The sequence below is a fragment of the Astyanax mexicanus genome, chromosome 5 (assembly GCF_023375975.1).
Source record: "Astyanax mexicanus isolate ESR-SI-001 chromosome 5, AstMex3_surface, whole genome shotgun sequence".
Taxonomy (NCBI): Eukaryota; Metazoa; Chordata; class Actinopteri; order Characiformes; family Acestrorhamphidae; genus Astyanax; species Astyanax mexicanus.
The window spans coordinates 20,142,601-20,286,779 of NC_064412.1; the positions used below are offsets into that span (position 1 = coordinate 20,142,601).

At 36.7% G+C, this 144,179-nt stretch overlaps 1 protein-coding gene across 1 annotated transcript; it reads left to right on the forward strand.

Moving 5' to 3' along the window:
• The first annotated feature begins 1,201 nt into the window (after nt 1-1,201).
• On the forward strand, nt 1,202-76,684 carry brinp3a.2 (bone morphogenetic protein/retinoic acid inducible neural-specific 3a, tandem duplicate 2). Its single transcript, XM_022675824.2, has 8 exons — nt 1,202-1,884; nt 29,785-30,110; nt 48,327-48,517; nt 53,200-53,390; nt 65,202-65,307; nt 68,913-69,149; nt 72,720-72,942; nt 75,123-76,684. The coding sequence occupies exons 2-8, from the start codon at nt 29,914-29,916 to the stop codon at nt 76,237-76,239; spliced, it is 2,262 nt and encodes a 753-aa protein (XP_022531545.1). The 5' UTR covers nt 1,202-1,884; nt 29,785-29,913; the 3' UTR covers nt 76,240-76,684.
• The last annotated feature ends 67,495 nt before the right edge of the window (nt 76,685-144,179 follow it).

Consider the following 144,179-nt stretch of genomic DNA (forward strand, 5'->3'; position numbering starts at 1 on the left):
CATGTTTAATTAACTTTAATTAACTAAAATTCAGAAATTCATCGTTTAATATAGAAAAATCACAATTTCCCACAGCCGTGCATGTACAAATAAACCTCTTCATCTGGCTTTTTTAATATATTTGCATTGTACTAAAATGCATTCATTTTCAATAGGGACATACAGCTCTGGAAAAAAAAAATAAGATACCACTTACAGATGATGAGAAATAAAGAAACATGATGTTTTTTTTTTTTTATTTTACCAAATTGAAAACCTCTGGAATATAATCAAAAGGAAAATGAATGATCACAAACCATCAAACCAAGCTGAACTGCTTGAATTTTTGAACCAGGATTGGCATAAAGTTATCCAAAAGTAGTGTGTAAGACTGGTGGAGGAGAAATTAAAAACATAAATGTTATTCCACCAAATATTGTTTTCTGAACTCTTAAAACTTTAAGAATATGAACGTGTTTTCTTTGCATTATTTGAGGTTTTTGGTTATTTCCAGAGCTGTATATGCGGCTGAAACAGGTAGACTACAGTGCATCCCAAAACTTTCCACATTAACATTTTAATAACATTATAGTCATTATGGCTTTTAGAAAATGGGTTTTAGAGAGGGGTGGGTAGTGCACTTAAGGACTCTGCGGCTCAGAATAAAATATTTTTCCCTTTACATTACTTTTAAAACCAGAACTTTTACACTTCTACTTGAGTAAAAAGCTTGAGTTGATACTTATACTTGTGCAGTGAATGTGAACACTTTTGTACGTTTGACACCTAAGCATATGTTACAGCAAGTGGTACAACCAGCATTTCTCTGATGTTTCTCTGACACTACTTGAATGCAGCAGTGTATACAAATTAAAACATGGCACAAACCTGCAAGATGCCATACTGAACATTATAATTGAATGATTTATTTTTTCTTTCAGGCCATTTCATATTTGTGTTATAAGTGTTGTTCTAGCCTTCAGCCCTGGTGTTGGTGTTTAGTAAGTGAAGGGGGTGTATTTAGGGGTCTTATATGAAAGGGGCTTTGGCTCCTAATGTAGTTATCATTCCTGCCTCGTCAACTGGCTCAAGCCTCCGCTCCAAAACAACATTACAGAGGACTACTTGTGTTTGGAACATGTGACTGAGGGAGAGAGGGGGCAGTAAAGAAGCCAAGCAGCCGTGGCGAGCAGACTAGAGTCTTTGCATTGAAATGTGGTCCCTTTTGCTCAAACACACACACACACACACATAGACTCACACTCACAGACACACACAGATACACACACACAGACAGACACACGCATACGCGCGCTCGCGCACACTCTCTCACAGACACACACACACACAGGGAGGACGATGCGGAGCAGGAGGGTCAGGCAGAGCAGCGCTGTCTCGGACTTTATGAGGGATTTTTGTACGCGTCGTCCGTCGGCGTTACGCACCGCGCAGCAGCACTGCGGTCCCTGTCGCGGCTCTAAGCGCGGCGCTCCCCTTCGCTCGCGCTGAAAGGATACGCTTCAGCTCGGTTCGGGACCGCGGGGTCGTTTCAGGCGCGTGCGGGAGCTACTGACCAAACAACCGGACAACCGGACAGTCCGACAGCCTTCGCTAACGCTGCTGCACAATGGGAGCAGTGTGTTACCCAAGTTCATCAGTGGACTAGGGCACAGGCACGGGTGCTGGCACGGGTACTGGTCTAGGCTACTTCTGGTGATCTCGCTCGTGCTTTGATTGATTTCTGCCCTGTTTCTCCTCGCCTCGTTCTAATCTCGCTCCTCGCTCTGGCTCGCGCTAAAGCCCAGCGCGCGAGGAAGTAGTTGTCGGGGTTCGGGAGAAGAAAAGAAGCTGCACGCGGAGGATGGGACGCGCCCGGGTGAAGTTTGCGCACTGCACGCTGTTGGGGTGAGTTGAGTTACCGCATGTTTGTGCGCATTTTTTTGTTTGTTTGTTTCAAAAACGCACTCAAACCCGCGCGCCCCCTGCCCCGGTCCAGCCCCGGCCGTGGCGCGCGCTGCTGGACGGAGCAGGACGGAGTTAATGCTGCAGAACCCTGCTGCTGCTGCTGCTGCTGTCTTTAGTCTGTCTTTACACTGGTTCACGGCCACGGATCCACACGAGGGATGGGCAGCAGCGCACACAGCAGAGCAATAAACCCATTACACGCAGAACCTGAACCGCCCAGCTCCAACTCTCTAATCCCCTGCCTACATCAACCACATCCCGCTATTTATGAAGCCATGTGATGCTATTTGATGGGTCATATGTATTACCCATCTCTCTCAATTACTCCCTCTCTCTCTCTCTCTCTCTCTCTCTCTCTCTCTCTCTCTCAGACACTCTTCATCCGTCTCCCTCTTTCTCCATCACTCACTCATTCCCCCCATTATTCTCCAGCCCCCACTCCCCCCCACCACGAGTGTCCCTCCTTCTCTATCACTCATAATTCTCTTTTTATCTCCTCCTTTTAAATCTCATTTACTCAGTCACTCACTCTCTCATTCTCACTCCTCAGTCGCCCCCTTTTTTCCTTTTTCACCTTCCCAATCTCTCACTTTTTCATTCACTCATTCACTCTCCACTCGCTTATGATCTCTCTCTCTCTCTCAATCTCTCTTTCTCTGCATGAGTCTTATTCATTCTCTATATTCATAATTTTTATTTTATCTTCTCATTTTATTTCTCATTTACTCACTCACTCTCATTCTCACTCTTCAGTCACCCCTTTTTTCTTTCTCACTCCCTCTTTCTCCTTCCCAATCTCCCTCTTTCTCCATCACTCACTCATTCCCCCCATTATTCTCCAGCCCCCACTCCCCCCCCCCCACGAGTGTCCCTCCTTCTCTATCACTCATAATTCTCTTTTTATCTCCTCCTTTTAAATCTCATTTACTCAGTCACTCACTCTCTCATTCTCACTCCTCAGTCGCCCCCTTTTTTCCTTTTTCACCTTCCCAATCTCTCACTTTTTCATTCACTCATTCACTCTCCACTCACTTATGATCTCTCTCTCTCTCTTTCTCTCTCTCTCTCTCTGTCTGTCTATCTCTCTCTTTGCATGAGTCTCTTATCTTCTCTGTCACTCATAATTCTCATTTTATCTTCTCAGTTTATGTCACTCATTCACTCTAATTCTAATTGTCCCTTTCACTAATTAATTCACTTTAATCTCGATTTACGAATGCTCTGTCTCTTCCTGGTTCTCTTTCTCTCTATTTCATCTTCCCAGTCTCTCACTTTTACTTTCACTCATTCACTCTCCACTTACTTATGCTCTCTCTCTTTCAGTCTCTCTTTACATGAGTCTCTGTCCTTCGCTACTTATAATTCTCATTTTATCTTCTGCTTTTATATCTCACTCACTCACTCACTCACTCACTCATACACTCACTCTCTCTCTCATTCTCACACCTCATTTTCTTTATCTCCCTCTCTCTTTCACTTTACAAATCGCTAACTTTCATTCACTCTTCACTCGCTTATGATCTCTCTCTCTCTCTCTCTCTCTCTCTCAACATGAGTCTTTGTTTCACTTATTCATTCACTTTAATCTCCATTCATTAATGCTGGGTCTTTCTCACTCTCTTTTTTACATTCCTATTTTCTCATTTGTACTTTCACTCATTCACTCTCCACTTTTCTTATGAGTCTCTGTCCTTCTATATCACTCATTATTCTTATTTTATCTTCACATATTATGTCACTCATTCACTCACCCCTCTCTCTCCCTCTCCTTTCCTATCTACCTCTTGGACTTATTTATTTACTTCAATCTCCATTCACTAATGTTCTATCTCTCCCTCTATTTCACCTTTCTAATCTCTCACTTTTACTTTCACTCATTTTTTCCCTGTCTTTTTATTCTCACTCATTTGCTTTCCTCACTCACTTTGTTTCTCTCATTTGATTCACTCACTCATTTATTTACTCACCTCTCACTTCCTTTTACTCTTGCATCCAATCTTTCATTCTCTGTTCAGCTCTACTCACTCACTCACTCACACTCTATTCACTGATGCTCTGTCTCTCTCTCCATTAATCGCCATCCTTCTCTATCAGCCATAAGTCTCTTTTTATCTCTCTGTTCACTCTCTTACTCATTCATTCATTTACTTATATCTTTCTCTCTTTTGATTCACTCACTCATTTGTTTATTCACCTCTCCCTTCCTTTCATTCTCACATTCACTCGTTCATTCATCCAGCTTCACGCACATCGTTTTTATTTTAGCTCTATTGACTCACTCACTCTTTTTTCATAAATTTCATTTTATTTGTTCATTGTCTTCACCTTTCTCTCTCTCTCTCTCTCTCTCTCTCTCTCTCTTTTTCTGTTTCTCTCTGTTTCACTCAATTATTCACTCTTCCCTCACTCATTCATTCCTTTCCTCCTCTCTTGCCCTCACTCTCTTTTGGTTTACACACTCATTTATTTACTCTCCCTTTAGCTCTTCTTTCTCTACTTACTCACTTATTTGTTTATGAATAACTCATTCTCTCACTCTTTCTTATATTCACCTTTTCACCCTCTACATATCTTCACTCACTTTATCTCTCACTTTCTGTGTCTGATTTCTCATTAGCTGTTTCTTCACTTACTCACTCACTCATTCTGCCTTTCTCTTTTCACTCTTTCATTCACTCACTCATTCTGCTGTTCTCTGTTCACTTATTCATTCATTCACTCACTCACTTATTATCTGTCTCTCTTTACTCACTCCCTCACTCACTTTCTCTCTCTCACTTACAGACAGATAATTAGTGAGTGAGTGAGTGAATGGACAGAAATACAAAATTACAGATTCTGAGAGTGAAAAAGAGACAGACTTTTTCTTTCTTTCACTCACTCACTCTTTTCTTTGTTTACCTTGATATTCATTCACCCTCTCTTCTGCCTCAAAAGTATTCCCTTCTTTTCTCAGTCTATCATTTTCTCTCACTCAGTCTCGCTTTTACTTGCTCACTCCTGCCCTTTTTCACTTTTACCCATTCTGTCTCTCTCTCTCTCTCTCTCTCTCTCTCTCTCTCTCTCTCTCACACACAGACACACACATACACACACACACACACTCACTGGGTTTGTTTATATTTCTCTAGGGGCTGAAGAAGAGCCCCAGCAATGATGAGCTCTGAGCTGACTTGTGTCAAATGTTAGTGATGCATGGAGGACCAGCTTCAAGCAATTCGCAAACCATTTGTCCAGTGATTGACTAATTTAAATCTCTGCCTTTAAGCCTTGGTGAAAGGCGTCACAGATCAGGTCATTTTGATAGCTTAGAGGAGCCCAAATATACTTGCATAACAATGGAAATCTGCTTCATGAGCCACGGCACTGAGGAAACAACTGAAGAGAGATTAGCATTAGAATCAGAGTCAGAGGAAATTATATTTTACAGTAGATTCATTATAATGAGGATGATGATGAGAAAGTTCAGAGCTTTACATGCAGACAGTTGGACTGCCCTTGCTGGACTTTTTATATACAGTTATACAGTGTATATGTTTTCCATGAGGAATGATTGGAAGGGTGTAATCACTGTTTCTGCATGCTGTGTTTATTGGCAGAGGCATGTGTGACACGCACAGATCTAGTCAAACACTGTGCAGTATATCGGCTCGGTTTGTCACAGATGGAGCGACTGTGCTGCGGCGCTCTGCTCGCGAGGCTCTGGCCAATGGAAAGATCATGGCAGCCAATGCCCTGTGAGGATTTTAGCAGAGCACAGTTATGGGCCTGTTTATTACACACAGCGGGCTCGCTGCTCAGCATCCTCCTGATTCAGCCTCAGAGCCTGCACAATACAGGGCTTACTTACTGCATGATGTGAATTTTCTGCTCTTTTAAAGATGGGAGTGTGTGTGTGTGTGTTGCAGTGAGATTAATATGGCTAAAAGACAGCTTTTAGCCAATGTATTTAGACCTATGGTTCCCAGTAACTGTGGTGCATGTGCTACTGGTGTTACAAAGCGAAGCATGCAAAGGTGGCATGTCAGATGACCTGAGAAAATTTGATTTGATTAAAATTGAAATCGTTAAAATTTTACCTTTAGCTTTTTTCTTGTTTTTTTTTTGTATTTATTGTCTAAAAGATGACACTAACCACAACAGAGCAATAAAACATTTGCGGGACTATTCCAGGATTTTGGTACATTTCCTGTCCCACCACTTAAATTTCAAATGTACATATCCAAAATATCTAAATGACTATTTTTTTTGAGAAAAACATACTTGTTATAAGACAAACGGTAAAATATGGTGGAAAAATAAGCTCCTTAGATATTATTCAAAACACCTTTGGACCACCTCAAAAAATGGCCGTTTTCTCTTGTCCCACACATTGAGTGACCAACTCCTTTGGCAAATTTAACAATTAAAATAAGCTCTAAATAAATTACTTCCTCTTGTATATTGTTGATATGCATCTCCTTTACTTATGAAAACAACTTCTTTGGTCTACATTGTTTTGCATGTTACAGTTTTTATGCTATTAAGTTGTGTCCCACAACATGCGCGCAACCCTGTTACCATAAGGAATTTTACCTGGCAGAGAAAGAGTTACAAATATTTGTCTACTGGCACAAAGGAAGTGACATCACAAGGACATTTTCTGCCCACATGGCAAGACTAAGTGCTCTAAAAATTTTCAAGTTTTTTTTCCAAATATGTTTGTCCAAGTTGTGTGTGTCACTCAGTGAACGCAACCCTGTTACTTATATTGTAAGACTAATAATGAGTAGAGTCAAAATTTACTTCATACACTTATATAACCATGTTTGTCCTTGATCTTGTATACATCTGGGGTAAACCAAAACTTAGCCTAGATGCAACCCTGTTACTTTCAACCCAGTTACTGTAAATAACCAAATATATTGCATAATCTAATTTAAAAAAACTGCTTTGATACCAGAGCTTGACGAATCAAACTTTTTGATAGTCTATTACCTGTATTTAATAAATATATGACTAAAAAGGATCAAATTGAAGATCAAATTTTCAGAAGTGACCACCCCTGAAATGTGCCAAAATCCTGGAATGTCCCTTGCAGCATTTTACTTAACTCTATTAACATCTGTAGAAGATCATAAATCAGACTTTTGTTTATCATTCTTTCACTCTGTGGTGTAGTTGTGGGTAGCAGAGTGAAGGTATCTGATGCTAACAGGCTCAATAAACTCATCAGGAATACAGCTTCTGTCTCAGGTGTGAAGCTGGACTCTTCAGAAGAGGTCACAGACAGGAGGATGCTGGGAAAATGACTCAGTATTATGGGCAATTCCTCTAACCCACTTCGTGCCACACCGCAATCATATCAAAGTACTTTCAGCCCTAGACTGAGACCTCCGAGAAGAGACTGTACAACAGAATAAAACAGACACAAGACACAATGCTGCATCTCAGTCATGTACTACACACTAATACTATAAGATATAAACTCTACACTAATCTTAATAGTCCTGGTTTGATAGATTAGCACACAAAATATTAAAATATTGCCATGCTAACCTGTTTTGTACTAACAATAAGTGATGAAGCATTGCTGTGCTATATGTTGGCTAACATACAGCACTGCTTAGGGCTCAAGCAGGTACTTCACTTATACTTATTTATGTATTAATTTTTTTCCATCTCATTATTTCCCTTATACAGCTCTGGAAGAAAGAAATAAGAAATAAAAGACCACTTCAAAAAAAATGAATTTCTTTGATTTGACCAAATTGAAAAACCTCTGCAATATAATCAAGAGGAAGATGGATGATATCCAAAAGCAGTATGTAAGACTGATAGGGGAGAACATGCCGAGATGCATCAAAACTGTTTTCATGTATCTTGGCATGTTCTCCTCCACCAGTCTTACACACTGCTTTTGGATAACATTATTATAAATTTTTAGCATAGTGTGTGAAAAACAAACCAAAAAAAAAAAAAAACAACTGTGTTTCACTTGCTATTCCCATCAAGAGCCAGGTGCACTCTGACTTTGGCACGTTGCTCATTTAGAGGTGCAGCTACCTAGACGTGTTGAATGCTCCACTGTGCCTAGGTATGAAAAAGCAGGGATGAACGTGCATTGGGGATGCACCTAAGTTGTCTAGGTTCTCTTCAGTCAGTTGGGCAACTGGGTTTTTTGTTGCCAAGATAGCAATACGCCAGAAATTTACCTGAACTCACCTAATCCAGAGAACACGACGACCATCGCCCTAGATATATTCAGAAGATCACAATTCAGAAGTATCGCAATGCACCTTGCTTGTGGTGTATGATATTATAGTCTGATTAGATGAGAGATACTTCAAGCATTTAGGATTCTGCAGGACTTTAGGACCTTCATCGTTCACAGGGCCCTATCTTTCACCCTGTGCAAGGGGCATAAAAATGCTCTTTGCTATCTTACACCCCGCAATTTTAACACCTTGCACCTGTGTCATTTACATAGCAAGGATACTTGTGAATATGTCTACGCCTATGGGTGTGGAGGTGTGTTTAGGTAAATTTCTGCCGTATCTTAGCGTTGGAAAACACAGGTGCGCCACTGACTGATTTAAACCTAGACAACCATCAACAGTCAGACATTAATTGCTTCGTCTCTTATCTATTGTTTGATGAAAGAGTTTGAAATTTGCTTTATTTGTAATGTTTGCAAGATATGTTTGTTATTGTTGTTCAGAGTTTTTTTTTAGGGGGTTTTAAAGAAATTAATTTCACTCTACTTCACTTCACAGTGAAGCTTAGTGAATAATTCACATTATTTATTGTAGCGCATGATCATTTCTTTATCTCTCTTTTTCTCTTCAGCTCTCTTTTTATCTCTCTATCTTCTCACTCTCTCGGCAATCGCTCTCATCTTTAGCACTGTTTTTTTTTAGCCATTTCCACACCACTAGCTTTAGAGGGTTACAAAAGACCCTTAGAGCAGCATACACAAACATCAGTATCTAATGCTGCCCACTTTTCCTCAATGGTTCTTTCAGCGCATCCAAAAGCTCGACGCAGCCAGAGAACAAAAGCCACGAGAGCCAGACAAATACCCCCCTCTTAGTGAAGTGAATGTGCCACACCGCACCTCTGTAGAGCCTTTTCCTTCAAATGGCCATCTACAGGTAAAGTGGCTCCCTAACAAGTCTTCAGATTAATGAATGACTCATGCATGAAGGCTCCACTGCAGCTATTGTAACACATCAGAAATCCCAGGGCGAGTGACTGATTGGTTGAGCATGCAGCAGGCAGACAGGCCCGAGCATGAGAAGGGCTTTGTGCTGAGCAGCCATAGCCCATTATTTTATGATAATGAGCAAAACTGGCAGATCACTGAATCCGTCCTAACTCTGGGCCTTATTCGAGACATGCGAGAGAAAAGAGGGGCTTAGGGAGATTGACTCACTGATTAGAGCTTTAAAACAGAGACCTCCAGGAACCCGGCATCATTAAAAAAAAAAAAAAAAATCTGACGCAAGGTAGATCCGAGCCGTCCTTTGACCGCGAACTTTGATGAGAGTGTAAACACACAACAAGAGCTGTGGGAACCCAAAGAAAGGTGAGGAGCTAATGTCACTGAACTGTTGAGCTGTCATTAGCATCACTGAATAATAATCAGGCTTCTTAGCTGTTAAGACGTGCTAAGAGAGCATTGTTTTACTCGCTAAGAACCTTTTCATTTATGGTTCTTTAAAGAACCACAACTACTTCATGTGTAAAAATGTCCTAGTAACTTTAACTTGTGTTTAAAGCATATGTGGATTTTTTTGTTTCCTTTCATATATGCATTATTTGCATGGCTACTTTTTCATTTATTGTGCACTAATTTTTTTGCATATATCTGCGTACTTGCAATATATATATATATATATATATATATATATATATGTATATATTTTTTATGGCAGATGTCAGTCATCTTTCCCTGTTTGCACTGCAAGCACGCTTACATTGCTTAACTGCACTAGCTCCATTACAGAGAAACTAAAGTATTTTTTTTCTGCCCTCCCTTCTATTTTAACAAACATAGTCATTGATATTTCTTCTTTATTTGTATTATTTACTACATTGTGGATTAATATTAAAAACTAAAACTATGAAAGAAGGAACATGTATACAATTACGGAGTAGACAATCAGAAAAAACACCTGACATAAAAGAAACCAGAGTGAAGGAAAAGCAGTTAACAATTTTTTTTAGCACCTCTAGAACTCATTTAAGATAGATGGAGAACCCTTCCAGGTTCTACCTAGTGAAGCTTACTGAGAGAATGAACGTCAAGGGTGGGCAACGTTGGCATTAGAACAAAAGGTGTAACTTTGAAGAATCCAATGTATGAAACATCTATCTATCTGTCTGTCTGTCTGTCTGTCTATTTAATAGGAGTTCTAATTGAAGTGATAAACATAAATAATAAAGTCAACTGTATTTATTTCTTAATAGACGACTCTATGGATGTTGAGAATTGTCCATTTTGTAAGTTAATCATTCTAGTTTTGTTTGAAATGTATATTCAAGTGTGAAAAACACAATATTTAAAGGACCTCAAGGTAATATAAAGCAGGGCTGGTTCTGTGGATCTACAGCCCTGGAGACCTGAGACTAGAATGCTCACATCTCTTCAAGGTTTGCGAGGTAAACTCTGTAGAGTGGTGAATCTCCAGTACCAGAAATGAGCACCACCGACAATAACGGATCCTAATTTAGATAGAATGAATGATTCTTATTATTTTTTTTTAGAACTGTACATCCAAGCTAAAAAAACATTTGCAACCTTTGTTACAGTACAAACCATAATTTTAGGAGTGTCTCCCTAAGAGTCCTAATGTGTCTAAAAGGGTTTGTTTGGAGGAGTGCCATAGAATAATCACTTTTCTGCAAAAAAAATTATATAAATAAACTATACTGCTGGTTTTAAATGAGGCATGTGAAAATGCTTTAATAAAATGCTACAATGTTATTTTCTTTCCCCCAGATCATTAAAGGTTTAAAAAAAAAAGGTTTTATTTTGAGTAAAAGGAATGAATTAAACCCCTTTTTTTATAGATGCCTCTTTAGAAAACCATTTTTGTGAACTAGATTTATTTGATTGATTGTCTGTAAGGTTGGGAGGAACCACAAAAGGAATTAATCTTAATTTTTTTTTTTTTTTTTTTTTGTATTTCCCTCCTCTTGGTCAAAGGCACTTATAAAATCTTGATATGGAATTATTGATAAATGTCATGCGGGAGTGTGAAAGACCTTTTTAAAATATTAAAGATCCATCAGATATGTTAATGGTTTGTGAAAGAACTGCCCGTATTCATTTCGAAGACCAAATTCTGTAGGTGTTGACCGAAACAATACTGGCAAACTGCCAGCCGTTACTTACATTCCATTAATACTGGTCATTATTTACACATACGACATGCAGCAGTACTTTAGCCGGGTTTGTTTCAGATTTATTTCCAGTGTGTCACAAAATAACCATAAGAGTCTTTGTTTTAAGAGGCTGCTCGAGGCCTCTTGCTCTTGGTCTTGTTGCTCCCATTTGAGAGGGGACCCGTGTGTGCTTTGTGAGATTTATAGACGCTTTTCCTCCTGCACTTCTCTAAGCCACACAGTGAAATGTGGCCAAAATAAAACTGTAAAAGTGAGAATTTTACGAGCAAGAGAGAAATAATTAAAACAGTTCCTTTTTTCATTTACCCCCCCCCCCCCACTGCTTTACAAGAAAACTTTTTTTTATAAGAAGTAGTAATCAATTCTTTGTTGTGTTTTATTCGGCTTACACATTTTAATTAAATAACCCCTTCCGTTTTAATGGTCATGGTTAATTGATGAAATCCTCTCTAAACCTTAAGCCCTACAAGCAGATACACTGTCTTTATACCAGCAGCTATGAAGATAAATTTACTGACACCTTAAAATGATGCAGTCCGGATTATCCACACAAAGAGCCGCTCAGGTAATCCTTTTAATGACCACATTACTAATCCTGCAAAAGATCAAAAACACACGGCAATTCATTACACATTATAAATGATTGCCTGTTTGCGAATGAAGAAGACAAATCTGAAGAAAGAAACGACACTGTATTCAGTATTAAACAAACAATCAGTAATAAATCTGAGTGAGTGTGTGAAATGGCTATAGGACTCCAATTTCCAAGCACTGGATATAGTTTGCCCCACTCATATACTATTGCATCTCATTAAAAAGTTACTTTCATTTTATTAATTCAGTTCAAAATGTGCAACTCATATACAGTATTATACAGAAGTATTACACACAGATTGATCTATTCTAAGCGTTTATTATTTTTTTTATTGTTGATGATTATGGCTTACAGCCAATGAAATCACAAAAGTCAGAATCTCAGAAAATTACAATATTATATAAGACCAGTTGGTACTTTTGGCAGTGTGAGCAGTGTGTCAAGTCCTGCTGGAAAATGAAATCTGCAGCTCCATAAAAGTTGTCAGCAGAGGGAAGCATGAAGTGCAGTAAGACTTGATATAACACAGTGGACCAACACCAGCAGATGACATTGATTGTGGAAACTTCACACTAGACCTCAAGCAGCTTAAACTGTGTGTCTCTCCACTCTTCCTCCAGACTCTGATCCCTTGATTTACAAATAAAATGCTAAATTTACTGATGATCAGAGATGGTTTAGAGAGCCATGTCTTCCTCTAGTGATCCAAATTGCTTGGTGATTGAAGGGGGTATTTATACTGGATGAGTTTTCTCTTTAAACATAGTTTGTGGATGGTTCTTTTTTTGGGTACTTACTTATTTTGACTTGTCATACAATCATTTATTTATTTTTAAATATTAAAACATCCACTAAAAAAAAGCAGGTCAGTTTCCTTTGCTGAGGCATGCAGAAGCCTTGCACCGTTAAAATACCAATACGCCTAAATTACAGTGCACTTGGCCCTTAAAGGGAATGGGAAGTGACATGGTATTTTTCTTCTTTTGTCAAGCCAAAAAAAACACACCCACGATTAATTAAGATAATTAGTAGATACCTTTTGCAAGGTTTGAGTGTCTTAACGATACCAAACTTCGCCATGTGTGGATGACAGCTCCCGTAATGATTGATAAAATAGGTCAAAACAAGTAACTATTATTTTACCTCTTCACTCCAAAAAAGAACCCCTTCAGCATCTTTATTGGTTGAATCAGATGTTTTGATAATGCTAGAGATAAGGTTAAATTTTGAACATAATTGTACTGAGAAGCACTGTTTTTTCGTTTTGTTTTTTTGTTTTGACACAGCCCTGAAGAACCCTTATGGCACTTTTATTTACAAGATCATTTTTAACTAGTGTATAGTGTTAAGTGCATTATATTGTATACTAGCAAATTGCAAGTAATCATTGCTATTTATTAATTTCTCTTTTATTTTAATGCTTTTCTAAGCACAGAAAGATTTCTCTGATCTTTGCACCAAGTGTCACCTGTTCTCAGAGTGACGGCAAGATTAGACAGGTGATCCCCTTCAGTATCCATCGCCTCAAACTGTGCCTCCTGATTCTCATGTTCCGTTCATTAACACAGCTTCATATTTGTTTTATTGCCTTTCTGCTGGAATATTCTCTTTGATACATTACAAACATTACCACCGTGTGTCTCTCTCTTTGTACGTATCTTTCTCTTTTCTGCGCTCATCTGTAATATATAAATAATTATGACTCGCAGTCATATAATTTTACAAAGGAGCGCATTGCCCTGGCGCCCAATGAAAGGTATTGTTTACTGTCGTGGGCTAGATGATAAGAGAGCTAATTAGGAGCTAAAACCCATTACTCAGCAGAGGAGGCAGGATGTAAAGTTTAGCGCTTCCTGAAGCCGTCTTTGAAGATGGTTTTGGGGATGGCTTGGAGACAAGCCTTAGAATGGCAGAATTACAAATTGGATCCTGTTGAAGAAGTTCCAGTGAAACCTTTAATCAGCCCCCCAGCCCACACACCATCCCCCACACCACACACACACACACACATTCACAAAGCCCTCCGCCCACGCTCCTCAGACGTACTTGAGGAGGGGAGTATCACAAAAAAAAAAGGTACTGTCATTTGCATACATCCAGCAGAGTCAGTGGAGGCTCTGAGCTGTGGCAGGGCTTTCATATGAGAGCCTTGAACAGATGCTTAGAGTCCAACTTGCCCCCACACACTTCAGCCTGTTCTCTAATTATGATTCGAGGGAAGGCCTTAGAGAACTCAGGTTTCAGTTCCCACATCTCATCATCAGAACTTTCTTAAGGCCGTTTGGAGAAGTAATATGTTTCCATGCACCGATACTAGAACCAACACTTATGTCTCATCCAAGGTTGAGGAAAAAAAAAGTCCCACATTAATAAAGGAAGGCTGAGAGTGGCCTGAGATATTGATGGGCAACTTGCTCTTATTACCTACAACACTGAGGTCAGGCAGGCAAACATAATATAAAACGTACCTGCATATTTAAGGAAAAGTACTGGAGCCCTGGTCAGCAAAACTACACAATGATGTGATGGTGAGTAATGGATGGGAGTATGCCCATTATGCAAATAAATGATGTTAGGAGACAATAAGAATAATGTATATTTTGTGCAACGGCCTAAGAAATGTTAGGTAGACATTACCATATTTTTAAATGTGTCTCATCAATTTTGCCAATAAAAAAAAAACAAACAAAAAAAAAAAACATTTGGAATAAACTTCATTGAGATTAACTGATTAACTGAGTGTAAATGTTGTGTTACCATTGCATAGACTGTAGAGAAGAGATGAAGAATTGATATATTAAATATAATATATAGGAATTAAATATAACATTTCTTCTTACATTCCGTAAGAAATATTTATAATTTTTTGTTTTGCTATTGGCTCCAAGTATTATTTATTTGCATAAAAAAGGGCTGTGTCTCCTCAACCCGAACTCACCATCAGTGTGTAGTCTTACCAACCAGGTAAGACGTCCTTCTCTTGGGTATTCAGTTAAATCCTGAGTAAAATAATTACTAGGAGGCATTTATTTATATTTATATTGTATTTTAACTACTACTTCATCCAGGAAAGTTTGCTAGATTGTGTTTTTGTTTCATTAACACAGAATAAAATGCCTATATTATCATTAGTTATCATTTAGTTACACTTTGCAGTATAAACATGGCAACTTGCTCTTATGACCCACAATAGTGTGCTGAATCAGACAATTACTATATACAGTAAAATATGACTTCATACCCAAGTGAAGGGGTAGCCATGGTGGGCAAGACTACACACTGATGGTGAATGTGGGCTGGGAAGCGTGTCCACTATGCTATTGGCTGCAAGTATCATTGATTTGCATAAAAGGGGGCTTGTCTCCTCAACCCCTATTTACCATCAGTGTGTAGTCTTACTGATCAGATAAGGCTTCCTTCTCTTTGATATTCAGTTAATCCATAAATAATGCGTTTGCCACTAGACATTTATTTATCTTCTTTATTTATCTTGTTGTTTGTTAGTTACTTAGTGTAATTAACCATTATTTAACATCATACAGAAAAATAGTGTAGTGTAGAGGTACTTGTTTGCAGTTTTTAATCAGCATTTAGTCATACTTTGTAGTATTAACATGGCAACTTGCTCTTATAATCTACAACAGTGTGGTAATTCAGTCAACTGTAATATAGAATATGACTTTGAACCAAAGTGAAGGGGTAGCCATGATGGGCAAAACTACACACTGATGGTGAGTAAGGGCTTGGAAGCATGTCTATTGTGCACTAAATGATGATTGCCCTAAGAAATGTTAGGTAGACATTGCCATATTTTAAGTGTGTCTCATCATGTTTTGAATCTCTTTAGCAAATTCTAAAAACTTTTGGAATAAACCTCTTTAAGAATAACTTTTTAGCTCATTTTGAGTGTATATGTTGTGTGACCTTCAAATAGACTCTAGGGCAGAGATGAAGAAAGTTAATCTTTTAACACTTTTTTTTAGGAGTAAATGTCAAATTTATGTAACATTTTTTTTTTTACATTCCACAAGACATATTTGTATTTTTTGCTATTGCATCCAAGTATCATTGATTTGCATAAAAAAGGGGTGTGTCTCCTCAATCCTTACTTGCCATCAGTGTGTAGTCTTACCCACCAGGTAAGACTTCCTTCTTTTGGGTATTCAGTTAATATGTAAGGAGTTAATAAGTGTTTTGCATTAATTTAAGTGGTGTTTCTTCACAGTATAGGGGAAGCTTTGCCCAAATATACCCAATGTTCCCTTATATTGTAATAAAACAGTTACAATTGCAAAGTTGAGTCCTTAATGCTCTTCAACAACTTGCAAACAAGCTCTGAAATTCTACACTATAAAATATAAGATATTACCCCTGAACCTAACTTTCACACATTTATTTCACACCCAGATTATCCAACTTCAGAAATATACAGTGTAGGATCAAAACTCATGTCTTATGCAGAGTGATAAGGTAAATTCCCAGCTGATTCTGGAAGCCTGAGAGTGGCTGGAGCTGTCGATGAGCGCTGGGCAGCAGTGATTTTGCTGCAAAACAGAGAGACACACATTGCTTCTGTTGTTTATGGACTGTCTGACCAGTATTAAATTTCATTAAGGTCTGTCTGACTTCAACATCAATAATCCTCTCTGTCTCATATATCACAATGAGACTACAATGCTCATCATTTCCATTACGGAATACATTTACACGTTACTATAATGACCAAGAATACATTTCCGCACAGTAAACAATGCGAGGTTATGTTAGTGTAGTCAGAAAACAGACAGGCTTCCTCTCTGTGATTGAGTGAAGAGGACTAGGCACAGTCCCATAATGCTCTGACCCATTTAGATATACACAAAAGGGATTGACCTAAATCCATGTTAAATTATTGTATTGATTATTAATATGCACATGCTTTATGTAATGTTTGTACAATTTTAACGTGACATTTTCACGACAATGCAGTCAGAATCAGAATCATGTTTATTCATCATATACATTAGCATATATCAGGATGCCTCTTGATCATATGTGTCACACATGCCAGAACACTAACTACTTCTAACCCCATTTCCTTCTTCCCCTCCTTCACTCCTCTATCACTTTATTTCCCTTCGACCTCCTTTAAGCCCTATCTAAAAATGGGTTATCTAAATTCCTATTACTTTTGTACTTCATTATTGTAAGTCGCTTTGGACAAAAGACAAAAGCGTCTGCCAAATGAAATGTAATGTAATGTAATGTAATGTAACACACAGTGCATTATTTAACCTGATCTCATAGTAAAAATTCCACATTGGTCATTTGTTAACCTCGTTTCCTAACCTAACTTTAACCCACAGCCTAATCTACACCCAAACCTAGTCTAAACCTAACCATATCCATAACCTTAATCTGTACCTAAACACAATCTTAAACTAAGCATACGCTACATCTGTTTTAGTCAGTAGAACTAATGATTTTAAGTTGAGTGAACTTACCGGCCAGTACAACTCAATAAAATGAGTTTAGAGAACTTTAACCTGAAAACGTAAAAATGTTTGTTAAGCAAATGAAAAAATGTGATTTCAACCAACTTTTAGTCACTACACGTACACTGTAAAATCCGATAAGTTGACTAAACTCAAAACTTTTTTTGTAACCAATTACCTAATAAATTTGAAGTTCATGAAATATCATTTTTAAGTACAATGAACTTAACAAATACATATACATATATATTTAAAATTAATATTTTCCTGAACTTGTATTTAATCTTCTTTCTGGTTTCATTCAACTATTTTTTAAATACTCATAGAAAAGTAGATGAAAGAAAACAGTAAAAATTTAAAGTATTGAGAGCACAGTGAGAACACAGAGCTACTGCAGCTCAGTAAATGATGCTTGTTCTACAGCCAACAACACAGATACCAAGCATTTAATCATTATATGTGATCTACCAATTTACCTAAGGTAGCCCCGGGTGAAACACTACACACTGATGGTGAGTGTCAGAAACTGTTGGACACACCCAGTATGCAAATAGATTGTGACAGAAGCCAATGGAAAAGAAGCTGTTAATGGAAACAGACTAAACTCAGTTATTATAAGTTGATTCAACTTATAATCTGTTCTCTGTTTAAGTGTATATGTGCCCACGAATGTTCAACTAACTCAAAATAGTTGAGTATTGTTTAGAAATCTCCAATTTTATGTAAAACAGACTTCATTTATTTGAGTTCAAACTACTTCTGGGTTTACAGTGTATTAATGGTCTTTCAACAGTGTTGGTTCATACACCTTTCCCATAGGCTCCTGGCACCACATATTTGCATATTGGGTGTGGCCTCTCCCTTACTTACCATCTTTGTGTTGGCTGTTACCCAAAGCTACCTCATCCTACGCATACATTAGTGTAACATCGGTGTTGATGGCCAGTTGTAGGCTATAATAACAAACTACCTTTGTTTTGTGTTCTTAGTTGTCATAATATGTTGGCTTGGAGCAACAGTGTTCATTTTTGTGTTGCTGCAGTATTATGTTGTCAGTATTAGCAGTTCTTTAAAAACATATTGAGAATACAATTTGTGTGTGTATATATATATATATATTTTTTAATAAACTAAATTACTAAAATAAAAAAAAAAAAACACTTATGTTAATTAAACTATCATATTCATCATCTAGCTTTGACTCATTTAAGTATATATTTACAACTTAACTGAGTCAAAGCAAAACAATAACTTGACTGAATTAAGTTGAGCCAAAATATATTTTTTCAGTGCACACTTTAATCTACACCCTTTAACCTAACCTTAAACTTTACCTTTATCTACACCCAAAAAATAATCTTAAACTAAGCAACTCAATCTACTTTCAAATCTAATCTTAATTTAACCTTAATCTTCACATTAATCTACACCCAAATGTGGTCTTAAACTAACATTGACCTACATCTTAATCTACACTAAAACCTAATCTTAATTAAACCTACATTTTACTCTGCAGCCAAACATAATCTAAAACCAAAAATTAACCTGCATCTTAATAAACACCAAAACCTATCCTAACCTTAACCGTCACGTTAATCTACAGTGCCCTCCATAATTATTGGCACCCCTGGTTAAGATGTGTTCTTTAGCTTCTCATAAATTGAGTTTTGTTCAAAATAATATAGGACCACGATGGGAAAAAAAAGTAAAGTCCAACCTTTAACTCAAGTAAATTTTAAGGGGGAAATAAAATCCCTGACTAAGAAATAATTATTCTTCATAAAATCACCTGTTCCACAATTATTGGCACCCCTAACAATTCTTAGGAAATAAATTTTATAAGAGTATTTCTGTCACTTCTACAGTAGTTTACGAAGTTGATCAGAGTATGTAGGAACATTTAATTAGTAATTCACAACTTCCTGTTTCCCTGGGGTATAAATATGACGTGACACAGAGGCCATTTATCTTCAACATGGGAAAGACAAAGGAACATACCATTCAAGTGAGGCAGATGTGTGTTGACCTTCACAAGTCAGGCAATGGCTACAAGAAAATCGCTACTCGCCTACACCTGTCCATATCTACTGTCAGAGGAATTATTAAGAAGTTTAAAACAACTGGAACAGTGGTAAACAAGCCTGGACGAGGACGCAAGTTTATTTTGCCACCACGCACAGTGAGGAGGATGATAAGAGAAATAAAAAGTTCTCCAAAGCTCACTGTTACAGAATTGCAACAAATGGTAGCTTCTTGGGGTCACAAAGTCTCCAAAACAACCATCAGGAGCTATCTACATGCCAACAAGCTGTTTGGGAGGCATGCACGGAAGAAACCATTTCTCACTCACAATCATAAACGCAAACGTTTGGAGTTTGCTAAGCGGTACTGGGACTTCAACTGGGACCGTGTGCTTTGGTCAGATGAAACAAAGATAGAGCTTTTTGGCAACAAATGCTCTAAGTGGGTCTGGCGTAACACAAGAGCTGAGTATGCAGAAAAGCAACTCATGCCCACTGTGAAATACGGCGGGGGATCAGTGATGCTGTGGGCCTGTTTCTCTTCTAAAGGCCCTGGGAACCTTGTTAGGGTGCATGGCATCATGAATGCTCAAAAATACCAGGACATTTTAAAACAAAATCTGGTGGCTTCTGCCCGAAAGCTGAAGATGGGTCGTCACTGGGTCTTTCAGCAAGATAATGACCCTAAACATGTGGCCAAATCTACACAGAAATGGTTCACCGCACACAGAATCAAGCTCCTCCCATGGCCATCTCAGTCCCCAGACCTCAACCCCATTGAAAACCTGTGGGGTGAGCTGAAGAGGAGAGTGCAGAGGAGAGGACCCAGGTCGTTGGATGATTTAGAGAGAATGTGCAAAGAGGAATGGTCAAAGATCCCTCTTTCTGTATTCTCCCATCTTGTGAAACATTACAGGAGAAGATTAGGTGCTGTTTTGTTGGCAAAAGGGGGTTGTACAAAGTATTAACATCAGGGGTGCTAATAATTGTGGCACACATGATTTGATGTTAAATAATTATTTCTTAATGTGGGATTTTTTTCCTACTGAATAAATTCACTTGAGTTAAAGGTTGTATTTTACTCTTTTTTTCCATCGTGGTCCTATATTATTTTGAACAAAACTCAATTTATGAGAAGCTAAAGAACACATCTTAACCAGGGGTCCCAATAATTATGGAGGGCACTGTACACCCAAACCTAATCTAAAATTAACCTTAACCTTCTCCTTAATCTACACCCAAACCTAATCTAAAATTAACCTTAACCTTCTCCTTAATCTACACCCAAACCTAATCTAAAATTAACCTTAACCTTCTCCTTAATCTACACCCAAATCTAATCCTAAACTACCTTTAACCTACATCTTAATAAACACCAAAACCTATCCTAACCTTAACTTTCACATTAATATACACCCTAACCTAATCTAAAATTAACCTTAACCTTCTCCTTAATCTACACCCTAACCTAATCTAAAATTAACCTTAACCTTCTCCTTAATCTACACTCAAACCTAATCTTAAACATAACATTCACCTTAATCTACACACAAATCTAATCTGAAACCTTCACTGTAATCTACACCCACATGTTATCTTAAACTAAACTTTAACCTACATCATAATCTACACCCAAACATAATCTCAACCTAACCTAGAGGAATCTTTCCTGTTTTGTCCCTTAATTTCTTTAGCTTGTTTTCTTCTTTTTTATGACCTCTAAACAACATAAACAGCAGGACGTTCTCTGACATTATGTCCCATCACTGATTTTTTTTTTTTTTTTCAATTCTTCTGCAACAAAAATGACCAAGTATTTGGACTGCAACAGACAACATATATGAATGTTTCTACGTGAGATCATGTTAGTGTTGTAATGAAGTACATTTATCTACACTAATGCTACTCAAATACCTTGTCTCCCAAACAGCAACTTTACAGGGGGAGAAAAAGCTTCTTGTTTTTTAATAGACATCAATTTTGAATGAATATATTCTAAATCTTGTTGGAACATTTATGTTAATTCATTCATTTTAAAAGTTCTGCCCAATAAAAAGAACACTTGCCAAATTCTAATTAGGTGTATGCCTTAAATGAGATGCAAGGTTTTTCCAGGACAATCACACTACGCTCCTATAGTTCTCTGCCTTGTTTTTTTTTTTACCTCTTAATAAGGTTCTTTACAATGTACTACACAGGGATATATTCTTTCACAAATGCTAAAAAACTCAGTAAAGCAGTCCTCTTCTTTTGTACTCAATTTTCTTCTTTCTTTTTTTTTGCCAGATGAATTCGGAACTTTCTGTGGCTGTCTTTAATCTAAAATGTGCGTCTCACAGTGTGACTTAATGAATGCAACTAGTCATTACGTTCCCAGAACAAAATGGTGCACTGCTTAAAAACAAATTGTCTTTTTGTCACTTTGACAGCCCTTTATATAAAATGCTTCCCTCTTATTACTAGGAATAGCGGTAGTCTCCAAATGATTCGTCCCTCCAGGAAAGTACACAGGACCTTGTCATAGTTACCATTTACATGACAAATTGCAACGCGTTTCTATAGCCAGTGGAAACCTTGCAGGTTTGGGGCGCAAATGCTCTGGAAACACAGAGTTAAAATGAAAAATTGTGTGTCATGAAGCAAGGCTAAGATGATCATACATTTCTGTCCTTTGAATTTGTACTTCATAAATTACCCTTGAGGATACCTTTAAAAACTTCTTGTTTCACCAAATTTGCTCCCGCGGTTTTGAGCGCTATCTGTTATGCGATAAGATAATTGTTGCATCATTAATTTCGCATGCACTGCATACATTTTCCCCTGTTTTAATCTCTTGTGGTAAAAATAGTCTCTGCTTCTTTTTTTTCTCTGTCTTGCTCATTCACATATATAAATATAAAAAAAAACTATATATTCAGTTTTAACTCATTCTCTTTTTTTTCTGGTGCTCATCTGCCCGCTTTTTATCTTTTGTTTTGTTCGAGTAGCTCACAGTTCATCCCACTCAGAGGCATATTTAACTGTTTTCTTGGTTGCTCAGAACATTGTACAAACAAAATTGCCCTTTTATTGCAGCACAACCCAGCCTGCGGGTATTTCTGGCTGCTGGTTTGCACAACGATCTGTATGTGGATCCACCAGGGCACTTCACGCTTCCACATACGACAACAAAACACATTTCTGTCCTTTCGCAGACGCTACATTTATCTTGTAAAATGATCCATCCATAATCCATGCCAATGAATTCAATTCAGGATGATGTGCACTGGTTATTAGAATATAGAATGCCAATACCTGTTTTGACTCGCGCTGGATATTAATTAACAGATACAAGAACCACAATCCTGTTCTCAGTCGTTTGTGCCTGGAATTCATCTGATTATATTGGATTTATAAGCACATTAGCTCCTAACAACCAGGGGCTATTGACAAATGATAAATAATCACACATTCAGTTTAACTGTGATTCAACAGTGAGTAAAAGTGTGAGGCTACGCTATGAGGAAGTTTTCTGCCGTGTACGCTACATCATGCAAATAGCCTTATTTGTCTGGTGTTATTCCACAAGAATTTAATGCCCTAAAAGAAATTGCTGAAACAGCACATTGTCCGCCTCAGGATTAGCTCTGAGTGTGCTAACAGAAAGCGTTGGAGACTTTAGGGCTTAGTTAGATTGTTACACAAAATGTATAGACTTTCATAATGCTTGTAGGAGTGCCTGATTGCTGTGTATGTGCTAAGAGCTAAAATGTCATGCAATATTTGCTTTTTTAATATTCATTTTTTTATATTAATTTTCGTGTGCAGCACTAATTTGTTTAATATGCAAAACAAATCAGTTAAAGTCAAAATCATGTTTTTAATGAGAATTCACATAAATATTTCTGGCTCAACAATAATAATAATTAGAACAATAATTCTAAATACAGTAACTACACAGTATAACGCTTTACAACAAGGTGAAATGATTTATCCAATATTTTAGCACACATCATGTATGGCATCTATCATTGACTGTCATCCTATTTTGGCCATACCGCCCAGCCTCAAATGATAGATGTACCTCAGAAGTGCTATTTTAATCATAAATGTAGCTCAGCAGTGTTGCTTTCCAAAGAGAAAGAGAAATGCTGCCAGCCTTTTGGTAAACTAACAAACTCTAGCTACGGCTAAGCAAGCAATGCTAACGTTACTTCCTTAGCCCTGTACTGAATGTATCTGTCAGCTGGTAAACAGTTTGACAGATTGTAAAGGATAGTAGACTTAAACTATGTGTGATACGTGATGACGAAATGAACTTAAACTTGCCGTTTGTCTGCTCTTCTCATTGGCTCTGTCCCTCACTTTCTGCTTTGTATTTTTGTAGCCAAAATGCTAGAGGAAAAGTAGGACTTTAAATAAACTAGTCATTGTTCAGTATCAATGATTTTGTCAATTATTTAGGGCTTTTTCTGCCATCCAGGGGCCACAATAGTAATATTCAAAGTATTTTTTTAAATTAAAAACTTTTTTTTTTAATATACTTGGATACTTTATTATTCTTTGCAGTTGTTAAAAAATTGATTTTTCTGGATTTTCCTGCTAAAGGTCTTTAGTTTCTGGAAATTCCATTGTTTGCTTCTGCCTTATTGCTTGCATATTTGCATTACATTACATTACATTACATTACATTTGGCAGATGCTTTTGTCCAAAGCGACTTACAATAATGACGTACAAAAATAATAGAATTTAAAGGTAAAAACATCTTTAGATAGGGCCTAAAGGAGGTCAAAATGTAATAATGGGATAGAGGAGTAGAGGAGGGGAGGAAGGAAATGAGGTTAGAAGTATGTAAATTTTTTACTGTACATGCACAAAACACACAGAGCATGTGTGAAAATCCAGAATTTTATTTTACCTTTTTACTTTTTCACAAATACTGTCACGTTAAAACATCACTACTTACTACATAAGCTTTAATCATGCTGGACATTTCTATTTGGCTCACATATAATCTGATCATTGCTCTCAGCCACAGGACAGATGAACAGGACAGGGCAATCAAATTTCAACTGGGGTCAATGCCCCTGTAGCCCCACCCCTAGAACCACCAGCGATCTCAAGTAATCAGATAACTTTTCTATTTTTTAATAGTAATATTTTTGATTAGTTTTCAGCAGTCTCTTTCAACCCTTCTCCTGGAGAACTAGATTTCTGCAAAGGCTGGACTCAACCCTAATCACCCCCACCAGATCCAACTAATTACTGCCTTCAGAATTGCTTAATGGGCTGCCTGTGTTGTGAACGCAGTTTTGCTGGAAGAAAGTAGCTTCTCCTGTAATAGGAGGAGGACAGAGGAACACTGGTTTACAGACTACATTTTTAATGGGATATTAACCCCCCTGATTTTAGCTGACTCCACCCTGAGCTCAAATTTGAATAATGTAAAAAAATGGGAGAGTAGTTTGGGAGAGGCCCTGCAGTGATGTATGGGTTTAGGGGCAGGGCAGGGGGGAGCTGATTGGGCTGAGCTGCAGCAGCAGCAGTGCACCTCTGATAGCAGGGGCAGTATTACTGATTGATTGATTGATTGATTGATTTTCATATCGTGATGTGTCTGTACCAAAGTACACAGAAACATTATCCTTGCCTATAGCTTAGTTGAGCCTGTGAAGGTGCTGCAGAGATGGAAATGACTGCAATAAAAAGGTTTTTAGCGTTTATTTTTAAGAGGAACTGGTATGTTTCATTACTTCAGAGGAACACATTTCAGATATTAATTGTAAAAATAGAGATTAGGGTTCAGTGCCACTTTAAAAGGAAGCCAGTAGTGGGAAAATGGGGAAAAAATTAAACAAATAAAAAAAAGGATTTCAGTATCGTATTTTTCAGACTATAAGGCGCACCAGATTATAAGGTGCACTATCAATAAACAATGGGTAAACTATTGTGTCGCAATGTTTCCCTTCTAATGGGGAAGCTGGGGGAGACCCCTAAGTAAACAAAACTGTAATTCTTAAACAAAACACATTCTTTCAAAGTCAAACGAGCACTGCATGTTAATCTACACAAATTTCTCTCAAAAGCCATTTATTTTGGGAAGTAAAGCACTTGTGTTTATTTGCATTAAGCTTAGATTTCCAACATTTTGTCTGAAGGTGAGTTTTTTAGTGAAGTTTCTCCAGCACTAAGGCTGGGTTCATCAGTGTTGATTTTTCGGTAAAAAATTAAAGGAATTTAAGTGCAACTTATAGTTTGAAGATATAAAAAGAAATCTTTTAAAACCTGTTCCTAACAGTTTTGTAAATAAAAATGCTGTCATGTGGATGAATCTGACATGAATGAGTGATTTTTTTTTTCTACTTTTGCCTTTAAAATGACAGACATTCTGATATTTCTCCAGAGACGGTGCTAAATCCTTAATAGAACTAACATTACAAAACCATTTAAATGCAACTAAAAGCTTAAAATCGGAATAACAATGCCGCACTCCTGGGAGAAGCGTGTAAACAGCGATTTGGCACTGGAGCAGAGGGATAGTGGATTGCTGCAGAAGAGCAGTAAGCCAGAACAAGTGGCTGTTGAAATGCAGAGGTAGCTGGCATTTGAAAGCCCCCCTCCTTATTCGGCGGCTCACCGTAGCATTGAAGTGCTGCGCTGCGTCGCCGGATCCCCGCTGAAAGGTTGTTGTGTTCCGCTGGAGCCGGGGCTCATCGCTATGCATAGAAGAGCGCGGACGTCTGCGTTGAAGAATTAGATGTCATGCAGCAAAAAAAGGCCGGCTTTTAAATCTGCTGTAATCACAGCGGAAGCATTGTAGCCCAGATTGGAACGGTGTTCAGCTTGTTATGGATCTGCTTATCAGTCGATTACGTTGTGGGGTGGGGGGTTCTTTTGGAGATGAGAGCTTGAGATGAGATCCGTGTGAAAGGTAGTGAGGCTTGAGTAGTGAGGAGAAAGACAGGAAAGGAGCTGATCATTAATGGCATTCACTTCGCACTTTCTGGTGCAATTCAAATTTCAGCTTGGAGCGTTTGGTATTGAATTAACAGGTTTTGTCGTGGTAATACCGTGTGTTCTTTCTTTTTTCTTTTTTTTTCTCGTTTTATTGAAATGTGGTCATAATAGAACTCTCAGAGATTATGCTGTTAATTATGTTCATAATGCTGAAACCCAAGCATTGATGTACCCTATCCTATTTGGTCCATTTGCGCTATATTCTGCGTCTCGAGCCACTTAGTGCTTAGCTATAGTTAAAAGCCCTATAATCAGGAAGCTTTCAGCTCTAAATTACATGTAAATGAATGCTAGTCTAGTCAACATCAATTAAATAAGCCTACCGAACACTAACCCCTGCCTGAACAACGGGCGTTCAGAAATGCCAAAATCTGCTGCAAACATTATTTATTCCTTTTTGAAATGTATGAAAATTGTCATGCCTACAGCAGTGTGAACAACCCCTGCTCGAAAGACCTCGTTTGTAGCTTTAACGCTTTTAATAAACACTGTGTGTCTCCACGTACATGCTACACCACACCAGAGAGATGGGTTTCGAGAGCCGCCCACACATCTGGTCACATGGCAGACTTCAGTTGGCAGATTGTCATCATAATACAGTAATGAGACACTTTTCCAACATCTGCTTCAGTCACGGCTGCAGCGAATGATTGACAGCGCTTGGTAAAAAATATGGAAATAATAGCAGGACCAGAACGAGAGGTAGAACAGCGAGAGAGAGGGAACGAGGCTGGATTAGACAGAGGTGCTGGAAAAATGTAGCAATTATTTGTTTGTCACTGCAGTGGCCCGTAGCGTCCATATTTGAAGCTGTGGATTGCAGTGCACTGTTTGGTTTGTTAGGACTCTGTTAGTGTTTAACTTTGTTGCAGACGGGCTCGATTTTAGAATTTTAATACATGTGGTGTCAGTGTTGTGGATATGAATATGATGTAACGGCATAATCACGCTGTGAAAAAAGCACAGGGATTATACCTGCTCCACTGCTGAGATGCTGTACCTGCCATTACTACATATTTTCGTTGTTAATCTGGTATCAATTTGCTCGCTGGAACTGAAAGAAAAAAGAAAAAGGGAAAAAAAAGGAACAGTCATTAAAATTTTAAGTGAATACTTATTCTTCTCAGTTTCAGACAATTAGTAGACTATTCCCATAATGGATAATTTTCTCGCACTCTCTGCTCAGTCTTCATGAGATCTCTCAGTGGTCCTGATGAAGTTTTCATGGCCTTAAGGAGGCAGGAGAGTTGACTGCTAATTGCTTGTTCAGTGTGTGTGTGTGTGTGTGTGTGTGTGTGTGTGTGTGTGTGTGTGTGTGACTTCAGTTTGCAGAGAAGCCAGAGAAAAGCAGTGTTCATTTACAATTCCAGGACAAATAAACTGCTCTGGACTAGGAGTGTGCTGTGTGTGACTGGTACTGTTTGCAAATATATCTTCAGAATTTTTTTAAATGGATTAAAAAAAAAAAAACTATTCAGAACTTGAGAATAGCTGTATACTGTTTTAAAAGCAATCTATTTTGTATTTGTTTTATTATAGTGTTCATTTTTATAAATGTATAAAAAATCAGAGTTTTGGCAAATTTCTACTGTTTACAAAATATAATAAAAGAAAATTCTGATTTGTTTTTTTTTTCTACTGTATGTTTGAAACTGTTATGTTTATAATAAATAAAAAAGTGTTTGTTTTGTGAGAGATTTTTCAGAGGCATACTCAAAACAGAGGGACGGGATTTATATATACATATATACAGTTCTGAAAGAACATAAGAGACCACTTAAAAATGAGTTTCTTTAATTTTACCAAATTGAAAACCTCTATAATCAAGATGAGGCTGGATGATAACAAGCCATCAAACCAAGTTAAACTGCTTAAACTTTTGCATCAGGAGTGGCATAAAGTTATCCAAAAGCAGTGTGTAAGACTGGTGAAGGAGAACAAGCTATGATACATGAAAACTCTGATTAAAAAACACCAAATATTGATTTCTAAACTCCTAAAACTTTAGAATATGAACTTGTTTTCTTTGTATAATTTGAGGACTGAAAGATCTTTTTTTTTTTGTTATTTTAGCCATTTTTCATTTTCTGCAAATAAATGCTCTAAATATTTTTATTTGGAATTTGGAAGAAATGTTGTCATTTTACTGAAACATATAACTATAAATAGCAAAATCAGAGAAACTGATTCAGAAACTGAAGTGGTCTTTTAATTTTTTTTAGATCTGTATATATTGTTGCTGTCCAATGAAAAACAAGCATCTTTATATTGGGCGATTTCTTTATTACTACATAATGTCAAGAAAGCAACTGTCCTTTCCACTGTGTCAAAATTTTGATGATTTAACCAATTAGATTTCTATAAATAATTACCTAAAATAAACAGTTTTTACATTGATTTCCATTGAAAGTTAAGGTTTTATCTCTCTCCTGTAAAGTTACTGTTTTGGAGGTACTTGTTTTTCATTGGACTGTGCAGCTATATATATATAATGGCATATATAATGCAGCTGTATTACATAAGCTGTGTTCCTGCAATACCTCTGTAATAGGAAGTTCATCATCAGTATTTACATTGTTATTACATACAGGGGTAGGACAATGAAACTGAAACATCTGGTTTTAGACCACAATAATTTATTGTCCCGACAGACAGTTCAGGTGGAAACAGGAGAGTTGAGGTGCACATTGAATTCTGCCGTGATTTGGGCAGCCGTGGTTTTATGTTTTTTAGATACAATCCGGGTTAGCACCCGAACATCCCTTTCAGACAGCTTCCTTTTACAGTCCACAGTTAATCCTGTTGGATGTGGTTCATCCTTCTTGATGGTATGCTGACATTGATCTTGATACATCACAAAGACTTGCTGTCTTGGTCACAGATGCGCCAGCAAGACGTGCACTGACAATTTGTCCTCTTTTGAACTCTGGTATGTCACCCATAATGTTGTGTGCATTGCAATATTTTGAACAGAACTGTGCTCTTACCCTGCTAATTGAACCTTTACACTCTGCTCTTACTGGTGCAATAATGTGCAATCAATGAAGATTGGCCACCAGGCTGCTCCAATTTAGCCATGGAACCTCCCACACTAAAATGACAGGTGTTTCAGTTTCATTGTCCAACCCCTGTGTGTTAAATAGTCTATATCTATACATATACATATTAAAATGAATATTTAAGAGAATGTTATTCTTGCTCTTGAATAGTTTCCACTTAGAAAAGTTTGTTCGAACACCGATCAATACGATACACATGAGATGTAGTTGTATGTATGACTTAGTGTCCTGATATTGTACAAAAATAAACTTGTGTTCTTCTTTCTGTCTTTGTGTGTGTGTGTGTATGTGCTTGTACCTGTAGGTGTACATTCTGTCCTTTCTCCAGATGTTCGTGGGGACAGGTGGCCATGCTGATCTGCGGTGCTGAGCGGTGGAGTGTACTGTTGCCTCAGTGTCTGTTCTGCTGAAGCCTGCGGTGCTTGGCCCCCTCATGGCTCTATGGGAGCTCTTGCTGTCCCTGGGCCTCCACTGCTGGCTGGCTGCTTCTGCCAGTCTGGCTGAGGATGGTCCCGCTGGGCCCCTGGACTGGCTTCTATCAGACAAGGGACCCTTCCACCACTCCCAGGAGTACACCGACTTTGTGGAGAGGAACCGCCAAGGCTTTTCCACCCGATACAAGATATACAGGTGAGGGGTTGGTGCTTTATTCTGGTAACAAGAAAAAAATGTTTGGGGTCGACTGTCTTTTCTGACAAGTGTCACTCAGTTTAGCAGAAGATGAGTTTTCTGTGGTTTAATGAATGTCTCCAGGAATGTTTGAGGCTCTTTTTAGTATTCCTACTGATGTATGAGCCTGGTCAGTTGGTGGAGATGCTGTGGGCTAGCTTGGGGTGAGGCTGCCATTGAAAACAAGTTCATTTTCTTATTACTTCTCATAGTTCTCATATTAGTGTTTTATATGTTTTATACTATTGTAATGTGTATTTAAAAGAACAATGAGAACAATGCATTTATGTCTGTCACAGTCCGGCAGAATTTATAAGAGTGATTATTTTCTGATCATATACAGCTCAGAAAAAAAAAAAATCAAGAGACCACTTCAGTATTCTATAAAATACGAATAGCATTTCCAAATAAAATTATTGTCATTTATAGCATTTATTTGCAAAAAAAATTGAAAAAAAAAAATGGCTGAAATATCAAAAAAGATGCAAAGCTTTCGAACTCAAATAATAATGAAGTTCAAATTCATAAAGTTGTAAGAGTTGAGAAATCAGTATTTGGTAGAATAACCCTGTTTTTTAATCACAGTTTTCATGCATCTTGGCATGTTCTCCTCCACCAGTCTTACACACTGCTTTTGGATAACTTTGTCACTCCTGGTGCAAAAATTCAAGCAGTTCAGCTTGGTTTGATGGCTTGTGATCATCCATCTTCCTTTTGATTATATTCTAGAGGTTTTTAATAAAAAAAAATAAGTGGTCTCTTATTTTTCCAGAGCTGTAGATGTACAGGTATGCATAAATAATAATGTCAGTTCTCCAAAGAAATATTATAAGATATTATAAACACCTTCTTCTACTTCTTTGTCTTCTTCTTCTTCTTCTTCTTCTTCTTCTACATTCCTTGATCACTTATTCTGCTCAGAAGACAATGAAATACACATCTTGGTTCTTTAATTATATACTTTATTCCTGTATCAGTTTCTCAGCATACTTTATTATTATCCTTATTTCACTTTTGGGCAGTGGGTTCCCAGCTCTGGAGAGACACTGATTTGGTGGTGGTGTGATAGTGTGCACAGACACAGCAGTGCTGCTGAAGTTTTTAAACACTGTGTCCACTTACTGTCCATTTTATCTATTAGACACTCTTGTAAATGTATAGTCAGATACAGAAGCTGTGAATCTTTTGCCGCACAGTTTGTATTTTTCAGGTCATCCTCTAGTCCTTTATCAGTAGTGATGGGACTCTCCCACAAGACTCTGTTGGCTGGATATTTCTGGTTTCTGGACTGTTTTTGGTCTAGAAGTGACACTAAGGAATTTGAAACATCCAGCAGCTCAGCAAAACTTTATAACCGTCAGTGTCTGGCAACATAATGTTCACCACAGTGTCTCCAGACTCTTTCATGTTTGTGACAAGTTCTTGACCCTGCTGCTGGGTTAGTGCCCTTCTATGTTGCTGTCCCACTCTCCTCGGGTAATAGCCTGTGTCCTGGTGTCTCCTCCATGCCCTCCAGACTGTGCTGAGTAAAACAGCTTTTTGAATTTATTATCCCATTTTCTCCCAATTTACACAGCCAATTACCCAACCCACTTATTTGGTCTCTCCCTATCACAAGTAATGCCTCAACGCCTGGAGGGTGAAGACTAGCACATGCCTCCTCCGATACATATAAAATCAGCAACAACCTCTTTTCTAACTGCTGCTGATACAGCATTGCTGAGTAACATCACAGCTCACTCGCAACTCAGTTCCGATACATTAGCTCACAGATGCCTGTGCTGACCTACATCATCCATTGGAGTGATGTGGGGAGAGAGCGCCATCTACCCACCCAGAAACAGCAAGGCCAATTGTGCTCTCTCAGGGCACCGATAGTCCATGGCAAGCTAAATAAACAGGATTCGAACCGGCGATCTCCTGATAGCAAACCCTCTTTTGACAGCATGTGTGGGCACCATCCAAAGCTCTGTGGTGGTCCTGTAGGGTTCTGGCTATTCAATAACTGTATAAAGGAGGCTGACAATATATGCATACAATATTGATGGTATATTCTAAATATCTACTATTCATGTTCAGTAGGGTTAATATTTAGAAGCTTCTTAAAGCTCAAAAAACCTGAAATGGAAAATAAAACTGCAATACAAGACTTCTACTGAAAAACTGGTCTTTTCCATTAGACAGAAAGGATTGGTTGTGAAAATAAAATGAGGCAGTGCATTGGAACTGGGGGGAGTATTCAGACACACAAGAGGTCCTGACCCAAGTAACATCAAGTTTATGGTGGTTATCCATGTGATAATTTAATTAGAGCTTACTGTGTGAAGCTTGCAGTTCATGCACTGACTTGATTAAATTGAAAATCTAATTTCCACCTGAATGAAGTACGTCAACAGTGATTAAAATGAAACCTTAAACCTTCAGAAAAATTATCTAAAAAATAAATAAATGAGAAAACACCAAAATCACACATTATATCTTGATAAATTAAATGTTCAAGATGGAAATATTTACTAATATATTTGTATAATTCGTTTTACAAAAATTACATACATAACAACATAAGACCTGGACTACTTGTGCTACCTGAAATGGCTATAGGTTCCACCTCATTCTACCAGTAGTGACAAGGATACTAGCAAAATGCCAAACTACACTGTAAAAAAAAAGTTCATTGAAAAAAATGTGTGATGTGAGCTAAACAAAAATCTTTATTAATTAGGTTTTAAGGTAATGCCTCCTTCTTAGTCAACAATAATTATACCAATTTATTCTAGAGGTAAACACAATAGATTTTTATTAAGTCTTCTTTTTGATTTCATCTAGGAAAAATATGCAAGTAAAATGCTTATAGAAAACTAAATGGAGAAAGTAAAAAAATAAAAGCTATAAAGTGAACATTACAGCACATAGCCAACACAGAGTTAGTGTCCTGCTCTTACAGCCTACATCAAAAAGCCCAAGCAATAAATCACAATATTCAATAGGTTCTGTAATAAGTTTACCTAAGGTAGCCCGGAGAAAATCACTACACACTGATGGTGAGTGTCAGAAACTGGGGGAAACACCCAGTATGCATATATATATTGTGCTAGAAGCCAATAGAAAAGAAGCATTTAACACTGTAAAACCTCAGCATCAGTGTGTAGTAATTCCCACTGGCTACCTTAGGTTAACTTAAATCTTATTAATTAAGATTAACTGTCTGGTTGCTGTGTTGTTAATGGGAATTAATTATTTTGAGGGAAGACTACTACTGTAAGTTTGTTAATGTTAACTTAACTTTTATGTCATTGTTAATTTTGATTATTTTAGTGATGCCTTTTCACTTTAGAATTTTTGCCTAAAAAACAAAATGCATATGCTGAGTAAAAACAACTTAATGTAATCATTGCAATACATTTAAACTAGTAGGATGGACCAGTTGTGCAATAGTTAGGTACACCAGAATTTGAGTGTCAAGTACTCGTGGTTTGTCTGTTGAGCTTAAAGATGGATGTTTGTTTAACTCCTTACAGTATTATAAATTCTCAGAAATACTCAAAAATATGCTTTGGAAACTTAATTGATTTGAGGCAACAAATTACCTCAATTAATTTGAGTTGACTTAAGTTATTAAGGTTTACAGTGAATGACAAAGGACTAAACTCTATTTAGTTTTCTCTATTTAATTATTAGCAGTTAATTCAACTCAAAGTTCTCAGTTTGATTGTATTTGTAGCCACAAATGTTCACCTAATTATAAAATAGCTAAGTAATGTTTGAAAACATAGAATTATATATCCCTGAATTTATACTGTAATGATGATGTGCTCTCTTACCTTTTTGAGTAGTTTATAAACATCTGAGGCAGGTAAATGCAATTCAGTACTTTTTCAGTGGATGTAAACTTTCTGGATTCCACTGGACTCAAACATTTGGTTTCATATGGAGCCATAATTACCTCCCACAGCACTCTCCAGTTAATTATAATATGGGTAGTTAAATATTTCCCCTGAAGTTATTTGTTCAGAGGAAGCAGCATGTTTGACAGTTGTGCCGGCAGATAATCACCCGGACCCCTGAGAAGTGTTGTTGTATGTGGAAGTCGGATGCTATTAAGTCATCTGACTTCTGACTAACTGTTTCAATAATACACTTATTTTGTGCCACCCTCTATGTGCATGTGTGTGTGTGCAGGAGAGAACGAGTGTGTGTGAGTGCATGTGTGTTTTCCCTGCTCCCCACACTGAGTTAACCTCATAAAGGGCTTGTTAATTAGCTGACGACTGCAAAAAAGATGGACGCCGTGTCGCCGTTCCCATTCATTCAATAAAAATGAAGCCAAAATCTTCCGCCATGTTGGCAGTCCTGATACCCGAGTCTGCGCAGTAGAGACCAGAGGAGGGAGAAAGACTGCAGATAGACAGCCCACTCATTTGAATAAACCCGCCCCTGAGGGCTGCCTCCACAGAGCTATACACAGTCTATGGTCCCACCCATACAGTCATTGGTCCCACCCCCAGGTATGTGTAACCCAGCCCTTTTACAATAACCACACTTTTTGAATAACATTTTAAAAACAGAATTCTGTGGGGATATAAAATTTTGACAATATAAGCAGAGGTTACACTAGCTGTTGCATTTAAATAATGGAGGGAGAATTACAGTATATTGGGAAAAAAAATGTGATTGAAAGTTGTCTCTTTGCCATTGAAACCTATGGGGATGGGTGGAGCTACACAGCTTTCTGCAACCGAACAGCAGGGGCGCCCGACCTATGGTGGCTTCACTTTTGAGAGACGATGCTCTGTCCTGCTATACACAGTCATAAACTGCTGTTAGAGTCAGTATGACTCTGTAAAAAATATATATATGTTTTAAACATTATTTCCACATTATTTCTACATTAACACTAGCTGGCTGTCTAACTACTAATTGGATCATGATTAACAAAGGCATGATTAAAAAGCTAGTTCCCTACAAGCTTGACCACAACTCAGCTACACTACCCAAATAGCCTGAGGAATTAGCCCAAGCTCGGCCAGTACATGGCAGCATCAGCTGGGACTCTGGGGCATTGGTCATGTGAAATTGGATTGATTATTGTATTATACTCTGCACCTGGAGTTGGAGTTTGTATAGCCGTCTGGGGTCAAACTCCTATATTATACTTGGCAACCGGGGTGTTGGCATATGCATATTTGTCTTAGACCGATTGTCATATTATACTTGGACGCAATCCTATTTCACCCCTTGGTCTTACCCCCTTGGCCCAATTCTTGTTAAGATTGAAGGGTAGGGGCGATTGATTAGTATCAATATTAACTGGTATTTGCATACTTTCCAAAATCTGGCAGCCACGCCCCTTTATCCTGATAAAATAGCAAACAGTGAAGACTGAGAAGTATTAGATGAGCAACAAGTGCCCATTTAAGGCTACAACATAACATTTTAGATATTTGGGTTGAAAATGTGTGTTGAAAGGCTGCTGTTTGAATTTGTAGCTTCTATGTTGTGGTTCAACATGGTTTAAAGGCACTCAAACAAGTGAAAAGTAAGTGTAAAAAAGTATAAAAGTAATATTAGCAGAAGGTATGCCCACACTGAATAGGAGTAAAACAGGGTCAAATGCTTTTAAGACATAGTTGCGTTGCATGAATTCATAAAGCAGCCCTGTTTGTAGCCTGATACAAATACATGTTATAGCTGTTTAAAAGAGGAAGCACCTTTAACCTGAATAATTTGAATTAAGCTGTTGTATCAGAGAAATTCAGAAAATACATATTAGAGATGATTTCATCAAACAGGATAAAAAAAAAACAATTGAACTACACAGAGCAGACAAAAATGGTGGAGTTAATAATAGACACTAAACTTGTTATATTTAATATGTTGATGATATATTATGCGTCTCTGTAACCCCACATACATAAATTACATGTCGGTTGTGCTCCGCTAATTATTAGGGGCCGGTCTAAACCAAAAACGGCAGAGCCCATTTTTTTGTCCCAGTCCAGCCCTGGGTAGGGGGAAGGGATATGGCTTGTTAAACATTCAAATGAAGATTTTTCACTTAAAACGAAGGGGTATGAGAATCACTGGTAAGACGGCGGAACAAAGTGTTGATTTGCACTATTTTAGCTGCAGCGTTTAAAGCCGGAACGGAAAAAATAAATAAGGTAAAAGCTAACTAAAGCTAATTTCAGCTCCTCATCACAGATAAATAAAGTAATGGACAATAATAATTCATTTCTGCACCATCTTCCCTCTTTTTGAAGACATACATAAAATGCCCTAAAGTTAACTATAGTTAACCAGCAGCAGCTAGGTTACCAAACTTTAGCGTTTCTGATGACGTATCAGGTGCTTGAAGGGTTGTCCCAATTTTTAGGAGGAGGATTTCAGCCTCTTCCAAGGGAACGGGTTACACTCGAAAAGAAGGGGTAGGGGTAAGTGGAAGGGCCAAGGGGGTGAAATGGGATCGGACCTTGAGAGCTATATCTTACACCCTGCTTAAGGTAATGCAGATTATCTGTTCCAGACAGGGCTGTCAATCACTTTATTCACACTTCAAGTGTTTAAGAGTATTTTCTAAAGGGGAAATAAAAATGTGTCAATATTAGCACATAATTACTATTTTATTACCAATACATTAAGAAGAAAAACAACTATAAATTATGCAATAAAATCATTTTTATTAAATAAAGCACACATGATACTCAACAGAAACAAAACTCTAAAAAATATATTTCAGTCTCCTGAATGTACTCTATCAAATAATAATGGCACCACATTTACAATCCAGGGTCAAACTCAGTATAGTTCATTAAAGCTCAATAAAATACTACAGAGAACTGCAGAATCTAATAACTCTTCCTTTCAATCGCAGGATGTTCAGCTGCCCTTGTGCACAGAGAAAGTCAAAAGTTGTAATTTACAATTACAACATTGTATGCCAGCTATCATTCCAAGGTCCTTGTGTAGAGTTCCCCTAATGGAAAAAAAGAAGTTTATTATTTGCTTTATAAGCTTTTTTCCATGCTTATTGCCTTAGGCCAAACATAGAATTCACGGGAGCATTTGTATGCTTCCTTTTTATGTATTGTGCTGTGCTCTCCTTTTGTCAATGTATTATTTGTGGAGTCATTTGTGAACTAATGGTTTGTTTAAAATGTTGTGACTAATCAACATTTTCCCTTAAGGATAAGTAAAAAAAAAAAAAATCAAGAAGTCACTCAATTATTTAGCCCTTATTTATGTCTAAAAGCTATTGTCTGCTTCCAGGGACTGCAGATGATTGTTAGACTGCTGCTACAGCATGCTGATGAAATGCGCACAAATTAGTTATGGTATAATATAATTGAAATGCTTTGTATGATTTATTTTATGCATGTAGGCACTACTTACCTTATTTTCTAATATAATTTTTTTTTGGTTGAAAGTACTCAAGTATAATACCTCAATTTTATTAGTTATTGCTATATTTGAAGAGAAAAAAAAAAGATTAAAATCACTGATTCAAGCCCATAAATAAAATATACTCATCTCAATTATTTCTGTTTTTGCATAACTGTCACACCTAATTATTTCAGAGTTTCAAAACAAAGATGAATACAAGACATTGTTCTGTATAATTTTTAAATAAGTATTTTATTTATTGTTGGAAAAAAAAACTTTATCCAACATGTCTGTGTGAAACGGTAATTGCCCCCTTAGTTTCTCAATGAACCAATAAAAATTAAATGTAGTTGATACTTGGGATAAATTAAACTTGATTACTGCCAGCCCTGATAAATCTAAACATTACTTATGAAAACAAGGTTAAATTGACTTGATTAAATGATATAAATTCTGGAAGAACTGTATTAGAAATCTGGACAGGTCTACAAACTCATTTTTCTAAGCTTTTGGACTCCAGGAAACCTCAGATAGAGTCATTGGGCCATATTGCATGCCCTTTAGAAGGCGCATCATGATGCTCATTGCTATCTAACACCCTGTCAACAGTATATTTTCATGCCCTGCACCCCCACCGTTAAAAAAGTTTTTAGGAAGTTTAGGAAAATATAGTGCCTGGCCAAAAAAGTAGATTGGCACTCTAATATATTGTTGGACCGCCTTAAGCTTTGATTGCGGCACACATTCACTGTGGCATTGTTTCAATAAGTTTCTGCAATGTCACAAGATTTACTTCAATCCAGTGTTGAATTAACTTTTCACCAAGATCTTGCAACAGCATTGATGATGGTAGAGTCTGACCTCTATGGAGTCAAAAAAGGGTCATAAAGATTTTGAGTTTGTAAAACAGAAGTCACAAATGTACTGAAACTTGTAACTGCGTTTAAACAACTACATGCACGGAAATCCAAATCCACAAATTAACTGGAATGTGCAAACTTGAAACAGAAAGTAATATTAATAATAATTCAAATGTACAAATGTGAAAAAATATTTTAATTATATATAAATATATATTTTTAAAATTGTAAATCCAATCTCTTGAATGTGTGAATCAGTACTGCTCAAATGGCTTAAGCTGGGGCAGACCAAAAATCACATGGAATTTGTGAGGTTGTAAATGTGACAGTGGGCGTTTTTCACTGTGGAGCTAAAAATCCTCTCATTCATCTTCTCTGCTGCGTGTGCGAAGCTCTAGCTGCAGTTGCGAATTTTGACCCTGTTTTTACGCCTGATTGATGGACCAATAGGAAAGCTTTATCTAGACCAATCAGATTACGGGGTTTGTTTAACCAATCAGAACACTGGGTGGGTCTCTGCAGGTTGGAGTACTGGGCGTGTCGAAAGGTGTGGGTGTGTCGAAAGTGTGGCCGCCATTTTGGAGTCGGCCACCAGGCGCCCCCCAGTGGATTAATTTACACAGAGGAAGGAGTTTAATAAACCGATAATATTCATAACTCTACCAATTTTTACCCGATTTACACACGGTTTGGTTTGTTACAAACAGCAGAGATGTAGTTATGATACAGGACACTGTGACCCATTACAAATACCTGCTTTCATGCTGAAATACTTTATATATATATATATATATATATATATATATATATATATATATATATATATATAAATCAATTAATTTATGTACTTATTAATATGCTATACCATATGTCTTTCTTTGTTAAAGAGCATAATATAAGTAAGTGGGCGGGGCCAGGCTAGGCCTACCTGTAAAGCTGTTTGGCTGGCTCCGCTGGCTCACGTGACGCATGTGCAACAACAAAGGCGAGGGAGGAGGGAGGGGGGGACACAGCACAACGCTACTCTAATAGACATTCAGTAGACCTTGATCAATCTGCGTGCACAGCTGTCAGTGTGTGCGGGAGAGAAAAAAAATGCTTGAGTATCGATCTTTTTACATGAGTATTGCTTAATACCAATACCAGCGCTGGGATCAATATTATCAATATTTGGATCGATCCACCCACCTCTAGAAGTTGGTCTGCAGGTCTAGGTTCACAGTATGGAGAGAGACACCACCAGAATATTATTATTATTTTTTTTTTTACACTCGGTTTATTTAATAAAAAACAGAATTGAAGAAGAAAATTCCTTATTTTGTATTGTTTTTCCTAATAACAAGCCCATGACTAGTGAGGGGAGAATTTCTTTTTCTTTTTCTTTCTACCTCAAAAATATTAATTTTGCTAATGTTAAGACACATTTTGTTTTGTTACTGTTCCATTGTTTCTAAATAAAAATTCTATCTTAGGTCTTTTGGATCCTTTGCATCCATGAAGCTTAAATATTAAAAAGTATCGATATCGATATCGGCAATACTGGCCCTGCATTTACTTGGTATCGGATCGCTACCAAAATTCCCAGTATCGCCCACCTCTACCAACTGCAGCAACCCCAGATCATTTACTTAGCTAAATCCAGGTGGAAACTTTTTCTTTTTTTCTTTTTTTTCGGCAAGGTATGTTGTGTATGTTGTTGATATGTTACTGACACTCTTAAGAGTGTTAAGAGTTTATGACATATTTTAGTGATTAAATATTTCTTAAGTAAGATTTAAATGTGTATTATCCAAATAAAGTCATTCCCTATACTGAAGTATATTGCAAAAAAATAAAAATATTTCAGCACATGCTGGCTAGCACACACATATAGGATAACCTCATCTGGTCTAATAACTAAGAGTATTGATTACTGTCTGCCTTCACTTTTATTGTCTTTCACATTTAATGCATTGTACATATCCGAGCCTTCCAGCAAAAAGAACACTGTGGTATGAGAACAGAAAAAAAAAAAGAAAATGTGTTGACTTGCATTTGGTAAAAAGGATGATTTGTTAGAACATGAACGCACACTTTGCACCTAAATTAGTGCCAACACATCATAAATCACATCCTTCATCTTAGGGACGGATATTGAATATTCCTCCAGCCACAGCAGCTTCAGCTGACAGCTATGGATTTGTGGGAGCTGCTTTATGGTGCCTGCGATTGGCTCACCATTAAAATGTTTTTATTTATTTTTTTCTTTCGCTCGCTGGCAAGCACAGTACGTTACTTTTTTTTATTGCATACTTTGCAAGATTAATAGCCTCATCACATGACCAAGTGATTAGAAGCTTCTTAATACGCATTACTCTGCATTATCACATGCAACTCCCTCGAGGGGTTACTGTTAGTAGCAAGGCTGTAGTACTAGAGAGTAGAGGGTGGGTCTAGAAGTCTGCAATCACTTTTTTTTGACTGAATAAATAGTGATATTAGACCAGCATACAGGGTCCTCATGGGCACCAGCTGTAGTTTATGTCTTTGCTTCCAAAAATCAAATTTGCATTAGTCATGCTTAATATTTACACAGATTGGGAAACCACTTTCAGACAGCCTGCCACTGTTTAAGCTGATTTTAGTAGTTTGTTTTTTTTAGTTTAGTTTTAGTTTTTAATTTTCATTTCTTTTATTATATATTCATTTACTTTTATTGTTTTTATTTAGTTATTGTTTATTTATATTAAAAACAATTTAATGAGTTTTATTTATTCATCTGTAGTTGGATTTTCTTAGTTTTATTACCTTTGATTTTTTTTTTTACATATGATTTTATTATTCATACCCATAAATCCTCTTTTTACCTTATTTGTTTCATGTATTTTCATAATACCTTATTAACCCTCCTGTTACGTTCCAGGTCAAGGTCAATTTGATCGGTTTTAAAGTTTGAAGATCTAGGAAAAATTGTTAAAAGTATTTTTTCAGTATGAATCTTTTTCTGCTTGCATTTATTAGTGTAATCAACATATAATATGAAAATGGTTCATCTCACATATTTGCAACCACTCCCTGCAAAAACTGAAACTAAAAAAAAATATATATATATATGCCATGTTATATTTCAATGTTATATAAAACTATTGTTTTATATGTTGGTCTTTTAAAAGTAATAAAGTAGTGAAACATTAAAAAAAGTTTGAACATTTGAACGTATTTTTAGTTTTTTTATGAAAAGCGAGTAAATTATTCTAATTGAGTCATTACCTGTTAGAGGTAAGGAACACCATTGCACTAAATATTGATAGAATAATTAGCAATGACGTTAGTAAAAAATATATATATTTACATTGCTTTTTGGAATTTTTGGGGCAGTTTCAGACATCTTTTGGATAATTGAACATACACCGGATCAAACTGACCCGGAAACATCATTGCTGTTCCTGACAAATGAACATAATAGGAGGGTTATATATTAATAGGAGGTGCTGTTTTTTTATTATTATTATTATTATTATTATTATTATTATTATTATTATTATTATTATTATTATTATTATTATTATTATTATTATTTATTTTATAATTATTATTTTTCAATCCCTTTCCTATGTAATTGCTCAGCTACATAAATGAGTAAATGAGGGCCACCCTTAATGTACTCTGAGTTTATATAAATCTTTGATTGATTGATTGATTGATTGATTGATTGATGGATTGATTACCTTGTTATCTAAGGGCATACTAAGGGAAGGAACTAAAGGAACGTAAGATAGAGTAGCACTAATCCACAGAGCCCCTGAGCACACCAGCACCCAGGCGGTCGCTGTTATTAGCCGATCTCTGTTCACACTTCAAAAGTAAACGTTTCCGCAGATTGCCATTGATATTTGTGTTCGAAAAACACCAGGAAATTCCTGAGGAGAGCGTCGCGTGACGGGGCTGTCGCCCGCTGGCATTGCGACAGGCTATCAAAGACAGTCAAATCCCAAATTATTTGCTTGATCTCTCTGTGTGTGTGTGTCAGCCCATTTCTGTGTGTGCAAAGTGTGGCCAGATGAAGCCGAATGGAGTGCATGATAATGGTATTACAGCTTAGTGTCTCTGTATGAGGAGTGTCATGTTGTGCTTATGAAATGCAAAGACGTGATTTCTCAACGCCACAGTAGATTCCAGATTCTCTGAGCCCTGTGTTTTAACTCAAAACGCCTCTCCTCTCTCTCTCTCTTTTTCTCTCTCTCTCTCTCTCTTTCTCTCTTCACTCGCCGATAACAAATAATATTCGGCCCAAAAGCAGACCTGGGAAGATTAAAAGTGACAATATTATTTTCGATGGCGGCACTTTCCTCCAAGCGCGGCGTTGTTGTTCTGCCAAATTTTAATAATCTTCGATGACATGGAGAAGATGAATTACCAGAAGTAGTTACAGTGGTGTGTAATAGCAATGTCCGGGTAATGGAAGTGCACCATCTCATCCCTCCTTCAATTTTCCACCTTTCCTCTTGATTGAATTTGAAAGAATTTTAACGAGCTCTTGCTCAGAAATGGCCCTTTCGCGTTTGGAGGGGATTCGCCGCGAAGAGTGTTTGCCGGAGGAAAGATGCAACGTCCATAACAGACAAAGATGAGGTTTCAGTGCGCCACCTGCTTAATTGACCCTCTGCCAAAGGATCGTTGCCATAGACACCGATGCGCACAGAGAGATAAAATATCTGCGGTTCTCCGGATAACATAAGTGGGGAATTTAGTTTCAAATTGCTTTTAAAAGGTCATGCCGTAAAATGCTACCTCTTTTTTTATGACACTTGCTCGAGTTTCCTAATCTTTTTTTTTTTTTTTTCTTCCCTCTGAAGGAAGGAACAAAACTGAACTCTGAAGCTCTTAGCACTTTATTTGAGGCATTTTTCTTTTCTTTTTTGCTGCAACAGTATTTTATAGTATTCTGTAGGAAGTAGCAAAATAAATAGCAACTAGTTTCTTGTGTATGGCGTAAAATTTAGTATATTGGCTCCTAAAAAAATTAAGGTGCTAAAAGAATTCAATGCCATTAAAGAACCATCAACCATCACAATCATTTTGCCTTTTAATGAACTTGTACATTTAATGTAATTTGTAGTAAATGCAATGTGAGGCAATTTTAAAATATGGTTCTGTAAAGATTCAGTTCCCAAAGCATCTAATTCCTAAAACCTTCAGGAGCTTCATTAGTGTAAAGCAGCCTGGTCTCCAGAGGAATGCAATAATACCTATGCAACTAAATTACCATTTCAGGATTGCTACAATGTATAGGCTACTAAATATAGCTCAACCCTTATTGTGTATATGTGCAAATTACTGATGCAACCCAGACATCTTGGGTGTAGCTGTAGCAGCACTGTTTTCACTCATTTTTTTTTTGTTGTTGGTTAAGTGTAAGTGACTAAACAGTGCCACCAGTGGCTGAGAGATCCTTTTCAACCATCTCTTGTAAAAAAAATAATAAAAGTGTATTAAGTATATTTTTTAAAAGTATACTTAACATGAAAAAGTAAAATATGTACTTAAATACATAATAAATTAAGTAGTAACTTTCAGTTGTAATTAAGCTATATTTAAGCACAACATAAAAACATTAAATTGTGCTTTTGAGTGCTTTTGTCGTGCAACTTTCTCAAACTTAGGTAGATGCAGATGTACCTTTTTTAATGCACTTATATTAAAAACAGTATATTGTAAATGTGCTACTTTGCATATTGATGCACATATCATGTACACCTTAATGCTACTGGGAAAAAAAAAAAAAACACTAAAGTGCACGACAAGCAGTATTCAGTGCAACTAAATATATTTTCCATCAAGACAATATATAATTGCTTACATATATAAATTGCTTAAGAGTACATTTTATGTAAATAGAGAGAATTTTTATTTAATGCGTAATTTCATAAGGTATATTAAATTGAAAATGCACTTTTAGTATTCTTTTAGATTTAAGTTTTTTTATGTTTATTTGACAAATTATCAGTGGTTCTTTTGTTATTATTAGTGTTTTATTAGTATTATATAATTATTATAAGTACTGTGTTGTTAAGTCAATGCCTAGAGTGAAGGAACATTTAGAGAAAGATTCTAAAACTGAATGTCATAGTGAACTCAACATTATTATAATTATTATCACACAAATATGTGTAAAATATTGAGATTTTTTTATGTTGTACACCAAAAAAAAAAAAAAACAGCCTAATAAAACAGACACTGAAGTTGATATATTGGAAACATCTTATTTTAGACTTCAAATTAAGTAAAGAAGACAATAAATATAAATCACGAAACCAATGTCAACCATTTTTTCAGAGGCTTTAAATGTTGTGGAGCTGTGTATTATAGCTTAGTTTTGGGAGTTGATCCACGCCCTCACTTCTCCCACTTCCTTCCCTATTTAAACCGTCACTTCCTCTCTTCCTGCTCGTTGAACAACCTCGCAACCTCGCACCCACCTCCTCCCCATCTTCCTCCTTCTTTAATTTGATTCTTTTTCTCATGTTTCTTTTCGTGTGAGGGGGGGCTTCGGCTTCACGCTTTACTGCCCCGAACTCCAACCCAAATACTCTGAGTTCGCTCCTCCTCTTTTCTTCTTCTCTGCCCAGTCAAGGGTGTGGGTCAATACTAGCAAAAAATAGGGTAAAATTGACCCCAAAGACAATAGAAGTGGTTAAGTACTGCTATATATGAAAATTTGCAATTGTTACGCATTAGTAGGGCTGCATTTTAGCTAGTACTTGTTTAGGTACGTATTTTCGGAGGTCTTGTTTTGTAAAGACCGCAAAGGTTTATGTATGTTTTGCACAGACTCTGAGACCGATGATATTTACGATAAGAACTACCTCATGTAGTTCATCCAGAGCTCCAGGAAGAAGCTCACAGCGTAGCCAATGAACTGCTTTCTCTCCCTGCTGGGGTCAGTGCCACAAGGCCTCGTGAGGGTTTAAGATAAGACAAGGCGAGCTTATCATGCTCAGCGGTAACTGAGGAACCGAATGACAGGGAGGATTTTCTCCCTCTACCTCTCTTTCTACCCCTCAGTTCTAGAAAACCTTTGAACTGCCGAGGGTTTGCTTACGGCTAGCGGCTCCCACGCCACATCCACCAGTCCTGCTGACATCCACCAGTCCTGCTGACATCCACCAGTCCTGCTGAGGGCGTGGCTTATCCACGTGAAATCCATGTGAGATAAATCTAAATCAAATTTCACCAAGCCAGCAGTTTCCCCATTCTGACTGAAATAATGTCTCACAATACTATTCCTGACAGATAATGTTAACGTCAGATAACGTCTTAATTTACAGCTCATAAAAATACTGAAAACGATATCCGACGACTCCAACGCGTCCAACAAAAACAGCTTGAGCAATACCGTGAGCCGTGTGAGCGTTTGTATGTGTGTGTGTGTGTGTGTTCATGTGCTTTATTCTTAACATAATTTCCACATAATTCTCTATTAGCTCCTATAAATGGCAAAACAGCAGATGGAATGAAATGTATTTTTCTGGAATGAATCAATCAAACATCTGCTCGTGAAGCCTCTGTCATTACTTCTGATTTAATGTGATAGATCTCCTCTCAGAAGGCCACACCAACTCCATCCATCACCCGAGTATGAGGTTGCCCACCATTTCTCAGACAGCTTAAGGCGAGAGGGAACATGCTATCATTGGCGAGTCTTCCAAAGGGTTTTTTTGGAGACTCGCAGCAGCAGGGTTGGGGGGGGGTTGGGGTGGTGGTTGAAAGGGTTTATCAGCAAAGCCCTCTGTGCGTAGTACTGGCTTTTTTCGGCTTTTTTTGATTTGTGGGTTAGTGCCTTCAAACGCACATGATGAAGTGAAGAGGTGAGAGGGAGTAACAAGGGAGAAAATACTAATGGAGGTGCTGACAGAAACGTCTGCCCATTTAATTGCCTCAAACTGTGTGCAAATGTTATCTTAATGCTAACAATTCGATGCAGCCTCTAATAAGAAGCAGTGCCTTCAGAAAGAAGTCGCGAAATCATTTCTGTCACAGGTCGTCCAATAGGAGATAAAGAGATTCCTACAGTGCTTCAAGGTAAAAATAGCTAATTGGTTTCTCTGTGGATATTACCGTCAAAGAAAAAATATATGATGACCATTAATGAAAATGGCGCCATGGTTCTTCCTTCTTCTATAAAATCAAGAGGAAAATAGATGATCGCAAGCCATCAAACCAAGCTATACTGCTTAATTTTTTTTGCACCAGGAGTGGCATAAAATTATCCAAAAGCAGTGTGTAAGACTGGTGGAGGAGAGAACATGCCAAGATGCATAAAAAACTTAAAACCAGGGTTATTCCACCAATATTGATTTCTGAACTGATGTCTAAAACTATATGAATATGAATCTGTTTTTTTTTTTTTTTTTTTTTTTTTTTGCATTATTTGAGGTCTGAATGCTCTGCATGTTTTTTTTTTTTTTTGTTATTTCAGCCATTTCTCATTTTCTACAAATAAATGCTCTAAATGACAATATTTTTATTTGGAATTTGGGAGAAATGTTGTCTGTAGTTTATAAAATAAAAGAACAATGTTCATTTTATTCAAACATAAACTGATTCAGAAACTAAAGTTGTATCTTTTTTTTCCAGAGCTGTATGTAATAATAAAATATAGACATGCTTATACAGTATAATATATAATATCTATACTGTTCATTCAATTGAATATCTATTTCCACAGCAGAAATCATCTACGAACGTCTTATTTTTTTCACTTCTAATTAAAGTTGTTCAACAGTTTGAATTAAAGCCTAAAACAATTAAACTACTCCAGGCAATAAAATAAGCAATGAAAGGGGTTGGACAATGAAACTAAAACACCTGTCATTTTAGTGTGGGAGGTTTCATGGCTAAATTGGAGCAGCCTGGTGGCCAATCTTCATTAATTGCACATTGCACCAGTAAGAGCAGAGTGTGAAGGTTCAATTAGCAGTGTAAGAGCACAGTTCTGCTCAAAATATTCCAATGCACACAACATTATTGGTGACATACCAGAGTTCAAAAGAGGACAAATTGTTGGTGCACGTCCTGCTGGCGCATCTGTGACCAAGACAGCAAGTCTTTTTGATGCATCAAGAGCCACGGTATCCAGGGTAATGTCAGCATACCACCAAGAAGGACCAACCACATCCAACAGGATTAACTGTGGATGCTGTAAGAGGAAGCTGTCTGAAAGGGATGTTCGGGTGCTAACCCAGATTGTATCCAAAAAACATAAAACCACGGCTGCCAAACTCACGGCAGAATTCAATGTGCACCTCAACTCTCCTGTTTCCACCAGAACTGTCCGTCAGAACAATAAATAAAAAACTAGGTGTTTCAGTTTCATTGTCCAACCCCTGTAGATTGAGATAAAGCGATTTCTACAGTGTTTTGAAGTAAAAATAGCTAATTGGTTTCTCTGTGGATATTCCCGTCAAAGAAAATCTATGATGACCATTTGTGAAAATGGCGCCATGGTTCTTCTTCATTCTTCTGGAAGGAAATTTCTGGCAAGTGCAACCAATATTTTTCTATTTTTACCACTATAAAATGGTAAAAACAGTGGATGTCATCGCTGGGCATATGCACCCGTGGGTCATCCTGTCAGCGCGCATTTCAGCTACGATGTGTTTATCAAGCCCAGCACCTGTCAACAGCACATTCCATTCCCTCAGAGTCCATCCCCTCTGTGCGGTGTGGTGGTGTGCATCTTCCAAATGCAACCTGCGCTCCGAATTTAAGACTAATGATGCAGTCCTGGCTATAATTATGTACGCTCTGTTCCACTCACGTGTTCCAGCTTCCTTGCAGGAGACGAGGTGTGTTAATAAAAAAAAGAAAAAGAAAAAGAAAGGAAAGAGAGAGAGAGGGAGAGAAAGGAGATCATTAAAGCCAGGCTTGTTTACTGTATGTGTGATCCTTCTTGCAGGGAGTTTGGCCGCTGGAAGGTGAATAACCTGGCTGTGGAGCGGAGGGATTTCCTGGACTCCCCGTTACCTCTCACCCCCGAATTCATTCGGAACATTCGACTCCTGGGCCGCAGACCCTCCGCCCAGCTAATTACTGACAACCTGATCAAGAAATATGGGACTCATTTCCTCCTCTCAGCTACACTAGGAGGTAGTTATATCCTACAGAGCTGTGCTGTGCTTGTTATGAGAAATATATACTGTAGACTGTGAAAGATATGAAATGAAAAATACTTTACATTTATGTCTTTAACAATGTTTTCCAATAAAAGTGCAATAGAAATAATCCTAATTCTTCTTAAATTAACATAACTTAAAATTTAAATGAAGTATTATCATTAATATTATAATTGATGTTTTGTTATACAAAAAAAAAGTAAAGATGCAGAAAATTATGAAATTATATTATTTTTAACGAGTGAAATTCTGTCACATTCGGTGCAGTTTACTATAATTAAGCTAACTTCCCCTTGGTAAACTATTGATTAATGCTTAAACAGTATAGCATTTTAAAATGGAATGCTATTAAACGCTTTAAAGACAAAAAATATATAAATTTCTTTTCCTAAATATGATATTTAGTTGTATAGGTATATAATAATAAGACAGCTTAAGTAGAATAATTACAATATGATGTATTATATTATAAATGTCTAACATTATTACAGTCTCTCATAATGACAAATACAATACCAATCAACAGTTTGGACACATCTTCTCATTTATTTCCTAGATTATAGTATTTAATATGTAAATTAAGACTGAAGTCATCCAGACTATGAAGAAACACAGTCGTAACTTAAAAGTGTTAAACTAACCAAAATACCACAATGTAAAGCATCAGGGGTTCTGTTAACTTGTGGTTCCTGAGGCTGGTGTCTCTAATTAACTTGTAACTCTTGGTCTTTCTTGCCTGGGGCTGTCCTGATGAGAGCCAGTTCCATCATAACCTTTTAAAGTACAACTGCACTTGAGAATACTTACAAAATTCTTGAAATCTGTTGAATTGACTGACCTTCTTTACTTAAAAGTACTTCTTTAATTTCTTTAAGTAAGTTAAGTAGTTTTGGAATTAATATGTATTAGACCATTGTTTAAATAGAGTTATTCACTGTATACCCCCAACTCTACCTCTTCACAACTTTACAACTGATAGTCTCAAACACATTAAGAGGACAAGAAATTCAAGATTCAAAACAGATTATAAAGTGCACTATGCACCACTAGTAAGGAACAGGGGTGTTGCCTTGTTTACCTTATAATTAAGCCCAGTGGCGAGACCTGTAAAGAGAAGCTAAGTAAAGCTAAGTAAACAAATCTGTATATATATATATATATATATATATATATATATATATATATATATATATATATATATATATATATATATATATATATAAATCCATTGCTGGAAAATTAAACTTAAGCTCCTTTTACATTACATTACATTACATTTTTGCCATTTATCTGGCACTCTTATCCACAATGATTTACAAAGTTATTCCTATTACAGAGTTAAGCCAATGTAGTGTTAGGCGTCTTGTCCAAAGCCTCTTATTGGTGTAGAGCAGCACCCAGCTGTGGAATTGAACCCCAGTCTCCCACATGATAGCTTGCAGGCAGGCAGTGGTGTTATCCACTGCACCACACCAACCACTCTGTACTTTAACAGAATGGCTTAACTGCTCTTTAAAATGTATACATAAGGCGCATTGATGATTTTTGAAAATTATAGGATTTTAAAAGTGCTTTTGAAGTGCTTTAACTCTTTACAAGTTTAGCACAGCTGTTAACTGAAAGCCATTTCAGGGGACTCTACACTGTAAGCCAAGATAAGTTGAATTTACTTAAAAAAAAAAAAAAAAAAAGAGAAAACCAGTTTTCTTAAAAAAGTTAAGTAATGGGGAATGAAAACTTGAGTTAGCATAACTTAGAACATCGAGTTATTACAACTAAAGGGGAAGTTGATTAAATTTTTTTATTTTTGTTTTACTGTAAGACCGGATAAGTTGAGTTTACTTGACTTTTTTAAGGCAGTCCGTTTGCTCAATTTTTTTAAGTAATGGGGAATAAAAACTTGAGTTAGCACAAATTAAAACATAAAGTTATTACAACTGAAAGGGAAACTTGATTTATTTCTAAGGTGATTTCCCCAGGGGAATCACTACACACTGATGGTGAGTGTTAGTCAAAAACTGTTGGACACACCGAGTATGCAAATAGATTGTGACAGAAGCCAATGGAAAAGAAGCTGTTAATGGCAACAGACTAAACTTGATTCAACTCGAAGATCTTAGTTTAAATGTATATGTGCCCACAAATGTTCATCTAACTCAAAATAGTTGAGCATTGATTAGAAATGTCCAATTTAATGTAAAACAGACTTAAATCATTTACTAAATAATTCCATATATATATTTTAATATGTCCAAACTAGATGTGTCCAAACTTTTGATTGCTACTGTGTATTAATTTGAATAATATGTTCGCCATATGCAGCGTTTATCGCAAGTGGGAGGCAGGTGCAATGCGAGAGTTTCAGGATAACAGTGACATGATTATTTTGGTAAGAGAAAGCCTGGGATCATGTCTGGAATAGGATTCCTTAGCAAAAGCCACACTTGTCGATTACTACTCTCAGCTCTCAGCATGCCAGAGGTTGCACTTACAAGTGGCTCCATGTAATACAAAACTCACAGAGGTTCGCAACTGATGTGACCTCCCGCGCTCCGGTAAAACAAACACTACCGCGGCTGCGGATGTGAAAACCAAGAGCTGTGTCTGCGCCTTGTGCTGAAGATATTTCAGGAACACTTCCTATGAACCCTGTATTAATAATGCATTATAAATGCATTCATAATGCATTATATGACATGCATAACACCTTATAATGACTGTAATAAGCCTGTGAAATTGCTCATAAGTACTTACAGTGACATTTATAACACATTATAAACTACAAGTATAAGGGTTTATAAAGGAACGGCTTATAATGCCTTATAATATCTGTTCATATGAACATTGTACAATGTAGTGTTGTAATGCACTATAACACAGATTTTGTATATTTTGGTATGATGCATTATACTATGCCGCTAAGATTTCTCAAATTAGGCTTTTAGAAAAGTGCCTAACACATTATAAAGCCTTATATATACAGTCATTACAGACTTTAAGTGAAGTGAGTTTTCATATGCGTTTTTAAACGTGAAGTAAATTGCCTCAATTATTATTATGCCTTACTGTAGGCATAATAACATTTACTTTTTTAAAAAAACACATTTAAAACACACTTCACTTAAAGCCAATAAAGAGCACTCAATGCTCTATAAGACATTACAGTGAGGCATAATAAAAAAACAATTACTTCACGTTTAAAAAGCATATGAAAACACTAATGCATTATACCAAAATATACCAAATCTGTGTTATAGTTCATTACAACACTACATTGTACAATGTTCTTATGAACAGATATTATAAGACATTATACGCCGTTTCTTTATAAACCCTTATACTTGTAGTTTATCGTGTGTTATGAATATCGCTGTAAATACTAATGAGCAATTATACAGGCTTTTGGATTATAAGGTATTATGCATGTCATATAATGCATTATAAATGCATTCATAAGGCATTATGAATACGGGATTCATAGAAAGTGTTACCGATATTGGTTCAGATATAAACTGTACTGTATATAATACAGGATTCTAGACAGCAGCCTATGGCCTTCATGAAGAAAATAGTGAGATAAATACAATAATGATTGATGTGAGCGATTGTGAGCATAATGGAAACGGCATCAGCTGCATCATTATTTCAGAGACTAATGAGATAGAAATTACTATAGTAACAAACACATCACTTTACGCAAACACTTTATTTATATCTCAGGGAACATCTCTTGCAAGTGCAAGTGCACATCTGCATATTTTCACACTTTTATATGCATTAATGGCAACTACTGAATGTAACAAGGGCTAACAGTATGAGATGTGCAGTATAAGATACCACTTTTAAAATGATGAGTTTCTTTGATTTTACCAAATTGAAAACCTCTGAAATATAATCAAGAGGAAGATTGATGATAAAAAGCCATCAAACCAAGTGAAACTGCTTGATTTTTTGCACAAGAAGTGGCATAAAGTTATCCAAAAGCAGTGTGTAAGACTAGTGGAGGAGAAACAGGGTTATTCCACCAAATATTGATTTCTGAACTAATTTTTAAACTTTATGAATAAGAACTTGTTTTCTTCATTATTTGAGGGTGTAAAAGCGCCATTTCTCATTTTCTGCAAATAAATGCTCTAAATGACAATATTTTATTTGGAATTTGGGAGAAATTCTGTAGTCTGTAGTTTATAGAATAAAACAACGATGCTCAATTTACTCAAATATATACCTATAAATAGCAAAATCAGAGAAACTGATTCAGAAACTGAGGTGGTCTCTTAATTTTTTACAGAGCTATATGTGACAATAAAATACCTAAAGATGCCTAAACAGTATAATGTATAATAAATACTGTGCATTCAATTTAATACAGTATAAATTATTCATTTACGTCTTATTTTTTCACTTTTAATTAAAGTTGTTCAACAGTTTGAATTAAAGCCTAGAACAAGTCAAACTACTCCAGGCAATAAAATAGGCAATAAAAGTCATTTAAAGGCTTTTTTTGGGACCATTATACAAATAAAGTAAGCTTTATGCAGAAACCGTATTCACATACACATTGAGAAGAAAATGAACCAGAAGAGCTCATCAGATTTGTAAGAGCTGTAATAGTCAGCCTGGGTAATTTCAGTAATTTCCTATTTACCTGTGCAGGAGAGGAGGCTCTCACCATATTTGTGGATAAGAGGAAGCTGAGTAAGAAGGCAGAGGTGAGCGACTACACCAGCAACAGCACGGCTGTGACTCTGGAGGCGCTCCACCAGCTGGCTGCCTCCTACTTCATAGACCGGGAGAGCACGCTGCGCAAGCTGCACCACCTCCAGATCGCCTCGACAGCCATCAAGGTGGGCCATTAGTCATGTCTTACTGCGAGCAGATATCACATTCCTGCAGACCACTCACGCCAGACCAATACACTTATTATTATCATTCAGAGCAAAACGCTTTTTTGACATGAGTCATACAGGGGTCCCTGTGGTCTTATTACTGTATATATTTCCGTATATATATATATATATATATATATATATATATATATATATATATATATATATATATATATATGGTATACGAAGTGATAACTGAGTGGACACTGTAGAGTTCTAATGTTTAGAGTTGGGCTAATGAAGCAATTGTTTTTGACATAAAACGCTATATTTCATTATTATTATTTTATATTATATTTATAATGCTACAAGGATGGAATTAAATTTGCAACTCATTTTTTTCTCACTGGACTACATTAGATGAGTCCACTACCATACTCTAGAACTGTATTCGGTAACACTTTACCGAATGGTTTACTTGGATGGTCCATTTTATGGCCTTGTTGAGGCTCAACTGACATTCAGCTAACACTGAACTGAATGTCCATTAAATTTAACTTAACCCTATGTTGATTGTAAATTATTCAAAATAGAGCCTAACTCTACACCTAACCCTAACCTTAAACCTTAATCAACCCTAAAATCTAACCCTACACCCAACCCTTACCCTAACCTTAACCTAAGCTTAAAATCTAACCCTACACCCAACCCTTACCCTAACCTTAACCTAAGCTTAAAATCTAACCCTACACCCAACCCTTACCCTAACCTTAACCTAAGCTTAAAATCTAACCCTAAACCCAATCCTAAAATATTAAGATAAACGTTTGGGTTAGAGCTGAATGTAGGGTTATATTTAATAGAGAATCATTAACTTTCACCTTTTAGTTAATTTGCATTTAATAGACATGTAGCTGAATGTTAGTTGAATGTCAGTTGAGCATCAAAGAGGCCCTTAAATGGACCATCCAAGTAAAGTGTTACCCAATATTCTTGTTCTATTTCTTTCTTTTTTTTTTTTTTTGCTTTTACTTACACTAAAAATAAAGCCACAGAAGAACCACTTTTGGTTTGTTAAAGGAACATTTTTGTTAAATAAATGTGTGAGTGGGAGGAATCTTTAAAGACCCTTTGAAACCTTCACTGCAGAAGTTTTGGTCTAATTAAGCAGTTAAACAAAAAAAAAACATTGTATTTCAATATATTACTAAAAAGCTACAAGGATTAGATACTAGGGCTGCAGCTATCTATTATTTCAGTAATCGAGTACTCTACTGAAAAATCGATTCGATTAATCGAGTAATCGGATAAAACATATGTCTGCTTAAAGAGTAATTAAAAATACACAAAACAACAAGACATTATATTTCACAACATACATTTCCAAACTGCAAACACAAATAGAAATAAAGGAATAATAATAATTTAATAGTTACTACTTTAATAAATTAAGTTAAATTATTTTCAAAACTATAGGGAATTAATCAATAAAAAAGGCATAAACATTTGCATTATGTTGTGCATCTCAGTTTCTGAACAGCAGAGATGTTGCCAGTTCGTCTCACCAAGCCGGTGACATGTATTCGTTTATAAACTCCTCAGCGCTGTGTTCATTTACATAAAGCCTGTATTAAGTCCAGAATTGTCTGTTTTTATAAACTAACCACACACATTAGACAGTATCAATAATAGTCAGCGCTTCACAGCGCTATCGTTCTGTTATTAAGGTACATAAATGTTAATATCATTGATTTGTTATGAGTTATATTAACCTTCTCTCGGCTCCACCGCTAACGTGTCCTCGGCTGAGACGCAGCATTAAAACGTGCTGTTGTGGGAGGCAGGAGCGAATACAAGCTGTCCAGCCTAAAATGCTCCATTATTATTGTCCTTTTTCCACGTAAGTTGTCACTCTTTTCCCGCGCCGCTTCAAAATACTCTCTTCTCAACTAAAACCCTCGCCGCCTGCTACTTCTTCCTGCGCGCGGGTGACGTAACGCTGAGCGCGTTGTCACATTAAAAGCGCGAATTACTGCGCGCTGGGTTTTTTAATTAAATAAACGATTACTCGAGGCAAAGAATATTACTCGATCAATTTTTTTAAATCGAGTAACTCGAATAACTCGAGTAATCGTTTTACCCCTATTAGATACAACTAGCTCATTTCTCTCACCGGACTAAATGAATACTCTTTTTCTATTTCCATTTTTCCACTTTATTCTTACACTAAAATTAGGATTAAGATGCTCCTATTGTTTGTTTGAGTGATGCTATCACAGAAGCACTTTTGGTTATTTAAATGATCATTTTTGTTAATTAGATGTGTGAGTGGGACGAAACCTTGTCACACTCATTTATAGGTTTGCAGTGTTTATATATTTCATGTTAAAATGGTATTCTAAAATTAGACACTGCAGAATTCCAATGTTTTAAGTTGGGCTAATGAAGCAGTTGTTTTGGATAAAAAAAATATATATATACTATATTACATTTAATTATTAGAAAGCTACAAGGATGCAATTACATTTGCAACTCATCGCTTTCACTGGACTACATCAGATACGTTCACTGCAATACTCATATTCTAATTCTATTTCCTTTTTTTTTCCTTTTTCATAACACTAAAACTAAAGATGCTCCAAATGTTTGTTTGAGTGATGCCAGAAAATAAACACTTTTGGTTTCTTAAAGGACAATTTTTGTATATGCTTGTGTGAGTGGGAGAAATCTTCACTTTATACTAAAAAAGGATTCTGTACCAGTTTAACGCTTTGTCACACTCATTTATAAGTTTGCAATTTATATATTTTAAGTTATAAATTATATTCTAAAAATAGAAACAGCAGAATTCAAATGTTTTTGAGTTGGGCTAATTAAGCAGTTGTTTTGATAAAAAAAAAACTATATTTCATTGTATTATAAGAAAGCTACAAGGAAGAAATTAAATTTGCATTTACCTTTTGCACTCACTGGACTACATCATATGAGTTCACTGCAATACTCCTATTCTTTTTAGCTATTACTTACACTAAAAAAATGTTCTAAATGTTTGAGTGATGCCACAGAAGAACCACTTTTGGTTTCTTAAATGCCCATTTTTGTATATAGATGTGTGAGTGGGAGAAATCTTTAAAGACCTTTTGAAACCTTAACTTTACACAAAAAAATAAAAATAAAATCTATACTAGGTAAAGGTTTGTCACACTCATTTATATGTTTGTAATCTTTATATATTCCATGTTTAAAATAGTATTTTAAGAGTAGACACTGCAGAATTCTAAAGTTTTGAGTGGGGCTTATGAAGCAGTTGTTTTTGCCAAAAAAATATGGTACTTTAACTGTATTATTAGAGTGCTACAAGAAAGAAATAAAATTTGAAACCTTTTGCACTTGCTGCACTACATCAGAAGAGTTCACTGCAATACTCTTATTCTTTAAACTCTTATTTTTTACACACACAAAAAAAAGTTCAAAAAATGTTTGTTTGAGTGATGCCACAGCAGAAGAAGCACCTTTGGTTTCTTAAAGGGCCCTTTTTGTATATAGATGTGTGAGTGGGAGGAATCTTTAAAGACCTTTTGAAACCTTCACTTTACGCTAAAAAAAGATTCTGTACTAAAAGGTTGTGGTTAAAGGTTTGTCACACTCATAGGGTATACATAGGGTTGCAATGCTCCAAGGTATATAGATCCTCACAGTATGATACATATCTCAGAAAATATCACTTTGTAGCAGTATTTCATAGTTACCCTAAAGCATTTACAGAATAAATGCACTGGATAGCTGTTATGGGATTAAACTAGGATTTATTTTTGGAAAAAGTGGATTTTTCCAGCTGATTAGACGATAACTCTTATTATTCTATTATTACGTTATTCTGAACCTGCATTATAAAGCCTAGTAAGTTGCAAAGCTAGCAGCTGGACATTGACGGTCTAAAGCTATTGATGATAACAAACACATCAGTCATCCCTGACAGTGTTGAGGCAGTTTGCAGTGGAGTGTTAAAGTGTTGCACTGCTTACTGTTTTTCTGAGCTGGATTACTCTCTGATAATTGTTGACAGTGTTAAAAAACCAAACATCAATTTAGGGTGTATCCAAGGTAATCCCACTAATCCTGCTGATTTTAGTTTTCTCTGCTGTTTATGCTTGAGTGTGGCACCAGTTTGAAAGTATTGTCTTTTTCACCAATCCCAGTAATAAGCAAATGTCCACAGTAAGAGAACCATGCATTTTCATACAATGGTATGAAACTGTAAATCAGTTGCTGCTGCAAACCATCCAATACATTCATGACAATGATTTATCTTTTGAAATGTGTGGTCTCTGTATTCATCCTAACGGACATTTTTTTCTGCTTTCAAAAATGGCCAATCAGTGATCATTTCAGTAGAAAAATTCAGTAAAAAAAAAAAAAACTGTCCGCCTCGATTAAGTTTTTTTTATGTAGCTGTAAAAGATCCAGATTTATTACATTTGTTCTGACAGAATTTGATGCACTGTAGTGCATTCTTTTTTTAGTTTATTAAATGTGTTCTCAGAGCAACCCTCCCTGCAGCCCACTACAATATTACAGCCCGGCAAATTGGCGCAAGCAAAGCTCTTTATATCCTCCAAACAGCTGCATTTACTTTATCCCAGCAGCTGAAAGAGTGATGCTCCAATTCTGGGCCAAAACCTTCATTATCCCCTCGATTTCATTACATACAGGAGTGCCTCGCCTCGGCACACCACTGCTGTGGAACTTAGACGTTTTCATTACAGTTGGTGGAGCAGATCTCAGCTGTCGGCGAGTGTTTGTGTGTTGCGCGTTGAAGGTTGCTCGTCTCGCTGAGGCGCGCTTTCATGTGCGAAAAGCCAAAGTGTTCTTTGAGTGACGGGAGCAGCCTGCGAGGCAGGGTGGTGCAGCTCCATCAGTGGAGGAGAATGAATCGCAGAAGCGTCAGGGGCCTCAGACACACGCATCATTTCCACGGGGCGTTGACCCGTGTCTGCGTTTCACGGGACAAACAGAAGCGAACGTTCTGCTGTATGAATTCCAAATTGAATGAAACTGGAGTGCAAGATGAGGCTCCTGGCGTTCCCTGCTGGGCTCTGTGGAGGAGAAATTTAGCAGCTCGTTTTTGGAGGAAAAGCCTGTTAGTGAGCTGGTGCGCTGGGCCTCAGGGTCTCTGCGAAATAAATAAAGAAATGAAATAAAATAACAGGAAGGCCCGTCAAGAAGTCCAGATGCATCCCACCCACATACGTCTGCACGGCTCCTTCGCTTAATGCAGAACGACTCCAGCTGGTTCAGGAAAAGCAGGAATTATCATTTTGTCCATGATTTGACAAGATTCCCCAAATCCAAATCACTGCTAAAGCAGCCCTGCCACCCTGCAAAACTTCTGCCACTGAACGCGTGACCCCGGTGCCTACTGCTACAAAACTGTAGCACAACTCCTAAACAGCAGGTGTGCAATCCCGCTGCTTTCTTCATTTGCATTTGTAAAAAAAAACAACTTAAGCATTGCTTTTCCCTGACTTTCTTAAAGAAAACAGTGGGTGGAACAATTTATGTGTTTTTTTTTTAATCATAGCCCGCATTAAATCAGAAAAACACAAAATGAATTATACATTGTTAACATTACTTTTACGTTTTAGAGCAGAAAGGTTAAGTAGAAGATAGAAGGCTGTGCTTCTGACAGAAACCTGTGAAGAACTGCTTTATGTTACGTTGATATTCATATTTAACATTTTTCTTTAACTGAATATAAGAAGGTTATTTTTGCACCTTGTTTGATATTAAAGCTGTTTGTTAGGTTGACGGAAGCTGCTGGAAATGATATAAAAATAGCTAAATTACACTTTTGTTTATATATTGATTTCAATGGTTTTGACTCTCTTGAAAAATGTAAAAATGTAAATGAAAAAAAAAACAAAACAATAGTTTGCCTATTTGATAAAGTTTTTTTATCTGTAATGTATAAATTAAAATATATCTGCAGGAAAACACAAGGTTTAAGCGTGGAGCTTAAAGAACACTTTTACTCACTGTCAAGTCAAGTCACTTTTTTAATAGAACACTTGTTATTTTACTCAAGTCTGGATCTCTAGTACTTTATAAATGCCTGCTACTTATATACAGAAAAACAATATATAACTTGCATAATGGTATACATCTTTAGAAAAAAATAAGAGACCACTTCAGTTTCTGAATCAGTTTCTCTGATTTTGCTATTTATAGGTATAGGTTTGAGTGAAATGAACATTGTTTTTTTTTTGTTTTTTTTATAAACTACAGACAAAATTTCTCCCAAATTCCAAACTAAAATATTGTCATTTAGAGCATTTATTTGCCGAAAATGAGAAATGGCTGAAATAACAAAAAAGATGCAGAGCTTTTGAATATTATACCTCAAATAATGCAAAGAAAACAAGTTCATATTCATAAAGTTTTAAGAGTTCAAAAATCAATATTTGGTGGAATAACCCTGTTTTTTAATCACAGTTTTCATGCATCTTGGCATGTTCTCCTCCACCAGTCTTACACACTGCTTTTGGATAACTTTATGCCACTCCTGGTGCAAAAATGCAAGCAGTTCAGCTTAGTTTGATGGTTTGTGAACATCCATCTCTTTCTTGATTATATTCCAGAGTTTTTCAAATTTGTAAAATCAAAGAAACTCATCATTTTTAAGTGCTATTTTTTTCTAGAGCTGTATATGATTGCAAATTAGATTTCAAGCAAAAGTTGATTGATCAACCATGTTAAAATCTTATGTTAATGTTGTATGTGAAGTTCATGAGCCAGATGTAGAGCAATCCTTCACAGTCTTTGTGTGCAACTTTGATAATCCAGTGGAACTATCTGACAAATGTTTTCTATTAGAATAACTTGCAGATTTCACTGGGTTTGACATCTGGAACTACTTAGCAGTTTGGTTAAGCAGCTCAGCAGCAGATTTAATTGTTTTAATGCCATAATCTGGAAATCTATCTTATCCAAAGACAGCTGCACTCTGTGTGGAAAATCAGGTACAGCCTGTTGGTACCACATGCTAAGGCGGAACAGCAGACTGCCACACAGACCCAGGTGGACAATAATTTGCACATAGGCATTTTACAACATGCCAGTGTGTATGCATGTGCACTTCAATAAGCAGCTGTTATCTGTATAGGATGAATAGCCTGGTATTAAGCTCCACGTGGTTATCACTCAGCTTTTCTTTATCATATGGAACATCAAATGACTCACACAGAGTCATTGGAGCAGTTAAGCAGATTCTTAGAAGCCTTTTATCTCCTTCACGAAGAGTCTTGTGTCACTCATACATCTGTATGTTTATATAGATCCCATTCAGCATGAACAGTACTTTAAAGAGGGCATATGATCAAAGACAGCACTTTTCTTACATTCATTAAGAAAATGGTTTAATATAATGTTCCTAAACGCATGATTTACTCCTGATCATACATACAAATGAAGCTGCATTTTACAGTCATTGTCCTTATGATTCATTATCATAATCCATACTGTTTATTAGTAGCATAATGGTACAAAAAAAAAAAAAGCCACAGTTCTGCTTATGCTATGGTTTGCGCTCGCAGTTTACAACAATAAGAAAAAGCAACAAAACATTAAAAAGATATAGCTAGGTTTATTTATTTGTTTATGTATTTATTAACAGTGGGTGATGAACTTATCCTGTGCAACAGGATTTTTTTTTTTTGTTGTTGAGACGGTCCTAATTAGTGCCAGTTTCATCCTAAAGTTTCTGCCCTAAGGATATTTTTACATTCTTGAATTTTTCTTAAAGTAACTTTTATCTTTACTTAGTTGAGCACTTCTTGCTATAATATGGATTAAAACATTACTCAAATAGAGCTATTCACTGTATACCTGTAATTCTACCTCTTCACAACTTTACACTTAACATTTGCTCTCAAACACATTAAGAGGCAAGACATTCAAGTAATTAACTCTTGATAAGTTCAGCACAGCTGTTAACTGAAAGCTGTTCCAGGTGACTCTACCTCATAAAACCAGCCAAGATGTGCAAAATTGTCATCTAAGCAAACTTAGAAGTATATAAAATGTAAAGCACATATTCTGCCTGGTTTAACACTTTTTTGTACGGTTTCAACAAATAATTCTCTATATATTTTCCTTATAGTTTGAATAACATGCATTAATCAACAATGCACAACATTTTAAAATAATGGGAAAAAACACCAATTTAAGTTGTATCCAAACATTTGACTGGTACTGAAGTTTGGTACAATGTGTTACAGAGCCATGAAGAATAAGATGACACACAAAGTCTGTTAAATACTGTTGAACACTGACACATGAACCTTATCCGATGTGATTTCATGTATTAAAATAAATTAAAATAGTTTAATTTAATCAGTCATTGTGCTAAAAGAACAGTGAGTGATAAAGAATAAAGAAAGAAAACAACACTGAACATATGTGAACTGAACTGTCTACAAACATCAATAAGATGGAAATAAAAAAAAAAGGGGAAAAGATGGAAGAGTTGAAAGTGGTTGGAATCAAATCAGTTGTAGTTTTAACATAAAAAAAATGTTATAAAAAGTTTTAAAAACTTTGCATCGTTTATTCATCTTATTTGTACTGTTTCATCATTAAATTTTGATAAAAACAAAACAAAAAAAAATCCCAGAATCACATTATGTCAACACTGTAAGCCTGGATAAGTTAAATTTACTTAAAAAATTGAGGAAACCAGTTGCCTTAAAAAGTTAAGTAATGCATAGTGAAAATTTAAGCTAGCAAAACTTAAAACATCAAGTTATTACAAATAAAGGTGAAGTTGATCTAACCTTTTTTATTTTTGTTATACTGTAAGACTGGATAAGTTCAGTTTACTTAATTTTTTTAAGGCAGCCGGTTTGCTTGAATTTTTTAGTTGAATTTACTTAAGAAATTTGAGGAAACCGGTTGCCTTAAAAAAGTTAAGAAATAGGGAAAGAAAACTTGAGTTAGCATAAATTAAAACATAAAGTTATTACAACTGAAGGGGAACTTGATTTATTTCTAAGGTAGCCCAGGGGGAATCACTACACACTGATGGTGAGTGTCTGTCAGAAACTTTTTGACACACCCAGTATGCAAATAGATTGTGACAGAAGCCAATGGATAAGAAGCTAGACTAAACTCAGTTATTAAAAGTTGGTTCAACTCAAAGATCTCAGTTTGAATGTATTATGTGCCCACAAATGTTCAACTAACTCAAAATAGTTGAGTATTGTTTAGAAATATCCAATTTTATGTAAAACAGACTTAAATCATTTGAGTTTAAACAACGTATGGGTTTAAAGTGAACATGTCAAAAATGGAAGTTTGAGGTTTTTGCAAAAAAACACAAAATAATCTAAAATGTTCATGTATTCAGTAACTGTACGATACAGTCTTTTTTTTTTAAAGGTAAAAAATGTGATGTGACGTGAAACGAACGCTGTGCTTTACACTGTGCTGTACATGTGTGCATGGAGCTGCTCCTGTGTTACTACCTCCGCACTCCTCAGCGGGTTTGAGACGGAGTGGCAGGAGCTCGCCTTGTCTTACCTTATCTGACTGTCAGCCTGGAGAAGATACCATCTGACAGGCCGAATGGAAAGAGATCACCGTACTGATAAAAGTGTGCCAGCACCACGAGGAGGAAAATGTGAATCAATTAGGTGTGCTTCAGCGTGTCATGAAGAGAGAAGGATGAGGAGAGGGGAAAAAAGCTGAGCATGATCCCATATTGTGAATGCAGAGAGAGAGAGAGAGAGAGAGAGAGAGAGAGAGAGAGAAAGCCAGCTTAGGGTAAATTGAGATGCCTCGGTCAATATGGCAGCAAACAGTCTAGCCGGGTTAGGCCCACCCCACCCAATACACTTCACTCTTCACTCTTCAAAAGGGTTTTTAGAGGCTTTTACTAGTAAATGTTGCAGTATGTTCTCTGAAAAATAGCTTTAAAATTACAAGTATTGTGATTTTACTAAATTAAATAAATAAAATTAAAAAATCAGTATAAGTGGTATACCTGAGTTATCTGTTTTAACAGCTTTTAGTTGACAATTTTATGGAAACTAAATGTAAAATTGTGACAGAATATTCTTTTTTTTGTAAATTTGCTGTTGTTAAATGGATGCCATTTTCAGACACATCATAAAACTGAGAAAAAAATGCAAGAAATACATAAAATACAGTATTTCACAAATTCTCTATGTCAAAAAAGTATGAGAAATTGTGATATATTTTGTCATTTTTAAGTATTGTGAAAGCCTGTTAAGTTTTAGCAATGACCTTTATAAGTGGCTCTTCCAACACTTCATTTTTTAAAAGTACAATAAGTACTACAGTAGCATATTTAACAATTAACTTCAAATTTAATCTTGATTTAAACATTTTAAAATTAGAGTTATTTTACAGACTTACTACTAAAAACAGTTTTTTTTCCCATATTGAACATTTTGTAATATATTTTAACAGGTGATAACATGGATTTAAAGCACTTTAATCATGAATTTACAGTTTAATATAATAGGACATGGACCTGTTTTAGTCTGTTTTGAGCTGTAAGAAAAATAGTTATTTAAAGCATCATAACAAAAAAATAGGTTATTTTTAGGGATGCATGAATAGATACCATGCTAATTTGAATGTGCTAAATACTTCTAATTCTAATACACTTGTGTTTTTAGTTGCACTAAAAACACAAAAAACAATTCCAGATCCACAGCACAGAAGATGGCACAAGTGATCGAACGAGTAGAGAGAGAGAAAGAGCAAGAGAGCGCAACCTTTTAAATTTCCGTCCACCTTAATGTTTAAGAGTTCGTACCCAACACAGTAAAAAAATCCACCTGCAGTAAAAATGCAGGTAAAAAACAGTAGTCCAGGTACAACTTTCTTTAAAACATAGCTTGCTAAGCCCCTTCCTCTCCCTTAGATTTACTTCCTGTTTTTTTTCTCCTCATGTCCCATCTGATTGGCTGTTTTTTGACGTCACATGATGGTGCTGGGGAAATCAAAGTGCATCCACAGACAAAACAACAACAACAACAACAACAAAAAATTAACTTAACATAATTTCCTCATTTATTTCAAATATGCTTGCTTGTAACAGTAAAATAAAATGCTTATATAATGTGATTGTCTCAATTAACTGTTGCATTGCATTACTTTACATTAGCGATTACACTCTTACATAATGCTCCTGATTGCTTCATTTTAAGCAGGCATCAATATTGGCAAGTACAAAAATACGTATACATGTACTCAAATGAAAAAGTGGTAGTTACGCATTCCTACTTATTTATTTATTTTTTTTTCTTACATTTTGTAACTAGCAGAAAATGCACATTTTAAATTGCATTGCAAATTGCAAATTTCATTTTTGCTGTATACTTTAAATAAGAAGATCTTCTCCTTATGGATGAGATGACCATGTCTAATGAGTAAGATAATCAATTAAGTGCTCATGTCAGTTGAAGGACAGAGGACGACCGTGTGTGTGTGACTGTGTGAGTGTGTGTGTGTGTGTGTGTGTGTGTCCTGACTGGTGTGAAAAAGGTGATTATGTTTGAGTGTACTATCATGGCAGAAGCTGTTGAAGTGACTGCCACTACAGAGTTAACCAGCGCAGGTCCTCAAATGACTTTTTTCTGTTGCTATTTTTTTTTTCAAGCAAACATATCGACAAAGGAAACAGATTGGCGAAGCTAAATGAGCCGTTTCAAAGAAATACATTACGTGTTGAATTGCAGGTAATGCACTGTCCTCGTCTGAATGTTTAAACCATAATTCCATGCTCTGTCTTTTGTTGCCCAGGTAACAGAAACAAGGACTGGCCCTCTTGGTTGCAGTAACTATGACAACCTTGATTCTGTTAGTTCTGTGCTTGTTCAAAGCCCAGAAAACAAAGTCCACTTGCAAGGTATGCATTTCCTGTTTTTACTCTGATGTTCTGATGATTTTCACCTCACTGCATCACACAACAGCACCTCTAAACAACAGCATTTCTGAAACATCCTTTATAAGAAACATGCCAAAAAAAAAAAAAAATCAAGTTTCATTTTATCAGCTTGTGCTTAAGTATTTACATACTAATAAACCTACTAATAACACATTATAATGCATTTATAAGCCATTATAAACGTATTTATAAAAATGTGTAATTCATTATAGCCATGTTTATTATGCATCATGAACTGTGATTATAATGCATTAATAGCTGTGTTTATAACATGTTATACATCAATACCCAGAAACTCAGTCCCAGGTTGCAGACTGTATCATGACTAAAAAAAGCTTCCAACTTATAAACACACCCTCAATAATCCTATAAATATATTTGGTAACACTTTCTATGAATGTCATCTCTATAAGACTCTATAAACATACTCATAACACGTTATAAGGCATTCATAAGGCATTGTAAACATGGCTATACATATTTATAAAAATGTGTAATTCATCATAGCCATGTTTATTATGCATCATGAACTGTGATTATAATGCATTAATAGCTGTGTTTATAACATGTTATACATCAATACAAAAAAACTCAGTCCCAGCTTGCAGACTGTATCATGACTAAAAAAGCTTCCAACTTATAAACACACCCTCAATAATCCTATAAATATATGTTTAACCACTTAATTGTGCTTGTCTTGAATCTAATATTAATTATAGTCAATTATAATGTATTATAACAGGTCTTTGTGCACTAAAGTAAAGTAAAGTGCCAGACTTTCATTGTAGGACTAGATTATTAATGATGAAGATATACTATTTTAACATATATATATTATAAGCACAGCTTATAATGTGTTATGATCGCAGGTTATAATGCTTAATAAACATGGCTATAATGGGTTATGCATTTTTAGAAATATTTATAGTCATGTTTATAATGCTTTATGAATGCATTATAATATGTTATAAATGTGGTTATAGCGTCTAATAAAGATGACATTCATAGAAAATGTTACCATATATTTTAACCATTCATAAATTGGGCTTGTCTTGAATATAATATTAATTATAGTCAATTATAATGTATTATAACAGGTCTTTGTGCGCTCTAAGTAAAGTGCCAGACTTTCATTGTAGGACTAGATTATTAATGATAGAGATATACTATTTTAACATATATATTATAAGCACAGATTATAATGTATTATGATCGCAGGTCATAATGCGCAATAAACATGGCTATAATGGGTTATGCAGTTTTAGAAATATTTATAGCCATGTTTATAATGCCTTATGAGTGCATTATAATTTGTAATGAATGTGGTTATAGCGTCTAATAAAAATTACATTCATAGAAAGTGTTACCGAAATTGGCTATATGTCTAATGCATGTGCTGCAAATCAAAGTAGTAGAAAGTGCACTATTAGTTATTGATTATAAGCACAAAATCAGAGCATTAAGACTGCTATTAGACAATGTTACACAATACGTATTATACTTCAGCACTGTCATCACAACCCTTATAAAAAAAAGCATACTTAAACTATGCTGAACTAGGTTTGTACTTAAGTAATGCCATTTTGGAACGCCTAGGTTGTAGTTAATTACTATGCCATTATCTAATACAATTTTATTATACTGTATTTGTATGGGCTGTTCAACTGAAAATTAAAACATGTTAAAAAGCGTGATAAAAAAAATAAATAAATACCATTACATTAATTTTGAGGAAGGTACATAAAGTGTACATAAAGTTATTATTATATTTAAGTTATTTTACCTACACTAAACTAACCAACTATCTAAAGTAAACTTTTAAATAACGTTTTAAACACATAAAAGGTTTAATTTGTATGAGCAACAAAAAATCAATGTTTTGCTAGCAAATTTGTCTGAAGTACAGTTTTATTTACTTTTATTAAGTAAAAGTATGGTTTTATAAAATAATAGAATGCATATATTTGTATTAAGTACATCACCAGTACAAAATTAGCTCAGCCAAATAAATGATACTTTTTTAAAGTATACTGAAATACATATAAAGTAAGTAAAAATGTAAGTATAAAGAGAAAAAGTATACTTTATTGAATATCATGATAATATAATGTTGGATCATTGACTTCAATTGTCAGATTGTCAGATTTCTTTGTGTTTATTGTAGAAAAAAAGGATTGCAAAGATTTTTTTTAAATATTGTGCATCAATTGACAAGATGGCTTTTTAATCAGTAGAACACAACCAATATGCATGAAAATAGCTCATTCTGAGTACTAAATACTAAAATATCTAAAAATATCATTTGCATAGTTTTCAGAGTGTTTAATGTAAGCTGTTTGGAGAACAAAGTGAGCAAATGTATAAAGAGAAAAACTTTAATTAATATCATGATAATAACATGTTGGATCATTGACTTAAATTGTCAGATTGTCAGATTTCTTTGGGTTGTTTAATTTCACATCATATTGTATATTGTAGAAAAAAAGGATTGCAATGTATTTTTTTTTTATATTGTGCATCAATTGATAAGATGGCATTTTAATCAGTAGAACACAGCCAATATGCATAAAAAATGCTAATGCTGAATCTGTCTATAATCACTAGAAGTACAAATTGAAAAACTGAATTCTCATGAGTACCAAACACTGGTAGACATGCCACAAGTAATGCAAATATAAAGTTAAATTATCTAAAAAAATATATAATTTGCATAGTTTTCAGAGTGTTTAATGTAAGCTGTTTGGAGAACAAAGTGAGCAAATGTATAAAGAGAAAAAGTATACTTTAATTAATATCATGATAATAACATGTTGGATCATTGACTTGAATTGTCAGATTTCTTTGGGTTGTTTAATTTCACATCATATTGTATATTGTAGAAAAAAAAAAGGATTGCAATGTATTTTTTTTTATATTGTGCATCAATTGATAAGATGGCATTTTAATCAGACGAACACAACCAATATGCATAAAAAAGCTAATGCTGAATCTGTCTATAATCACTAGAAGTACAAATTGAAAAACTGAATTCTCATGAGTACCAAACACTGGTAGACATGCCACAAGTAATGCAAATATAAAGTTAAATTATCTAAAAAAAATATATCATTTGCATAGTTTTCAGAATGTTCAGTGTAAGCTGTTTGGAGAACAAAGTGAGCAAATGTTACACTAATGATCTGCCCAGACCGTTTCAGAACTCATTACCATAGAATTGTATTGAAGTGAATAGAAGTTATTAGTGAAGCAAAGTAAAGCCAAAATGCTCTACACCTCTGGGCACTGGCAGTGTATTTTTTGCTGAGTGATTTTCCAACTGAATGTCTTATGTTTATTATATTGTTATAGATGCAATTTATGATTATGCTGAGGATTCTTATATTTATCATGAATAATCAAACCTAACCAAGCTTTTGACCAGTACATATGTCTCAATGTCTGTGATACTGATCAATGCAATGTGTTCTGTTATCTCCTCTCAGTGCCTACACACACACCCACCCACACACACACACACACACACACACTTTCTTCCTAACTTTTTTTTGTGCTTCCTGTAATTGAAGGCTTGCAGGTCATTCTGCCAGACTACCTCAAAGACACCTTTGTCCAAGCAGCTCTCAGCTACATCGCCTGCAATGGAGAAGGAGACTTTGTCTGCCGAGGCAACGACTGCTGGTGCAAGTGCAACTCCAAATTCCCAGAATGCAACTGTCCGTACATGGATATTCAAGCCATGGAGGAGAGTCTTCTGCGGATCTCGGAGTCATGGAACCTCCTCTACAAAGAGTTTAAGGATTCCGGTGAGAACTGGTTTATACTCCGCAGTCTGCTTTATAATGGGGAGTTGTGAAGTAGAGCCATGCTAAGCCATGACCTCAAATTCCTCCAGGCTGAATTTATGGGAAAGGCTGAGTAAACACAGGTGACGTCTAGTGAATCAAGATCTAGACAGGCCTGGATTTAAAGAAGAAAAAAAAGCAATCAACAGACAGGTAGTTTTCAATATATCCAGCGAGATGAAGTGGCCATAAAACGCATTTATTGTCAGCCCAGCGCCGGCCATCTCACCGGTAACAACACGTGAATGGCAGCACGTAACATAATGTTTAAATATTACTGCCTGTTTAGGTCACCCCTGCGATGGCCAGTGGTGCTGGAGCGAAATTAAAATGGATTGCTCTTTTTTGCCTCCCTCAACGCAATCATTTCTCTTTCCTGAAATATCTAGGAGTGCAATTACTTTTACAGTTTATGTTATAAGAGCTTGAGGAAAGTGCAGGAAGTGCCATGCATAAGTAGTTTCTCAGGTATCATAAATGTGTCCTTTGGTGAGGGATATCAAAGACACTCAATGTTCTGCTCCATCAGCTAAAATTAAATGCTGGGAGTGTCTCCATCGAGAATGTGTTGGGGGGGGGGGGGGGGGGGAAAGAAACATGCTTTGCCACTTTCAAGTGAAATGGTTCTTTCTTATTGTGTGTGGCTGTGGGGAAAGACAGGAAAGTGTTGCTTATGTCTTTACGATCACCCTGTTCTCCTTTTTTATTTCTATTTCTATAACTTTATTACTCTGGGTCTGCTGTAAAAATAATGCACTGCAAACAAAAAAAAAAAAACAAGTGAAATGATCTAATTTCAAGGCAATAAATAAATAAATATATATATATATCAACCCAGTCTCATTTCCCATGCGTATGAAATGGTACGCAAAACTAAACACTGGCATGCGTACTCATATACACGCATAGTGCTGCGTACTCATATACACGCATAGTGCTGCGTACTCATATACACGCATAGTGCTGCGTACTCATATACACGCATAGTGCTGCGTACACATGCTACGCTGCTATTAAGTAAATGTAAAGAGCGAGAGAGAGTATAGAGAGACTAAAACATAGCGAGAGAGAGAGAACGAGACAGAGGACGAGAGAGGCTGAAACATAGCGAGAGAGAGAGAGAGAACGAGAGAGAGAGAGACTGAAACAGCGACAGAGAAAGAACGAGAGAGAGGCTGAAACATAGAGAGAGAAAAAAAGATAGATTATTATTATTATTATTATTTAGAGAGAGAGATACTGAAACATAGCGAGAGATTATTATTATTATTATTATTATTATTATTATTATTTAGAGAGAGAGAGATTATTATTATCATTAGTAGTAGTAGTAGTAGTATTCTTGAGAGAGAGAGAGAGAGAGAGAGAGAGAGAGAGAGAGAGAGGGATTATTAATATTATTATTTTTATTATTATTCATTAAAAAATTTTGAGACAGAGAGAGAGAGAGATTATTAATATTATTATTTTTATTATTATTTATTTAATGTTTTTGAGACAGAGAGAGAAAGATTATTATTAGTAGTAGTATTCTTGAGAGAGAGAGAGAGACAGAGAGAGAGAGACAGAGAGAGAGACAGAGAGAGATTATTAATATTATTATTTTTATTATTATTCATTTAATTTTTTGGAGACACAGAGAGAGAGAGAGAGAGATTATTAATATTATTATTTGTATTATATATTTTTTGAGACAGAGAGAGAGAGAGAGAGATTATTAATATTATAATTATTATTTTTATTATTATTCTTTTTTTGAGACAGAGAGGGATTATTATTATTATTATTATTATTATTATTATTATTATTATTATTATTATTATTATTATTATTATTATTATTATTTATTCACTCTTATTTGTATAAGCTGTTTTAAAATCCTGCTCATGAAAACAGACAAATAATATCTTTAATTACAGTCAAAAATGTGTACCGGGCGGATTGTGTTCATAACAGTTCGCGAGAGGAAATGCATCACCATAGAAAGCCAGTATAAGGAGCAAAGATGGCCTAGGGTGCCTCTTTTCTAGTGCACTACATCTGTCACATCCTCGCTTTATGACACCTCCGGAAATAGAACCATAGCGCGATTTTCCCTCCATCAGGTGAGTGAAGTAGCATGGACACCTTCATAAATTGAAGCTGTTTAATCACAAAAACACGAAACTTTAAATAAAGTAGTGAACTCTCAGTTAATGTAAAGTTAAACCAAATGAAAACAAACGAGTAGAAGCTTGCTTTAAAGTCCCGAAAACATATAAGCAATGTAAAATGCCCCCGAGCTAGTCATATTGTTAGCTTACTAGCATATCCAGCAGGGACTTCAATTATGCTACTTCACTCACCTGATGGAGGGAAAATCGCGCTATGGTTCTATTTCCGGAGGTGATAAATATTATAAACTTAACATAAGCAAAAAAAGTAGCCAGTCAAGCTTTTTTGATTATTGTGTCCAAATTTGAGATATACATTCAGTAATTGTTGCTTGATTTAAATCCTACTATTGTCCTTTTGAGACTTTTTAATTGCAACTTATTTTAATATTTTTTGTAAAGAAAATTAGCTTTCTGTAGGTTGTAGGATACAGGAGTTGCCTGTTAGTGCAGCAGTGTGTACTAGGTATTGGATGTGGGTTTCAGAGCCTCATGCTCTGGCTTGAACATGACAGGCCCAATACTGATACCAATATCGGAATTAATTAATCTCTAAAAATAATAAGAAGAAAGTGTATGTTGTATAAAAGTTCTAAATCTGAACTGAATTCTGAAATTCCATCAAAAACAATCCATAAGTGTAGAGTAATTCACAAATAAAAACTAAACAGGCATATTATTGATAGATTAATTTATTTTTATTTTAAGTACTTCTGTTAATTGATAGAGATAGCATGATAATGATGAGTTAAGTTCAGCTCCTTTTTTAGTAAGATTTAAGTCCCTATTGTACATCCTGCCCATGCTGTTAAAATAGTGTCAGAGTTTAGGAATATATCTACACCGATAGGTGTGGTGGTCTGGAAGTGAGGTGTTTTCAAGTAAATTTCTGGTGTGTTTCTATCTTGGCAGCAGAAAACACAGGTGCACCACTGACTGATTTAAACCCTGAAAACAGTCAATAGTCACCCGTTCATACCTATGGAAGCTATGCAGGTTTATAAACAAAATATAAAATAAAATATCATTGCTGTTCTTTCACAGCCTGAACATGCAGGTCAATATCCTCTGCTGAGATGCACAGTTAATATATTGACCGCTGCTCTGTTGAGATATCAATGTGCCAATATCAGTGTGCACCTGGCTCTTCCAGGGAATGGCAAGTAAAATGCTTATTGGTTTATTTCCCGTTACACCCAAACCTTTTGTGTGGTTCGAGCTGTGCAAGGCATGCTTTTTGCGTCCTCACGATACCAAAGACACACAATTGACGTCTCACCTATAAATCGCTAAAATAGGGCTCGTCGTGATTCAAATGTGAGAAGTTAAATGATGAGTTAAGGGCTGTATTTTTTTTTTACTTTTTATTTTTCACCAGATGAGTTCAAGACATTCCTGATGAGGCTGCCTCAGAACTTCTTCCTCAACACATCGACCATCCAGCACTTGTGGCTGCTGGATGGCACGTTTCAGCGGCGTTATGAACTGCTGGAGAGCAGTATGAAGGGCCTCTTCAGGAGGGCTCAGCGAGTTGTGTACAAGCTCTTCAGCCTCAGCAAGAGGTGTCAAAAGCAGCCCCTCATCAACTTACCCCGCGAAAGGTGAGCACAACAGCCTCGTTATCTTGTCATTGAGACTCCAGTGAGTAGACCAGTGGCTAATTCAGAGATGGGATAATGTCTCTCATTCTCTAAGTTAGGAGAGGGAGTTCCCCGCACAATTTGGAAGTGAATTAATGCGGGTGCGCCAAAGTGGTCCACGCTTTAGACCGAAATGTCAAAATATCAGTGGAGGGGAATGTTTGTCAGTGTGTCTGAGAGGGATCTGGAACAGATGAAAGATTTTCTTTCTCTTTCACACGCTTGGAACATTTCACACAAACAAGCTGTACGCGATTGGTTCAGCCAGTTTCTCATAGCTGACAGTTGTGTCAGAAATTCTGCTGTCAGAAAACAACTAGGATTAAATCCAGAAAAAAAAAAACAAGGAGGAAGAAGGGAGTTGATTCGGAAGTTACGTTTTTTTTAAACCTAAATTATCTGTATCTGCAAAACTAGTGTGGTAATGTGACATGTAGGATTAGCGCATGTCATCTGCTGTGAAATGTCTCCTCATATACAACAGCATGCTGCTGTTATTACCAATGTACTGTAGCTTTCTGTCATTTCTGTACACAGTATGCACTAGTGGTACAACAGGGATGCTAGAACGACAGACAATGGCCCAATCTCATTTCTTCTTCATAGCCCTACCTCTTGTTTTTCAGTGTCACCCGCTTATAAACAAATTAAAACTAAAGTTACGAAGTGGTTATAAAAAATGGCACAACCCTTTAAAAACCTAATACAGTGTGTCAATAAAATAAATAAATAAATAGCTACTACCAATGCTCTATTGGCAACCCTGCCAAACTGTTGGAAGCCCTGTAAATACTGTAGTTGTGCTAGCAGAAATGTTTTACAACCTCACTAACTTCTTCAACTGTTCATGTTCCACCTTAAATCATGCAGCAGCCTCAGGTGACAGAATGTAACTGCTGCCCTATTTAAAGTAGAGTGGGACATTTAATCAAGGCATGCTATTAGTTATTGTTATGCTTGTTGCGAAGAAAAAGGTCATAGTATATTGGCAACAATTTAAACAGAGATAATGCAATGTCATCTTACCTTGATTTCTCAAAACCCTCCGTTTGGAGGCTGCATCTACGAGGAGGCTGACCCCGTAGACCTAACACTTTACCCTACCTCTTTTCTCCAAAAGAATCGGAACACCCTACCCCATAGGGCTGAGTATTGTTTTAAATTTTCTGATATTGATACCAATATGATACTTTAAATTCAACGCCAACACCCAAATGATTCTATTTTTTTATTTGTAACCACTTAAAAATAATAAGAATCATGATGCCCTGTATGTTTAAAAGGGGGAGAGTAATAATAGTGTAATGTGGTTTAATTCTGGCAGACTAGGTCCTTTTAGAGTGTATGAGTGAGCGAGAGACAGCACAAGTGAGAGAGAGCAAGAGACAGTTCGAGTGAGCGAGAGAGTGCAAAGGATCCAGAGACAGCATGAGTGAGCAAGCGAGCAAGAGAAAGCATGAGGGAGTGAGCGAGAGACAGCGCAGGTGAGCGCAAGTGAACAAGAGACAGCATGAATAAGCGAGCGAGAGACAGCGTGAGTAAGCGAGCGAGAGACAGCACAAGCGAGTGAGAGACAGTGGGAACAAATGAGTGAAAGACAGCATGAACGAGTGAGCTAGAGACCAAGAGAACAAGAGACAGCCCTAACTACCCCTAGATGTGAATCTCCAAAACAGAGGGTTAGGGCTAAGTGGTTGGGGCAGAGGGTGAAATGAGATCAATGTGGGTCAATGTGTTGCTTACAGAATGCTGGATGAAAGATTCAATGCTTACTATTCCAAAAGAAATTAATTACATAAATGGTTTGTTTGTATTTGTTTATATTGTTCGTATTTCCCTGTAATCAGTAGAATCAGAAGCTCTATTTTGCCTCACATAAAGGTGAAAGCGCTAAATTTGGAAAATTAGTCAGCTTAATTAACAGTAAATTATGCTCTCTAATGGTGTTGTAAAATTCTCCCTAAAGCAAGAGAGGCTGCTGTGATCATTAAGAATAATTATTTCTGTACTGCGTTTGCTTTAACCCTGCTGTGTGACAGAGCCTACCTCTGGCATGCGGCCACACATATGGTCTGGAGCTCTGCTTTAGGCATGTTAAGACTCGCGTACTGAATCCCACCCCCCTCTCTTCTCGAATGTAGGCCGCGGTCGTACTGGCTGAACCACTTCCAGTCATTACTCTACTGCTCAGAAAGCAACCAGCTGGGATTCTTCTCCGAGGAGCTGCACACCTGCATCTGCGCGTACGACCAGAACTCGTGCCAGGTGCCCACTCCGTGCTCTATCGGAGAGGGTCCAGCTTGCTCTGCGTGTGCCAGTGACAACCACACCCGCTGTGGCAGCTGCAATCCTGGCTACATGCTGAGTCAGGGAGCCTGTCGACCCATGGTGGCAGATTCTACGGAGAACTACCTGGGTTTTGAGACTGACCTGCAGGACCTGGAGCTGCGTTACCTCCTGCAGAGGGCCGACCGCCGCCTGGAGGTTCACGCCATATTTATCAGCAATGATATGCGCCTCAACAGCTGGTTCGACCCCTCCTGGAGGAAGAGAATGTTACTCACCCTGAAGAGCAACAAGTACAAGTCGAACTTGGTGCACATGCTTTTGGGAATCTCCCTTCAAATCTGCCTTACTAAGAATAGCACCCTGGAACCTGCCCTGACTCTCTTCATCAACCCCTTCGGCGGGAGCCACTCGGAGAGCTGGTTGATCCCTGTGAGCGAGAACAATTTCCCAGACTGGCAGTCCACCAAGTTGGATCTTCCACTAGAATGTTTTAACTGGACCTTGACTCTGGGCAACAAGTGGAAGACCTTCTTCGAGACCATTCACATTTACTTAAGGAGCCGCATAAAAACATCAGGGACTAGTGCCAACGAGAGCATTTACCTGGAGCCTCTGGAAATGACTGATCCTTCCAGGAACTTGGGCTACATGAAGATCAACAGCATCCAAGTGTTTGGCTACAGTATGCATTTTGACCCAGAGGCGATACGGGATTTGATCCTGCAGCTGGATTACCCGTACACGCAGGGCTCGCAGGATTCCGCCCTGCTGCAGCTGCTGGAGATACGGGATCGCGTGAACAGGCTTTCTCCGCCGGGCCAGCAGCCTTTGGACCTGTTCTCCTGCCTACTGCGCCACCGCCTCAAACTCACAGCCAACGAAGTGGTGCGCATCCATTCTTCTCTGCTGGCCTTCAGTGCCCGACTCCCAAACTCTCTCGATTATGAGACGACTAAACTCTGTAGCTAACAGCTAGAAGCCCAGAGAGCTGTACAATACCTTCACACACAGACAAAGACTGTGCATGAGTCAGCGCTGCAAATAGAGAGAGAGAAAAAAAGACAGAAAGACAGAAAGAAGGAAAACAAGTAAAGTAAGAATGCAAAGTAAAGTATGGTGATGTATGATGGATTCATAATAAACTAATTGAGTCATCCGCAGAGATATTTCACAGATTCCTCATTCACACATTCACAGAGCATTGTACTCAAAACAAAGGAGTCATTTTCTTGTAATGGTGCAGCACTAAGATCATAAAGGAGGGACAGGGACCTTTTACATATATGGTATGATTGTTTGTAACTTTTCTATGTTCTATTGCTTCAGTGACTGTGCACTTTCCTTGGACAGAATACAGTGATGTCAGTAAGTTTTGTAGATAAAATTGCTATTAAAACATCATGTAATAACACAACCGCTGTCACATTATTTGCCGGCCCTTTTTTATCATTATTATTATTATGATGGGTTCAGATCGGTAAAGATGTAAATGCAATTAAACATGACATAGGGGTTTGATCAAATAATAATGAAACCGATTCATTAACACAATTACATTACAGCTTGCTAAGCTATGCTGTCTTCCTTTTTTTATATGAGGAAATTCATATTTAATTTGAAAGGATTAATCAGACACAACCCAGCCTGTTAATGTAACCCCTGAATGGGGGGGTTCTGGGGCTGGTACTGAAAAGCATTGTACGATCTTTTCTTTCTTCTCTTTATAAATGGTATTTGTGCAGCTGGGTGTTTTTTTTTTCTTCTTTTTAGCTTTTCGAGCTTATTTTAACAGTACTGCCCACTGCTGTTACCTTCAGGGGAATAGCCGAGTTGCACTGCTTTGACCTCTACAGCCATTTCATGCTTTCACATTGTGGCCTTTTACAGTTCTAAAGAAAAGTGAGGAGGAAAGATGGAAAGAGGTGGTGAGGAGGGTCATTATTTCCTTTTTAACTTAAGATCACAGTGGGGGATGTGGGAATGGGGTGCTTTAATGAGAAAAAGAGGTGCTGTAAGGTGGGTTATGTGTTATAATTTGTGGGAATATATCAAATACTAAGGCTGTTTTTTTCTCTGATGTACAGCTGTTCTTTTACTTTTTCTTTTTTTTTTTTGATAAATCCATCCATGTACTTTTTTTTTCTTCTTTTTTAGATGCCCACCACTATGTGAGAGCCCCTGTATCCAAATCATTCATGTTTGAAGAAGTCCATGTTTTTTTGCAATGCAGCCTCGGAAAAAAATGCTAAAAATGCTAAAACTCAAGTGGTAAAACTTTACTTTATGCTCAAGTATGACCAATGTGATAGAATTCACAGTGCCTTTGCTTTGTTAATGTGTTCCAGAGAGTTGCCTACTGTAATTTGTGCGATCAGCGATGTCTCCATCAGTTGTTTTGATCCATGTCAAATATCATTTTGAGGTCTTTTGGCTCATTTATTTTTCTACAATGCCTTATTGCTCCTGAAAGCGATTTTTAAATGTTCATTGGTTTGCATCAGCTGTATTTTCCCCCGTTTTGACACAGTGCATTAACACCCAAGCAAAGACATGCCAATTACCTATTAATGTGTTTTGCGCATTGTCTGCCCTAAATTAGCACAATAAAACAGCCTTACGTGTTTCACTTAGTGGCATCCCTTACAAATGAAGTAATTTACTGCGGGTTTCCACCAATATTACACCAAAAGGACGTGTTATTCAGGCTCTTAATTCCAGAAATTCATCTTCTGACTCTTAGGTACAAAAACAAGCTCCCCTCGGTAGACACAAGTAATTACTGTCTTTACCAAATCCTCAGACTATCGTGCAGTTGCATATATTAGTTTTTAAACCTGCTTTACGGGCTGTAAATAGATTTTCATTCCTGTTTCAGTTTGATCTCTTTGAAATACAGAGCACGGTGGAGTCTGTGTAGCCTGATATAAAGATCTGTGACCTTTTGTTAGTTGTCAGTCAACAGATAATGGGCCTTTTATGTTCTCATCAATCCTCTTAGTATACTATATGTGTGTACAAATGATTTATTAGATTCTTCAACAGCCTGCATATTTCACCGTTTTCCCCCCACATATTGTATCACACAGATTGAATAATGTAAAGGTCAACATGTTGTGATATGAAGGAATGATGAACATGCTGGAGTGTGTGACAAGAGGCTCGAAGGGAAAAGGCTTGAATATCACATACAGACCGCAGACCTACAGTACTAATAGTCTCATTCACTTTAGATGCTATTGATGAATGTTCCCCCCCCCCCCCATTGTAACACATACAGCATTCTTGCATAGAAATCCAGCATGTTTATGCCACATCTACAGCACGTGGGTGGGGGGGGGGGGTGCATCCCAACAACTCCGCACTTTGCATTGATTTGTAATGCAGATTTCCTGCATGATGGGTTGCAGGACAAATAAGATCAAAAGCACAGATTGAAGGTTTTACAGGATTACAAACATACAAAATAGAGCCAGAAAGACACCAGAGTTGGAGTAAAGTAAAACAGACAGGAGGGATCCCTACATCTGTGTGAAGACTGAGCTAACACAGGAAATTCATGGGACTTTAAACAGGATTTTAAAGGGATCCAGAAAACACACACTCACAGATGTGGATGCTATTTAATCAATCCTGAATTCACAGCTACATTTCTTTCAGCTACACGGTGAATTTGCGATTACATTTCTGAAGCTCTGAACAGAGTAACAGGTAGATTTTTGATTAAAACAAGGTAAAATTAGTGTTAATATCAAAAATATTGCAACATTTTTACAAGAGAAAATTAAGACATATCTGACTAGTCTAGGATCTTCTGAAAATAACAATATCAGGCATGGGTAACTATCTCTCAAAAATACTTTGTAATATTTAGGAGACTAAATGATGTACAAACTAACATAAAAAGAAAAAGAAAAAAAAGAAAATGGCCTAGGAGGCTGAGGGTTAAACAGGATTTAAAATGACCAGGCAACACGATACTTAAATCTGTTTTCATTTATGGTGAAAATAAAGACATATTGGACAAGTGCAGGATAAAAAATGAAAATAACAATATCTGACATGGGCGACGAGATGTTGTAAACTAGTAAAAAAGGGTTAAATAGGATTTTAAGGGATCATGGTTGATTTTTTGGACAGGCAGTGTGTATAAAAAACATGTCTAATAAGATGTGACCTAATAGTAGACTATGAACTTGTGCATTTTGGTTAAAATTGTATGGTTAAGGTAATATTACATAATTTAATCTACATTGCAACTCTGTGAAATTGTCTACACACATTTGGGACAGAAAAGGGACAATGAAACTGAAACACCTGGTTTTAGACCACAATAATTTATTGTCCCGACGGACAGTTCTGGTGGAAACAGGAGAGTTGAGGTGCACATTGAATTCTGCCGTGATTTGAGCAGCCGTGCTTTTATGTTTTTTGGATACAATCTGGGTTATCACCCTAACATCCCTTTCAGACAGCTTCCTCTTACAGCGTCCACAGTTAATCCTGCTGGATGTGGTTGGTCCTTCTTGGTGGTATGCTGACATTACCCTGGATACCGTGGCTCTTGATACATCACAAAGACTTGTTGTCTTGGTCACAGATGCGCTAGCAAGACATGCACCAACAATTTGTCCTCTTTTGATATATCACACATAATGTTGTGTGCATTGCAATATTAATATAATAAAACTGTGCTCTTACCCTGCTAATTGAACCTTCACACTCTGCTCTTACTGGTGCAAAATGTGCAATTAATGAAGATTGAACACCAGGCTGCTCCGATTTAGCCATGAAACCTCCCACACTAAAATGACAGGTGTTTCAGTTTCATTGTCCAACCCCTGTATTTATATATCTGTCCCATTATTTAGGTGCAAGCGTCATTCACTTCTATGTTTTTGCCCTGTAGCAGTGTGGTTTTCCAGAATTTACATGATATGCTCTATGTCTATGGAATAATTACTTGTTGAACACAATTGAGCAAAGGAGCAGTGACTGTTACATACACAAATAACCGGCATACTGCAAGGCGGGCCTGTGAAATGAGTGCTTGTCAGCCATGCCAAAACGAGTTAACATTTGTTGTCATAATGACAAATATGACAGTAAGGAATGGCCAAACATTACAGAGGCAATTAGTCTTTTTCCCAGTCTGACAAAAACAATTCATCAAACTGTTTTAAATGTACAAGCAAAACAATGCCACAAAATCCCACATTGTATTAAATGATAATGTTTTGGGAATTGCACTTAATTGGATTTCTGCAAATGCGAAATGGAATACACAGCAGTGCCGTGTTATACCTATAACAAATGGTTACCTAACAAAAATATATGTCTACTGTCTAATTAAGATAATTATATTGCTTATGTTTTAAATTACTTATTACTCAGATGAAAATGGAAAGTAATCTACCTGATTTTAAAGTAATTAATACTTTATCCGATATCTATAAAATAATCAAACCTGCTTACAAGTCTTGCAAAGTGAAAAGCAGCATACAGCATTTACACATTCTTGAAATGTAAGATTTGAATGTAGTAGATCAACATTTATTTTGAATTAATTAAGTATGTAATAATGTAATAATAAATAATTATAATTTCAGATTTCAGTGTTGTCTCACAAATCTGCGCAATTACATAATTATATATAATTATTTACATATTGCAGCAGATTCGCTGTTATAAGGTTGAGGTTATGAGGTGTTTTTTCGTCTGTAGAGTATTTAAATAGAGCACAATGAAAACAGCTGATTAGAACAGAGAATGAGAATCATTTACATCTAAAAAAAATCAAAGCTTTAGATCAGGGGTAGGCAATTAAGTTTGGCCACAGGCCAGATATTTTTCAGGCCCTTACCTGGCAGGCAACACAAATGAATGAAGTGTAATGGGATGAAGGGTTACAGACTAGTAGCTCTCCAGCCCAGAGGGTTGTTGAACCCAACTGCAGAACATTTGATCTCAAAGCAGGTTAACTCAAGAAAAAAGGTAAAAAAAAATAATAATAAACACACCACTCCTCATAGGGATCATAAGGATCACAGCCCAATACACTACCTCTGCCCCGGCTAGTGAATTGGGACACGGCCAAGAAAAAATGCCCATATAAGGAGATTGGGAGCACAAAAACAGGAGGAAAAACATAAACGGGTAGAAACTAAAGTTACTTCAAATGCAACAGAGAGACAAGGGAGGGATATAAACAAATGCAGCAATTTTTTTCCACTTATGTTCATTAAAGTTCAAACAACCTCTTGGGCCAGATGTTTCATGCTTGCAAGCCACATCTGGCACACTGGCAGCCGATTGCCCACCCCTGCTTTAGATTCTAGTAGAAATGTTTCCTTGGACAGTAGTTATACTCTTTATTTTGGAGGAAACAAAAAATAAGCAGGTGTTCCCATACCAATATAATATTTATGACCTCATTTCTCATGTCTTATTCCAAAAAGAAGTCTGGGCTGAAAGACTGTTTATTGCTTCAGTGTGAAAAGGTGGAGGTGAATACACAATGTACAGTACTTTTCGCACTACAAGGCGCACCATATTATAAGATCTAAGTTAAGTAAAGTTGAGATAAGTAAACAAAACTGTAATTCTTAAGAAATACAATTTCTTTTTAAGTCAAACGAGCAATGGATGTTAATCTTCACAGATTTTTCTTCTGAACTTATTTGGGTGAATAAAGTGCTTCTATTTATTCACGGTAAGCATAGATTTCCAGATTTCCACTAAGGCTGGGTGCAGCAGCATAACAGTTAACTGCTAGTGCTAGTGGCTTTACTGCTCCTTACAAAGACACTGTATTATAAGGTGCACTGCTGAGTTTTTAAAATAAAAATTAAGGATTTTAAGTGAGCCTTACAGTGCGAAAAATATGGTACACAATTTTCTAATAAATACAGCTAAATAACTATTTTATTTTTTTCGTTCTCCAAAATATATTATAAATATAGACTATAAATAAAGTCTATTAATATTTTGGTACACAAGGATATATCGTAAATAAATAAAAGTAATGAATAATTAAGTACAAGAAAGATGTATTTGTAGTTATAGGTGTATCAGCTCTTTAAAAAAAAAAATGTCCAGATCATGTTTAGTATTTACATAGACGTGTTTTGTGACTCACAATGGTCACAATGGTTGTCTTGATGCTGCTGTTTTTGAGAGGGTGTTTTGTGAAGGAACAAAGAATCAAGTGAACAGAGAAGGAGGCGAAAGGTAACTATCTCCTGCCAATAAATCAATGTTGAGCTTTATTACCTGAAAGAACAAAAGGTTCTACAGAAAGATCAATGCAGTCTCTGAAGAGGCACCAGTGCACAAACCGATGGCATTTCGCCTCTCAGACCAGGCCCACATTAGCATCAATTTATTACCTGTGTTGTGTTTTCCACTTGGTGTGGTTTCTATGGCTCCAAATCAATCGTGACTTTTATGACCATTAGAAACTGTCATTATCCGCCATCACCGATGTTTCCCGCTGACACAATCGCTGATTCCCATGGCACACGCTGCAGAGTAAGTGTAATAGAGGGGGTTTTGTTGGACATTTGCTTATGGTTTCTAATGAACACTGTAGATATGATGACTACTGCACGAGAGGCCTTGATATAATAATTTAATTCGGCACATTAGATAAGCCAGCGGTTCCCCTGCTGAAATGATTTATGATTAATGTCGCTATTAATATTCTGAGGAGGAAAAATAATAAGATAAAATTAACTGTAGTCACATAAGCTTGCTTGAAAATGAAGCAGATATCGTACTGTCTTTTAGTTCCGGATATTTTCTTAAGGAGGAAATGTAGTGGTGATTCAGGGCACCATAATCTCATATATATATATATAAAAAACGAACACTGCTGTGTTGAAAGCAGTGTGTGGTCATTTTGAGAGATGAAAGTCACTTTGACAATGTGAACACTTTCAACATCTGAGAGAGAGAGAGAGAGAGAGAGAGAGAGAGAGAAACAGAGGGAGCGAGAGAGAGAGAGAGATTTCAAGATATCTTTTGGATGTAGTAAATGGTAATTAATCTCTAGCATTGTCATGAAAAGTACTGATGAAAATATTAATTGTTTTTACTGATGAAAATGATCATTGTCTTCTAGTCCACTCCATAGTCCAGCAGGGGTCGGCAATTAAGTTTGGCCACAGGCCAGATATTTTCCAAGCCATTACGTGGCGGGACACACAAAAAAAAAAGGTTTAGGAAAATAAAGTGTAATGGGATGGAGTACTACAGACTAGCAGCTCTCCAGCCCAGAGGGTTGTTGAACCCAATTGCAGAACAGTTGAAATCAAAGCAGGTAAACCCAAGAAGAAAGGAAAAAATTAACACACCGCTCCTCACGTGAGATCGAACTCGTGTCATCAGGGTCACGGTCCAAAACACTATCGCTGCCCCGGCTAATTAACTGGGACACAGCTATGAAAAAAAACACCCTTATAATGAGAAATTATAATTTAAACACCTACCAGCCGCCTATTGTCGACAAGCCGCTAACGTACAGAATCTTATTTATGATTACATAACTACATATTTTACATATAACAAAGCCAATTGTTTGTATTTTCATTCATTTTATTTGCTTTACCATGGACAGTGATATCCAAAGCAGCCCAGAGGGTTGTTGAACCCAATTGCAGAACAGTTGAAATCAAAGCAGGTAAACCCAAGAAGAAAGGGAAAATATAAAAAAAATAATAAAACACACCGCTCCTCACTTGAGATCGAAATCATGTCATTAGGGTCGCGGTCCAATACACTATCGCTGCCCCGGCTAATGAACTGGGACACAGCCATGAAAAAAACACCCTTATGAGGAGACTTTATAATTCAAAGAACTTCACAGGCCAGATGTGGCCCACAAGCCGCCTATTGACGACAAGCCGCTACCATACAGAATCTAATTTATGATAACATAACGACATATATTACTTATACACAAAGCCACTTATTTGTATTTTTTTATTCATTTTATTTGATTTGCCATTGACGGTGGTATCCAAAGCAGTTCTAACTGAAAGTGAAATCAGCAAGGAAACATCTCAATGATAATACTTGAGTAGCCAGCGTACTCGGAGGAAAGCGCAGCGAATCGGTTTCAATACATCAGCTCACAGATGCCTTGTACTGATCGACATCACCCTAGGAGTGATGAGGGGATGAAAGAGCGTCATCTACCCACCCAGAGAGAGCAAGGCCAATTGTGCTCTCTCAGGGCTCCGGTAGCTGATGACAAGCTGCATAACAGGGATTCGAACCTGTGATCTCCTGATCATAGTGGCCCCCCCGATCTTAGACCGCTGTACCACTTAGTGCCCTTAAAAAGCTTGCCTCTACCACAGTTTAATACACACTGTTTTATACCCAATACATAAATATTGATTTTGTGTAGAGTTTACCCTGCTTTTGTTGGAGTAACTGTATCTATATATACATGAAATGTCTAGAATTAGGTATGTAGTCAATTGGTTCATATTTATCCGCTCCAGGAAGTCCTATTCTCATGGCATTGTCTTATTTATAAGGACTAGACAAGCTAATACTGCTTTAAACATTCTAGCTAGTTATCGCAAAATCTAAAAAATATAAATCACTCAAATCACAGATCATTTTATATAATAGTATACCACAAATTACATTAAATTGCTGTTTAATTGACAATACAAGCCCTGGAGATCAAGGCTTTAAATATAAATATAGCCAATTCTTCACAAAGAGTGCAAATTTACCCTCAAAGGTTACAAACAACATGATCCTTCAGGTCCCTTAACTGTGTCCTTAAAAAATAGTATGGAAAAAAAAGAACAGAAAAGCAATATAGCACAAATATGTTCCTTAAATAAAGATACTACAGTCATACCCTTGAGGTTATCCCCCCAGAAACAGTTTGTACCATTTTGTTATGTGTTTGTATGTTTGTTTTTTGCGTTTGCTGCCATTACTATGCCATATTTGCACAATTTAAACATTTCTTCCATCCAACAAATGCCAAAAAGTGTCACTTTATCATACATATACATATACATATACATATACATAAACATATTTGTCATTGACTAAATCACACACACACACACATATATAGCACGAATTAACACTGAACCCCAGTTTTCAGTAATTCATTTGAAAAGCCCTGACATCCTACATGTGCTCATGCAGTTGTTAAGTACGGAGACACTCCTACAGAGAAAGCGTAGGTAGTCCCTGAGGAGCAGCTGCTACACCTGTTTAAAGCTTAAGTGTTTGATGAGCTGCTTCCGTAATGAAGAGTCTGAGGAACGAGACCGTTTATCTTTTGTTCCCAGGATGCGCCTCCCACTGCTTTACAAAAGAATTGTGCTACAGACAGTGAAGGGAAAGCACTCCACTCTGTTGCTTTATAGAGACTCGTAGTATGTGACAAACAGCTTGTTGGCTCATTGTTCTCGCAGCCACCTAAGATACTATATACAGTACCAGTCTTGGAAATATTTTTTATCGGTATCTGTTCTTTATTTGTAATATTTTCTACATTATCAAGTCAAGTAAAGTCAAGAGGCTTTGCAATGCACACAACATCATGGGTGACATACCAGAGTTCAAAAGAGGAACTCTTCTCGCTGGCGCATCTGTGACCAAGACAGCAAGTTTTTGTGATGTCTTGTGAAACATTACAGGATGAGCCACGGTATCCAGGGTAAAGTCAGCATACCACCAAGAAGGACGAACCACATCCAACAGGATTAACTGTGGACGCAAGAGGAAGCTGTCTGAAAGGGATGTTCGGGTGCTTACCCCGGATTGTATCCAAAAAACATAAAACCACAGCTGCCCAAATCACGGAAGAATTCAATGTGCACCTCAACTTTCCTGTTTTTACCTGAACTGTCCACACTAAACTACTGTGGCCAAATTCAGTTATTTTAGTTTCATTGTCCAACCCCTGTAGGTCTAGCCTGTTCTGGACTACTGATAGTCATACATTGTAATAGTGTTCATAGCAATAATGACAGTAATAATAATGGTTATAGATAATACAAGCAATTATATTTGGAAATGAGAAAATTCTCTACAGATGATTGATTTTCATTTTAAATCTGTGACTAAACTACAAATGTCTCTCTTTCACTCTTTCACAGTCCTGTTCCTCATAGGCCAGAAACATAAAGAAAAAAGGCCTAAATGACACTTTTCCATTACCACTTCATAAGCCAGACAAAGCTGTTTGATATACCCTTAATGTGGAGCTAAATGAGATAATTTGGTCTAAAGCCCCAGTCCTGACTGGGGAGTGGAGGCAGGCCCAACAGAAACAAATCCAGCTCAATCAGCCGCACCTCATAGGGAACCGTTTCATGCCGTACCTCAAATTACCAAAAGATTGCTTTGGGGATCCTTTGGCTGGTCGCTAAAAGCAGCTTTTATTAGACAATCCTCCAGTACAGCATGTACCCATCAGAGAATTTAACCTGACTCAGAAGTCATTTATGATCCATCTGGATTCATGGCACATTTTTACAAATGTCCTCCATCAGCGCCTCCACTTGAGGTGTTCTGTCCACAAGCGCAAAGAAAGTGATAAGACAAAAAGAACCGAGTCATGAATGAATGATCAGGCTAGGCCTTATCATGTACACAGAGGCATGAAGTCAGGATATGATAATAGGAGGTCATTCTCTGGGAGGGGAACATTTTGTGCAAAGTCTATTTGATCCTGGCTCTCCGAAGACCGGTGAGACGAGAGGATCAAAATCAATAATTTATTCTGCTCCCTAATGAGACAATCATGATGAAACCACAGGCTATTTGACACGAGTATATTGTCAGTTACCAGACCGGGCTGATGTTGTTAAGGAGTGGCATTTTTCATTTTTCCCCTTGCCTTTTCTAATACTCCCTTGCAAATGATGTTTCTTGCACAGATTAGATTTTATTCAAATTTAAGAGGACATGACAGCTCTGTCTATTACTTTTTTATATTTACACAAATACGCTTTACACTAATTTGCATCAATGTTACATTCTAGTTGAAGGTATGACAGCAATCCTTTTAATGAATGAAATAAAAAAAAACACATCTGGGTTTAGGGGCTATGAGTCATCCAGTGGACCGAGGAGATGTCACTGAAATCCGAGGATTGCCAGATGATGCTGTTTGCCATCAGCAGCCGGAGTCCGAGAGAGCACGTTTGGTGGATGGTGGCACTCTTTCCCCTTATCACTTCTAATCTGGGGATGTGTTGCTTTCTCTGAGTGTGTGCGTTGAGTGGAAGTTCAAAAAGAGGCAGTGGTTCACTTCATATCATTATGGTATCAAAGGAGGGATTTGGTGGTCTTCACCCACCAACTGTGGAGGCATTGCCATCAATATAAAACATTGGTTTGAAGTCAAAGGGAGTTTCATTCATGTTTTTTTTTTTCTTTTAAATCGGGAAGAAAATGGGGTAAAAGAAAAATCAAGGGAAAAAAAAGGTGAGTATGTTGGGGCTCCAAGTGATCCAGCGGGCTAAGTGCTATCATTATGATCAGGAGATTGTCAGTTCAACTCCTGTTCATGTAGCTTGCCATCAGCTACCACAGCCTTCCAAAGGGTGATATCTGCAACACGAGGCATCTGTGAGCTGATGTATTGAAACAGAGTCGCTGCGCTTTCCTCCGAGCATGCTGTGATGCTATATGGTAATGCTGCATCAGCAGCAGTTTGAAAAGAGCCGGTGGCTGACTTCCCATCTGGTGTTGGGGCATCACTAGTGATAGCGGGAGTCCTAATGAGCGGGTTGGGTAATTGGCTGTGTAAATTGGGGAAAAAATGGTGAAAAAAATTAGAGCCATATCCTCTTTTACCACCATTGTTACTCACTAATGGCAGTAGAGATAAATTCGCTTTATATACAGTATGTAAAAATACTCATCCCTAAGGACCCATTGCTGCTTCCATTAGTAAGTAATGGTAGTGGATAAAGAAAAGAATTTAAAGAAGATTTTCCAGCACTTTGTGTGCACTGGGCGTACAATACAAATGTCCTTTAAATTCGACTGCATTGTTATATGAGAAGAATGCTTATCTCAGAAGAATGGAGTCCTGGGCTGAGCATAAGCAGAGCTCAATCTGTTCACAGAAGAACTCAGCCTCAAAAGGTCACAGACATTTGAAATACAGGAGGGAGACTCAGAGAACATAAGTATCATCACAAGCTCTGCAGAAAGGTGACTAGTGGTGCAGAGACATTCACTTTGTTCTCTCATCTACTCTACATCAAGTGTGTATTTATTCAACATCGTTCTGTAAGATTTTAAACACTTCACAGTCTTTAGTTGAGCTGCTTGTCATTATTTTTATGTAAAAAATAACACTGGGTATAGCATTGGGTTTTATCTGTGCAGATTGTGAATTTATAGTTAGAGGAGTAACCAACATGAAAACCGAAGAGCTGTCTACAGAAGAAAAACAAACATTTGTGAAGCTGAGAGAAGATGGAAAATCAATCAGAGCCATTGCACAAATATTTGCCATTGCCAGTACAACCATTTACAACCATGTCCTGAAGAAGAAAGTCATCACTGGTGTACTAAGTAACAGGCAGACCCATGAACACAACAGCAGTTGATGACAGAAACATTGAGTGCTGTAAAGAAAGACCCTAAAACAGCTTCCAAAGAGCAGGAATGGAGGTATTACAATATACTGTTTGCAGAAGACTACATGAACAAAAATACAGAGATGTCACCAAAAGGTGCAAACCACTAATTAGCAAGAACAATAGGAAGGCCAGTTTGGAATAAGCCAAGGCATGGCAATGCCAAGACACAAGCCTAAGAACTTATCATGATCATGATCCCAAACTTACCAGATCATCTGTGAAACACAGTGTCTGTAATGTCGAAACATAATCAAGGGCAAATAATGTGAAATGTATTGTAAATGTTTTCTGATTAAACCACAAAACAAAAATAAGAAAGGCAGTACATTGTAATAATATATACAGCATTTTAAAACTCCTCTAATTGTCTTGTATGGCGTTGTCTAGGACATGATTATTAATCAATATTCATTTAAAATGAATTCAGAAGTCTACAAAAAACATTTTGTTTGTGAATTAAAAGAAAGATGCAACCAAAATGACGGGGAGATCCTTCATCATGGAGCAAGCTAGTGAGCCAAAACACACTGCAAAGCTACAAAGACGTTGATTAGGGGCATGAAGTGAATGGTTGTAGACATAACCCTGTAGAACAGAGGTCACTAATAGGCCCAGACCCAGACGTTGTCCAATCCGGACCCAAACCAATAAACTACTGAGAAGGATTTAATTCTGACAGTGTTTATTTAAAACTGCGGAAATGTTATTGTCTTTATGGTTTACGTGCTTTACAGTGCAGTAAACCTACAGACCAATCACGTGTGCTGTAAGATCACCAAACGCTCTTCTCTGCCAGTCAGATCTGTGCAGATGCGAGAGCGTGGAGCCACACAGGCGAAGCAGGCGGTGAGAAGTCAGAGAATAAAGCGAGACAAGCTAATACAGATGGTGCGCACCAGAAAAAGAAATTAAAATACTACCTTTATAAAACATACTAACAGTAATGTAACCGAGCGGTGTTACTTGGAGGAACTAAAGAGAAACAACCGAGACAACAGTGCAAAATATTCCACTTTACTCCACCTGATCAGAACTCGCTCACAGGCGCGCTCGCTCTGCTTCCAAAACAACCCTACCTCAAAACTAAGGCAGCCCCCAGGAGACAAAAAGCATTAGCAACTTCCCCCATCAATTTTACCCACAACATAATAAATTCTGATACAGTAATAATATTAAATAAAATAAAACTGCTGTTTTTAAACAAAGCTTATATTATGGCCATGTTCAGCAAATATGTTTTACATATATTGTGTAATTATCATGACAGGCAGGCCTATCTATCTAATATAAATAAACTAAAATAGAATAAATATAGCATTTTAAAAACAAAGTTAACATACAGATTCACATTAATAGACTCAATAAGTTCAAGGTGTTTCCATTTATTTTATGAAAGGTAATAATGTAATTACTGTGACAGGCCTATTTAAAACAATATATATTGTTGAAAAGTACTAGTATGTGTAATTTGTTTTGTCTTTCAGTTGTTGATGACATAAAACACTGACAGAAGTACTAGGCTTCTTCAGTACAGTATATAATACTGAACCATAACGAAAGTTAAAAATGGCGACGTCTGGACCTCGGCCTGGCGAAATGTTCTCTAACTGGAACATACTGAATTCTAATTAAATACCCCTGATGTAGAACATGCATCTTACCTGCTAAAGAGAAGACTGCAGGGAGTCACCCTCTGAAACAACAAACACCAACTGAAAGAATCAAAAAATCAAAAGCTCAAAAGCATTAAAAAAAAATGCAAAGCTTAGTGAGGTCAGTGGGTCACAGATTATATGCAGTTAGTGCAAGCAAATAATAATATATATATTTTTTATTATTTTCTCCCATTTTTCTCCCAATTTACATAGGCCAATTCAATGTTGTTTGATTACAATCTTTAAATGTTAAACCTAAATGTTTTTATTCTACAGCAGGCAAAAATGGGTTTCCCTCACTGTTCCAATACATACTTTTGGAGATGACTGTATGAGGAATAAGCCTTTTTTTTTTTTTTTTTTTTTTTAATGAGAAGTGAAACAAGCTAACTGTAAAGCTTTAGGTTTCTTTAACAGAATATTTAAATCTGCAGTCTTTTTAAATAGAACGGCATTCATACTTAAAACTTATAAATGTGTACTTCTAAATTCTAGGTAAAAAGGGTACTAATGTCTGCATTGGTCTAACACGCCCATAGACTTCGTCTAAGCCACGATAAACAGAATGATTCATTGACTGAAATATGAGCTTGTCATGGCTGAAATGAATGAGTCAATGCTGTTTTAGTTTAGTTAAATATGGGGATCCTATTGATTGAGAAAAAAAAGATTAGAAATTAATGATCCGAGTGTTCCAGATTGTGGAATCAATTTAAATTAATAGCAGTTTTTCTGGCCACCTGTTTTTCTGCAGATTCCAGCGTGTTTGGTTGCTTGCAATTTACATCATCTGAAACTCACATCTCTGCTGTGTGGGCATTTGATATCTTGCAGGGAACACAGTTCTGTTTGGAACAGTTTAAAAGGACACAGCTACTGTGACCATTACTTAATCCTGGCTTATCTTCTAATTAACCATATGCCTTTCGAGTACAAGCTTATTAGAAAACAGGCAGTTTTATAAAACAGGCTGAGGGAATACATGCCATACACAGCAAATCTGACAGTGTAAAATTAACCCTGTCAGTGTTTACAGTGTTTAAGTTTAATTCTGTGAATATTACTTTTTAACAAACACTTATATTAGTGTAATTATAACACTAAAGGCCCTATCGTACACCCTGCACAAGGCACGCTATGATGTTCATTCCTTTCCCAAAATAATAATTATTAAAAAATAATATAGCTTTGCCTTTAAATGAGCTGCTGCCATACCTTTACAGTGTGAACATGCAGGTAAGTATCATCTGCTGAGTTGCACAAAGTGTTGCGCAGTTAAAATATAAACAAGCCAAAGTCAGAGTGCAGCTGTATCTTAAAGGGAATGACAAGTGACAAACGGTTAATTTTACTTTACACCCAAAAAAAAAAAACATGATTAATTAAGAGAATTAGTTCATAGATAGACAGATAGATAGATAGATAGACAGATAGACAGATAGATAGATAGATAGATAGATAGATAGATAGATAGATAGATAGATAGATAGATAGATAGATAGATAGATAGACAGTTGACCAGTGGGATAGAGATCACTAAAAGAGGTCCCTAAAAAGGACTGTAAGTGCTGACAAATTGTCAAATGAAATCTAAATTTCATCAGTTTTGTTTCTTTCTCAATGTAGAATGGTTCTTCTTAAAAGTGGTTTAGCTCAAGTTAAAACTAAACCTGGAGAGATAAAGGTTAACCTGCCATGCTAAGGTTAAAGATACAGTTAACTGGAGAGCTAAAGCTATATTAGGCATGCTAAGTTAAAACTAAAGCTACAAATAGTTGGAACAAACAAGTTGGAACAAACAAGGAATCACATAGTAAACCTAAAAGTTTTAAACAAAACCATAAACTCTGTGAAGCACTTAAGTGGGCTCTTATTTAAAGTGCTGTTAACTTGGGGTTTCTGAGGCTGGTAACTGAAGAGCTTATCCTGGGCAACAGAGGTAACTCTTGCTCTTCCTTTCCTGGGGTGGTCCTGATGAGAGCCGGTTTCATCATAATGTTTTTGATGTTCTTTGCAACTGCACTTGAGGAAACTTTCTTGGACGTTCCTGAAAAGTTTCACAGTGACTTCACATTAAAGTATTTTTATCTTTACTTAGTTGAGTAGTTCTTGCCATAATATGGATTATAACATTACTCAGATAGAGCTATTCCCTGTATACCTGTAACTCTACCTCTTCACAACTTTACAACTGATGCTCTCAAACACATTAAGAGGGCAAGAAATTCAAGTCATTAACTCTTGATATATTCAGCATAGCTGTTAACTGAAAGCCATTCCAAAACTGTAATTTAAGCAAGAAGTGCCAACTTTGAAGAAATCTAAAATATAAAAGATATTCTGTTTTTTTTTTTTTATAACATTTCTCAATGTTTTTCTTTATAGCTTGAATGGCTTTAGTATTAAACTACAATGCAGAATATTATATATATTTTTTTATTACTGTTTTTGTGTTGTTACAAAACCAACACATTTTCATGCTTACACCTATTCAGCCTGCAGCAGTTTAACCCAGCCAATACTGTTGAAGTTATGAGGACTATTTCTGAATGGCCTGCTTTTTAAATGAAGCACAAAAGAGGGCAGCCAATTAGAAGTGGAGGTCATTCACACATATCATTCAGTAACAAAAGCTTATTTAACCTTAAGGTTAAGGGATGTTGGGAAATGGTCATGTAATTGTATGAATTAAGGCTGTTTTAAGTGGATAAACACACACTAAGATTAAAACCACTATGACCTCAGTGGGAAAATTTATAAAATACAACAAAATTGTTTTATATTGGCTCAGAAAATATGTGAAATAATACATGGATGAGACAGAACAGCAAATAGGGCAGAATTTGAAAAAAATGTTCCAGGAAAAATGGGGAAAGTAATGGTTAAATAAAGTCATTTTGGTCACTGTAGCTAATTTTAAATCGAAGTTAAAGTTCTTTACACATATTTTCTGCATTACAACAGAAGAAAAACAAAACAAAAGATGGCCACAGTTTGGCTCCTGCTGGGGTCTTCTCTTCTGTCCGTGTCCTGGTCATGCCCCCCTTCCTTTTCTGTGGGAAATGGAAATATAGAGCTGAGGCAGGGCAACTCAGTGAAACAATTTACCCCTGAAAACAATGTGCAGACATTCATCACCCGCACTCATTCTGGATGCTCTTGTGAGTGTGTGTCCACGTGTGTGATATATTTGGTCTCTCTGGAGAGCACTGGAATTGCTACGTTGTGTTGGAATTGGAGGGATGGCTTGATTGCCCCGGGGGTGCAGTATTGTGACATTTCAATATGTATTAGGATATACTGAGGGTTTAGCTCATAAATTAGAGCTGCGCCCCAGGCAATATGTGTGAGCTTGGAGATAAATTACACCAAAGAGAATGCTTCCTGAGGAGGTATATTTTTTCACACTGTCTGTCAGGGGGAGGTGATGATAGGTAGGCCTGTCTTATTACATGTGAAAGTGTCTCTTTTTTAGTCTATTTAGACAAAACAGTTCAACATGAACAGAGGCTGATTACATTTCATAATGCAGATCTGTTGGTCAATGGACTGAAAACATCTCAATATTTCAAACAAAAATATCTTCCTTACATTGTTAAATTAACTTAGTGTACTTTCACACCTAATTTAATTGGTCCAAACCAAAATAGCAAATGTATAATCTACCTGTGATCTCCAGCCTCTGGACTACATTACCCAATATCCACACACTCAAACGATCACATGACTCCCCACACTGCACCTCCAGAAAGCCAATCACCTGAATACTGAACACCTGGTGACTCAGTATAACAGACCATTCAGAACACACTCTTGTTGCTAAGTGTTTTTGGTTATTGTTGGTACAATAATTAATAAATTTAAGAACAACAAGTCAATCAAGTGACATCCTCAAAATCTTCTGGATTTGAAGATTTTCTATAAAAAGGAGTGGGCCAAAATCCCTCCTGAGATGTGAGCAAACCTGGGGACCAACTTCTAAACACGCCTGATGTCTGTGCTTATCAACAATGGTTTTGCTTGATGATCAAATACTTATTTCACTTAATCAAATACAAATGAATTGCTCCCACTTTATAATAGATGTCTCTAATAACTATGTAGTTGACACACAATAACAATCCATGAAATAACAGTGTAACAATTGATGAAGTACACATTGTTACAGATTATATCACAGTCAGTTTCGACCCTGCAATGTGATTGGCTAAGAGGTGTTCTATGAGTACCGTTATCAGCCGGTAATGCACTGTAAACAAAGCTCTCGATGTATTACTCTGCCACATACAGGTACCCTGGCAACGCTGCAGCGCTTACACACCAAACAGTGCAGCTACAAACAGAACAGCAATGGAACTATTTTAACTTGCGGAGTGTTCATAACCAAACAGATCGTATTTTCTCATCCTCTTTTAACTCAAAACCTTTCAGTTAACAGTGATAATGTAACTGTGGTATAGTCGCAATAATACACTTGAGGTTCCTGCTATAACCTGTAATATTGGCACTGCTGTGCTGCTGTCGTAGGCACGAGGCCGCAGGCCAATATTACACGTTATAGCACATCCTCTTGTGCATTATTGCTTAATGTTTTGCAGAATGTTTTGTTCATCTTCCCATAATAAAATCAGAACAATAATAAAACAATAATTTTTAATATTCAAAACAATCGCATAGAGCCCTAATTACATACCACGCAAAAGTGTTGGAGAAAACATAAATGTATACACAACGTATTCTTCACACACTATCACATTTAAACAGAAAATCACATCTTACTAAACCCAAGTCAATATTGTATGCTGACACAACTGTAATAAATCTGTAACAATGGTGTATTCACCAGTAATTACACTGTTATTATATGTATAGTTAATGTATAATGTACACTGATCACCTGCCCAAGATGGCGGCGCGTTAACACGCAGCGGCCGCTCCGGGTCCGTTAAATGGTGCTTTTGTGTTACTATTTGTCGTTTTTTCCATTTATTTCCTGCAAATATGTGCATCGGAACACCCGTGCACATGTTCTACCACCGCCAGACCCTGCTACAGTGGAGAAATCAGCCAGAAAACACGCTACCGGACGAGGTTCTGCAGACGCTACTTGAGCTTAGCCTGCTAAGAGACCCAGGCCGCCAGCCCGCGGTGTTTCCTGACGCCGGAGCCCAGCGGAAGTGCCATCGCAAGTGGTGCGAGCGTAAGCGAAAGCGCGGAAAGAGAGCTGGGATCCGCGCGAGGCTAAAGGCTAGTCCTAGCCGGCCGGCTATACCATCGCTCTTTCTTGCAAACGTCTGTTCCCTTGACAATAAACTGGACTACATCCGACTCCAGCGAACAACCCAGCGTGAGTTCAGAGAGCCATCAGAGAGGCAAAGCGCGCACACGCCCAGAGAATCCACAGCCACTTCAAGGACACGGGTGACGCGCGGCGTATGTGGCAGGGCATCCAGGCAATCACCAACTACAGGACAATGCCACCGTCCTGTGAATGTGATGCCTCCCTCCCTGATGCCCTGAACAACTTTTATGCACGGTTTGAGGCACAAAACAACACGATGGCGAGAAAGACCATGCCCAAGCCGGACGAGCAGGTGTTGTGCCTGACTGCAGTGGATTTGAGGAACACTCTGCGCAGAGTCAACCCACGAAAAGCTGCAGGACCAGACAACATCCCCGGCAGAGTGCTCAGGGAGTGCGCAGACCAGCTGACAGATGTTCTCACGGACATCTTCAACATCTCCCTGTGCAGCGCCACTGTCCCAACGTGCCTAAAGTCCACCACCATCGTTCCCGTGCCGAAGAAGTCCACAGTGTCCTGCCTCAATGACTACTGTCCCGTTGCACTTACACCCATCATCATGAAGTGCTTCGAGAGGCTAGTCATGAGGAACATCAAGACACGCCTGCCCTCTTCACTGGACCCCCTGCAGTTTGCGTATCGTCCCAATCGCTCCACGGACGATGCCATCACCACCACCCTTCATCTCTCCCTCACCCACCTGGAGAAGAAGGACACTTACGTCAGAATGCTGTTTATAGACTTCAGTTCAGCATTCAACACCATCATCCCATAGAACCTCATCAGGAAGCTAAGCTCGCTCGGCCTCAACACCCCCCTCTGCAACTGGATCCTGGACTTTCTGACGGGGAGACCCCAGTCAGTCCGGTTCGGGGGCAGCACCTGCAGCACCATCACACTGAACACTGGGGCCCCCCAGGGCAGTGTCCTGAGTCCTCTGCTGTTCACCCTGCTGACTCATGACTGTGCTGCAAAACACAGTTCTAACAGCTTTATCAAGTTCGCTGATGATACAACCGTGCTGGGTCTCATCACCAAAGGCGACGAGTCAGCATACAGAGAGGAGGTGCAGCGGCTGACAGACTGGTGTACAGTCAAAACCTTCACCTCAATGTGGACAAGACAAAGGAAATGGTTGTTGACTTCAGGAGAGCACAATACACCCACTCTCCACTCAACATCGACGGGTCCTCTGTGGAGATTGTTAAGAGCACCAAGTTCCTTGGTGTCCACTTAGCAGATAACCTCACCTGGACCCTGAACACCAGCTCTACAGCCAAGAAAGCCCAGCAGCGTCTCTACCTCCTCCGGAAGCTGAGAAAGGCCCGTCTCCCTCCACCCATCCTCACACTCTTCTATAGAGGGACCATTGAGAGCATCCTGAGCAGCTGCATCACTGCCTGGTTTGGGACCTGCACCGTCTCTGACCGCAAGACCCTCCAGCGTATTGTGAGGACAGCTGAGAGGATCATCGGCGTCTCTCTCCCCTCCATCACGGACATTTACACCACCCGCAGCATCCGCAAAGCAACCAGCATTGTGAATGACCCCACTCATCCCTCACACGAACTGTTCTCCCTCCTGCCTTCGGGAAAAAGGTACCGCAGCATCCGGTCCAGCACGACCAGATTCTGCAACAGCTTCTACCCCCAAGCCATCAGACTCCTCAACTGCAGAGACTGAACTGATGGTTTTTCTGTACATGCACACACACTCTTACCCCACTTACCCCAGAAAATGGAAAGCACTAAAAACCCTACTACCTCACTGGACTCTATTGCACACTGTGTAATAGAGGTAATTACTACCTCACTGGTCTTTTTTGCACACTTTTTGCACACTGCATAATTTGCACACTGTCTTGTTATTTATTATTCTTTGTCTGTATGGTGTTGTATTGTCTGTCTGCACTTTTGTACTGTTGCACTATTGTTCTGTCTACACTGTGTTTATGTGCACCATGGTCCTTGGAGGAACGTTGTTTCGTTTCACTGTGTACTCTGTATATAGCTGAAATGACAATAAAAACCACTTTGACTTTGACTTTGTTATTAAATAGGGCTAATAGGGTTTTATTTAATGTTTTTGATTCTGATTTTTTTGCTGACAGTCTTTCTCTTTATCATAAAATTATAGACTGTTAATGTCTTTGTAAGTGAATAGTAATCAAATAATCATAATGTTTTAATCCCCACTGTATTTTGCAAAGTCATCTGAAGGAAACATTCCAAACCTTCAGTGATACTGAGTAAAACAACTGACCAAATTTGATCTTCTCCACCATGACGGTGCACTCATGACTGTTAAGTGCATCTGGCACTTACAACAAATGATGCTTTTAGCAATGATTCTGCAGGATATGAAGCTTCCAGTGGACATGCATGATAGCTAAAATGGTCCAAATACACATTTTATTATGGCTTTAACCTTCAATGCTTTAAAATATTGGGACATTATCCTTCACATGAGACTACTGTCTTAAACAACCTGCTTAATCAAAAATAAAGTCATTATGAAAAGCACCCAGAGCTGTTTTTTTTATTCCAGAGTTTGCTGCATTTACTGTTATTTAAGAAAAAACGGTTTGCATGCTGTTAATTAATTTAAAAGCTCTTAAACAGCCAAATGATGTTTCCTTATAATTTACATTAGATAGATGTTTTTTTTTTATTTGTCATTAGAATTGAACGTAACGATCCAAACCTTGGTTGTAGAGAATAGAAATATATATTTTGCATATGTCATTGAAACAAACAAGTCTTTAAAAATATATATATATATAAAAAATGCAACTTAAACAACGTTACAGAAATAATGTTCCAGGAACATTCTAAAGACGTAACATAATAATGGTTTGCATCACAACGTTGTCATAATGTTTCTCACATAATGTTCACAACTAGATGAGTACTAATATCATGGAAATGTTAAAAGGTACATTCCCAAAACCAAGAAGCAGAACATTAACACACGTGATGTTGCAGTGACAATACCAAAAACATTTAAAAACGTTAACAGATTAAATGTTTTAAGAACGCTAACTGTAAAGTTCAGAAAACATTCTATTAACCAAAAATCATTAGCTGAGATGTTGCTAATGCTGGAATAAGTTTCTCAATAACATCATTCTACATCAAAAAGAAAATTCTTTTGACTTTAAAACATGGCTATGGGCTGTGGAATTTCCGTTACGTTAACTTGCTAATCTTAAGTTAAGAAGATGATTTAGCTCTGATTTGTTTTTCAGAACCCAGTATTAGATGGCGTGCAAGGTTCTGGTCTAATAGACCTTTTTTGAATGACAAACTAATCCTGGCTCATAATGAATACATTATCGTTGAATGAAAGCATATTGAGGTCAGTAAATCAGACTTGTCTGCTGAGCTTTAAAAGACCTAATCTGTTCTTAAGCTTCTTTTCCACAGTCAACCTGCTGAGTTAGAACGAACAAGGGAATTAGAAGTAAACAGAGACAGTAAGTAACATAATATGGCTATAAATATGAGTTGCTGTTATGAATACAAGCCACTGTTAAAGCAAGCGGTTTGAAAGACGGGTCATTAACGTGAATGTTTCAGACATGTTTTCTCAACTTGTTAATTAGATGTAAAACGATGGAAAACATAATGCCAGCACAACTGAAAGAAAGCGAGAAGTAAGCTAAAGCATATCAGATGAAGTACAAAGTGCACATTTTTTTATTATTTGTCAGTTTTGGGTTTAAATTCAACACATTTTTAAATAAGCTTCTAATGTTTATTATTTATATGTGCAATTATTTAAGCTCTTATATCAGTGATACAGTTTGGATAATTAAACTGCACAGTAAAATTAGCAGTGCTGGATCAACACCTAAAGAGTTAACTTTAACACTCCTTTGGAGCATATATGGTGCCACGCTACAGAGAGTAAAAATTACACTGATAGCAGTGTTAAACGTTTAGTGTTAATATGACACTGTGCAGTGTACTATTTACTTATGCTAGTGTTGTTCATTAGTGTTATAGCAACACCTAAAGTGTTAATTTTACACCGTTTGGAGTATGTACACAGCAAAAAGGCAAGTGTTAAATTAACTCCCACTGAGTTGATTTTAACTCTTTTTCAACACTTTCAAAATTGTTAAACATTTAACACCTTGCCAGAGTTCCTTTTTAACGCACATTTGTATTTATTTAACTTCCTAATTTGTTACACTAACACTGGAAAGAGTTAAAAAAAAATATAAATGAGAAGAAGATTAGTCAATTAATAAGACTTTTTATTATTTAATTATTATTTAGGACAGGTTAGCATGTGATTTTACATTGTATTTCTTAGTGCATTACCAACACTTTACCAAAATTTACTGTACAAAGGATGGTAACTTGCTCTTACAGCCTACAATATATTGGCTAGACAAATAACCATTAAACAAAATATAACACGATACCCAATGGAAGGTAGCTCTGGTGGGCAAGATTTCACACTGATGGTAAGTTAGGATCTGAAGGACACACCCATTATGCAAATAATGTGTTTAACTGGGCGGAGTTTAATTAAATCTCAGTGGAGTTGGCCGGTATTTATTGGGTTAAGTGGGATTCAGAAAACTGAAGTATTCAACTCTGTCAAATAACTCCAACACTGAACACCATTTAACACTGAAAGAGTTAAAATTACACTTTGAGAGTGAAAATCAACTCTCAGCTGTTTAACTCTGAAATTTCAACTCTCCTGTTTTTGCTGTGTGATTATTATTTTTAGTCAATTAGCTATAAAAACTGTAACTCTAAAACAACTTAGCAATCCATGCAAACACACTGAATCAGACTGAATCATCTTCCATTCCAATTTATTCAACTGTAATGTGTAAGAATAAAATCTGATACGTATTTGACTCTTTCTGTGTGTTTTGTTGGATGTCTGCAAAAAATATAAATAAATATATACAATATTTTGCTGTGTATGTTGCAATTTTACAGTAATGCAGGGGAACAAAGAGCCTTGCCATTGAGTAGCTGCTGTTTTCCATTTCAAACTATTTTCTTATCTCAGTAAAAACATAAAGGAGTGATTTCCTCTTACCCAGGCAAGTAGCTTGAGTGTGTTTGTATAAAATCGAAAAGATATTTTACTTTATACCATTAGTCTGTAATTTTGGGGGCTTCTGGGATTTATTGACCTCTCTGGTGTGAATATGTAATTGCAGATTTAAGCATATGAAAGAGTAGTTGATTACAGGGACTAGGGTTTTGCTGCAGTATAATGCCAGTGTTCCATGACAGCCGCCTGCTGCTGCTGCAAAATAAATATATATATATATATATATATATATAATATATAAATAAATACAAGCATGATGCTATCAGTAGCCGTAACATTGCAGGTAAAGCATGATTATGCTGTGTGGCGCAGCTGAGGTCACTTTCTAGCTTTTATCCCCCGCTCCCGGCAACAAACAATATATTTTGCCCCAATAAATCGCTTTTTGCACCGTTATCTAGGTTCAAAGGAGTTCCTTACCTCCTTGCTAGAATCCGGAGAGCTCTGACATTCAAATCGAGGCATTAATAACTTAAAAAAGTGCACAAGAAGCTTATTAAAAAACACTGTTTACATCCTATATCGCTAGCTTCAACTCTGTGCACCACTATCACTGTACAGATATACATACATAGACCCCGCATAGCGTAGCAGCCGGTGCCAGGAGGCAGGCTATGTTTCTTTATTTCTTTATTTAATTTATTTTATTTTCTACATTGTAGATTAATATTTAAGACATGAAAAAGGAATTACATAGTAAGCAAAAAGTGTTTGTCCTCCACAATTGTCTGGCCAAACCCCAATGGAAACCAAATCAAAAATATAAACCTTAATGTAGTTTGTTTAACACTTTTTGTTAACAAAATAATCCCACATGTGTTCGTGTATAGTTTTAATGTATTTAATATTAAATTTACAATGTAAAAAATAATAAAACGAAGAAAAAAAAAACAATGACTAAGAAGAGGTGTGTCCAAACCTTTTTGGTGCTATATGTATATACTGTACGAAATACAACACTGGCTTTGATGTGCTTAAGTGACTTCTGTCACTAGCATCTTCTTTGCAATTTTCCATTCTTTGGACTAAAGAGTGTTATGTATAGAAAAGACCTTGTTGTAAAAAGGCTGTAAATCGTTGTTGCATGTGACTTTCAACAAGAATTGAGTATGGCCTTAACTTTATTGCATTTGTAACAATGGGACAGAACAACTTTTTTTTTTTTTGAGCTGATAAGATGCAATTTTTTAAGTTGTTTGGAAAATCCAGCGCACTTAAATTTTAGAAGACAGGAGAGCTTACTTTAACCTACTGGTATTGTGCAATATGCAAATATACAGGGGTTGGACAATGAAACTGTGGGGAGGTTTCATGGCTAAATTGAAGCAGCCTGGTGGTCAATCTTCATTAACTGCACATTGCACCAGTAAGAGCAGAGTGTGAAGGTTCAGTTAGCAGGGTAAGAGCACAGTGTTGCTCAAAATATTGCAATGCACACAACATTATGGGTGACATACCAGAGTTCAAAAGAGGAAAAAAAGTTGGTGCACGTCTTGCTGGCGCATCTGTGACCAAGACAGCAAGTCTTTGTGATGTATCAAGTGCCACGGTATCCAGGGTAATGTCAGCATACCACCAAGAAGGACAAACCACATCCAACAGGATTAACTGTGGACGCTGTAAGAAGAAGCTGTCTGAAAGGGATGTTCGGGTGCTAACCCAGATTGTATCCAAAAAACAGAAAACCACGGCTGCTCAAATCACGGCAAAATTTAATGTGCACCTCAACTGTCCTGTTTCCACCAGAACTGTCTGTTGGAACAATAAACTATTGTGGTCTAAAACCAGGTATTTCAGTTTCTTTGTGCAACCCCTGTACATAATGTATTATATATTTAATCACTTAGTTATTGCTTAAATCTGTTATTCCTAAGATATTTTCTTATAAATTAAAATCAGTAGTATTTCTCGAGAGGTAGGCAACAAAATATTATAGTAAATGGCAATATTTTGCTTATGCGATCCCTTGGTAACCAAATTAATTAATTGTAATAAGAGAGTTGTCAGGTAGGATCCTTCAGGAACTTTTCCTGGCTGTGTCTTTCCGACAGCTTTTTCTGGATATGTGAGCCACCACGCTGCTGCTAATGACGCTGATACAAGAGCTACTGCAGACATAGAGATTCACACGTCATTACAGCAGAGAAACAGAATTAGAACTGAAGAAAGCTGTCAAGATAGAGAGGAGAGCGCAACAAGAGTCCTTGTTAAAATTAGCAGCTTCATTCACTCTGAAAGAAGCCCTTACTGCAATGCACACTTTAAAAGTACTTTTCTACATGCTGAGTGCAATTACACTTTCTCACCAAAAGCCTACGCACTGTCACTTACTTTAATTACCCTATAGAGACTGGTCATAATGTGAATTTTTTTCACTTATTAATCCATTTCATTACTTGTCTTCTTACTGTCTGTTCAGGTGAACTAGAACAAAGGCACACAGGAAGCCCTTTGCCCCCAAGCCCTCAATGTTTCCAATGGTTTGCCTGAGAGGGGATGTTACTAAAATGCCCTAAAAAACTCAGATCTCAGGGCCAAGTTCCATAAAACCATAAAACCATAAGATATTCTCTTAAGTATAAATCTTAAGGGAATATTTTCTCTTAGCCTGGGATATAACTTAAGTGTGTTTTGTAAAATCCCTCGGACATTTCACTTAAATAAGGGAATAAGGTGAGGGTTTACTGCAGACCTGGACTACAGTGGATTTGCTGAGAAAATGTTAAATGTTCCATGAGAATTCCCAGATAAAACTTTCATTATCTTCCACTCTGTGGCATGGCTGTGGATGGTATCCAGCTTTATAGCTATTTCATAAGCAGAGGTGTCGATATCTGTAACTTTACTTAGGTGAAAATTTTAGTTATTATTTTAAGTTATAATTATTAATTAGTAATTATAATTTTTAGACAGTTTTGTAGTTGTCTTACTTAAGTTTTCACACAGGTATTTGTACTTTTTACTCTTAACATTTTAAAAATAGCCTTATTACTCCTATTTCGTTTTTTCAGCTTGTTTTTATTTATTTTTTTCATCATTATATATATATATATATATATATATATATATATATATATATATATATATATATATATATATATATATATATAAACCTTAGCCACAGAAAATCTCTCCATCCAGACAGAGTTTGATTATGTATAGATAGAAGTATAAACATGTACCATTCCCACACTCTCTTGGTTTATATCGTCGCTGTCCAATAAAAAATAAGTATCTCCAAAACAGCAACTTTACAGGAGAGAGAAAAAACCTTCTAAACATTCAATGGAAGTCAATAAAAAGTAAAAAGAGTTTATTTTAGGTCATTTTGAAGTATTTCTTTTGGTCCGTTCATCAAGAAATTTTGACACAGTGTAAGGGACCGTTTCTCTGTTCAAATTATGTAGTAAATTAAAAATCAACCAAAATGGACATACTTGTTTTTCATTGGACAGCGATGATATGCGTTATTTATCACACCTGCACATCATGTCACACTCCAGCAAGAACATAGCAGACGTATGTAGCCTAGTATGAAGATGATCTGTGCCAGAGACTCAAGAAAACTCAAGCAAAATATATCCCAACTATGCTATTTTGATGTATTTAGATTGTGCTAAGGAAAATATAGCTTTATTCAGAGTTGTCCTGTGGACTGGGTTAGCCAGACTAGACTTGTGTAGACTTGTGTTGACCAAGACTATTTTGTTAGTTGAACATTTGTGGGCACATGAACATTCAAACTGAGATCTTTGAGTTGAAACAACTTATAATAACTGAGTTTAGTCTGTTGTCATTAACAGCTTCTTTTGCATTGGCTTCTGTCACAATCTATTTGCATACTGGGTGTGTCCAACACTCACCATCAGTGTGTAGTGATTCCCCCTGGGCTACCTTAGAAATAAATTAACTTCCCCTTTAGTTGTAATAACTTGATGTTTTAATTTATGCTAACTCAATTACTTAAACTAACTAACTAACTAACTTTCATTACTTAAAACATTTGAGTAAACCAGCTGCCTTAAAAAAGTTAAGTAAACTCAACTTATCCGGTCGTACAGTTTAACAAAAATAAGAAAAGTTAAATCAACTTCCCCTTTAGTTGTGATAACTTAAGTTTTGATTACCCATTACTTAACTTTTTTAAGGCAACCGGTTTCCTCAATTTTTTTAAGTAAACTCAATTTATCCAGGCTTACAGTGTACCCTCAAAAAATACAGGGCTCCGAGTGGTCCAGCAGCACTATGACCATGAGATAGCTGGTTGGAATCCCGGTCATTCAGCTTGCCGGAGCCCTGAGAGAGAGCACAATTGGCCTTGCTTTCTCTCTGGGTGGGTAGATGGTGCACTTTTCCCACATCACTCCAAAGGGTGATACCAATCAGCCCAAAGGCAGGTGAAAAACAGGAGAAAAAAAGGGATAATATGTTCTAAAGAATGCAATGCCTTTCAGCCAGGGAAAAAAAAAACACAATATTTGGTTTATGTGCACCGCTCACGAAGCACCATAGAGCTCTCAGCGTGCAGAGGAAGAATTGGGTCCACCGTTTTATTGATTGTATTATCACAAGTGAGCTGGAAGTTTTAGGTTGACAGGTCACCTCTCAGTAGAAGTGTTTGGGTGTAAGGAGCTCTTAAGCAGGAGCTAGATGGACATGACATTTCTCAAGTGAGCTGAAAATAACATCCCATTAAAACGGATGAATCACCGAACTGCCAACACCACATAAAATAGTAACACAGGGAGAGAAAACCTTTTCTTTTCATCTGTGATCAAAAGCGTGCCTGCTAATGGTGCTCTAATTACCACCATTCATGCAATTCATTCTTGCTTTTCTTTCCTTTTTTTTCTCCCTACTTTTTGCATTTTATGTTTCGCATGGTAAAAAAATAAATAAATAAAAAAAAGTTTCTGAATTTGTGGAATGTTTTTTACTGCTGTTAAGCATTCCATGCCTTTATGCCTTTGAGCCAGAGGCTTTTATTAGAATAAATGTTTCCCATCAAGGTTACACTAAACAAATTAATTGGTGGATTTGATGAGGCCCGCATTTTAAGTGGCCAAGCTGCTTATTAACCAGAGCAAAGAGAATGTTAATGGCGGCCATAGCAGGCCTCCTGTGGAGAGAAAGTGTCTGGCTGCATTTTCTGAATCATTAGCAGCGTCCCACCGAAGAGCCTAATGCCCTCATCTGCAGCAGGGTCGAGCTAGAGAACAGCACACGGCGCAACACATTATTACATTATTACACTGCTACAGCAGTTCAAAAACAATGTATGTACTCGATGTAGTTTATGATGCAGCCGTTTTTCTGTAATTATTCTTTTGTATCACAGAAGAGACCTGAAAAAAATGGGCTTGTTTGTGCTATTCCAACAAATAAAAAAAAAATATTTTTACTTTTGTATCATGAATAGGCAAATATAAGTCTAAATTTGTCCAAATAAAAAAAAGAAAGATAACAGATTTAATATAAGGGATCACTTATATTAAAGGAGAACTCTGGTGTGAAATGGATTTAAGGTGTAGTGAAACATGATAACAAGCACCAAGTTTTGTCAAATAACCCACCTTCATTTGCCTCCAGCATCCTGAAATACAAGGCTTTTAGCTGATACTCCCAACAGGCTTACAATGCTAGTGATAGGGGCATAGTGTTTTGCTCATGCAAGGAACTCTCTAATTTTACACCATGAACAAGCTCAAAGTAGTTCCAAACTTGATTGGTAGAATTCTCCCAATCTAACTACTTAACTTAATTTCCACACAATTCATTTTGCAATCTGTTCCCCTGTCCTATACCTATTGGTTTGTGCTCATCATTTGATAAAAAACACTCTTTTTTAATAAATTACCTGTGCATTTGTAAACTTCAGTGCCTCGTTTTAAATGTCAGGGACCTCAGAATTTTACTAATAAAGGTTGGAGCTACTTTAAGCTTGTTAATGGTGTAAATATATAGATTTCTTTATATGGACAATGCTATATGGACCCTTATCACTAGCATTGTAAGCCTGTTGGGAACATCGGATAAAAGTGCTGTATTTTGGAAGGCTGGGGGAGAACGGTGGTGGGTTATTTGACAAAAGTTTATACTTGTTATCATGTTTCACTACACGCCAAGTCCATTTCAGACTGGAAATTCTCCTTTAAGCATTTTTTTTAAATGACTAAAAGACGTACTCTAAAATATACAGTAGTAAATGTAACATTTACATAACCTTCATTTAACAGTATGTCAACTGCATTTTTTAAAGATATAAAAAAAGCATATAAAATTGTATATAACATTTTTGAAACTTACTTTGACACACATATTTGATATAGCAACACATATTTGATATCTTCTTTGGTTATTCAGGTTTGGGTCACAACTACTAGAAAACATATTTTCATACCACAATTTAAGTACAGGGTTTTTTAACACTATGATTAGTCAGAGACCCTAATATGTATCACGATCATCCTGAACGTCAGCATGGTGGTGGCGGCATTTGGCCTGTCAGTGGGGTTTAGAGAGAAAGATGGGAAAGCAGCCATGACACAACAAGCATCTGTCTTCCTTAAAAAACGCAGCACACTATTTGGCAACCAGTGGAAGGTTGCAAGCAGGAAGTAATTTCTGTATGTATAATATTAATCATAATCATTTTGAGAAAGTTTTTTTTTTTTCAACATGACGGGGATAGGAAAAGTCAATTTAGCTTTTTACTCAGATTCTTAAAATTGTTAATCAAATTTGAGCAAGTGAAATAGGTGTGCATTTTTTTTTCTCCATTTTCTACCAATTTAGCTAGGACAATTGTCCCACCCATTCAGCTGCTACTCAGCTGTATATCCACTAGTGATGCCAGAACAAAAGGAGGGTGAAGACTGGCACATGTGAAGTCACCACAAATTTTTAAACTGCTGCTGATGTAATATTGCTAAATAGCATTGCAGCACACTTGGAGGAAAGCGCAGCGACTCCGTTCTGATACATCAGCTCACAGATGCCTTGTGCTGATCGACATCACCCTAGGAGTGATGAGGGGAGAGAGCACCATCTACCCACCCAATTGTGCTCTCTCTGGGCTCCGGCAGCTGATGGCAAGCTGCATGACTTGGATTCGAACCAGCGATCTCCCAGTCATAGTAGCACTGGACCACTCAGCACCCTAAGGAGTGATAAAGGGGAAAGAGTGGCAGCTACCCACCCAGAGAGAGAGCTAAGACCTAAGATGCAGACCTAAGGTGTGCATTTTAACATGAATAATTAAATTATTAATTTACTAGAAATAGTAATACTCTTTTAAACATATGAAAAATATGAGAAAAATGTGCACTGCATTGCAAATGTTTCCTAAATAGTTCCAAACTGAGATACTTTGCCTTATCTACTGTCTCTGAGAGTGAGAATAAATGCTGTATCTGTATCCAGCAGCCAATAATTTAGATTTATTGGCTATGTTTTGTGCAAAGTGGAATAAAATACTGTCACAGCTTTATTTTCCCCAAGCTCTGAATACAAATCATAAATACGCAAAGAAAAAAAAGACCACTCTGTGAACTCTTTACTTAGCCTTGACCACTGCCATGATGCCCGAGTCCTCGAAGTGACCTGATTATGTAGCTTTTTAAGAATAATGGGGTCATGACCAAATAGAGAGTGAGTTAGCATTCACTGATGTAGGCTTGGTGTAAGGAATGGAGGCTCTCTGGTGTCTTCTCTGTAAATTCTGGGGGATCTTTGCTCATCTTCAGCTTTAGGATATTGCACTGACCTCTGCTGCCTGCATCCCAAGATTACCTTGACATCTGGCGTGTAGGTCTCTGAAAGCTAATTAATCCCTACTGACCTAAATTTTCCCTGGAACTGTTCAAACAGCGTTCACCATTAAGGCTCGCTCGCTCTGGCTCCTTTCCCGCTCCTGTGAAATGTTGTTCTATGCTTCATGAATCACGAATTACGACAAGTAAATTGGTCAACTTGGGAAGTTATTTACTTTGTTATTTATCGATCGTTTAATGTAAGTAGTCCAGCACGCAGTACGCTGAAGTATGTTGTATTATTTCTCTTTGCCTGAACTAAATGAGTAATGAGCACAATTTTGCTACAAGGCTGTATTGATATTACAAAATTATAAAGCACCGACACCTTTTAACGACATCACATTTGTCCTCTAAAGGTCCTTAAGGCTCGTAGAGTGCCGCCACTGATTTCACTCGCCTGACATTTGTGTTTGTTACAGTCATGTAAATAGAGGACCTTGCTGCTATTTTCCATTGGTCCTTGAGGAATACGACCGTCCCTGTGGTAATACATTTACTGTAGGTTTAAAAAACCCAGGACTATTTGAAGATTTCTGCCAATTTATGCAACTGGTTTAAGACAGGTGAGGACTGCCTTGGGCGAAATGAGTTTTTATCATAGTCGCGTTTGTGAGCTATTCAGACGGGACCCAAAAGTCTTTTTTGTTTGTCATTTTACACAGGCCGGAATGTTCAGCTGCAGAGCCCAGGGAAATCAACTCGATGTTGTCTACCTACAAAATGCACCTTTGAAGTAAGGTGTTATTCTGGCAAGCATTTCCCCCCCCCCCCACAACATTCTGCTCTGGGAGCTGTTTTCATGCCGCAAAGCAGGAGCAAACGTTTGTGTCAGAAAGAAAATTATGCAAAATGTCTTTGTGAGTAAAGTTGTCATTCCTGTGTAGATTTTACCCACAGCAGTGAACCTGGGCTGTAAAAAAAAGGATTTGACTTAAAAAAAAAAAAAAAAAAAACAGTGACTTACAACATGAAAACACCACCAGAATCATAAATAGCAAACATTTCAATCTTTGCATGACACAAACGTGTTACTGTGCATACTGTATAAAGCATCAGTTTAAATATTTTTTTGTGTTTTGTGTATTAAAGCATTTTAATGGCCCAGTTATCTTAAAAAGCAACAGTTTGGATATTGTTGTGGATATTGATTCTTTTTTGAGCAATATAAAGAAATATAAAGAAAGTGGATGGGAGAGCTCATTAACTGTATGAATGCTTACTGTAAGATTAGAGAATCATTAAGGTAGTAGAAGTGTTCAAAGAAAGCCTAAAGATTTCTAACAGCCAGCACTGCAGTAGTAGCAGTGTTAGAAAATATGTGGTTGGTTTGCTTTATATGAAGTGTAGAGAGAACATGCCAGCCTTCTTTTTTTCAGGGAAGGTTAAGATTGTGCTTTTATTGCTTAACCCTCCTGTTACAATGGGTCAAAATTGAAAAAGTATTAAAAAGTTTTTTTTTTTCAGTATGAAACTTCTTCTGCTTGCTTTAATTAGTGTAATTAACATATAATATGAAAATGGTTCATCTCTCTCTCAAGCATCCCCTGCAAAAAACTACAACTAAAATGCAATATGTTTCAATGTTATGTAAAATTATTGTGTGTTATATGTTGGTCTTTCAAAAGTAATAAAGTAGTAAGACATTGAAAACAGTTTAAACATGTATTTTTTTTAATGAAAAACGAGTGAACTATCCTAATTGAACCATTACCTGTTAGAGGTAAGGAACACCATTGCATTAAATATTGATGGAACGATTGATAATGGAATTAGTGATGAAATATTCACACTGCTTATTAGGATTTTCAACATGCACCGGGTCAAATTGACCATTGCTGTTCCTGACAAATTAACATAACAGGAGGGTTAATGTAAGTCAAAATCAATTGCTTCCTTTCTGGCAGCCTATTTCCCCCAAAAAATGGGGAAATGAATGCAGCACAATCTGGAGTTCATCTGGATGCAGTTATTACCCAGCATGAAGTCACACTTTGCAGTAAAGTAAATGAAACAGTAACTTGCTCCTATGACCTACAACTCAGTGAGAAGGCAGTTAACAGTCATTTTAAAAAATATACAGTGCAGGCCAAGAGTTTGAACACACCTTCTCATTCAATGCGTTTTCTTTATTTTCATGACTATTTACATTGTAGATTCTCACTGAAGGCATCAAAACTATGAATGAACACATGTGGAGTTTTATGTACTTAACAAAACATTTACCTGGCCTCCACAGTCACTGGACCTGAACCCAATCCAGATGGTTTGGGGGAGTGAGCTGGAGCACAGAGTGAAGGCAAAGGGGCAACAAGTGCTATAAACACCTCTGGGAACTCCTTCCTTCAAGACTGTTGGAAAACCATTTCAGGTGACCACCTCTTGAAGCTCATTGAGAGAATGATGCCAAGAGAGTGCAAAGCATTAATCAAAGCAAAGGGTGGCTATTTTGAACAAACTAAAATATATATATATATTTTTAAATTTCATTTTTTTTTGTTAAGTACAAAACTCCACACGTGTTCATTCATAGTTTTGATGCATTCAGTGAGAATCTACAATGTAAATAGTCAGAAAAATATAAAGAAAACGCATTGAAAAAGAGAAAGTGTGTCCAAACGTTTGCCCTGTACTGTATATACATAACTGAGTACCCTAGAAAAGATGGCCCTGGAAGGCAAGACTACACACTGATGAGGAGTGAAGGTTGGGTGGACACATCCAAATAAAAGATGTCATGATCCAACAGGAAAGACATACTTTTTGTTTATGGTACTAAGAAATGCTAGATAAACTTTACCTTATTTCTTTTACTGTATTTCAGCAGTTCAATTTAGGTTATATTTACTCTACTTAAAGAAAGTGAGTGAAAATCTGAAGGAATTCTAACTATAACAGTAACATACATCTTTATACCAAACAACTGTACTGTTTTAAATCATCATTCTGTTTGTGGTAAAATAATTGCTGGGGGTTCATTCAAATGTTTCACACAAATTGGGCTATTCAAAAAGTTTGGCAAACAATAAATGATCTAATTAACCTATGTCTCCATTCCCTACAGTTATGAAGCTAAGAAACCTTAGATGATGAAGGTTACTGTGAAAATGAACGACACTGAAACAGCGAGATTTAAGGGAGAGGTCTTTTCTCATAGCAACATTGTCTTCACAGTCATTTGCATCTTTTTATAGTTGATTTGTTTGCAGTTCAGCAGTTGAGAGATGCAGGGCACTGCTAGCAGTCGCCCAAATAATGAGGACTGAAATCTACATACCACCGTGATTTTTTTTTTTTTTTAAGGCAAGCTTTAAATGCGGCATTTTAGGATGTCTAAAGCAACTTTTAAAAAGCTGTATGTCATAATCAGACCATGCATAGGTCCAGCAGCTTCCAGTCACCAGTTTTGGTGAACTGTTCATTTTTCTTTAGTGGTTGCCAACAACTCCAAACTGCGATGCCTCCTCCACCACGTTTCACAGCGAGATAAAGTTTGAATAATGGTGGAAAAAACTATTAATCGGGGCAAATTATGCCCCATGTCACTCAGTCTGAAAGGTGTTTGGACAAACTGTTAAAAATTCAGGATCTCCGAACACTATGGGAGAACGGCAGTGTGCTATTCATCAAAGGTAAGCATTTTTATCATGTTTTACCCCACCAAAAGTTCATTTTACACCGGCATTAACCTTTAACATCTGAATGCTAGTTGAGACAGGTAAGCAAGCTCTATAATATTTGTAATACTCTTTGCCTCTCAGTTGTACATCAAAGTAGGGTCAACCTTTGGTTTCCAATCTTTATATTGACCTCCAGCTTCCAGGCATCTTTTCTTGTATCTATCTTTTTTTCCCCAGGGCTGAGTGATCTCTGCCCTCATCCTATCTATGGCTGTCCTCTGAACTTTTTCATCTCCTACAGGCATGTTGTTCACCTTACTCTCACAATTCACTCTGTAGATTCTGCCCATCCCCCTCCAACACCTCCACATTACGCCATCACCTGGAGCCCATGGCCTTTAGACCCCTCTCTGATTAATGGTTCTCTTGTCTGTACTCTGATGACAAAAGAGTCGAAAAAAGATGTTCCATTGGTCGCACCAACCTGTACTGTACAGCCAATCCACTCTCTGAAATGATATCCATTTTATCCATTATAAACCTTCCACAATTGTTTTGATCTCAGTTCCATCATCCCGGTATTTCCCATAATCCTTAGCTAATTTAATGGATGAGTAGTTGGATTTATATTGTACTACCAGAACAGTTATCCCCCCTACTATTTCATTCATGCATGAAGCAGATGCATAATACACTGTATGATAATATTCTATGGTAACAATATGCTGAGACTACTTCTGATTGTTCAAAGGAATCATCAGACCGGGAACTAATGGAATACAATATAGGAAATACATCTAATGTGTTATATTAAAAGTATATATAGTGACATAAAACAGTGTTTTCCCTCTTACAGATTTATTTCATTTTTGCATTTTGTCATGCCTATCTTTGTCTGACATTAAAGTTTGAAAAATATGTACGGAGTGAATTTTGTGCCAAAAGTTTTACACAAAAAATAAAATCCGCAATAATTTTTTTTAGGAATCAAAAGGAAAAACTGTGTGTTGCAAATTCAAAAGAGAAAACATATATAGCAAATATATATTTTTAAATATACTTGGGTTACTTTATATTCCTTTGCAGTTATTTTAAAATTATTTCAGTTTTGGATTTTGTCAGTCATTTTTTTTATTTTTGTGTTTTTGTGAATTTTCTGTGGATTTTTATTTTTTTTTCTGTTAAAGACTTTTTGCTTTTGGAATCTCTTTGCTTCTGCTTTTTGTTTTGGCACAGTTTTCACGGGTGGGCGGGGCTTAAAAGAAGCCGCCCCACTTGAATCTCCATTGGTCAGCTGGTTCTGGACTGACTGACAGGTACCTGGACCTAGTCAGTGAGCTAGTGAGTTACCTAGTCAGTGAGCTAGTGAGTTACCTAGTCTGTGAGTTAGTAAGTTAGCTAGCTAGCTACCTACTTTGCGCATGAATATTAAGCACACCTCCCTAACGAGCAAACGAGAGATTCTAGATGCAAAAGTCTTTAACAGAAAAATCCAAAAAACTACACGGAAAATTCACAAAAACACAAAAATAAAAGCAAGGATTGACAAAATCCAAAATAAAATAATTTTAAAATAACTGCAAAGGCTAATAATACAAAATACAATTTCGTCTTTTGATTTTTAAATTTTTGATTGCAGATTTAATTAGTTAACATAAGATTTTTGGCACAAAATTCACTCCATAGATATCAGTATGACAAAAAAAGCAAAAAGCAAAAGAAATCTGTAGGGGGCAAATACTTTTTCACACCATTGTATTGTATATAATGGAATTATAAAGAACTGCAACATCCACTGATCCAAAACCTAAACTGACTAGATGATTGATTACCCAATGACTATGCCTTTGGGAGTCCATCCTGCCCTCATTAACCTCTGAAACATCCCCTTTGTGACAGAACATAAGAATTAATGTGTGTATTACCCCGCTATGAAACCCCTCCATGATGAAGCAGGTGGAGCAACAAAAGGAAAGGCTAATGTTCCCGTCCTTGCTTGTACATTGCACGCCCTGGTGCACAAATGGAGCAGCTAGCACCCTTTAAAAGCAGCCATGTGCAACAATGTCCCAGGCCCCGAACGGCATTACAGCAGCAATACAATCACATAATTAAGATTAATTTTCATTTGATTGGCTAGGCTAGAGTCTAATGCTATAGTCTAATTTCTCCTGGCCATTGTTAAAGATCCACTTTAAGCTCAATATGTATTGAATGCGGAACTGAATGGGTTTCTCAAAGCACCATGAAAAGGCACTGGAGAGATCCTTCAGTAATTACACACGGTGACACTTTGCAAATGCTGGGCCCGCATATCTTAGGCAAGCCATCAGGAGGTCAAGCTTCACAAGGCAAGACTGTTAAATTACAGCTCAATCAGTTTGATGAATCGCAAAATAATGGTAGCTGCTCAACGTAGCACCGGTTCTGCACACTTTCAAAGGCTTAGTGAGGACTGCTCTCATCTACATGCATACCTGCACTCCACAAAACTCAAATTCCTCAGGAAATAAAAGATCATCCCTTCAGGGGGGTTTTGCTCACTACCTATTATTGGTATAAGCATATGTTACTATGTTTCCAGAGTTTTTTTTTTTTATCTGTTAAATGACAAAGTGTACAAGTTAGGTAATGTCTTATCTAGTGTCAATGAATAATTAGGTTGTTACCTACAGTATATATATATATATATATATATATATATATATATATATATATATATATATATATATATATATATATATATATATTTATCACAGCTGTAGTACATTTACAATGAAATATGTACAATCACAGAGTAAAAATTTTGTAACTCTGAGTTTTATTTGTCATTGTATTGTTTTCATTATTGTTCATTATTGTTTTCATTTTATTTGTTCATTATTGGTCAGAAATTAAATTATAGACAGCTTTTTATAGACACTGTTTATTCTGTCTGCCAAATTTAATGTAATGTAATGTAATGTACTGGAACTGTATCCAGCATTATATCATTTATATATCATTAGCAGAGGTGGAAAAAGTACTGAAAAATTGTTTTTAAGTAAAGTACCCATATATTCTACTTAAGTAAAAGTAAAAGTACCCATTCAAAAATCTACTCGAGTAAAAGTAAAAAAGTACTCAATTTAAAATTTACTTTGAGTAAAAGTTGTATAGCTACTTTTAAATTATTTGATGTAAAAAAAATACAAATCATAAATTAAATAATTAATACATTCAATTATTTGGACCTTTCAGGCAGAACAAGTGGCATAAGTTTCTATGATCCATTTTTTTCCTTTACTGTTAAAAAGTTATAACATTTTAACATTGTTTTAACATTCAACAATTAAACAGACTGTTTAATGTTCCCAATAAAAATTTAAGGAATTATCATGAAAAACATGAAAACATACAAAAAAACTGTTGGTCGGTGCATACGCAGTGCCGTAAAGAAGCACATATCGATGGGTAGCATAACTCGACAGAACACCGGTTCCCCCGAGCCGCGCACACAGACCCCAGGCTACACAGCTGATTCACACAGCGTCTCTCCCGCTAACCGTAATAAACACTGCTAGGAAAAGTTCAGCTGTGCGACCATGGAGAACAAAACTTTTTTTTTTTATTCAAACTTTTTTTTTTTACTTTAGTAAACTACTTGTGTCAAAAAGTAAGGCAAGCTTTTGAGTAAAAGTAAAATTACCTAATTTAAAAACTACTTTAAAAATTGCAAAAAAATCTACATGTTTTTTTTAACATTCAAGCAGACTGTTTAATGTTCCCAATAAATACTTAAGGAATTATCATGAAAAACATGAAATCATACAAAAAAACTGTTGGTTGGCGCATGCACAATGCCGTAAAGAAGCACATATACTGCTAGGAAAATTCAGCTGCGCTGCCATGGAGAACAAAACTAATAGTTTTTTTATTCAAACAATTAGTTTTTTTTAGCATTTAATTTTTTTACTTTTAGTAAATTACTTGAGTAAAATGAACTTGAGTAAAAGTAAAATCACCTAATTTAAAAACTACTTTAAAAATGACAAATTACTCATAAAATGTGAGTAAATGTAATTTGTTACATTCCACCTCTGATCATTAGACGCTACTAGCGTGATATGTTAGCCACTCAGACCTGGTGTTGCGCCACTGATTAACTCAAGCTTACTCTCTTAAGTCTTAAAAGCTTAGTAACAGCCACTTCTGTCTAAGGAAACATGATGAAGGATTTAAGTATAAACTACTCACTGCAGTCATCTCCCATGTTGCAAACATTCATAAACATCTGGCTCATGGGCAACTGATCCCAACTCAACAACTCACACGGGTCCTCTTTTGCTCTCGGCTTCAGCGTGACAGGCTGTTCAGCCTCTAGGTGAAGCGCACCAAGGTGCCCTTTTTCCGGAGTCCTTCAGAATAAAAAGAGAAAATAAGGGAGGAAAAAGCTCTCCGGATAAAAATAATTTGAGGACAGAAGCAGAAATGCTTGTAGAGTGGCACAGCAATCAGATCCAGGAGTGAGATTGCCCAGCAGAGCGAAATAATAAAATCACCCAGGTGGTCTTCATTGCCCAAGCTTCCCGCCATAATCGTCAAAGGCTTTAATCAATGAACGTGGCAGGCTGAATGAAAGTCAAAGCGAGTGCTTGAGGAGAGTATGACAAGTGCTTTCCTCCTGCAGTTCAGTGCGGACTGATTCATGTTTCCAATACTGTCAAACTTTCAAAAGCTTCAAAACTTTCTCCTCATGATACAATTTACGATTGTAGCTCATGTAGAGTATCATTATTGCTGCTGTTGGGGTGCTCTAGCATAGGTAATACAGTGTAGTATTACATGAAATATTGAATATAGAGAAATGTATCTTTTGCATGTCCATTCATTTTAAAAGAAAATTTATAAACTAGGAATTTTGCACTAGAAAACCTTCAAAAAAGCAGGACAAGTCAAATGAGGGCTGGATGGTAATTTCTCCAATTTCTCTCCTGAAAAAACTTTTTTACTCATTCATTTCAGTGAGTAAAGCACTTCTGTTTATTTGCAGTCAGCTTAGATTTCCAGATTTCTCCTAGGGCTGGGTGCAGCAGCATTAGCGGCTAACCACTAGCCACGGTTAGAGCTAGTAAATGCTGCCAGACATTTAACACTTAAATTTAACAGAGTAAACATGCAGGCTACAGGCCGATAATGCTCACCTCTGAACAGCGAACAAGCTAGCGTGGTTAGTGCCTAATGCTAATGCTGCTCCAGCAGTGCTAGCCAGAGTTAGCAGCAGGCCACAAGTTAATAATACTCACCTCTGAATGACAAAAGTGCTAAGCTAGCGCTTAGCATGGTTAGGGGCTAATGCTAATGCTGCTCCAGCCTTGGTGCTGGAGAAACATCACTGAAACTCCTTTATAACGCTGTACTTCAGCAGAGTGGCTTTACTACTCCTTACGCTGACAATTTTTGGGAAAATTAAATAATTTTAAGTGCGCCTTATAGTGCGAAAAATACAGTAATCCCAAAATCAGGCCTTTAAGCTCTATAGGACATTCCTGTTGGAGAATTTGTGACCTTGGGTTTAAGTTATCTGGTTTCCCAGAGGAAAACAATGTTTTCTGAAATACCCTTCTGGTGCTCAATATTAATAATAATAATAATCATCATCATCCTGAAGAAAACAGCAAAAAGTAAAAAATTCTGTAATTGTTCTTTACAATAAGGTTATGTAATTTTGGGCCTTTAGCTGAGACATTCTGTAAAACTATAGCTAGCCAGACTCTGAAAAGAATTGTATTGTATATAAAATACTGGTGGCAGAAACACTGCCAACTTACAGCGTTAAGTTTGGATATGCCCTACAACACTGTAGCCAAGTAGTTAACTATTATATGAAACATAACTGTACTGTGTGTGTTTACATACAGAATGAACTGCATTTTCTTTAAAACAGCCATGTGTTCAGAAGTTTAATTCGCACTGTGACTTCCCTCTAAAAGACCTGCTTTTCACATGTATTTCACTTTATTACACTTTAAAGAAATGTATTATGGGACTGTGGAGTTGACACTATAACTTGGATGATGCTGCCTTCCATCAGCAGCCAGAGTCTGAGAGAGCACAATTACTCTTACTGTCTGGATGGGTAGATGGCGCTCCCTTCCACAAGCACAGGCATCTGTTGTCTGATTTATCAGACTTCCGTGTAGGCTTGTACACATAAGACTTTACCCTCCTAGTGCTGGGGGCATGAGGAGAGTCCTAATAAATGTAATTGTAAAGGGTAAATATCCTTTTACATTTGGTGAGAAAATGGGATGGTAAAATAAAAAAATTATTATTATTATTGTTTTTAATGATTTGCATTTTTGTAGTTTATATAATGTATGTAGTAATTATATTATATAGTAATAATTATAGTAATAATTTATTTGTAGTAATATTATTGCAACAACTTTCAGACCTTTGAAGCATGAATTTATAAGACTAACACCAACCAGTGCATTACGAACTCCTGTGTCTTGTGTCTGTGGGAAAGTAACTTTGGAAGGAGGGCTGAAAGTCTGAGATTTTTTTTGCTTGCACTTTTACAAAATTACATGTGCCAGCTTTAAGTTAATTATGTAGTCTGTCCATTAAAGCTTTCTGCTTATAGCAGTACCTGCAATAGCAAACTATCAGAAATTAGTTTGGTCATTTCTATCTCTGGAGCCCTTTTGAAAAAAAAAAAAGTTCTTTCCATTACAGTAAACTTGAAGTTTTCTAATCAGCCTTGTTTATTAGCAATCCAACAGAGAGGAGACAACTTTCTAAAATTCACTAAGCGGCCAAACTGCACGTCACATAAAATATGCACAGGCTTCAGAGCCTATTCATTAAAAATGCTAGGAGCAGAAATTTCAAAAGACATCTTGTGACTAGATGGAGCTTCCACGTGTCTTTGAGGAAGCATGCAGTGGTACTGGAGCTGCAGGTAAAATAAGGCAGCTAACGGACTTAAGAAGGCAAGAGATGCAGCAGTTTATGCTCAAAGTATGATAGCATAGGTGGATAGGTGATTTATTACACAAATAAATGCATCAATTAAGCAATAATACACAAGAGGGAGTGCTATAACGTGTAATATTGGCATGCTGTTTAAATGCTAATAAATTGTATTAATATAATCGCTGTTTATTAAAGACATTTGAGTAAAAGAGGACAAGCAAATACAATCTACTGTATTTGGTTATAAAAAATGCCACGAGTTAAAATAGTTCCATTGCTGCTCTGTTTGATTTGTAAGCGCTGCATCATTTGCTTGGTTACCTGTATGTGGCGGAGTAATACATGGAGAGCTTCGGTTACAGTGCATTACCGGCTGTTAACGGCACTCAAAGAACGCCTCTCAGCCAATCACATTGCAAGGTCGGAACAGTAGTATAATATGCAATATATATATACATCAACTGCTGTATTTTTTACTCTAATGATTTGCGAACATTTTTAATATAAATATCCATGCTGATAAATAAGTGTCATATGTGAGCATTTGTTAATATTCAAATTCTGATGAGCTACTGCTTTGTTCACATCTACTGATCATTAGTTAAAAATATATTAATGAAAGTTAAAGAAAGTGTTACCAAAGAGTTTATTTTAGGTAGTTTGGTATAATTTCTATTGGTATATTCATCAAGAAATTTTAACACAGTGTAAGGGGCAGTTTGTGTATTCAAATTATGTAGTAAACTAAAAATCGACAGAAATGGAGATGCTTGTTTTTCATTGGACATTTATTGTAAAGATATGGTTAATATTTCGAATAATTACATTATTATAATGTGTTTATTTGACAACATCTATTCTGAAAAAAAGCTGTAATACTCTATAAAACATTTATGTGTCGCAAATTATTCTTTTTATTATACAGTAACAAGCTGTAATATTTCTCCACAGTGAAATACTATAGTTTTACAATCCTATAAATATATAAAGTGTGCTCTAAGGCAATGTCTGTGTAAGTGACTGGGAAATTCCCCGGTGGCTGATATGTTTTTGGGTTGGTCACTGCAGGCCAGCAACACATATATAAACACATGACTGCACATACACGCTATAAATGTCACAGACTTCGAGGTTCATTATTGTAGTAATTTTACGGTGTGTAACTCAGTATCCCCCACTCTGCAGAGAGAACAGATCTGCTGGTTATAATTGCTTAGCTAATGAGTCCAGTAGAGTCAAGTATAGGTAAAGATTATACCATCACACATTGGCAATGTGTTAAAAATGAAATGCGGAGGTGTATAATGCAACAAAACAAGGAATGGGAAGGATGAGAAAGCACTTGATGCAGTGAAAAGCTTTAAAAAAAATTCAACCTGTCACAATAATTATGTTTTTGACTTATTATACTATAATATATGGACATAATCTTAGAGAGTTTTGTTGACTGTTTTGTTGTTTACTGCCTATTATAATTTTGTTCAATAACGTGAATTAGCCGACAAGCTTACTTTCTTTCAAAAGAGTTTAAATACATTTTATTCAAGTTTTAATTATTTATGCTTTTATTATTTATTTTTATATGCATTTCAAAATGGTTATTGCTTTTTAAAAGAGTAAAAATGTATTATTATGCTGTTATACAATTATTATTATTATTATTATTATTATTATTATTATTATTATTATTATTATATTAGCTGCATAAATTAGTCTTAAAATGACAATAAAATTGTTTATCAAACAAAAATAAATTATCATACATATATCATATCAAATAAAAGTTATCATAACTGTTATAGTCTATACTCTATTTGATATAATCAAGTAATAACCAACAAAAGCTTCCTCCAATTTTAATTTCATCACAAGCTGGTTTGGATATCTGACTATAGCAAATTAATAGCATATGAGTAACAGTACACAAGAGTGGATGTAGTAGGTGAAGAATCATTTAGAAAAAAAATAATAATGCTCTAATGTACTTGCAGACATGAATTAATTACAGCACTGCACTAAATTCACTACTAGCTAATAGCAGCTTGTTTTGGGGAGAAAAAAAAAAGACTTCTTAGCCCCACTCAGTGTCAAAGTTTCTACATTTTTACATCAAATTCCCAGTTTTCTTCGTTGTGTACTTGATACTTGATACTTAAAAAAAGACTGAAATACTGAATACTGAAATAGTTCAAAAAAGGCTTCAAAAAAGGTTTTCTTTAAGGGTTCTACTAAGATGCTTTATGCTTGGGCACCAAGTAGTCCAGCGGTCTAAGGTACTGCCACTATGATCAGGAGATCGCTGGTTTGAATCCCAGTCATGCAGCTTGCCATCAGCTTATGGAGCCCTGAGAGAGCACAATTGGCCTTGATCTTTCTAGGTAAGTAGATGATGCTCTTTCTCCTGATTGGGTGATGTTGATTAGGTGTCTGCAAGCTGTGTCTGGCTTTACATGTGTCTGACTTCACATTTGTTGGAGAAGACATGTGCTAGTCTTTACCCTCCTTGTGTTGTGGCATCACTAGTAATGGGGGATATACATTAGTGGAACAATGACCATAGATAAAATGGGAGAAAAATGGGAGAAAATTAGAAATACATCTTTAAAAAGCATACTTTATTCAGTACATAGTCATAGCAAAAGTTGCTAAGCTACAATTGATATTTATTTATTTATGCAATTTATTTCTAAACGGTTCTTTAAAATGAACGTAAATGCACATTCAACTACAGCAATGTAATTTACTTTAATCACACAGTGTGAGGAAGTTAGCCAATTGGCTCTGCCAGGGTGACATTCTTATTCTACTATATGTTAGCAAGTGTTTGAGGGGGGAAGTCCATTCTATTTTTAAACCTGCCACCCATATGCTCATTTCAGCAGGTGAAGACTGATATATTTAGAACATGTCAAGAAAATTTCTCTGGATACTGTGTGTACTGTAGGCTTTGAAATGGACCTGTTCCAGAGAAGTGAGAAACACTTGTGATTGTGAAGTGATTGTAATTCATAGTATAAGTGTTTCTTTTTTTTAAATCATACACTATTTAAATGTATTGCTTGATATACTCTAGATTACCTTTATTTTCTTTCAAATTAACCCTCCTATTATGTTTAAATTTACTAACATCTTTTATGTTTGGGGTTAATTTGACCGCAGCTATTTTAAACTACAGAAAATTATAATATAATATTAAGATTTCTAGCCAAGTTTATGTCACATGCTTTATGTGTTTGTTGACTACTTAAATAGCCATTTAAAAAATATATTATTATGTTATTATTATTTTATTATTTACCTTTATTTAACCAGGGTAGTCACATTGAGATTAAAAAATCTCTTTTACAAGTGAGCCCTGACCAAGACAGCAGCACAAAAAACACAAATCAACTAATCTACACCCTTATAGCATAGAGAAGTAAATACACACATACAAACAAAATACTTTAACAAGAACAAGCATATGTATAAAGATTTGAGACAGATGATTTAAATTCCTTCAGTGAAATAAACTGATCTAATCTAAAATGTTTCTGAAGATCATTCCAGGTTGAAGGTGCATCATAACTGAAAGACTTCTTTCCAAATTCAGACCGAACAGCAGGAATATCCAGTGTTATATAACTACTGGAGCGTAAATTATACAAGGAACCGTTTCTTATAAAAATTTCAGACAAATATGAGGGAAGCTGACCAATAATTCCTTTATACACAAAAACTGCCCAGTGTATTTGGCGTCTTACTGATAGTGGAGCCCAACCTGTCATTTCATACAGTTTACAGTGATGCGTTAAGAAATTGGCACTTGTTATAAATCTCAATGCAGAATGATAAACAGAGTCCAGCGATTGCAGTGTCGTCTTTGGGGCAAATCTGTATATTATATCCCCATAATCTAAAACAGGTAAAAAGGTTGCTTCAACTAATTTTTTCTTAGCCTGTTGAGTGAAGCAAGAACGGTTCCTAAAATAAAATCCAAGTTTCAGCTTTAGCTTTTTAGTGATATACTCAATATGTGATTTAAAAGAGAGCTTATCATCTAGCATAATGCCTAAGTATTTATAAGATGAAACTAACTCTATTGACTTACCAGACAGTGTACATATTTGAGGGACATGTAGGTCATGTATCAGATTTTGGGAAAACAGCATATATTTTGTTTTCTGATCATTAAGGACTAATCGTAGATCATTAAGATTATGCTGAAATGTCACAAATGCTTCCTGTAACTTTGAAAGTGCTTGTACTGGTGATGAAGCACAGCTATAAATAATAGTATCATCTGCATAAAAGTGCATATTGGCATTAGAAATATTACTACTTAGATTATTTATATATATAGTAAACAACAAGGGGCCTAAAATAGAACCCTGTGGCACTCCAGCACTGATATTCATCCTATCTGAAAGAATCCCCTCAAAGGGTACCTGCTGACATCTATTACTTAAGTAATTATTAAACCAACCAACCACACTATCGGCCATTCCAATACTAGATAGACGGAACAATAGTACATCATGATTCACTGTATCAAATGCTTTTGATAGATCTACGAATAGGGCAGCACAAGATTCCCTACAATCAAGAGCACGAATTACATCATTAAGTACTTTGGTGGTAGCTGTAATGGTACTATGTTATGCGACTATGGAGAAATATGTAAATCACCATAAAATCTCATTGATTTAACTAAAATTTAAAATAGAGATCTTATTGGTATTTTAATGTCTTCTTATTATTTCTAAGTAAAGCTTTTTGTAATATAAAACCTTTAGAATTTAAAATATTTTATGTTATCAACAATGTTAACATCTATTATTTTTGGGTCAAATTTGATTTGTATAAACTTTTTTTATATCTCTGCATTACCGCTATGTTGTGTAAACTATCAATATATTTGTAGGAACAATATATTCCTCCACTGAATGAAAAATATCAAAGTTTTCATGAGAATTATGTTTTCTCCGCCCCCCCTGTCGAATGAACTATCAGTGTTTCTTGCACTAATACAGACATAATTATGTTATTTTAGGGCTCTCAAGTTTTTTTTAAAAGATTATAAAATTCCATGTCAAATTGACCTTCACATCATTTCACACAAATGTGTGTAAAATTCAGATTAAAAAATAAATAAATAAATAAAAAAAATAATAATAATAATACATTTTATTTATATAGCACTTTTCAAGATTCTCAAAGACGCTTTACATACAGAATAAGGCACAAATTAAAAGGCAAAAAAAAAATAGTAAAAAATGACAACAACAAAATAAGGGACAGTCTTTAAATTGAAGACAAAAATAATAATATAGGCAGTTTTCCCAATGACAATTTATAATTAATTTATATATATATACAGCCTGGGGTCAAATTGATCTTAGACAACACCGATGTACACAAAATGTGTACAGGACACAGAAAACATACCATCACATTAATTTTATGTTTACCCAGTTGTCCCCGATAAATTAGGGAAAGTCACCAAATATGAAGTAAATAAAATGAAATTAACTGCTTATTTAAAGGCATCAAACATGGAATGGGGTCAAATTGACCCCAAACATAATAGGAGGGTTAATAACACAGATGAAAACCATGTGGTTTACTTCTGGTACCTAAATGACCAGAACAAAAGACATTATCACAGTTAGGAATCATCACAGTAAGGAAAGTTTGAAGTTTACAGTAGGCTACCATGTGGTAAATAAAATATCAAATAAAGTCATGATGATGCATTTTAGATAGAACTTTTTGATCTACACAGCAATAAATAGAAAAATACATAAATCAAGTTATGCATATTTTACCTACATAGAAGACATTATCTTTTATTCAAAATATTGTTCTCATTTTCAGTCACATCCTTAATCCCAGAGGCGCTAAAGGACTCAATGTCAACTATTATCCCTGAAGAAAGAAGAAAACTCTTTTGCTAGAATGTAAGATGAATACAAGTCTGGGAAAATGCCAATCACCGTCTCTTGCTGCTGTTTTTTTTTCTTCTTTTTGACAGAGATTAGGAATTAATTAACCTTTAATTTTTACAATGAAAAACTACATGAAAGTAGTTGTTCACACTGGGGTTGCCTGCTGTGCTGGATTCTAAAACTCTAATACAGCAATTATGAGGGGGGAAATAAAGCATCCTGTAATGACCTTCTCAGTGGGAATGTGCTGGAGTGACTTTGAGGAGAAAGCAGATTTTAATAATACTGGCTAAGGCCTCTGTTTCTCAAAACATGCATTATTATGCTGGAAGTGGTGTTATGAAATAGCAAATATATTTGGGAGGAGGAACATTTCTCGAGCCCCTTCTCACAGTCTAGCATCTTATAAATATCATCTCTATCCTGTACACATTTTTACAACAAGTCCTCTTAATCCTCCACCTCCTCACCTCCCTTCTTGATAACTCCAGCCAAAAGTTTTCTCAGAGTTCTTTCTTTTTAAACAATCAGAGGCTGAAACTCCTCAAACCAGTTTTCTTCAACTGTCCAGGTTTGATGAGCCTGTGCCCACTGCAGCTTCAGCTTTCTGTTCCTATCTGACAAAATGTGAAATCCATCAGGGTCTAAGTCAGGTCTACTGACTTGTCACAGACAGTAGGTATAGATCCCTTCCTCAGAAGAGGTCTGCTGTCTAATCCTGCTGTGTATTGTCTTCAACTGATCTAGGTGATGGGTCTCTCGTGGGGTTAATGGGTGTGTCTTATGTTGGTTTTACTCAATTTCTTTTCAGGATTATTGGCATCACAATCCTAGATATTTGTTCATAGAAACCTATACTATTAATTATATTTCTGCACTGTAAACATGGAAATCTGTTAAAGAGGAAAAAATGATACAAACTGTATTTTCACGTGGGTCTCGACTGCCCCTGTTAACACGCCAATGATGTCACAATAAGGAAACCTGCGTAAAACACACCCATCAACCCCACGAGAGACCCACCACCTAGATCAATTGAAGACAATACGCAACAGGATAAGCCAGCAGACTTCTTCTGAGGAAGGGATCTATACCTACTGCCTGTGACAAGTCAGTAGATGAGGAAGATGAGTAAGTAAGTAAATACTTATTGTTATTATAAATAATGTTTTTTTTCTTCCTTTCTTTGATCACAGCTAAGCATGAACAAACTTGTTTGCATTTTGCCATTTAGCACAAGCTAACACTAAGGTGGTAAAGGCTATGCAACAGCTTATCTGCTTAGCTAAAAGTGACAGAGCCCTTAAACAGCTCATTCTGAAAGGCACTGAAACTGTGAGATCTCTTTATTTGAGAGTGATTTATGTACATGCTTTGTATAGCACAATAGTACATATAATTATTTTATATAATATAGGAATAATCACTTTAATAGGAAGATCACTGAACTTACATTCAGTAGATGCACAGGTACATTTGTCAAACCTAGATTGGTATCAAAACTATAAGAATTTTTTTTTGTTTATATAATTTATTTTATAATTCATAATTAACTACAATTATGTGGTTGCACATACACTGTACATGACTGTACATCAGTGCTGCTTTTAGCACTTACATGGTAAATGTTTCATTACTGTATTTCTTGAGTTCAGGCCCTGAAATACCCTTTTTAGTCTGATAATCATTAAGAGCCAGCTTAATAGCATTCTCTGAGACCTCTCTGAAAGCCTTATCACAAAGAGCGACAAAACATTCTTTTACATTTAACTTTTTTCTGGGAGACATCTTGTCAGAAGTTGTCTTTTCATGGCAGGATCTCAAGTTGCTGGAAGATGAAATCCCTGTCAGCTATGTCACCTTATTTGAGGCCAACCTCTGAATCCCCCGGAATTGTGGGAACACAAAGCCGTTATGAATTTGTCACCTCCTGTCGGTTTATCTCTCACAGGCAGACTCTTTCTCTTTCACTGTTTCCTGCTTTCACTTCTTTCTTTCTCTCTCTCTCTCTCTCTTTCTCTCTCTCACACACCTTCACAATATATTGTAGTGACTGGAATCCTGCTCTCCTAGAGCTATATTTCTTTCTCCCGAACCGAAAGCAGCAGGAACAAACTCAATGTTATCAGAAAATTATAGGACAGGAATGAACCTTGTATCGACACACATTAACAGCTTCTTTTTAGTCTCTGTCCACACCATTCAGATCTCCACTATACTCAGAATAATGTGTGTCCCTTTATAAATGGTAAGCCCTTTAGCGCAATTAGCCGTTTTAACCCTCCGTTCACATTCCACAAAGAGGAAGACTAATGCAAATAGTCTGATAATTTGTCTGCAATTATGGACCTTTCAAAAAAAATTAAAACTTGTTCATAGCTCTATTGCTGGCCTTTGGTCAGCAGTGACCACTGCAAAGGGCCTGAAGAGTCTTTTTTTATTTTCATGGGAGTAGAAAATTCAACGTATGAACACATTTAAATGCCTTTGAATTCAGTTGTACAGAAGAAAAGACAAAGCTGGAGATAAGCTGGATGAGATAAAAGCTGCTGAACTATGTTGTTTGCCTAAACAGATTAAATATTAAAAAATCAACACAGGCACAAATGAAAACCTTAAATGGAAAAACCATCAAACTGAAAAAAAAGGAGGACAAAGAAAAGAAGAGCGAACAGTTTTATGGAGCTAGATTTGCTTATGGGACAGTATGAAAAATGACAAAGAAAGTGTCTCTTACATTTACTTTGTTTGAGTTTGACCCCCAAGTTCTGGTCAACCTGATGCTTGTGGACATGCTGTGCTGCGTCACGGATAACAGTTGCTGATAACAGTCTGGATGGTCTTTTTCATATTTGGTTCAGAGTAGAGCTTAGATTCTCTGACCGAACCCGACCTGACCGGGCCGAGATTTCCCACCACATTCCTTGAAAATAGCGAAAACTGAAAGTGAAACTAAACTAATTTATTTATAAGCGCTGTTTTCACTCCCGCAGTTGTACAGCGGGGGGTGTTGTGCCGATTCTGTCCACGAAGCGGGAGTCGGATTCAGCAGCGGATTCGGCACAAGCGCGGCGGCACCTCGCTGTCCGCGGTGTTAGTTGTAAGCGCTCGCGCTAGCCGCAAAATACGACAGAAAACACTGAGAAACTTCAGAATTATGCATGGGACTAGAATATGAGCACGAGGAGATAAAAGATAACCTTTACCTGTGAATAGCTCACATCAGAACACGCAAATCTCTCTCTCTCTCTCTGTGTCTCTCTCTGTCTCTCTCTCCCTCTCTCTCGCATGTGAACTCCTCCACGTTTGACCTGCAGCACTGTGTTTAGCTGTTCTTAAAAATAATTTTAATTAAATAATAGTTTTATGCTTCTATGTTACAGTGTTATTTAACATAATTCTGATCATATTTCGCTCATTCAAAGCCCGAAAACAGCCAGTTTATGGGGCGGGTCGGGCTCGGGCTCATAATGACAGTTCATGGTTTGGGTTGGGTCGGGCTCGGGCAGAACGTGCACGGGCTCGGGCTAGGTCGGGTCGGATTTTTTGGGCCCGATCTAACCTCTAGTTCAGAGCACACTGCATCCATTTCTTTAAGAAATATCTGGACTATATGTTTGACTATAGCACACGTTTCCCAGATGCCTCAGAGCTTAGAGACGTGGACACTGCTTCTAAACATAATAGGTTTCTGTTTTGTCAATGTGCTTTTTTTACCACCAAGATAAAAACACACAAGAAATTTTCCTGAACACACCTCATTTTCCGACCATCACGCCTATTAGTAGATTTATTCCTTAACTTCGACACTATATTTATGAGCAGACACAAGGCGTGAAAATAGGTTGTTGACGGTGTGCAAGATAGCAATGAGCATTGCGACTCATTTTCCATACTGTCCCAAGTGCTTCTGATTGGGGGTTCTGCTTATTTTTTTTAAACCCTTAAATGTCAAATGTTAGCTCTTAACAGACATGTAGCAGTAAGTCAGTTTTCTCACAAAGAGCAGGAGCATTTGCGCTGTCTTGGATCCTTCACCACAAATGGCCCCTCAAAGTCTTTTTGAGTGACTGGGACCTCTTTTAAATGAGCCTCGTAGCTACACTGCAAAAAAAAAAAAAGACAGAAATAGATGCTTCTTTCAGGACAGTAAATGTCAGCCACCTTTAACTTGGCAGTAAGTATATGTTTTCAGACTTAAGCGAGGCAACCTGAGGACACAGTTATTCCATTTGTGTGTGAAAGAGAGCCAGTGAAGAAGAAGAAAGAAGAAGAGAGAGAGGGAGGGAGGGAGAAAAGAATGAAATATCAGGGAATCCACTGGGGGGCAGGTTTATTTCCACTGAATGCTAGCAACTCTCCCCTGCTGCTTTGAATTCTGTCATGAATGCGAGGGTGTGCAACTCCAAATGTCAATTTCTGCGCTCAGTATAATGGCAGCTCTATCACTTTTAGGGAGGAGGCATTGATCCGGCCGTATACATGTAATGAGCAGCGTGGCGTTTTCAATGAGCTTGTTCCAGTTTAATGAACATCCTAAAATGATCCCAAGCATAAAAATACGATTATAAGGTAAGGCTGTAATAACTGAAATTAGACAGGTCACCTAGGCATGACATCGAGCATTGTGTTGAACTAAGCCCTGCTCAGATTGGATTAGTTCTCCAGAGGGATAGCTGTACTTAACTATGTGTATGTCTTCTGAATGATGAAACTCTCATGTCTGGATGGAAATAAAATTCATCACAGGATGAGAGAGTTTAATACCCGAATGTCTGCATTTCAGGGTCACAATGTTGCTGTCCATTCACCACATTTGCAAGCAAACAGTCAAAAGAACACACTAAAATAAAGAAATGTCTATTTTTTTCTATATTGAAGGGGGAAGAAAAGGTCCAAAAGTAATTTGATTTCATTGTGATTTCCTTTGTTAAAGCATCATTATGTAGGATTTCCTTGATTTTTGATCTTTTTAAAGAAGTAAAATTCCAGCTTGAAACTCACTGCAGCGCTGCATTAAGGTGTAATAGGAGGAATAGCGGTGCTCACGTGTCTGTGCCGGAGCTCCTCTGAGCTCAAACCAGACTCTGTAAGTTTTCAGAGGCGGCCGCGACCAACGCTCGCGAGAACTGCGACCTGCTTTCCGACCTTTAGTTCTAACAGTTCTACAAGGATTACTGGTTCATTCTTTACAAACTAACATACAGACACTCTGGCAGAAGCTGGAAAGAGAAGGAATATGTCTGTGAAAGCCAGAAAACAAGAAAGACAAACTGACAAGACAATCCGACTGAAACATTTATTACACTCTACAACTGTAGGGGGAGCCCACGAGCACAAAACCTCAATCCTACCTAGTGGAGCTTTAATAATACTGAGTAAGTCCTCTTTTTGCTCTAATAAAAGCAAGCATCATATTGATAGTACAGTACCCATTAAAGACATTGCCATGAAAGAAAGCACAAAATCAGCAAATAAACTTAAATTGGCTCATTAATTTTTAATGCAAACATGATTACCATGATGACTATTTTGGCCCCAGCTTCCCCTCATAATTCATTCTTTTTACCGAGCCTAGTGACATATTATTTCATAACAAATCCTTAACCCCCTGTTTTACACTATTTGTGAGATGTGCAAGGTGCGTTGTGATGCTCATTGCTATCTTACACCCCATGGACAATATACCAAATAAAGAATTAGTACGTGCCTTTTGCATGCTTCAAGCCATGAAAGGTCTACTTTTCCCGCTGTTACGATAGCAAAGACACACTGATGCACTAAATCAGGCTGTGTGGTTCATTTTGATGTCTCTGCTAAAGATCCCTAAAATAGGGCTCTTACTTTCTTTCCCCTCCCTCATTTTTATTCTTCTGCTTCTCTCTCGCTCTCTTTCTGTCTTTCTCTTTTTTCTCACTCATTTTTTTTTCTCACACATGCATACACACATCTTCTTCTACTGTGACACATATAGGGGTTGGACAATGAAACTAAAACACCTGTCATTTTAGTGTGGGACGTTTCATGGCTAAATTGGATCAGCCCGGTGGCCAATCTTTATTAATCGCACATTGCACCAGTAAGAGCAGAGTGTGAAGGTTCAGTTAGCAGGGTAAGAGCACAGTGTTGCTCAAAATATTGCAATGCACACAACATTATGGGTGACATATCAGAGTTCAAAAGAGGACAAATTGGTGGTGCACGTCTTGCTGGAGCATCTGTGACCAAAACAGCAAGTTTTTGTGATGTATCAAGAGCCACGGTATCCAGGGTAATGTCAGCATACCACCAAGAAGGACCAACCACATCCAACAGGATTAACTGTGGATGCAAGAGGAAGCTGTCTGAAAGGGATGTTCGGGTGCTAACCCGGATTGTATCCCAAAAAACATAAAACCACGGCTGCCCAAATCATGGCAGAATTCAATGTGCACCTTAACTCTCGTGTTTCCACCAGAACTGTCCATCGGGACAATAAATTATTTTGGTCTAAAACCAGGTGTCTTAGTTTCATTGTACAACCCCTGTAAATGGTTTGCCAAGTGTTTAGAGGATGATCTGTTACAGTAACATGTACTGAAAGACAGTGTTTAGAAGCGGGACTAAAAAGACATATCATATGAAGGTACAGTTTAAAACAGTAGATAATTCGACTGGTAATTTTCTCAGGGGAGGATGTTCAACAACCCAGACATGACTAAATCATACAAGAACCTCTATGAAAGTGAGAACTACCCCAGGGTCCCATAAAAATGTAATCTGATCCTAAGAGGACTTAATATTGTTAAGTAAGGTCACATTACAGGAAAGCATTACAAAAGATCATACCCTCAAGAATGAGCTCGTCTTTCAGTGTGAAAGGTGAAACTGTCAATTAAATAAATGAGAAAGGGAAGATATTGGGGTGGGAGAAAACTCCACATTTGCTATTGTTTGATGAGGTAAGTGGGCTCATTGAAAAGCACTTTAGGAGGAATGGATGATGATTTGTTCTTTTAGACCACTGAAATCGCTTTAAATAAGACTCAGTGATTAAAACAATGTAATTAGCCTCTACCCTTCTCTTTCTCTCAAAAATATCATTACCCATAAGTGCTCATTCACTTACAGCAGCCACTAATACAGTTATTGTCTGACAGACGGATTTGGTTTTAGCTTGATGAAAATCTATTACAGTAGCTTTTTATGATGTTGGTTTTTGGCCACGGCGGAACTTGCAGTGTAATAGTAACTTCAGTGGAAATGAGATATGAGAAATAAAGGTACTTTCACCTTGAGGGAAACTCAGAAGATGATATAACGTGCTGAAGACACCATCTGCTCTGAGAGAGAGAGAGAGAGAGAGAGAGAGAGAGAGAGAGAGAGAGATGACCGCACTGACCACATAACCTTGCATTTCCCAGATTGTACGATTCCAGGAAAGTGCTAAATATATCACATACGACAACATACGTACATGCACATGGGCTCTCTCTCTCACACAACATACACATACACACAGCTACCATTCATTCAGAAAACATACACTTGTGTACACTGCAACCAACTGCTATATTTTTCACATACAGTAAATAACTGTTTAATAATGTCCTGTAGTTCCACTGTAGAACATAATGGTTCTTGAAATTCCCTATTAATACAGCTGCCAACAGTATATTAGTTGGCAGTAACATTTAAAGGGAAAACATGGGGTTAGACTGAAGAAGGTTCCCTAGAATTTGCAAATGTGTTGTGAGACTAAATTCCAGGCAAAAACACATAAATCTAAAACATGCAGGTGCATCTCAAAAAATTAATTTCCATCCACCAAACCATCACTGATTGTGGAAACTTCACTCTAGACCTCAAGCAGCTTGGACTGTGCGTATCTCCACTCTTCCTCCAGACTCTGCTCCCTTGATTTCCAAATGAAATGTGAAATTTACTGATGATCAGTGATGGTTTGGAGAGACATGTCATCTGCTGGTGTTGGTCCACTGTGTTATAACAAGTCTAAAGTCAGTGCAGTGTTTTCCCGGAAAATCTTACAGCACTTCATGCTTCCCTCTGCTGACAACTTTTATGGAGCTGCTATGTATGATTTCATTTTCCAGCAGGACTTGGCCTCACTGCTCACACTGGCAAAAATGTTACCAATTGGTCTCATATAATATTCTAATTTTCAGTCAGAGATATTGACTTTTGGATTTTCATCCTCATCCATACTCATCAACAATAAAAGAAATAAATGCTTAAAATCGATCATTCTGTGTGTCACATGTCTATAAAATACAGTATATCAGTTTCATATTTTGAACAGAATTACTGAAATAAAGTAACTTTTCAATGGTATTCTAATTTTTTGAGCTGCACCTGTATTAGCTTCCCAAATGTTACCCAGTTATAGACTGTAAAAAAAAATAACATATAGAATATTCTCAGTAAAGTTTAAGCAATAATTTGCTCCGAGTGGTCCAGCAGACTAAGGCAATGCCACTATAATCAAGAGATCACTGGTTCAAATCCTGTTCATGTAGCTTGCCATTGGCTACCGGAGCCCTGAGTGAGCATTACTTGCCTTGATCTCTCTGGGTGGGTAGATGGTGCTCTCTCCTTACATTACTCAAAAGGGTGATGTTGATCAGCACAAGGCATCTGTGAGCTGATGTATCAGAACCGAGTTGCTGCGCTTTCCTCCGAGTGCACTGTGATGCTACTCTGCTATGTTGCATCAGCAAAAGTTCTAAAAGATGAGGTGGCTGACTTCACATGTATCAGAGGAGGCATGTGCTAGTCTTCACAATCCTGGTGTTGGGGCATCACTAGTGATAGGGGGAGTCCTAATGAGTGGGTTGCGTAATTGGCCTTGTAAATTGGGAGAAAATGGGATAAAAAATTATTTTTTTAAAAATACAATTATTAAAAAAAAAGCTAGTGGAAAGTCCCAGTCTGTCGTGGCTACGACACCAAAATAAACTAGTTTAGTCTTGAATCCTATTGAACACTGTTGGGAGGTTTGAGTGTCCAGTTAAAAAAACAACCTGACTCTCGAAGCAAATTGCTAAAATCTGCCACTTTCTGACTAGAAGTGACCATTAACAGTGACCATTAACTGACTGGCAGCTTCCTCTGGCTGTCTGGAAGTTGCCACTCACAGTTGCCACTATAAGACTGACAGCTGCCACAGAGGTTGTAGGTTACGGTTAGAGTCCAGTCAATAAGGTGCCAATCACATTCATTCTTCTAATATTTCAAAAAGCCCATCTGTAGCAGTGAGTAATACATGCATTTGTGACCACAAGTGATTTGCCAGTTATGCTACTCAAGCTTTTTTTATTATCTTTGTTTAAAAAAACAAGTTCAAAAATTCACCAGCATCCAATAATGATTGTTGGCCTTGTCTCTTGTGCAAAGGTATTCGTGCATATTAAATTCTCAGATTTTTTTTTTTATCATTTACTGTAGATGGTGGGATATCCTAGGTGTTTGCAATTTTGCAGTAAGAAAAGTTTATTGTTTTCTAAAATTGTTCCGTAATTTTTAGATCTCTCTACTGAGAGATTCTACCTTTCAAAACTGCTCTTTTTATTCCCAGCCATGTACGTTAAGGGTAAATTGCTCAGATTGCAGATGTTTTGCTACTTACTTTTTAAGTCTTCTTGCCTCAGACACAACTTTGATTTCTGATGTGTTGCTGCCATCACGTTTTAAATGTTACTGTTTTTTTTTTTCATGAAATAAAAATCTATTTTTTTTCTAACACATTTCTTATGCTTTTCAGTGTTTTTTTGTTGTTGTTGTTTATTTATCTATCTATTCATTCATTATTTATTTATATTTTTCATTCCCCATTTCATACTAATAATCAACGTAATGCTTGGGGCTATTTATGAGCTGTTCTTTAAGTGTATCGATTTCTCTTTTTCTCTTTGAAGCCCCAATTTTCTGAAGCCTCCATATGTTCAATATGCTGCATTACCCTCATTTGTGCCCCTGGGAGGAACTGTTGTATGCACTGAATTTGTGCATTTGTGCAGGTCTTTCATTGTTACCTACACTGCTGGCTGATTTAGAGATAACTCCCCTCTCTTCTGCCTCTTCCTTTTTCACCTCTTACTTTGCTTATGTGTCTGGTCTTTCATCCACCAAAAAAAAGTCTTTACATCAGATTTTTAGAGCAATTTCAGGGGCTGAGGAATGTCTCCATACCTAACAGTAAAGTGACACAGCTGTGCTTTCACCTGGTGCTGTACCTAACATAAGTCAAAGTCAATGTTCTTTAAGTTGCAGTTTGCTGTTGATAAAGACTGAGTGAGCTGTGTGAGTGTGTGAGCTGGCAGCTTTTCTCCATTTGTTTCTGTGCATTGTCAAAACTGTCATCACCTATGTGTTTCGAGGTAATGCACAGATTGATATCTACAACGTTGTCATTCTATCTTTTGGAAATTTTAAGTGATACACCAACACAAAATATTGTAAAGAAAAACAGATTTTTTACAGAAATGTTTTTTTATTTTATTTTAATCCAATAAAAATCTAGTGATTTGTGATTGCAAAAAATATTCAGCCTATATCAATGCTTACTTTTGACTGGGCTATTCTGACATAAGAAAATATCCTTTGATCTAAACCATTACATTGTTGCTCTGGCTGTATGTTTAGGGTCATTGTCTTGCTGGAAGGTGAATCACTTGCCCAGTTTCGAGTCTTTTGGAGACTCCAACAGGTCTTCTTCCAGGATTGCCATCCATCTTACTATCAACTCTGACCAGCTTCCCTGTCCTGCTGAAGAAAAGTATCTCTACAGCATGACACTGCCACCACCATGTTTTACAGTGGGATGGTGGTTTAGGGTGGTGAGCAGTGTTACCTTTCCACTACACGTAGCGCTTTGCATTTAGGCCAAAAAAAAAAATCAACTTCTTTTAAATCAAATCAAATCAAATCTACATGACTTGTGTCAAACTACAATCAGCACTTCTTATGTCTTTCTGTCTTTCTTGCCACCTTTCCATAAAGGTCAGATTTGTGGAGTGCACGACTTGTCCTGTGGACATATTCTCTGCAGCTTCTCCACAGTGACCATGGGCATCTTGGCTGCTTCTCTGAGCAGTTCTCTCCTTGCTCGCTCTGTCAGTTTGGGGGAACGGCCATGCGATGGTAGGTCTGAAGTTGTAGAATACTTTTTTTTCATTTTTGGATGATGAGTTGAACAGTGATACTTGGGTCATTTTCAGCAGGAAAAAGCTAATCCACACACAACAAGAACAGTTTTCCAGGAGTGCCGGTGCCAGATGGCAACACTTTCTTGGCTTGACTGGTAACCAGAATTATCACCGGTTAAGCATTTATGGGACTAGCTCAGACAATATATGACTAAAGTAATGTTTGTTGTTGTTAATGTTAAATAATTGTGCTAATGTTGAAATGTTAACTTTGAATCAACATAATGTCCTCAACCTTCTGCCTTTTGAATTAGCCTTTTACATTCCATCACCATATAATTTCTAAACAGTTGGATGAAGGAATGAAAAAAGTGTTTTACTTCTGTTTGCAGTAATTGATTTTTAATTTAACATCATGTTCATGTTCTAATAGTTTTACGGTTTTAGTGTTTTTGAGATCAGATGTTTAATCAGATTGGTAGTGGTGGGTAACTTTCGTTATACTCAGCTTTATTTCAGCAAATATACGTTTATTGTTAACACTTTGTTAATTGTAGGATTTTCTCATTTTAGTGAGCTATGGTTTATTAAAGGTTGAACATATGACGTTGAAACAACGTTGCTATATCAACGTTGATTCACTTTTCAAAATCAACAGTTGACTCAACGTTGATTCGACCATAACATCTACGTTGATCACCGTTGATTCAACGTTTATTGAACGTTGAAATGCCAGCTTGTTAGTGTTTAGCCTATATGTATTTCTAGTTAGTTTTTACAAAAGAACATCTGCAGCTAATATAGTGTTTTCAACAAGTCCTATCAATCCCATTATCGCAGTTGCATGCATTTAAGGTGGAATAAATACATTTTAATTGATAATTGATAATCTCCTTAGAGTGCCATATTTATGTTTATGCAAATTGACAGTCAAAGTTGAGGTGTCCCATATAGCAAACTTTTGCATCTGCCATCTGCCAGTGGTCATCCAGAATATAACCAGAATAAGCCCTAAAATCAGTACTACACTACCAGAACTCAGCCAGATTAGAAACAGTTGGCCCAGTCGTGGCCAGATGAAATGTAAAGTTATTTGGGGTTGGAAGCAGAAATATAGGCAAGTGTAAGATCTAGGTGACTTTAAAAAGGCCAAATTATGGTAGTTAGACTACTGGGAGAGAGCATCTCCAAAACGACAGGTTTTGTGGGGAGTTCCCAGTATGCAGTGGCCAGTTTCTACCAAAAGTGCTCTAAAGAAGGACAACCAGTGACCCGGCACCAGTGTCATGGATGCCTGAAGCTCACTGATACACATGGGGAACGAAGTCTGGCTCATCTGCTCTTACCGATCCAAAGTGTTCTGAATTAAACCCACACCCTCACTGGAAAACCACGGTACATCCAACATGCAAACTGAATCATCCTGAAAGAAAACACAGACTCACACAGAAAGCACATACTGGTTTATATTATATTATTAAAGTAATTTCCCCTTGACCACTGAAGACAGGTACATTATGCCCTCTTGCACAGATTTATGCTAACAGCTTTCTTCTGGTTGTCGTTCTGTATCAGCTACTTTCAGTCCATACAGCCACCAAACAGCTGGAGTCCTACCAGGTTTACAAATTCTGTATAAAAATCTGTAAATCTGTATTTTGTAGCGAGCTGTAAATCATATCAGGAGTATGTGCTGAGTCTAGGGTTAGATTACTGTGCAGGGCTTTTCTAACCTTATCTGAGATCCTACGATAAATCCACCCATAATCTCATCCACCAAGTCAGCAGTTCTTCAGGAACTATTCCGTCAAACCAAGCCGGTCCTGAATGTGATATTGCCCTGACCCATCCCACCTAAACACTGATAGACCTGTCTCTTCACTTTATAATGATATTCAGCTACAATGCACTGTAACAACACACTGCAAACTTGCACTCTGGACTTCATGTTGCTGCCACCTGCCTACTCTCCCTATTTTTTGTGTATTTATCTTGATGTCTGTTTTGTTCTATTCTATTTTATTGTGTTCTTATTTTTATTTTATTTTATTTTATCTATATTTGTCCATTTTAAAAATTGCTCCTGGGTGTAAACTGGATTGTGAGATTACAATTTCGTTCCACCTCATATACCACATGTGATGTGAATGACAATAAAATCTCCTTGAATCCTTAACAAGACTTTAACCCTTGTGTGGTGCCGTTTTCATTTTTCATCAAATGATACTAAAAAAATATTTTTTCTAACTCAAACTCATTGGCATTGGCTCATTTTTTGTGAAAAACATATATCAAAACACATTTTCGATAAACACACACTGTACCCCCCCCCCCACACACACACACACACATTTATATTACATACAGTATGTTTGGCCATTGCTTCATTTGTAAATTTGAAACTAAACAAAAAGAAGAGTAGCACTTTTTAAAAGAAATGTAACATAAGAAAGGTAAAGGGCAAATATTAACCATGTAAGCTGTTTATATTGCTTGCAATTTAGGTGAAGCAAGCATGTGTAAAGCATTTTAATGTAAAATTGCTTAATTTTGCTGAATTAAATACAAGTAACAAAGTAAATAAGTAACAAAAATATGAACACCACACAAGGGTTAAGGCTGTTGTTGGGTGGCTTACTTTAATGAAAGGTTCTGATTAGTTAATGATCATTCCAAATAAAAATAATGTCATTGGTGTTTACTTGCAGGAAATGAAAAATGGTTGAAATAACAAAAAAAGATGCAGTTCTTTCAGACCTCATAATAATGCAAAGAAAAGAAGTTTATATTTATATAGAAACGCTAAATGCTAATGTTTTAAGGAAGAGTTTAAAAATCAATATTTGGTGGAATAACCCTTATTTTTAATCACGGCTTTCATGCATCTTGGCGTGCTCTCCAAAAAATCCAAGCATTTTAGCTTTGTTTGATGGCTTTCGACCAGACGTCTTCCTCTTGATTACATTCCAGAGGTTTTTAATTGGGTTCAGGCCTGGAGATTCTGTTTTAGACATCAGCACCAAAGGCTGACTTTTTTTATCTGAAAAATAAGTTATTTCAAAATGTATTTTTTAACAGCAAATTTCCTCACATGTTCAAAACATAAAAAGCATTGTTAACATTCAAATTAATGATATATTCCATTGTTATATATTTGTATAATTTATATAATTATGCCATGTTTATTAAAGATCAAAATGCAGATTCAAATACTTATGTCAGCTTTTAAGCTCCATTTGGTGAGAATTTTTTTTTCAGTTTCTTTTTTAATGAAATAAACACCAATAACTTTTAAACATGTCGATCATAAAGCATCACCTGAACATTAATGTGGAGTAAGCACTTATCATTTTGTGCATTATACATTATACATTTGTTTTAAATAACTCTAATATTTAGTTGAACCGCCTTTAGCTTTAATCGCAGCACACATTCGCTTAAGCTTTCGCCACAGTTTCCTTAAGCTTCTGCAATAAGATTCACAAGATTTATTTCAATTCAGTGTTGCATTAATTTTTCACCAAGATCTTGCAGCAGCATTGATGATGGTTGAGTCTGACCACTGCACAAAGTCTTCTCCAGTACATCCCAAAGATTCTCAATGAGGTTAAGATCTGGACTCTGTGGTGAACTATCAATCCATGTGTGAAAATGATGATCTCATGCTCCCTGAATCACTCTTTCACAATTCCAGCTCCATGAATCCTGATATTGTCATCTTGGAATATGGCCGTGATCATCAGGGAAGAAAAAATCCATTGATTAAAATAACCTGGTCTATATTCAGTATATTCAGGTAGTCAGCTGACCTCATTCTTTCAGCACATACTGTTGCTGAACCAAGACCTGAACAACTGCAGCTTTAACCCCACATCATTTGCAAATTTTACTGAGGAATTCCAGTGTTTAGAGCAGAGAAAAGTTACTGGACACATCCTGAGCTATCCAGAGACAGGGGGTGTTCTTTAAAGAAGGATTTGGAACTGGAATTATTTTAACATTGGTGGTTCAAAACATTAGAAGCACAGACAGCATCTTTAGCGCTTGCCAAGCTAGAGACTTCCGAAGCAAGGCATGAGCTCACGTGCAGGCGTGAGGAGAATGCGGAATCTACTGCTTTTATCCAGCACATCTATCGTAATACAGAAGTGAACAGAGAGAACAGTTGTGAAAGTTTGCAGAGCTACAAGTCTGCTGCAAATATTGTTTCTCTACTGATAGTAATACTTGTGATAAGAGATTGTTTGTGATAAGAAAGCATTTTACCACTCGCCAGAATACTAACGGTCGTGTAATTTACCCACTGCTGAAGCACAAATGTGTTGCGAGGCAACAGCAATATGCTTTCTTAATGTGTCTGAAATTAATGTTCGATTTATTAAGGCTGTAACAAATCACACACACACACACACTCACACACACACACTGCGCAAAGGACTTATTGCTGAAAGTATACTCATCAGGCACAGTGTTTAACAGCCACAGTAAACAGCTACAGTAGAATCATCAACAAGCTCAGGAGAAAGTTCATTGATGTAGTGAATATAGTGGTGTTAATAAATGAAACCAAACAAAACCCTACAGGGATGTAAAACTTATAAAAGTTATAAAGAAAGTTACAAATTAGGAAATAATAACCTGGAGCGTGAGAACATGTTGTGGCTAAATTGAGTTGTGCTGCATCTTCTTACTAACGCACATCTGATCCAGAGAGCTGGAATTGTGTTGCCATGTTGTTAAATATCTTCGGTAGAGTCTGCAGTCCCTTGTGGCCACTGTAATTGCAATCAGTGTTAAAGCAGATTTCCAAAATTACACCGTTTTGAGAGGCTGACACTAATTTACTCTGGGTTTTAAAAAGTGGAGGAAAATCCACATCCAGCTCACTGCTGCTAGTGCAATGAATATGCAGTCCTTTATCTTCTATTTTTTAAGGGGATTTAATGCTTTTTTGCATTTTTATGTTTTTTCAAAAGTGTTTTGGATCGGGTGCCAGTTTTGTGCATAATACGAGAGATTAGAGATTTACAATAATCTAGTAATTTGCAGAGGAGTAATAATATATCATGATGTCCAAGTATCAGAATATTAGGTTTTGCACTGTTGTATCATTTCTCAGAAACACAGTATACAGTGTAAGCATGGATAAGTTAAATTTACTTAAATTATTTAAGGAACCAATTGCCTTAGGACTTTTAGGAATTCTGACTAAAATCTTTTATTTATTATACCTAAAATGTAAGCATATTTCATTTATTTATTTATTTATTTTTTGTTATACCAATTGTTTTGCATAATAGCTATATTTTTAAAGGTTATAATCAGTAGATTAAAATGAATTTGTATTCACTCTTGAAATAATAAGAACATTATAGCATACAGGTACAGACACAGCTCAGAAAATGATGCTTGTTCTTAATGCCTACAACATAGAAAACAAGCAGATAATACATGATATACAAATTTACCCTCAGGTAACCCAGGGAGAATCACTTCACACAGATGGTGAGTTTCAGAAACTGGGGACACACCCAGTATGCAAACATATTATGCAAGAGGCCAATGGAAAAGAAGCTGCCAATGTCAACTGACTAAACTGGATATATGCCCACATAAATTTACCTAATTTAAAATAATTAAGTAATGTTTGGAACTATCTAGTTTTACATGAAATAGACTTAATTTGTTTGAGTTTAATCGAATTGTGGTTTTACAGTGTAGATTTTTTGCATTAACAGATTACTTGCAAAGGTGCTAGATAGCAATGTTGGGTCCGACTTTAAAATAAGTGTCTCTAAGTACTTTGTAGTTACATTGTAACAATCCATGTTACTACAGTGTAACAACTGATAAAGTACACATTCTTACAGATTAAAGTGGGACACAATGTTGTACTCTGACTTCAGATCTCACTGGTCTGATTGCATAAAAATACTTAGATTTTATGCACATAGTTGTGTATTTTTATGCTACGTTTTCCTTAAATGTAATTCATACAAATTTATGAATATAATATATGTTATATTTACACCATCAAAATGTCTGCTAGGAAATGAGTAAATATAAGAAAGAAAAAAAAACGTTTTTTATTTGAGCTTTTCATACTGTCCTGACTTCATCTGTTTGAGGTTTCTCCACTTATATTACTATGGAGAGAATCCTACTAATGTGGTTTCAAGTGGTCAGATCTGCATTTGATTACAATGCATCCTGGATATTTAAACTTACCTTTTCATGTGATCAGGTAATATCTGAGTATAGTCCAATCACAGACAATTATGAATATTTTAATGCCAGATGTAAAGTGTATTATTATTATTATTATTATTATTACCGATTAACACAATTACTTTTTAGGATTACAGTCAAGAAGTGGATATTTTGCACTATTTTGAACTAGCACTAAAGGACATGTTTTACACATGCATTTCTGGACAAGCTGATATAAACAGACTCACCAGGCTCAACTTCATAAAGTCACTGTTCACTCACTGCCTATAATGCGTACAGGTATGTCCCCCCTCTTCACAGCTGCCAATCAAAGTGTTAATTATTATTCACTAAACATTGCAAGATGCACAAAATTGTATCAGTAAGTTCCTCTTATTCCTTTTGTTTAAACAGAGTTATATCTGACTTACATTCCAGTACATGTGTTAGCTGTTCAATATTGCTGTTCATAACAATAATAATAAAATAAAAATCTATGAATTTGGCTTTTTTTCTAAGTCACATTCATTACATAACAAGAAATGCAACAAGAAATGATCAGTAGAAGCTATGAATAGAGAAAAGTAGATTAAACAGCAGAAATGGCAGCTACATGGAGGACTGTGAAAAGGGGTTAAACTGCCAAAGCCTCTTAACCAGACCATTAGACAAAGCTTGCTGTGTTTATGCTGGGTATTCTGTTGGGTTTGCTTTGCTTTGGAGTTTTATTATGAGTGTGCATGCAAAAAAAACAGAAGAGTTTAAACACAAGGACACAATTTATATCACTTCTACTTTTGCAATAAGACAAGTAACATTCATGTAACATTCATTCACACATTGATGTTGATTTAAATAAATAAAGCTCTTTAAATATATATAAATGATCCTATAAATAACCATTATATACCCCCTCTTAAAAATACTCATTGTAACATTTTGTTAAAAAGTTATTTGACCTCAATGCGCCCCCAAGTGGCTGGAAATTCAGCAGTTCAGACTCAGTGATGTAGGAAGCAGAAAACTCTCTGATATGCTCTGTTCCATCCTGGCCCCTCCTCACTAAGCTCCACCTCTGCACACTTGTTATCAGTCCCCCAAAATGAACGTTTTTTTGCACATGCTGAAAACTCTGCTGGAGAACCACTGAGATTAAGATTGGATGTATTTCTTAAAGAAGGGGGTCTTAAAAATACATTGTCTACTAAAAGTATTTTTTTTTACCAATTAAAAAGGCAGAAAATCATTTAGAGTTTATATGGTTTTATATACAATTATTGCCAGTGTAAATTTATATATATATATATATATATATATATATATATATATATATATATATATATATATATATATATATATATATATATATATATATATACTGTATCTTCTCAACAGCATATTGTTTACTGATGAGAAAATGACTTATAATGACAGTATTATATGTGAGTTGAGGTTTCTTGCTCCTGTGGTCCCTTTACAATCAAGAAGGTGAAATTTTGCACTTTCAGCCAGCACTAAAGGACATACTTTACACATGCTGTTCTGGACAAGCTGTTCT

Excerpts from the sequence above, each read along its gene's own strand:
- brinp3a.2 (XM_022675824.2), top strand. The coding sequence starts at position 29,914 with ATGGCTCTATGGGAGCTCTTGCTGTCCCTGGGCCTCCACTGCTGGCTG. Across the intron at positions 48,518-53,199 it reads CCTCTCAGCTACACTAGGAG|GAGAGGAGGCTCTCACCATA; the intron begins GTAGTTATATCC and ends TTACCTGTGCAG. Across the intron at positions 53,391-65,201 it reads TCGCCTCGACAGCCATCAAG|GTAACAGAAACAAGGACTGG; the intron begins GTGGGCCATTAG and ends TTTGTTGCCCAG.